Source organism: Gymnodraco acuticeps, unplaced genomic scaffold (genome assembly GCF_902827175.1).
Source record: "Gymnodraco acuticeps unplaced genomic scaffold, fGymAcu1.1, whole genome shotgun sequence".
NCBI lineage: Eukaryota > Metazoa > Chordata > Actinopteri > Perciformes > Bathydraconidae > Gymnodraco > Gymnodraco acuticeps.
In genome coordinates this window covers 3,288,280-3,432,458 of record NW_022991187.1, presented here as the reverse complement: position 1 = coordinate 3,432,458, position 144,179 = coordinate 3,288,280, and the positions used below count along the sequence as shown (strand labels likewise).

Genomic DNA, 144,179 nt, shown 5'->3' with positions numbered 1-144,179 from the left:
ACTTTTCCCTCTTTTTCCGGGCCTCATAAAATCGTGTGGTTCTATCAGGACCAGGGCCAGGGCTGAACTAGTGACGTCAAACACTCTCGACTGCTGATTGGTCAGAGAGAATCGTCACAAGATCGCGCGCAAGTTCATCCCTAGCGTCGCATATATATTTAGAAGCAAGCTTGCAGCTTTTTTTATAAAACAGCCATTTTGTAACGGAGGAGGAGCCTATCACAAAATGGCTACGTCTAATAAGAAAAGCACCGTGGTCGACCGAGGATGGGTGACGACGTTCCTTCATCTCATTGGGGATGATAAACATCCAGCGGGAGCTCGACGGAATAACTCGAAATGTGAAGCCGATCGCCCCGCCTACACTGCGTTGCTACCCCAGGTCCTAAACTGTAATGGAAATGCGCCACGGCCTGGGCCGGCCAGCGAGGTAGCCCGAGGCCAGAGCGAGGACGCTTAGGGACGCTTAAACATGGCTACCCCGTTGCAGTGGAAATGCGCCATTAGAGAAACGCAGATTTTGGGTCCTTAGCTTGAAAAAAAGAAAAGAAGAGGAGGCGGAGCTAATGCCTGGTCAGAATTCTACCGGAGATAAGTTAAATTCGGTTTGTGATAAAACGCCATCCTGTTTAACCACATCAAGGATTATTTCTGAAACAGTATGGAGCTCAAATGCTTTTTCTCTTGCAGGTTTATCACAAGGTGAGTTCCTTTTTTTATTTCCTGCTTTTTAAACACATGCGCTCTCCAGTACAGGTTAGCTCTGAGTGTTAGCGAGGCTTGCTAATGTAAACAAAGACGTCCAAAACACGTCAGGCATTGTTACTGATAGCAACTTTCTGTGGGTCCGCCGATGTCAGTTTGGATGGACACGTCAGTTCGGATGGAAATCTGTATCCTCTCGTTGTACACCCATTTTTTAAAAGATTTGGGTACGGAGGAAAAGAGAGAGGGTTTTTATTTTCTGATGCTGCGTGAGTTCCCCGACGCACCGGGGACACATATTTATGTATAGAAAGACATCACAAGAGTGCATTTTGCATGATAGGTCCCCTTTAAAGCTACACACACAGAATCAGCACTTTGGATCAGAGCTGAAACAGAGGGGATTATGGGATGCTACAATAATCTGTTTGGTGTTTTCGACCCAAACACTTCAGAAACATGTTCTGTATATCCAATCTGAAAATCTATGACTTTTCTAAGGCCAATACTTGTAAACGAAATGTATGCAACTGGCCCTAGGAATACTTGGAGCACTTAGATTACAGTCAGACAAGGCATTTATACTAAGTATCTATCAATAATCTGTCATGAAATCTACTCTTAAATCAACAAAAAGACAGATTTAGTATTGTGGGGCCTGAGTGTCTGAATGAGTAATGGAGAGTCTTGATCTCAGAGGATTAGGCAACATCAGCAGGGCGTTCCTCCATGATTTATTCCCAAAACACAAAGACCTGCTCATTGGAGCTCTTTAGCCCAAATATGGCTGCTTCCTCAAGCCTTTTGTCATGGGGACTCTGTGTCTTTATATTTGTCCGTGTGAGAGAGTGTGTGTTTATGTTTGTGTGTGTGTTGAGAAATCGGAGGTGTGAGAATAGGGGTGATGACAGCAGATGAGTGCTTTGTTTGGAGAGAGATTGGCCTCCAACAGAAGTAGAGATCCTGTTGTGTGTGTGTGTGTGGTGGTGTGTGTGTGTGTGTGTGTGTGTGTGTGTGTGTGTTGTGTGTGGTGTGTGTGTGTGTGTGTGTGTGTGTGTGTGTGTGTGTGTGTGTGTGTGTGTGTGTGTGTGTGTGTGTGTGTGTGTGTGTCGTGTGTGTGTGTGAGTGAGAGCTGCCACCCGCCTCCCAGTAGACTAATGACAAGACCAAACAGCAGGTTAATTCTGTCTCTCTCACTACCTGTGTGTTTATGTGTTGAAAGTGCTCTCCTTCTCCAAGCTCCCAGACAGTTGTGACATTACTGAACAGCAGTGCCTTCAGTGTGTGTGTGTGTGTGTGTGTGTGTGTGGGTGTGGGTGTGTGTGACTGATGACAGCAAACAGAGAGAAACAGCATGGGTGAGGAGGACAGGGGGGAGGAGAGGAATGATTCATGTGTGAGGGAGGAGGACGCTGACCTGAGAATAACCCCCCTGATCTCTCTCTGACCCCAGACCCCTCACCTAGGGGCAGGTTTAAGAGTAACTAGGGACCTAATAAAAGGCTAAAAATTGTTCATGCTTATATAGAGTTTATCTGGATATTTAACTTGAGCTGACAGTCATCAGTTAAGTTTATCTGCTTGTCTTTTAGTCGTTTAAAAGTGGCTCTGAAAGCATCAATAAACTTTAATATACATGAACAAGTATGTTGTCCCGTATTCATTAGAATCTTTAAAGCTAAGTGATCAATAATAGTAAATTAGTTGGGGTACAGAAGTAACAGACAATGGAAATACGTAAGTAAAATACAAGTAGCTCAAAATTGGATGTGAGTAAATGTACTTAGTGACTGTCACTTTTTACAAAACCTCTATGGCTCCTTTTATAAATGAGAGAGAGAGAAAGTGAGTCACAAACACCCTCTTCAACATCTGGTGCTTTTCCAATACACTTCACTGAGGCCGCTGACATATACTAACTCATAGAGAGACGGGGAGGGCTCCTTTTTCAAAGTTACGAGGCAAATTAGGTCCAGTTCAAAAGGTTCTTGGTGTCCCATCCATTTATAAGGGGGTGATTTATTATCCAAGTGCTCCTCCTTTCAGCGGGGGCTGGAGAAGGGCTGGTAAACATTGACATAAATCTCAGGGGATTTTGCAAATTGCGGCTCTCTCATTTTTAGCCTTCTCTCACACAGTGTTTCCCCTGAGATTCAACACAAAATGTCTCGTAAACAAACCCATGTGTCCACTCTACACTCCTCCTATTGGACCTTAGAGAAACATGATGACATTTGGGATGACAGTCTCTTTTTTTTGAAGATGTATGGGTCAGTGTTAGAAAGGATAGTTTCCTTTATGCACATATTCTGTTCAGATAAGGACTTTAAACGAAACCAAGAAGTCATTCATGTCCTATAACTTTTACAGTCTCTTATACACATTTTTAGGTGTTTATTCATAAGATACAAATAGACAGCAGTGTCTTTTGCTTTCATTTAGAAGTGGTAATAGGTACATTGTCAAGTATTCATGACTGCATTCAAAACTAATATTTGAGATTTCATATAAAGTCAGAGATCCAAGTTCATGAACACAAGCGTTGACTTATTGAGTTGAAAATGTTTGAGCAAAGTTTGGCTGATCCAAGTATACATTTCTTACAAATGCACAAATAATGCAAATTGTTTAAGTTTCTCTCTGAAGGTACATTAAGCTGCCGTTTAACATCTCTGAGCTCATTGTTTCTTGTTCTTGACGCACTCATCGTCTTGTTGCTGCAAAAAAGCTCCATCCTCTGTCGCTCGGTTGTTCTTCTCCTTTCTATAGAAACCTATGTTTCTATAGGTAAATACAAATCTGAGTTGACAAATATGACGTGGGGTTCCTCAAGGCTCCATCTTGGGGCCTCTTCTCTTTAACATCTACATGCTACCACTGGCTCAGATAATGAAAAACAACAAAATAAGTTACCATAGCTATGCGGATGACACACACATTTACATAACCATTTCACCAGGAGACCATTCTCCAGTTAAAACACTGAGTAAGTGCATTGAACAAATCAATGACTGGATGTGTCAGAACTTTCTCCAATTCAACAAAGATAAAACTGAGGTAATGGTTTTTGGAGCCAAGGCAGAACGTATAAAAGTTAGCGCTGAGCTTCAGTGTGCAATGTTCAAAACAACAGATAAAGCCAGAGATCTAGGTGTAGTCATGGACTCTGACCTGAGTTTCAAAAGACTTCATTAAAAGACTAATATCACAGCAGGATTTGGAAAAACTTGTCCATGCTTTTATCTTCAGTAGACTCGACTACTGCAATGGTGTCTTCACAGGTCTCACTAAAATCTATTAGGAAGCTGCAGCTGATTCAGAACGCCGCTGCTCGAGTCCTCACTAACACTAAGAAAGTGGATCACATCACTCCTGTTCTGAAGTCTTTACACTGGCTTCCTGTGTGTCAAAGAATAGATTTCAAAATACTGCTGCTGGTTTATAAAGCACTGAATGGTTTAGGCCCAAGATACATTTCTGACCTCCTGCTAAATGATGAACCATCCAGATCTCTCAGGTCTTCAGGGACTGGTCAGCTTTCTGTCCCCAGAGTCAGAACTAAACATGGAGAAGCAGCGTTCAGTTATTATGCTCCAAATATCTGGAACAAACTCCCAGAAACCTGCAGGTCTGCTGCAACTCTGACTACTTTTAAATCCAGACTGAAGACTTTTCTTTTTGTCGCTGCTTTTAATTGAACTATTCATATCTTAGACTGCACTGAAACTTTTATCCATGTATTTTTTCTTTTAATGTTTCTTTTATTAGCTTTTCTTTTTAATGACTGATTTTAAATGCCTTTTTCTTAATGTCTTTCATTTTTTGTAAAGCACTTTGAATTGCCCTGTGTTGAAAGGTGCTATATAAATAAACTTGCCTTGCCTTGCCTTGCCTTTCTGTTTGGGTCAGTCGCCGCCCACACTTTATGGTTCCCATGAAGCACTTGATGTCAGGAGGCTCAGCTGTTTTGACAGGAGCTTGGACTTGTTGCAGCTGATTTATGGTCCTGGATCTGGAGAGAGACAGACAGATAAAGAGAGAGAGAAGAAGGGACAGAGACAGTGAGGATGAATAGAGCGTGATCACTTGTCTCCTTGCCTTCCTGCCAGTCTGCCTGCTGGGCAGTGGCTCTGCGGTGTGTCCACCCCCCCTGTAATTACACTTTACGACTTGCTCCACAGTAAATGCTACATAAATCTTGTGACGTCCCCCCATTACATCCCCTCACCCTCCACCCTCCCCCCCCCCCCCCACACACACACACACACTCCTTATCATGCAAACATTGTAATCCCTGCCCGCAATTTCCTCCCTTTATTGGCAGTCACTTCTGATTTAATGGTGCTTTGATGATTGCACAGTAAAATTCTACATGGGGTGAGATTTGTACAGATTGTGTGTGTGTGTGTGTGTGTGTGTGTGTGTGTGGTGTGTGTGTGTGTGTGTGTGTGTGTGTGTGTGTGTGTGTGTGTGTGTGTGTGTGTGTGTGTGTGTGTGTGTGTGTGTGTGTGTGTGTGTGTGTGTGTGTGTGTGTGTGTGTGTGCCAGCTCTCACTGTCAGTGTGTTTGCTGACAGAATCCAGGCCTTGCTAGTTTTGGGTTTGGCATCCGTTAATAGAGGCCTGTGTAGCCGTGCTGTTTTTCTGCTTTAAATCACTGTAAACACACCGTCCCCTGTTGCCTCTCTGGCACCAGAGTAACATAAAGGAATCTCGACTCACAAAGACAAACAGTTTTATACCCAATCATCGTCTGACAGACTCGTCTTTGGCCCCGCCGGCCTCTCACGAGTTATGCTTTGCTAAACTTGGGTTAAACAAGGTTACGGTACAGTTTTCAAGTAAATACATTAAAGTAGTGTCATAACAAATATACAGACAGCTAATGGGTTCCAGATGTTTTTGTGTAAGTTGTGTTAACAGTTAACTGCACTAGGAAGTTTCACTTCACATTTAAAAAATGTTTTGTGCTTTTCTTTAATGTCTTAAGTATATTGAATGTTGCCATGTTGGAGGAGCATGGGACTTAAAATGTTCATTGACAACAACTATGCTTTGTGCACATGACAATGTGAATCTTTGACTATAATACTTTACAATATAAGATATTGGAGTTGGAGTCATCTCATTAAAGTCTGTCTTTGTCTTGATACATCAACAATGTGCTGACAGACAATATATTGACCTTGTGTAAAGACTGCATGGATACCATTTAAAATCACCCGGTAGCACACAAGCATTATTCAAGTGCTCAGAGCATGTGATGCTAGTGCACTTCAAGCTTTTGTGGCCAAAATGAGGATTACAACAACAAACACTTCATGGCAAAACTTTTTGTCATTAGGTGAAAGGAGCAGAATAAAATAAAAAGAAATAGACCAAAAGCCATGATAATGATAACTAAATGGTCAGAGTAAAATCTCCCATGCAACAGGACATCCTGCACACAAACGCAATTTTTAGCGACTGCAGTTCTCCTAAAAATAGTGTTCTTAACCATGCTGTGGAAATTAGGCCTCATGATTTAAGGGCGTGTGTGACTTCTATAAAAACCTTTGTTTGAGTTTCAATCCCACCTGGGCTGCTGAAAGACTTTGCAAACAAATAGAAAGAAGAATATTTGTCACATGGACAATTGAAATCGAAAGTGCTAACCCACTGCCTTTTGCCTTTCAGTCACAATGTATGCATTCCCAACATGTCAGAGCGCTAACTTACTAACTACCCCCCCGTCAGTCCATGATCATTAACTGAGCTCTGTTAATGTACAGACTCAAGACAGCGGATACTTCAGAGTGAATACAAACGGCTTAGAGAGGAGAATAATGGGAATATCGTTAGGCTAGCACTGTAGAGGCAAGAGTGGGCAGATCCATCCGTCATTACCTCTGTGTGTGTGTGTGTGTGTGTGTGTGCGCGTGCGTGCGCGTGCATGTGTGTGAGAGAGATAAAGGCTAATGGGTCACAAGGTGATAGTTGATGATCCTTTGTGACACTGCAAGCTGTATGTAATGATTACACATTTTGTTTAGCTTGAAAAGGATTGTTGAAAGGTGTAAACAGTTTCGCTGATAGTGACAAACCCAAAAGTATTTTAGCATATTTCAGCCTATTGTCTTGGTTTTACAGCTGTAAATGTTTATGTATTCTGCCTATGAAGCATACTTTCTTACTGTGAACGTGCATGAGATCGAGCACATATCTAAACATTAAGGTTTTTACACTTCAAAGTCATCGAAAGTCATTTAAAAACAGGATTAAGCTCAGATGGATGCCAAGATGAGTTTCTCTTAAATGATGGTCAGTCCGGACAATTATCAGGCTAGATGTGGCCTATCTTTAAAACTAACACACAGCCACACATCTGTTGATCCATGTTGTTCATAACTAGACTTTTCACAGTGTTTACCCTGTCTTTCGGCTTTGGCACAACTCAATTTGAAAATAACATCAGTAAATACAAATAATACGGTAATACAAAATAATATATTTCATTATGTAGCCTACCCTCTTATGGTAGAAGAACATACTGTATGACCAAATCAACAATAGCTTTACGTCAACAAAATAGAGGCAACACATTTTAGCTCAGCACTATTATGATATCGCAATGCAGTGTTACATTTTTTGCTAAAGGATATTTTCAAGGTTTCATGATGAATATGAATGTATTACATCAGCCTGGGCTATGTAATAAAGCAGCAACACTCCAAATGAAATGCTAATCTGGCTCCACGTTCGTTAAATGTGTAAATAAGAAAGTGCTGTTTCAAAAGGTTTTTCAAAGGTGATTTACTAACTTCAGTGTTGTGTTGACAGCTTGTTGAGCTTCCCCCAGGCCGACAACATGATCAGTTGATGAAGGCTTAACTTTTCTAAAATATATAAATACATGTCTAGTTTAATCCTCTCTAAGAACAGCCAGTTCTTGACACACATCGGAGAGTTTGTCCCTGTAGGATCTCATGCTGCACACAATGTACTTTGTAATCATGCAACAAAAGTGCCAACAAATAAGAGAAAAACGGAGAAAGCTGCAGTCTGCATCCAATATGATTTTAGTACCTTATGTCACTAAATCAGGTACAAAGAATAGATTTCAAAATACTGCTGCTGGTTTATAAAGCACTGAATGGTTTAGGCCCAAAATACATTTCTGACCTCCTGCTAAATTATGAACCATCCAGATCTCTCAGGTCTTCAGGGACTGGTCAGCTTTCTGTCCCCAGAGTCAGAACTAAACATGGAGAAGCAGCGTTCAGTTATTATGCTCCAAATATCTGGAACAAACTCCCAGAAACCTGCAGGTCCGCTGCAACTCTGACTACTTTTAAATCCAGGCTGAAGACTTTTCTTTTTGTCGCTGCTTTTAATTGAACTATTCATATCTTAGACAGCACTGTAACTTTTATCCATGTACTTTTTTTCTTTTAATGTTTATTTTATTAGCTTTTCTTTTTAATGACTGATTTTAAATGCCATTTTCTTAATCTCTTTCATTTTTTGTAAAGCACTTTGAATTGCCTTGTGTTGAAAAGTGCTATATAAATAAACTTGCCTTGCCTTGCCTTGCCTTACAAATGTTGAGCATTATTTGACTAAAACAAACTGTTTTGAATTCATCCCATTTGAACCTTTTCTAACGTCATGTGTTCAGATGATTAATAGTTTTGACTGTTGCAGCCGTGTAGCCTGGAACAGAAATGTAACAACTTGGCCGAACGTCTGATGAAGGTCTTTTCATTTCTCTCGGATCTGTTGAGAAAAGCCAGACTGCTCTGAAGCTGCGCTGCTGTCCCGGAGTGTAATGTGTGTGTTGTAAACACCAGCGTGCCACCATATTGTCTGGCAGCAGCTCATATTTTACCATGTTAACACACCATCTGTTTACCCTCATAAGCATTCATTACACATAAATGAGTAAACACAGCAGGCTGCCACATCAGAGAGCGGGGGCACACACACACAAACATTTCTTAACAGACACAGGCGTACATAACATATAAAAGTATACAAATATACCATACATTTGGATGTTAACAAAAACACTGAAGTACACATTCACTGTATAAGTGTACTTCTCAATCTCTGCAGTCCAAAGACCCTCTAAAAATTCAGCAAGCGAAATACATTCATCCTTATTGTAGTATTATACGTTTTACTACTGCTCACTTTGTTTAGCACAGGGGTGTCAAACTCAAATACACAGTGGGCCAAATTTAAAAAATGGGTACTAGTCGAGGGCCGGACTGGTTCGATGTTTATTGCAAAACTTATTGAAATGAACTTACTGCACATATTAAACCTGGAACTAACAAAGCTTAAATTATTGCCTATAAAAACAACATTAAACATTAAATAATCAGTTGCATTAATTTCTTATGGCTCTATCTGCAGCTTTTCCGGAGTCATTTCTTATGATCACATTTTTCCACAGGCCAAAAAGAGCTTCAACAAAACTATTTCCCTCAAAGAAAAAAACCAAACATGCCCTGTTGTCGTGAGAGAAAGTGCAGAAGGAAACATCCATTAAACTCAGTGTGCTGCTCTGTGATGCTAGTTCAGATACTTGGCATCTCATCTTGGGTGCAAGTTCATCAATGTTTGGGCTCAGGCTCTGAGCGGAGGAGACCCTCAGGATGGAGTGAAGGTGTGCGTGCAATATACCGGCGGGCCAGATCTAATAGTAATTAGAAATTACCCTGCGGGCTGAAATTAAATCCACCACGGGCCTGATTTGGCCCCCGGGCCTGATTTGGCCCCCGGGCCTTGAGTTTGACACATGTGGTTTAGCAGATCTCTAGCGTATAAGCCGTGTGTCTACTGTGTAACATCCTTAACCAATTCTATGCTATCCCTTACTGCATATGATGTTTATATCTCTCCTATATTCCTTTACATGTGAAAATATTCTCCATACTTTTTCCACATTTGGTCGTGGCCATGATGAGGATGGGCATGTGGTTCCCTTCATCCCAGTTGGTGTGGGTTTTACGCTAGGAATCAATGCTGTTTGGATGTCTTTGTATTACTTTTAAGATGCATCAAAACACGCCTGTTTGCTATCCTGACTCCAAAATGGGGAAATGAGCTTCCCATATATATTAGGAAGGTCTACACATCCTCTGTTTCCGACTGATCCCACCTGCTTTGTTTCTTACCTTGGCCAATCGTTTGGAAGCTAATTTACTTGCAGGATTTTTACATTTCTTCATGGATTGTATGCACTTATTGTAAGTCGCTTTTGATCAAATCGTAAGGTAAATGTAATGTAACGATTATTAGTTTCTTCTTCTTCTTCTTCTTCTTCTTCTTCTTCTTCTTCTTCTTCTTCTTCTTCTTCTTCTTCTTCTTCTTCTTCTAGGCAAACAAGCTAAAGGGACATATGCCACCATCTGGACTGGAGGGGTAAACAAATCAGAAGGGCACAATTCAAGCATCTCTCACAGTTATTGATGACAATTTCCCCCCAGAAAATGCATATATTTTGAGGAATCTGCTACATGAGATATATGTTTTAATAATACAGATATGTTTTCCTTTCTTGAAATGACTGAGTCTCTAATGTGATGCTTTCCCACAGCTGAATATGTGTCCATGCCCCGGACATGAGACTGAGCCTCTGACAACAGACAGGATTATTCTAATGGAACGGATCACTTAGTGCTGCTTAGTGAGAAGTTATTTACCCATATCAGTTATAAGGCCAGCTGTCAGACATTTTTAGCAGCAAGTAAACAGTTGCTACTAAATTAGTTTACGGCTAATTCTAAAATGGAAAGAAGGGAGGAGGGAAGGGGAGGGAAAGAGTGGGGGAGGAAAGTGAGGTGATGGGGGGGGGAGTTCTGGCTCAGCTGACAGAGGTCCATTCATCGTCCTGCTGCAGACAGAGAGCTGGCACTGAGGGACACAGCCCATAAATCAGAGGCCATCACACCCTGCTGACACACACACACACACACACACACACGCACACACACACAGAAAGAGAGATAGAGAGAAGGGAGAGAGAGTAATATAAATACAAACCACAAACACGCATACAGTATAGAAAAAACTGTTGATGAAGGTTTTTTTCCGCATTTTACATACCTCAAATATTCAGACCTCTTTTACATCTCTAATATTAATTATAATTTAGAATATTTGTTGACAGCCCTAATGGTACATGCACATGTGTATCCCCCAGACACACACATACACACACACACACACACACACACACACACACACACACACACACACACACACACTCAAATGATGCACATACACATGTACACTCTCACAAACACACACATTCACATACTTGACACATACACAGCCTCATATACAGACCATACTATACAATATATATATATATATATATATAATATATATATATACAACAGATATGCTCACATACACATTTGTTTGCACACTCAAAAACACACACACACTTACTCACACACAAACACTCACATTCATCCCAGATACACACAAACAAACACACAGACACACATACATACTTCACACACTAACATTCTTCACTCAAACAAACACACACACAGGGATACTTATTTGCAGATACAGTTTTTCACTCCCCGTTAACTCTTTCTGCTGCAGTGTCATAATATTTTCACAAAGCACTCGCATCTCTCCTAACCTACACGTGTATGGATATAAATAATCAAATGTGCTCTTTCCTGCACTCTCTCTTATCCTCTTATAAAAGCTGCCCTCCCTCCTCTCCCTGTATCTCCTCTCTTTCTTCTCCATGCTTTGTTTTGCTCCGTGGGTCTAATAGAGGATGCACTCTAATGATCGCCTGGCCGGGGTTATTGATCACGCCCATGATTGATCTGAGGACCCCTCTGATTATTGGGTCATTAATCAGGCCTGGATTACCCTATCAATGGAGCTGCCACTGACTGGTCCAGTCTGGAGATGGATGACCAGGGGGTGAGGAGAGGGGAGAGGAGAAAGGAGAGCGCATGGGAGAAGAGGGGAGGAAGTGGCCATTACATTTAAAGGGTCAGTTTACCTAAACCACAGACAAATATAGGCTCGATATGTTTTAGGGGTAACAAATCTCCTCCACAATTTCACATGAACATGAAACTAGACACAAAAAGTGTCCCTTTCTGTATATCTTTTATATTTGGGACCTTTAAACTCACAATGTTATTTTCTGACACTAGGGGTTGGACAACCAGTTTTGATTTTAATTATCTCCTAATGAATGACTTTCAATTTGATGGTTGTTTTGCTTTTTTCTTTGGCATGCCTTCATGTTTTCATAGCTTTGTAGAAATATTCTTACACCAAAAAAGAAGCTGCCAAAGACAAAGTTTTGAAGCATCTTAAGAAATGCCTTAAAATAATGTTTCAGGATGCTTCGTGGTGATGTTGTGGATTTAATTGACTGTTACAGGTCTCAGATACAAAACTTGTCTCTGAAGTGTTTGGCTCCAAACACCAAACAGGTCATTGTAGCATTACCCATAATCCCCTCTGTTTCAGCCCTGTTTCCAAAGTGCTGATTCTCTGTCTGTTACTTTAGATGAAAATAAGGAGCCCCTCCCCACGCCCCTCTGAGAGAGATCTGGTTAAAAAGAACACAATGGTGCTCTAGGAGGAGATTCAGGTGATAAGGTGGGGGGGGGGGTTACCTTGGTTGCTGATTGGCTAATGGTTACACAAGCCAACAAATCGTTATGACATCATAAAGTGGCCAAAATCTGATCAGCTCATTTTCAGACAGGTTTTTATAGAAATGGATCAGGACAAAAAGAGAGAGAATCTTTGTTCCTGAAACTTTCAGAGTCTCTTTCCACAGAGGGGACACATGTTGATGTAGAAGAGACATGAAGAAGAGAGGACACATGTTGATGTAGAAGAGACATAAAGAAGAGGGGACACATGTTGATGTAGAAGAGACATGAAAAAGAGGGGACACATGTTGATGTAGAAGAGACATGAAGAAGAGAGGACACATGTTGATGTAGAAGAGACATGAAGAAGAGGGGACACATGTTGATGTAGAAGAGACATGAAGAAGAGGGGACACATGTTGATGTAGAAGAGACATGAAGAAGAGGGGACACATGTTGATGTAGAAGAGACATGAAGAAGAGGGGACACATGTTGATGTAGAAGAGACATGAAGAAGAGGGGACACATGTTGATGTAGAAGAGACATGAAGAAGAGTGGACACATGTTGATGTAGAAGAGACATGAAGAAGAGGGGACACATGTTGATGTAGAAGAGACATGAAAAAGAGGGGACACATGTTGATGTAGAAGAGACATGGAGAAGAGGGGACACATGTTGATGTAGAAGAGACATGAAGAAGAGGGGACACATGTTGATGTAGAAGAGACATGAAGAAGAGGGGACACATGTTGATGTAGAAGAGACATGAAGAAGAGGGGACACATGTTGATGTAGAAGAGACATGAAGAAGAGGGGACACATGTTGATGTAGAAGAGACATGAAGAAGAGGGGACACATGTTGATGTAGAAGAGACATGAAGAAGAGGGGACTCATGTTGATGTAGAAGAGACATGAAGAAGAGGGGACACATGTTGATGTAGAAGAGACACATGTTGATGTAGAAGAGACATGAAGAAGAGGGGACACATGTTGATGTAGAAGAGACATGAAGAAGAGGGGACACATGTTGATGTAGAAGAGACATGAAGAAGTGTATTTTGCATAATAGGTGACCTTTGACACACTTTACTTATGTTCCATTACATGAGTGACGTCACTGTCGTTTTACTTTCCTGTCGAGAGTAGTTTAAAATCCTTCTGGTTCTTCTTCCTGTAATTTCCCATTGTCGTCTGTCAAATGTTGGACTAGCTTTGGTTGATTCCCTTTGTGAGCGAGTCTTGGAAGCGGTCACATGATGTACACTCACACACTCGAGGCCCTCAGGCTCCACTTCCTCGCTCCCCCCGGGAACGTTTCCTTCTAACAGAGTATAGCCCAGTACCATGGGAAAGTGTGTGTCTGGGTTTAGCTGCGGTAAACCAGCTGTATGTGAGACTGTGATTATGTACAGTCCAAATATCTGCGGTGGACTATAGATCATGATCTGTGTGACAGTCTGCCTCTCTCTGTATTATCACAGTCACAATCTGTCCTTCTCTGCAGATCACAGAAACATATAAACTCCACCGTGGAAATGTTATGGGAGAGTGTCTGCTGTTGGGAATGTCAAAGGAATACTCCCAGGGATTTGGTTAACAGGCATAAACACATCATCCTTATGCTGTCATAAATCATTTTCTCTGGTGCTTAAAACTAGCTCTTTAGCATGCACTGTGTGATAAATGGGCTAACAGCAGGACACAGATAGGGGAGGAACATGTCAGTCTGTTTATATGAAATCTGCAGGGATGACAAACGGAAAGCCAGCATCACAATGGGTCACTCAACATAAAGCCAATAGGATTTCTCCAATGGATTTCAGTTGATTGTACAAAATAAGATCTATGGCTTAACACACGTTTATGATACTTATAAAGTACCCGTTTTACATCTGTTCCCTGATCTCACAGAGTTTTGTAAATGGCTACTGCCTGAGATCTAAAGCTGTGGTTGTATTACATGTGCCAACTGCTAGGACTGTATTAGGAAATACAGCTTTTAGATGCGCAGCGCCGCTAGCATGGAACAGTCTACAAAAGGAATGGAAGCTAAGCAGTTTGATTCCATTTCATGTTTTTAAAGCTAGGATAGACGCTATACAATCAGAAAATATTGGTGTCTGTAAATGCTACTAGTATACAAACTGTAGTATCATATAATGTCCTTTGTTTTCTGTCATGTTTGTATTAATGTTTGGAACTAATTGAAGCAGGTCACCATTGTAAAAGAGGTCTATGATCTCAATGGGTTTTATCTGTATAAATAAAGGTTTTGAATTTGAATTGAATTGAAAACAATTTTAAATCAAGATAATGTTCATAACTGATTTGAACAACATATTTTGCATTTACAAGCGCAAATGCAATCGCCATAAGTCAACAAAGGCAACAGTGGTTAACTAGAGGAAATCTGATTGACTGAATATGTGATCTATTTTTGATTCTCTTTTCAAAACTTCCTTTTATCAGTGAGTCTTTTCTGATTTTACTACATTGTGAATGTAGTTTGAATTGTCTTACATTCATTTAATATATTTTAAATGGCTTCCTATTCTTATCTTATATTGTGCTGTATAAATAAAGACTGTGTGCCGGGTCAGTAGAAAGCAGCTCATTATTGTGGGGGTTCCTTTTTTAAAATATCTTTTATAATTTAGCATTTCTTTCTATTTCTCGAACCAGGGCTGGTGATTGTTGAAACAGTGGAAGTATACAGACAAAGACAGTTTTGATATGGAGTTTGTTTGACTACAATCAGCGCGGTTAAATGACTGATTCTGTCAATAGAGTCTGATGGCTCTGAGGAGAGTTCAGTTCAGTTCTTCTTAATTGTCCCATTAGATGAAATTGGACTTGCAGTTGACTACAATAAACTTTAACAGAAGACATAACAACGCAACTGAAAAAAAAAAATCACAGCAATATCCGGAAATGGACACTTTATCTTATCCACAGTTGTATAAGATAAAGTGCAAAGGTCTTACGGTAAGTGTTAGTAGAAAGTGCATAAGTGCAAGGGAGCATTTACCTACATGTAATGGGTCATGTTGAGAGCTTATTAATTATAACTTTGGTGTGTTTATAAATGATGATTTTGTTTGCTATATATTTAATTAAACTCCTCACATTGAGCCCGGAAAAGGGTCAAAGATGGTCGTGTCCAACAGGAAATCGATAGATATCGTCACTACTGCAGAGTCATTTGTCACGGGAATGAATGCCGATTGTAAACATTCCTATTGAAGACAAAAGCCAGATTTCAGTAGGTGTTGGTGGGTGTTTCTCTCAGTTAGAAAAGGGGGCGTCAGCTTCACTTTGAAAACAGAGAGTGTGTGACAATTCCCACATGATAAAGAAAGACAGAATAAATCTAACTCCACTGATTGTACAAACCATGCCAGAGCCTATCAATGGCTCTGGCTCTTACCAATTGGGCAGACAGCAAAGTCTTCCCTTAAGAGAGGAAGAAAAGTAGTTTCTCAGCAGTGAGTATCGATAAGGTTGTGTAATGGTCCCTTTTGTGTCTGATCCATGTACGTCTCTTTGAGGTCTGCGTCCCCCGCTGAGAGACAGACAGATATAGGCCCCATTATGGATGAGAGCCTGCGTGTGATCGATGACCTGCGGGACTGAGCACAGATCAGCCATCGATAGGTGTTTCTCTCACACACACACACACACACACACACACACACACACACACACACACACAGTGCTCTATCATTTAATGTATTACAAGAGCAGAGACACATTTCAGGTGGGAGACAATGATTAAAGACCTCAGCTGGTTGCTGGTTAGTTTATAGAGTGGACTGGAGACAGAGATTGTGAAGAAGGAAGCTTTGTCTTCTGCCTGCCTGTGTGTTGTCATGCATGTACATGTTTAAATAGATGTTATTATTCATGCACTGCCATATCTAGAGTAACAGGACATCCGTGACTGCACCGATATGTCCTCATTCAATTCTCTAATCAAAACTCACCTATTCAGAACTGCTTTTATGTGTAAATAGTAAGGTGTGTTTTATACTTTAGGTGTGTTCTTTTTATAATTGATTTATGAATTTTAATATGTATCTGTAAAGTGTCTTTGAGTAACAAGTGCTCTATACATAAAATGCATTATTAATATCATGATTAAATGGAACAGCATTAGGACATGCAGAAAAAGGTTTCAAAACAAAACAACATCATCAATGATATTATAAATACAGTTAGAAAAATGTGGATTATTAGCAGGATTACAATTAAAATACAATACAAAATCAACACATACTACTATACACATGTGCGCACATTATGTTACTCACACCATGGCTTGCGTTAGTAAAAAAAATGTGGGTGAAAATGTCACAATTGTTTTCTCAGTTTAGTGAAACTTCTGCTTTCTACAGTAGCTGTGAAAATGCATGTGAAATGTGAACACCTGAATTCACAAAATAATGTTAAGTTTAAAAGCACATAGTTGTTTTGCAGGCAGAGACACGAGGGCGGATCGTCTAGCAAAGCTGAGTCCTTAAATCTCTCTGTCCACTTTGACACTATGTGTCTGCAGCTGTCCTCCAATCCAATGAAGGCAGAACATATTCCTTAAAACATGCTCTCTTAAGGTGGAATCACTTCAATTTGGTTTTCACAATCGACCAAAAACTCTGGCCTTAAATCACACAACTCATTCACAGTCCTAACCAATTATCCCAAGGGAAGGTTTGTGAGTATTCTGAGTCCAGATTCAGTCCTGGTGCTGTCAGAGACCTCAGCCTTCCTTGTACACAAAGCTGCATACTGTGCTTTGCAAGTTGTTCCCATTTTACTCGCTAACTTTTGATTAAGTTTAAGAAATATGGTGCCAAAAAGCCCCAACACTTCTTGCTTGCACTGCTATTCTCAAAACTTCTCCTCCAACTCCTGAGTGTGTGTGTGTGTGTGCGTGTGTGTGCGCACGAGACACTCCCTGTACTGCTCACACAGATTACATTTCAAAAAGATCAAAAATACACCAGACAGTCCTGCTAGGATAATCAATCACCACACCCAAGATGTGTGTGTGTTTGTGTGTGTGAAGGAAGGAGAGAGAGAACAGAGGAACTGATAGAGACGGAGCTAAAGATAGGGAGAGGGAGAGAGAAGTGAAGCCTAGGAGAGGGGAGAAACTAAAATACACACATAGTCGGAGTGTGGCCTGCGTCTATGTGTCTGCGCTGGGGAATTGGAGTCATAAATCAAACGGCCTGTCAGAAGTGGTGGTGGGGTTGTTGGAGAACATGAAGGGGGGAGACAGGGGGCTGGAGAGAGGGAGAGGAACAGGGGGGAGCCTCAGTCATTCACACACTGCATCACACACACTGAGCCTGGGTGCAATTTCCCCTGAATGTCAGACAGAGATGCGAGGTGGGGTAGATAAGAAGTGTGTGTGTGTGTGTGTGTGTGTGTGTGTGTGTGTGTGTGTGTGTGTGTGTGTGTGTGTGTGTGTGTGTGTGTGTGTGTGTGTGTGTGTGTGTGTGGTGTGTGTGTGTGGGTGGGTGGGTGTGTGTGTGTGTGTGTGTGTGTGTGTGTGTGTGTGTGCTCGACCCCAGGACGTGAGACACGGGTCCAAATCTCATTATGCCGACATGATAGAATTTGCTCTCTGTGTAACCTCATTATCCTCACTGTTAGATAAGGCGCTGTAATTGCTCGCAGCAACAACAGCCGTACTGAAACGCTTAAAGTCTACTCGCTGTTAGTGTGTGTTTTGAGGCCTGCGTTGCATCCCTTTGTACCACGCAGCCAATCATCTATATTCCTACAGGAAATGAACATCACATTCCAACAGTGTACAATGGAGTGCATGTGACCAAGTTTCAACCTCCAGGTCTGATTTCATAAGCGGAGGCTCGTCTGTCGCTCCTATAAACTCTGTGACATGAAGTCAGAGAACGTCACTTCCAATGCAACTGCAACCAGAAATGATTCCCACTACATACAGACTCATGGACCATGACACACATCAAACAAATCAACTCCCTCCACTAAGCTAATTCACTTCACTATTCACTTCAGCATTACATATTGCAAACACTGAACTTTTTCAGTGTTTGATTAAATTAGAGAGGACCTGTTTGTCTTATGTTCAGGTTCATATTAGTCTTTAGTGTCTCTACTTTAAAGAGTCCTCTCCTGCTGATGTTCAGGTGTATATCAGTATGTAGTGTCTCTACTTTAAAGAGTCCTCTCCTGCTGATGTTCAGGTGTATATCAGTATGTAGTGTCTCTACTTTAAAGAGTCCTCTCCTGCTGATGTTCAGGTGTATATCAGTATGTAGTGTCTCTACTTTAAAGAGTCCTCTCCTGCTGATGTTCAGGTGTATATCAGTATGTAGTGTCTCTACTTTAAAGAGTCCTCTCCTGCTGATGTTCAGGTGTATATCAGTATGTAGAGTCTCTACTTTAAAGAGTCCTCTCCTGCTGATGTTCAGGTGTATATCAGTATGTAGTGTCTCTACTTTAAAGAGTCCTCTCCTGCTGATGTTCAGGTGTATATCAGTATGTAGTGTCTCTACTTTAAAGAGTCCTCTCCTGCTGATGTTCAGGTGTATATCAGTATGTAGTGTCTCTACTTTAAAGAGTCCTCTCCTGCTGATGTTCAGGTGTATATCAGTATGTATCTCTACTTTAAAGAGTCCTCTCCTGCTGATGTTCAGGTGTATATCAGTAGGTAGTGTCTCTACTTTAAAGAGTCCTCTCCTGCTGATGTTCAGGTGTATATCAATATGTCGTGTCTCTACTTTAAAGAGTCCTCTCCTGCTGATGTTCAGGTGTATATCTGTATGTAGTGTCTCTACTTTAAAGAGTCCTCTCCTGCTGATGTTCAGGTGTATATCAGTATGTAGTGTCTCTACTTTAAAGAGTACTCTCCTGCTGATGTTCAGGTGTATATCAGTATGTAGTGTCTCTACTTAAAGAGTCCTCTCCTGCTGATGTTCAGGTGTATATCAGCATGTAGTGTCTCTACTTTAAAGAGTACTCTCCTGCTGATGTTCAGGTGTATATCTGTATGTAGTGTCTCTACTTTAAAGAGTCCTTTCCTGCTGATGTTCAGGTGTATATCAGTATGTAGTGTCTCTACTTTAAAGAGTCCTCTCCTGCTGATGTTCAGGTGTATATCAGTATGTAGTGTCTCTACTTTAAAGAGTCCTCTCCTGCTGATGTTCAGGTGTATATCAGTATGTAGTGTCTCTACTTTAAAGAGTCCTCTCCTGCTGATGTTCAGGTGTATATCAGTATGTAGTGTCTCTACTTTAAAGAGTCCTCTCCTGCTGATGTTCAGGTGTATTTCAGTATGTAGTGTCTCTACTTTAAAGAGTCCTCTCCTGCTGATGTTCAGGTGTATATCAGTATGTCGTGTCTCTCCTGTGACATGTCTCTCTGCTTTAATGTTCAAAAAGCTCTTGAACGCTCTTTTTCTCATACTGCCTGTGCTGCAGCACCTCTTTTCACCCTCTGTCTGAAACCAGAGCCCAGTCTGCTCTGATTGGTTAGCTGGCCGGCTCTGTTGTGATTGGTCCACTGCTAAAAGGTGTACAGCCCCTTAGCCTATCACGTACAATGTGTTGGAGCGCTATCCAATAGAAGCGGGAGTGTTACATAGTGATGTCATTATGTTACTGAAGTAAAGAGTCCAATGGAGGCGTTTACCACCAGAAAATGGTAATACTCAAGTAAAGTACAAGTATGTCAAAAATACTCCTTGACTTAATTGAGTAAATGTTCTGTTCAAAACCAAACCACTTACTAAAATGTCACTTCAACACTTCCATTACACCATGACAGAAACCGTCTGAAATGTGCACGAGAAGCACAAACACCCCTCCGACCTCAGGACCAGAGGAGAGGCTCATGGGAAGTGCAGACATCCCAGCTGCGTGTTATCCCTGCGCTGCATTTATTCAGCTGCACATGGATCATTCTGGTAAGAATAGCAGTTTTGTGGTAGGCCCCGTCGAAACTGAATATATTCTGTATGTGTGTGTCTGTATGCGTTGGTTCCTACAACCTCCGACCACCCACAATACACCTCGCTGGATGTCTCGCTCACTCCCTTTTTTAGCCAAAAGCAGCATGAGAAAGCTAGCTTCATGAGCTTGTGGGCAGCAGAGGAGAAGAGGGGAAATGTAGACGATTTGTAGGCAGACCATAATGGAGACAGATGATCCGTCTCTGGGTCTGTCTGCCACCCAGTAGGGAGTGTGCATTCTCTGGCTCTTCCTCTGTGTTATTTCTGCTTTTATATAGACCTCCACTGCAGTCCATTTCACATCCATCCCAGAACATCCTGAGCATGCTCGGTCTGTTAACAATTTTGTGACCCTTTATAATCTTTATTGCATTATAAATATATGCACGTTCCTCTGACAATTTAGTACAATACTGCACAATATTTACCCTGACAACGGCGCATTACGGCCACTTTAAATTCAGATCAACTGTAAACACTTTTCCACACTAATTTGTCATATTCAAATTATTATTTATTTTTTACAATGACGTTTCTTGTTCACCTTTTTGTAAATAAAATAATAGATGTTTTTTTTTTATAATATATATATATTGTTTTCCTGGTGAAAGGGTAGTTAATCATTTTGGGGGAAAAGTAACAAGGATGACAAGTTGCTCAGTGGTAAATGAAACTAAAAATGGATCGCTGCCGACCCTGATCACTTGGTGGACCACATTTTTTAAATAAGGGCTGTTCAAATGTACATAATAAGTAGATCTTTTGAGAATGGACTCCCTGATCCACAGACATTTCTGTACATAAAGGGGGTTCAAATCTTTGTTGGGGCACCATGGCATCAGTTAACCTTCCCAAAAGTTGTAACTCCACAGTTTGGCATTATGAGAATTGTCTTCAAAGTCCGGATCTCTTTTAAGAGCGCCAAACCGCCCTGTCTCCTCTCACCTTCCTCAGTCGATCGCTTCTTACCTCCTTCCTCTCCTCCCACACCTCATCAATACCTCTTTGACAGCTGGTTGTTTTCCTAACACTCTGAAGCGGCTTAAGAGAACTCTCTTTTAAAGAAAGCCGCATTCAAACCTTCCGATGTGAGGAATTACAGACCTGTCTCTCTTTCTTTCTCAAACACAGGAATGTGCACACTCAAATTTTAAGTATCTCCACCAGAACAAACTTAGTAAACCCACATCAGTCTGTGTTCAAGGCTAACCACTTAACTGGGGCGGAGAAACTCTGAGCTGCCGGAGCAACCTCCATCTCGTTCATATACTTGTTTGGGGCAACTTTGACTCACGTTGTGGAGTGGTCGGTGGTTTGATCCCTAACCCCTGCATGTCAAAGTGTCCTGTTGCAAAAAACTAAACCCCTATAAGCCATGTTAGAGGGGCTCTTTTATTCTATTTTGGGTTTTCCCTTTCCTGTAATGTGTCATAAAGGATTTTGTGCATGTAAATGGTCTGCAAAGGCTAAAATCCCAGCTTCAAATCTGCACCACTGAAGCTGGAAGTATGTCTTCATAAATGATGTTTTAAAGGTTTGGTTAAGTTGTTAAAAGACTGTCTATGTAATCAGGAGGACTCCACATTGTTTAGTGTGCTTATTTGTGGGAGGCAGAGACTCAGCTGTGTCTGGTGTTCTATTCTTCTGCATGTACAAACTTGAGGAAACATTTCAGACAACACTCTGGTAAGCATTGTGCTGTTAAATTCCCACGACACCCACACGGGCATTCTTCAGCGCCATTATGAGTACTATAGAGATGCTGAGAATGTCTATCAACAGCACCCTCATACCCCATGATCACAGAAAAGAACGCCCTCACGGCAATGAAATGCATTTAAATTGTACGATAATAGACATCATCATTTTATCTCTTAATAAGGATTGATGATGACAGGGATATGTCAAATATGGAAATGAAACTGATCATCCGTGTAAGCGCTTTTCTCTTCATTTTCGGTGTAAAATGACCAAACACTGAGTGGATGTGTAATAAGAAAGAAGAAGCACAATTATATAGTCTGTAATGCATACTTTACGGTTTTAACACTGCCAGCTGTGGACTTCTGGGAAGTGTCTGGGAGGCCAGCTGTGGTCTCTGGATACAAGCCATCATGATGGACTGGTTGAATTGAGTGAAAAGGGACCAAAGAGGCAAATTAAATAAACTATACTCCAGTGTGATCAGAACAACCAAAAAGCCCTGACACCCATACATCAAACTGATAATAGTCTCTTACAAAGGTTCTATGTATACATTAAATCAGTTGTATTTTTGCTTACATACAATCATTTAAAACATTGGTCTCACTCCCTGGGTTTCAATGAAGTCCAATGTAAACCCAAATAGGTCATCGTAAGATTGTAGAGAAACGTACTGCTGTAGTTACTATATATTGGCAAGAAAATCTACAAGAGATTGAACAGTGCAATCAGAGAGATACAGTATGTCCACGTGTTTGAGCAAGTCCACGATAAATAAATAATACAAATAATTGAAAACATTGTAAATTAACCTTTTGTTTTGTATTAATATGTTTTGCAACTTGCCAGTTCATTAACAATGCATTTACCTAAACATGTTGCTGTTGCAAATGAGATATATGCAATTGTAAAATGTTGAAAATGTAAATAAAGTCATACTAATATTACTTGCTTTCAATGCCATGCATAATAACAATCATAATAACAATTGTTTTTGTATTATTATGTTTTATACGACATTATCGTTATTTTATTATAATTATAATTACTTCACCTATTGTTAGATATATATATATTTGTATTCATTATTTGTAATCTTATAAGTTTTTGTAATTTTTTAACCGTGTCTTACAAAATAAATGATTTGATACTAATAAAGTTGTATCTTATTTTAGGACACAGGAGTTATACAGTTTGATTGTTGGGCTTTGAGGTTTACATATCTGGGTATATATGAATGTAGATGTAATATGATGGGAATGATTTGTTTTCTGTATTTGTTGTAGTCTAAAAGAAGAAAACAGCTCTTTGCTTTTACTTGTTTGGGAGGACAGAATCTGGACGTTTGTGATCGGTCTCATCACTGTGACTGACAGTCGGACAGGCCAGCTGCTGTCCCAATGCAAACAGGGCGGACATGGATGTGTGTGTAGGTGTGTGTGTGTGTGTGCCTGCATGCCTGAGATTTGAAGTCCCTGTGTTGTAGACATCCCTTTTGTGAGAGAGCCACACTCTGCGGCTCTTTGTCGGGCCTCCTGCAGCCTGACAGCCTGTGAATGGCCGTCCCTCTGTGCAGCGCCGAGTCAAAAACCTTCAGCAGCCCTTATTAGTGTCAGCGGCTCACACACATCAGGGGCCTCTGGCATCAGCATGAGCAACGCTGTGTGTGTGTGTGTGTGTGTGCGTGCGTGTGTGTGTGTGTGGTTAAATCTTTGTTTTTTCTTTTATTGTTTTTATCCCAGCCCATTTTGGAGTTACTGGAAACATTTTCATCTGTCCTGCAGAGTAATTGAATTGAACTGAAGGACACAGGAGGTCTGTGAAAGAATGTGTGTAGGAGAGAGGGCACGTGTGTGTGTGCGTGCGTGCGTGCGTGAGTGCGTGCGTGTGTGTGTGTGTCTTGCCACGTCAAATGCCTCCTCCTACTCGTCCTCCCTCCTCTTTTCATGTCTGACAGTGATTAATGACCCTCAGCTGTCAGGTACATTACTCACACTCTTCATCATCTGCTTCTACTTCTTCTTGTCTTTCTACTGTTATCAAATGTTGCAGATGGGGAAGGATATCTTGTCACCTCTAAGATAGTCGCAAGAGATGTAAGTAATTAAAAGACCTCAAACAATATCAAAGCAATGCAGAAAACTGGATGTAAATATTTCAGTTTATTTCATGTCTTTATGGGATATCAATGCGGCAACATTAGGGGAATATTTTCTGTTTCCATTACACTTTTGCATTTTCACTTTACTTACTTACTTTCTCCTTAGCTAAGCAGAAACACTTTTGTGATATTTTTCTTTCTTTATGGTTTTATTAAGCATGCGGTGGATGGAAACACAACATCTCGATCTCTGTCTTTCAACCTCTATCTCAATGTATTTCAATGGGGCTATAATGACTATAAAGAATAGTACACAATAATATGAATATTAACAAGACATTGACATGTTGTTGGATATTGGGCAGCCATGTCTTCTTCTCCTAGTAGTATTTCTAGTTTTGAAAGGTCATTAAGTTCTTTGAAAACATGGGATTACCGAGTAACATTTTCCTTATTTTATTGAATGTCTCACATTTTTAGGAGAAAATCTGGTGGGGAGAACAACCAGAAAAGACCTTTCACAGGTTTCACCCAGCGCTGAGAAGAATAATACCACTAATGAAAGGCAAGAAACAGGAACGTGAGCCAGAATATATTCACTGCTGTGTGTGTGTGTGCGAGCCATGAATGTGCCATGCAAAGGCGTTTGAAAGAGGCCAGACGTCGGGTGTCAGGCGTTGCTCTGTCTTTCCTCCCCCTCTCCTCCCTCCCGATGATGGATGATGGCGAATGAGAAGTTTCCTCTCCTGGACTGCAGAGGGCCGGCCATCTGCTTTCCATTGCAGGCGGCGACGGGGCCTCTGGCAGCACGATGGGTGAACAGAGAGCCAGGCGTCGAGGCAGGGTGGGTTGCAGAGGAATGAAACCTCTGAAACTGACAAATGAAACATACGAAATATTGTTTATTTCAACTAAACTGCAGGCGTGATTAATCAGTCTGGATCACTGTGGTGTTGGAGCTCCTGTGTTAGGGATTAGTCCAAACACTGGCACCTCAACTTTCAACTTCAGAACGTCTTTGAAGTCTGAAACTCACCATCCAACTCCTCGGAAACTCCTCAATTTGTGTTGCGCTCTGCATAAGCTTGGGTGTAGTTGTTTATTTGTCAGGGGCAATGCAGAAACCAGGATACTGATAGTCAGTGTGCATCTTATGTTGAAAACCACACTACCATGAACCATCTCACACCAACTTTACATCTTTGCCATGTCAGAAAGTTAGTGCTGAAAAACGGTAGATTCAAACAAATGATTTTAATCAGAGTCCATCCTGTGTTGAGCCAAAACCTCGGTGTGTATGTCAGTTCTCATTTATTAACCCTGGAGGTATTAACTCGGCACGAGATGAAGAATAACACTGGCAGCACTGAGGAGAAAACTCATAACACAGAACAGAAAACTGAGAGACAGAGAGGAAAATAATCACTTAGCTTTGCTCTCCAGGTTTCAATGTTGTACATTCCTGCATATTCTTTCATCAAAACACTGCAGAACTCAAGTACCCCAGCACAGAAGAGTCTCAATACACAGCAAGTTGAACAGATGGTTATCATTACATAACATTTGTATGTGCTTTTTAATTGTGTTAAAATGTTTTGGGTGTACTGTGTGGCCAGTTTAATTTGCCTGTAATGCATACTGAATTTAAGTTAAACTGGAGACAATAGAAACAGAGAGAGAGAGAGTTGAGGCCACAAACCCAGAACATATGTACCTCTATGTCGGTCTCTGTAAATATCATTATATTTTACTAAACATGACATTTTGGTGCATTCATGCAAACAGTCTTAAAGCACAACACACACAAGAATTAACACAATTCTGATGCCCACACCCAGGATTTCCAGTATCTTGGACAGGGACGAATAATAATAATAATAATAATAGATGACATTTGTATAGCGCCTTTCAAGGGACCCATGGCGAACAAGCAAACAAACAAACGAACAAAATTAAGAAGAATGTATAGACAGAGGTGAGAATCGAGTTACAAACTTGATGACTTTAAACTTGATTGGACAAAGACTAGAATTAACACTAACAACTTATTTTGTCTTTTGACTTGGAAAACTTGATACCTTCCCCAAGCATGAGGATTAAAGAAAATATTTAAAAAGTGTATCAATCAATTGATTTCCCTTCATTTGCATAATCTACCCATTTTATCCGTAGCGAGTCCACACTTCTGTAGATTCCTTAGATCCGCTTGATTTTGACTGACAGCATCCAAGCAACTAATGTTACATTACTGATCTCTAATAAAACATACCAATGATCATTTTCCTCACTTGTTATTATAAGAAAGGATACTAAAAACAAATTGAAGTATGCAGAACACGCCAACCAACATTAGTGAAAAGCCCATTAAGTGTTTGCTACTAAACATTATGACATGTACATCAACTAGGGTATTTACTTTGAATGTATTGGTCGTAAGAATAACATGTTATGAGCTCGGGGGGGAGTGTACAATAATTCCTATAATCCAATAAAGACAGAAAGGGTTACTTCAACATTTTGCTGAGTCACTATGGTTTACTTTGTTTTATCAGACAGCATCCAATCAATTGAAAGACAACATCATGGAGAACTAATGTAACGTTACAGAGTACATGCTGGAAAACATGAGAGTATTTCCCATATTTATCCGCATCATTCCAGGGAAAGGACTTAAACGCTCATCCCAAATACACACTGGTTGAGTTTAGTGATTGAAATAAGAAAAGCCTGAGCTATTAACTGCAGATTTTGGGCGAGGCCATAGTTTTATTATTACAATTATATTTTGACGTCATCATAATAGATTTATATAATCATAATCATTTATATAATCATATCAGCCGAAAGAAAGCATTAGACCTACAATTTGCTGAGTCACTAATCATGGTTTCGCAATGTCATGGGAAAAACGCTCCCAGGTGAATCTCCATTTAAACCATCAATCATCATCCCACTGCTTCCATCCTGCGCTCCCACACACATCCTCCCTCTTTCTGCTCTTTGTCTCACACACGGTATCCTCCCATGCACTCTTCTTCTTCTTCCTTTTTTTAAGGAGAGTGGGCTTTCCACTTCCTTTTGTTTTGTTTTTAGATGAAAGAAATGTCTTGGAGCAGGAGAAACACAGCGCAGTGTTTGTGTGACTCATGCCCAGACAGCGAGGTATAGAGGTTAGTGGTGAATGATAACTTGTTTGGTAAAATATGAACGCCATCATGGAACTGTATGTAAAATATGTGGTGAGTAATCTGAGCCCTACTCCACAGGTACGTTGGTATTTTCAAAACGGTCATCCTAACACAAGAGTCGTTTGAGGTCGCTGAAAAAAGAGATGTGTGTGTGTGCGTGTGTGTGTGTGTGTGCGTGCGTGCGTGCGTGCGTGCGTGCGTGCGTGCGTGCGTGCGTGCGTGCGTCCGTGCGTGTGTGTGTGTGTGTGTGGTGTGTGTGTGTGTGTGTGTGTGTGTGTGTGTGTGTGAGGGTCACTGACTGAAAGATGAAGGGGTTTCATGCGGTCATCAGTCGCCTGCCAGTTTTCTGACATCTCTCTCCTTGTGTCTCTTCCTTTCTGCTCTCCATCACTCCCACTGACACCTGTCTTTCACTCAGATGTGTGAGTGTGTGTGTGTGTGTGTGCGTGCGTGCGTGCGTGCGTGTGTGTGTGTGTGTGTGTGTGTGTGTGTGTGTGTGTGTGTGTGTGTGTGTGTGTGTGTGGTGTGTGTTGTCTCCAGGCTTGTTTGTCTCTGTTTTTATCTGTGTGGGCTCTACTGCGTTCACACACTTCCTGTCGAACCTGCACTCAGCCGGACGCAGATCGATGGACGGACAGGGGGAGTCGGCATTGATAAGGCAGTAAATAAAGTGATTGGCAGGATCAATGGAGACCCCCAAGGGAACAATGAGCATTTCTGCCTGCCTGCCTGCCTGCCTCTCTCTGTCTGTCTGTCTGCGGGGTTGCAGACAGAGACAGAGTGCATGCACAAGCAGAATGTAATACATAATGGAGCTCACCCCGGCCTCATCCATCCATATGACAGCACAATGAAACAGCATGGCACTGTACTGAGCAATGGCTCCCATTGTGAGGATAGTCAAGGGACTGGAACACAATCCATGCACTGCAGAGGATCATTCAACACCTACTTTCTTTTTTACACTCAAGCTTTTATTGAATTCAGTTTTACAATGTTGTGTATTCTCTCGTTGTTATTCATTTATGCATGTTTTGATGTACAACATGTGATAGATGGATGGTCAGAATAATGGATGAATATGCTTTATTGATCCCAAATTGGAAAATTCTTGACGTTAAAATGAAATTGAGTTCATTTAAAACTTCCCTGACAAGCCATGTCTGTCATGCACCCTAGATAATTAATGACAGACATAATGACAGATTAAACCTTTATTCAATATTCTTACAGTCAAGAGACAAACACTGAAAAAAGACAGTTTGGTGACTGTCTTTTTTTCAGTGTTTGTAAAACTGAAGGTGTAATTTCTTGCAAAATTGCCTAGATTTGAATATCAATCTAATAAAACCAAATCATAAACTCAGGATTGGTTACAGCTCAGCTCTCTTAATCTGAAATCCCAACATTTCTCACAGTCAAAACCCCAAAAAACTAGATTCAACAATAGCTGTCCTTTTGGCCAGACGAGTCAGAAAACACTCCCGTCTCCAGTTTCACTTTAAGCACCGGCTACTTTATGAATATGTATTTCATGTATACATAAAGGATTAAGATCTCTCCCTCAGTTCCTCTCCACCTTCTTCCCTTCCTCACCCTCTCTGTCTCTCCTCTCAGCTGTTCAAATATTGTCTTTCTATTTATACTGAGCTTGGGGAAATATTTACCCTGGGCCACTGAAGCAGGGTGGATATGAATGGGCATCATCTCAGCTTGTCAAATTAGCCGCCGCTCACTGCCTGCTAATGTCTCTGTAATTGGGAAAGCAGGCAGTGCCGCTGCCTATTGGCACTCAGGACACGTGTTACCTCACGGCTCCGAGGGCGAGGACGCCACGAAAACTGAGGTCACCGGGTCACAGGGTACATGCTAAACACATTTAGATGACATTTAGTTTTCTGTTCACATCCAACAGTGGATCGTACTTTCAAGCCTTACAAGTTTTCAGTATATGGTAAATGGACTGTACTTATATAGCGCTTAACCAGTCTTTTAAGACCCCTCAAAGCGCTTTACATACTACATGTCATTCACCCATTCATACAGAGCAGTGTACCTAACTCTAGGAACTAACATTCACACACATTCACACACCGTTGGCCACTCAGGGTTAAGTGTCTTGCCTAAGGATACATCGACATGTTGACTGCATGGGTTGGGATCGAAACCCACAACCTTCTGGTTGAAAGACGACCGCACTCCCTCGTAGCCACAGTCGCCCTATATGCATCAATTATTTTAACTGAAAGGTCACCTATTGTGCAAAATCCACTTTTTCATGTCTCTTCTACATCAACATGTGTCCCCTCTTCTTCATGTCTCTTCTACATCAACATGTGTCCCCTCTTCTTCATGTCTCTTCTACATCAACATGTGTCCCCTCTTCTTCATGTCTCTTCTACATCAACATGTGTCCCCTCTTCTTCATGTCTCTTCTACATCAACATGTGTCCCCTCTTTTTCATGTATTTTCTACATCAACATGTGTCCCCTCTGTGTAAAGAGACTCTGAAAGTTTCAGGAAAAAAGATTCTCTCTCTTTTTGTCCTGATCCATTTCTATAGAAACCTGTCTGAAAATGAGCTGATCAAAATTTTGGCTACTTTATGATGTCATAACGTTTTTTGGCTTGTGTAACCATTAGCCAATCACCAACCAAGGTAACCCCCCCCCCCCCTTATCACCTGAATCTCCTCCTAGAGCACCATTGTGTTCTTTCTAACCAAATGTCTCTCAGAGGGGCGTGGGGAGGGGCTCCTTATTTTCATCTAAAGTAACAGACAGAGAATCAGCACTTTGGAAACCGGGCTGAAACAGAGGGGATTATGGGTAATGCTGCAATGATCTGTCAGGTGTTTGGAGCCAAACACTTCAGAGACATGTTTGTATATATCTGAGACCTGTAATATATTGATGAAAAACAGTATAATAGGGGACCTTTAATATCGCGTCACATATACACATAGACATGAGTTACTGCACCAGTAGTGGTAGTGAGTAGCGATATGGTTAAGAATACACTTTTAAATTGAAGTACAAATAATGGAGTCGAATAAGGCGCAGGTTTGGTTTCTTTAAAGTGAAATTCAGGGTATAAATGGGACTTCCAACAGTTCATCTTTTCAAAGCTAGCTTTACGCTCACCGTACTGTCCCCAAACGATAGGTTGCATTAGTCAAAGTGTTTTGCGTAAAGAATCCCCATATCAAGCCAATCAAATGTTTGTAATGAGTTGCCAATGGTACTAAGAATCTCCACTTTTAGAATATGAATGCCACAAATACTGATAAAAGCAAATAACTTAAAAACAGGTCTCCTACATATTTTTCATCTCAAAATTGGAACCATTACCAAATCTATTTTCCAGACATTTCTTTAGATTTTTCAGACCATATTTGACTTGATAACTCTGGATGCAGAAGATACCGTAAGCAGACTTACATACCATTGCAAAGCATTTGGTTTACAATTCCGCTTTCCTCATGTTTGAGATTTAAGACGACTTTTCTAGAAGTTTGCATCACATTAAGAATCTCTATTCAAGCTTTATATGTAGGACTGTCGAGTCAACTATCTAAAACTCATATTTACCAGAGTTAAGTAGGGTTTAAACTAGTGCTGTCAAAATTATCGCGTTAAAGGCGGTAATTAATTTTTTGAATTAATTGCGTTAAAATATTTAACGCATTTAACGCATGTGCAGAATGGCCCGCCCCATACGTGCCACCAGTGGCAGCGCCAGGGTATGGCTGGGGTAGGCTACACCCATACCAAGAAATGGCTTAGCCCCACCATGAAAAATGATGTTAAAGTAAGCAAAATAAAGTCTGCCAACTCGCGCGGAGTAAATTGCACAGACAGCAGTTAGTAAGATTGATTTCAGTAGCCACGGTTTTGAAAACTTTTGTCACGTAGTGATCGTCTTCTCAATAGAACATCTTTGATGACGGCGTGGTGTTGTTGCAGGAAATCCCGACGGAGAATACTTTTGCTGTAGTACAGGGGTGCACATAACTGGTACGCAGGTTATGTGCGTAATCTGAAATGCGTACCGTCACTTGTGTCACAAAGCGCATTTGCGTACCGACGTACTTGTGAAGCTTTTCCAGAAGGCGGTTAGATCACCGGACGACAGAGTCGGTCTCCGTGTGCACAGACAGGGCTGCTGTTAACGTCGGTCTGTACAACGGAATTGTTCCAAAACTACGCCAACCGGCTGCGGAGGGAGACTCCCCCCCCCCCTTCACTGGAGAACTGCGCTAAAACAGCTGATCACAACGTTCACACTCTGTGGTCACGAAGTACTCCACTAGCCCCCCCCCCCCTGTCGACTTTCCTGAAGTACTCCCCCGTTGATAGAAATCAACACGTAATGAATTAAGACCCCACGGTTTGATGATTGATAGGTGTGTGGGCTGTCTTTCATTTTGACACGCAGAACAATGTCATAATAAACATAGATACTGTATGTTAAATGGATATATCCGCCTTCTTTCATTTATCTTTCCATTCCCACAACAATATACATAAATAAATGGCATATTTTGGACATAGTTCGAATGGTGATTAATCATGATTAATTAATTTTTAAACTGTGATTAATCTGATTAAAAAATGTAATCGTTTGACAGCCCTAGTTTAAACAAAGGGTGTATATTTACAACATGTGGTTGAATCCTTTTTTTTGGACTACTCATCCACTTTTTAAGAGTGGAATATCCACTACCGTTTTATTTTGTAGTTTTTAGCACCAGAATTTACACCGTTAATACATCTCATTTAATTCTGCACAACAACTGTGTATACATTATTTAATTTGCTTAAAAAGTGCTATGGTAAACTATGCTATGTGCAGGTTTTCTGGGGAGGGCAACATTTTTGTATGTGTTGACAACATTCTGAAACACTGATTGAATTTATATTGCTACATTTGAATACAAGCCATGTCTTTCAATCCATAATTCATACCAACAGGTGTGAGGTACAAGTACATTCATAGTCATGCATTATTCACATTCAATACGGAATATGGGTAAAGAAGTGGAAACAGTACCCACAGGAAATAGAGCACAAACGGGTGTTTACCCTTTTGAAAACAGCTGAAAGAGAGCTGGCAGTAAAACAGTGATGGAAGTGGTTAACAGCAGAGAGGAAAAGCTAATGGAGAACCAACTAAAAAGGATCCTAAACTGCAGACGCGGAGAGAAAGAAGGGAAGAAAAGCAGCCGAGGCGCTGATATTGATCTTCTGCCAGGGAGATTGATAGAGCAATAAGGATCTGAGGAGAGGAGAAGTGGAGTAGAGGAGGAGGAGGAGGAGGAGGAGGACAAGGTGAGAGAGAGGAGTGCAGGGTGTGAGATGAATGGAGGGTGGGAGAGGAGATAGAAGAGGGGGAGGAGGAGGGGGGAGAAAGTGACAAACAGCAGGATGAAAAAGAGGGAGAGGTGAGGTTGATAAAGTAGCCAGAGAGTGACATCATTTGAGAGGTGAATGATCAGGTGTCTCTTTCTTAATTAGGTCAAGGAGAGCAGAGCGACGGGGTGATGGATGAATTAGAGGGGAGGCGATGGAGACAGAAAAAAAAGAGAGCGAGAGAGATGATTGGATTTCATGTGAAATAGGGAATGTGTGGCTGAGACACTAAAGGTGACCCAACCCCCCCCCCCCACACACACACACACACACACACACACACACACACACACACACACACACACACACACACACACACACACACTCACAGCATAATGGCACAATACATATTCTTTAATGAAGTCATAGTGCAGTCACATCTAACCACAGATCCACCGGCAGCCCCTGAGTGAAGATGTCAGTGTGTGTGGGTGACACGTGAAGCTCGGGCACCATTAATCTGCAGCCCAAGGTGTGTGTGTGTGTGTGTGTGTGTGTGTGTGTGTGTGTGTGTGTGTGTGTGTGTGTGTGTGTGTGTGTGTGTGTGTGTGTGTGTGTGTGTGTGTGTGTGTGTGTGTGTGTGTGTGTGTGTGTGTGTGTGTGTGTGTGTGTGTGTGTGTGTGTGTGAGTGATATATAGGCGTGTGGCGCGGTGAGTGGAGGACCAGCACAGCCATCACTCAGGTCCAAGGCCTAATGGAGAGTCCTGGCAGACAGCTGGCTGATTGATGGCCTGACCAGCACACACCCACACACACACACACACACACACACACACACACACACACACACACACACACACACACACACACACACACACACACACACACACACACACACACACACAGTCATCAGATAACAGTACTAATGCCTGACCTCACCCACTACACGTCCTTCAGGAGCAACGGAAAGAGAGACAGGGAAGGATTTTTTAAAAAGACATAGCATTGTGTGTGTGTGTGTGTGTGTGTGTGTGTGTGTGTGTGTGTGTGTGTGTGTGTGTGTGTGTGTGTGTGTGTGTGTGTGTGTGTGTGTATGTGTGTCTATTGTGCATTGTGAGTCTCTGGCATGTCTACATGTCTGCCGATATGATCTCAATTTCCCTGTTAGTCTCTCTCCCCAGTTTGTCAGGAGCCATTAACATCAGCAGCAATCCTAACTTCCTGGACACACACTCTCAAACACACATACGCAGACACACAACGCTCTAATGGACAAGTTTGATCGAGAGTGACACACTGGTATACAAACGCACACACACAGATGCACACACACACACACGCACGCACACACACACCTGCAGCCTCCACTGAAGCCACATGTGTTTTGTGTTGGTGCGGGCCGCAGTACGTGGACTGCCTTCACTCTTCGTTAGTTTCTATTTGAATGAGATGCTCGGAGACATTAAGGTAATGTTACCGGCCAATAAAGTATTTAAAGCCCCCCGGGTCTCAGTGCAGGGGGCGCAGGGTGGGGTGAGGACACCAGGGGCCAGGAGAGGAGGGGAAGGTGCTAGGAAGGTTCAGAAGGAAAGACGGTTCATATGTTCTACAGATCTCGTCAGAATTTGTAAATTATATATTTCTTTACCACAGAAAGAGATAATGTTCCTGTTTCACTTCACCTTCTTTCTTATTTGGGTCACATCACTACATAAATATTATATCGTATAAGATTTGTTAGAGATAATGTCCAACCTTTTCCTTTTTTGTAGTTTTCCCCAGATAGATTCTAATATTCAGCAGGTTAATTTCACTTTTTGCACTAAAGTCTGATTGTATAGAAGACTATAAGAAAACTAGAGAATGCAATCCTGAAGAAATTGCTGACGCTAAACTGCTATGCTGAAATGTAATGTGTAAGAAGAAAGTGAAGAATTGAGATTGAAATGATACATGAACACTGGGGGCTTGAATGTGTGATGAGAGAAGAAAAGAAAGTAAAAAGGCTTGGAAAAGCAGCAGAATATTTGAACCGCAAACTTTTGAACTAACTTGATGGCGAATGATCTGTCGCCATGCCAACGGCATTTGATGACACCCCATAATACGCTTAGATGCATTGATGGCTGCATCGTTACCAAACCTGTGAAGTTTCGTGCCGTTTGGAGCATTGTCACTGAAGTTATGAGAAAACAGTGTTTCATGGTGAGCATTGTGCTGCCATGGCAACAGCATTTGAAGAAATCTCAAAAATGTCCTGTAGATGTCTTCATGGCTGGACTGTTAGCACACATGTGAAGTTTGAGCACTTTTTGAACCTTTTCATAGGAGTTATAGCGACATCTTCTTTTATGGCGAGGCATAATTGACGTAGAGCTGTTGAGGGCTGGACCGTTAACCATTATCTGAAGTCGGGTGTTGTTTTGACCCTTTTCATAGGCATTACGACAACATCGTGTTTTATGGCGAACGGCATATGGTGAGATGTCAGATTTGACGTAGATCTATTGAGGCATGGAGAGGTGATTTACAGGTGAAGATTGTGGGACGACCGGACCATGTCCATTGGAGTTACAGCGACATCGTGTTTTATGGCGAGGGATGGAAACGTTTCCATGGAAACGGCATATGAAGACATTACATTACATGTCACTTGTTAGACACTTTTATCCAAAGCGACTTACATACTCAATACTGTGGGCAATCCCCACAGGAGCAATTTGGGGTGAAGTGTCTCAGGGGCACAACGACATGCTGACTGCAGTGGGGTTTGAACCTGTGACCATCTGATCCCCAGACCAAGGCTCTATCTACTGCGCCACACGCCTCCCAACACAATTGACGCTATGGGCAGGACCATTAACCATTATCTGAATACTGCTGCTGTTTTATGGCGAGGGATGCGTTGCCATAGTAACACCACATTACGTAACTTCAGATTTGATGTAGAGCTGTGTTAACCATTATCTGAAATCTGCTGCTCTGAGCATGTCAGTTGGAGTTATGACATCATCATGTTCCATGACACAGGTCATGGATATTATGATATTATTTGTGTTTTACAGCTGTATTTGTCTGCCTGTCATGTCTGTGTTTTATCTGTTGTAACTTCGTACATGCTGCCCTTCTTGGCCAGGTCACTCTTGGAAAAGAGATTTTAATCTCAATGAGTCTTTTACCTGGTTAAATAAAGGATAGGTGTTTATATTTGAGCTAACGACATGTCCAGAGATCAAAGGTTTCCATGGTGATGTGCAGTAATCAGTGAGAGGAGAGCATTTTCATTTTTCTGAATGAGAGATAAACCTCTTACATGTGAACGTTTTGTTGATGAACCGTAACAGATATCGGTGAAATTTCAAAGCTTGAAGCATGTCAAGGAACTTGAGCATCTGAAGTGTACTTTTTCTGTACTTTCGGGTTAATACTGTGGCCTTTTTGGCAGATTAACTAAAGGTGTGCGGCTGCTGTGGTGGGGGGTTTTTTTTCAAGCTACGAGATGTTTTCCTACGTTTGTCATGTAGGGTTTGGGAATTATGGCAGGTTTAAAAGAAAATATGAAGGCAAAATTAAATCTGTCCTCCACTCTAGCTGTGACATCACGCACTCTAAAATCTGAAGAAGGCCTCTTTACCAAGGTCTGAACAATGTTTAATATCTCTAAAAGTATGAATCAGATTTAAAAGTTCTGTTACACGAATGATGTCAGAAAGATGTGTAACATTTTAAAGTTGGAATGAGGTTTCTGAGTGAAAGTATGAAGGAACAGATAGCAGTTGAAGTCGCATGAAGATTTTTCAAGTCTGAAGAGTTTCTCCATTGACTTCCATGTTAAAAATGTGATGAATTATGGGATATTCAATTCAATTCAAAACCTTTATTTATCCTGGTAAAATCCCATTGAGATCAATGATCTCTTTTTCAAGGGAGACCTGCAGACGTATATATATCTCTGGAATTATGAAAGTTATGAATGAGAAAAGTAATAGCCATCGATTCCCGACCGAGCTGAACGTTTTGATGTTTGAATGGAGTTTCTGCGATGTGGAATGTGGGAGCAGAAGAGGCACAAAATAACCCGGCGAAATAATAAAGAATTTTGTGCGTAGAAGAAGTAGTTGGAATGCTATATCAGCATTCCCACTACATTTCCCCACTAAATTAAACTACTTCTCACTTGATTTATTACCTCAGTAAACATTTTCATAATTATTTGTTTAGTTTAAATCTCTAGTTTCAAGTCACCTTAAACTCTATATGATAATTACTTTTTAAATCATGGTGCCATTTACAGTAAAATAGACGATAAAGTTGGGTATGCTTTACCATGTGATTGATTTACTGTTTTCGTCTTACACATCATCCCTTTCACGGTTTGTTTTCAGTTCATGAAAATAAGTATTCACATTTTGGTCACTTAAAAACATAATTTTTTTACAGTTCGGGTGTGCTTTGCTTAACTCAACCGTATCAGTTCTGGTTCCAAAAAAATAAGATGGCGACCACCAAAATGCCAACTCAAGGCTTTAAAACTGTAGCTCATATACAAACACCACTGTACTACATCTATTTCTTATATAGTCTTTGCAAATAAACTAAAAAATATAACTTTAAAAAGTGTTTCAATCTTATTACTTCATATAGAGCTGTTTTAATCTTCTGCTATTCCATAGCTGTATGTAACTTGCTTCATGTACATCACAATGTGTTTATTAACCGTGTTTATTTAGCACTTTGTTGGATTTTGCTTTCATCGATGTACCCACTTTTCCACCGACACTTTTGTATATTGACAGCTTTTGTCATTTAACAATTTTGGTTTGCATGGGCTTTGCAAGTATTACAGCTCAATTATGAAACTTGCGGGTGAACCACATTTTTACAGCTGTATGTCACAGTTATTTCTGTATATTCTCACAGCATAAAGTCTTAGCTGGAGCATCAGGGAGGAAGACATCAACCATCAGCATAACAAATACCAAGCTTTCAACTTAAACGACTGCAGGCATATTAGGGATGGCTCTTGCTTTGTGGACAATGGGTATAGTCTCGCTCCATTGATTTCTCACCAGCGTTTATTGCACTCCATCGACGGCTAATGCCCCTAAGATCCTGCCGCAGCCTGAATTATTCAGCAAGAGGGTTTTGTTTTTGTGTCAGAGGGAGTAATTCTAGATCGCCGATATTTGATGATCGGCTGCAGGAGTAAAATGTCTATTCTCAGGATAGCAGAGTGACTTTTCTGAATGGTGGTGTCCGTATCAGGTGGAGAAAGGCCCGTGACAGTGATATTTAGCGTCTGGCTTTGCTCCAATATTGTCCCAGGCAGTCATCAAGGCTTTTCATTTCAAAACAGGACAGACAGGTGGAAGGAGACGGAACAGGAGATGACCGACTTCTCAATATCACGGGGGATTAAAAGAGGCATTGATGGAAGAGCTCAGAAGGGGAAAGAATAGACAAAGATAGAAAAAAAGGGATGAAGAAGAGACAGACAGAAACACAAAAAGGGTGGGTATAGAGCAAAAAGAAAAAAGCCACCGCGGATAACACAATAGCACAGAAGATAAATTAAAACTAGTCAAAACAGCTGGTTTCAGACCTTGAATAATACAAGTAAATATTACATTTTTAACACGACAGAAAGGATTTAACTTAGGAAGAGTTCAGACATCAATATTTTGTGGTATAACCCTGAGTTACAATCAAAGCTCTCATGTTTGTTGGCATCCTCTCCACTAGTGCTATTGTGGGACTTAATGCCAGCAGATAAACAGATAATCTTGCAGTGGTCTCTTAATGTTCTCCGGAGCTGCTACACAGAGAGAGAAAGAAAGGATCCGAAGAGACGAGAGGAGAGGACAAAAGTGCGTTGGTTAAGATTCAGGGCAGGCGGTGGCGCGGGGCTATCATTACCATACATCAGGACAATAAATGAGGCTTTCAGCGGGCCGTAATAAGAGTTTGATGAATCATCGGGGCCAGAATTAACTAGACGTCAAAACAATGTGAGGGCTCTGACGGATGGCAGAGGAGGGGCCGATGGCACAGATTAGTCTAGCTGGAAGTGAAGGAGCGCTGAAGGAAGAGAGGGAGAGGAGAAGGAGGGGAGGAGAGGTGAGGAGCACAAGGACAGAGGCAGGCAGACTGTTAAACAGAGGAATGAGACTCGGTCACGTTCATGTTGATAAGGAAGTTTGGATCACACTGGAAATGTGTGTTTGTCTCAGTGTGTGTCCCATATGGGTTTTAAAATAAACTGACCTCTGATCTCAGGGAGATGTGTGTTTATGGTAGACTGTATCAGTAATGGATGTAGTTAGCATTTGGGGTTGAGTAAGTAAAGTAATTATGTGACAAAAATGGTAATATTAATTTACATGGTTAAACCGTACACCCCAGCGCGTGCACTACGCTCTGCATCAGCCAAACGACTCGCTGCACCCTCGCTGCGAGGGGGACCCAAGTTCCCATCGGCGAAAACACGTGGGTTTGCTATCCTGGCTCCAGGATGGTGGAATGAGCTCCCCATTGACATCAGGACGGCAGATAGCTTGCACATCTTCCGGCGCAAACTGAAAACTCATCTCTTTCGACTCCATTTCGAGCGATAGAACTATTAACGAAGCACTTTTATACTAATAAAGGACTGGCTTATCTAAAGCCAGTTGAGTAGCACTTGAAATGTTTGGCTCTATGAAACCTGATGTACTTATATGATTCTGTTTTCTTCAAGGTTGTGTCTTCCTGGTCGAATGTACTTATTGTAAGTCGCTTTGGATAAAAGCGTCAGCTAAATGCAATGTAATGTAATGTAATATGAACACGCTCTAATGTAGTCTAATCTTAATATATCTCATTTAATCTCATATTGTAAGACAACAATGCAGACAACATCCAAACCAGGACATTATGGTACCTGTAACCTGCTACATTTTCATCCAAATATTTCGAAAATCTTTACCTAATTTCGAGAAAAACAGCAAAAGAAAATGCTTGTTTTCATCCAATGCCATGCAACGATAAGGAGTTGTTCATTGAGGTAAACAGTAGGTGGCGCCAATTGTCATATCACACAATAAGGAACAAGAAGTCTAAACAAGATCATAAGCGCTAGTTGGACCCAATAAGGTAAATACAAATAAAAAAAGTGGAAATTGGATGTTAAGGCTTTTATTGATTCACAAACCTGCAAACCTCGGCCGAGATAAAAGACTGATTTTGCAATATTTTATAAAAAAATTGTAGAAATTGAAAATGCGCATGAAAGGAGCCCCACCCTAAAGCATGTACACTGCTTTATTGTCTATTTATTTCTGAATAAACCCATCAGTTATAAATAATAAACATCATGCTCAAATAAATAAGACTTGAAACCAGTGTTTGAGGCCATAAACTCACCAGAGAAATGTTTCCTGAGGTAGTAAATGAATTTAGAAGTACGGCCATTTTCTCATAGGCTTCTACACAATCTGACTTATTTTCGCCCCCTGCTGGATATAAGAGACAATGCACGTTTAAATTATTCTGTTCATTTGTGTGCATGTGTTTTCGTGTGTCGAGCTCTCAGCACCCCACAGCTAATCCTGTTGGTTATCATGAGAGGTTAGTGCAGCGCTGCTACTGTCCGTCTCCCCTCTCTCCCTCAACCCTGTGCTCACCCCCAGTGGGGTAGCTTTAATTGCCAGGCTCTGACCTTTGCCGAGCGGCAGTGACAAGGCCTGTCTGTAGCGGTGGGAGGTGGTAGCAGCTCGATTAGCTGTGACAGCAGAGCGAGGTGATCGTGGGGGGGGGGAGTGAGAGAGAAAGGGGGAAGTGTGGGGGGGGGAGAGAGAGAAGGAAAGAAATGAGGGAGAGTAGAAAGCCAGCGCCGGCTAATTGGAGCCCCTCATCCTCGGAGCAGTGAGCCGGAGAGCAGTCGCTGCGAGCTGGGGCATGGTGACGAGAGTGTGTGTGTGTGTGTGTGTGTGTGTGTGTGTGTGTGTGTGTGTGTGTGTGTGTGTGTGTGTGTGTGTGTGTGTGTGTGTGTGTGTGTGTGTGTGTGTGTGTGTGTGTGTGTGTGTGTGTGTGTGTGTGTGTGTGTGAGACTGTGTGACTGTGTGTGTGTGTGCGTGTGAGACTGTGTGACTGTGTGTGTGTGTGTGTGTGTGTGTGTGTGTGTGTGTGTGTGTGTGTGTGTGTGTGTGTGTGTGTGTGTGTGTGTGTGTGTGTGTGTGTGTGTGTGTGTGTGTGTGTGTGTGTGTGTGTGTGTGTGTGTGTGTGTGTGTGTGTGTGTGTGTGTGTGTGTGTGTGTGTGTGTTGTGTGTGTGTGAGACTGTGTGAGACTGTGTGAGACTGTGTGAGACTGTGTGACTGTGTGTGTGAGACTGTGTGACTGTGTGTGTGAGACTAAGTGGAATGGACAGTTAGATTGAACAGAATGAGGCACAATTACCAGGTGAGGCTGAGAAGATAATGTTGTCCCAATCTAAGTCACCCCTTGGCTCCCCATCTCTCACACACACACACACACACACACACACACACACACACACACACACACACACACACACAGACACACACACACACACACACTGATGTACACTCCCCTCTCTTTATGTGTCCTACAGGCAAGAATTGAACAGTCTCCGAAGAGTCACAGGGTGGACATCCTGCAGGCAGAGAACACCGAGTCTTCATCAGCTGTCTTTTCTTTCAATGCATACTAAGAGTACGCTTTTAGGCCTACTGGTTACAGAACATCCCCAGGAAGTAATTCAGACAAATACATCATAGTAGCAGCAAAGTGTGGCCTCCAACAAGTTTCTATGCATGTCTATGGAAAGCTAAGGCTGTAATTATTAGGACAGGCAGCACCTCATCAATGGCTGGTGTGTTTTCCCTGTAAAGGTTTGGAGCATACAACCAAATACAATTAATTGTGGCTTCTTTTTTCTACACCAGTATAGTGGTAAGAATGTCAAATCTAATTTAAAAAAGACGTTCATAGCCTTTATTTGTTTTGTGCTGTGTTGACGGAACCAACCACAATTGCATTTTGACCCAAAACTATACTGCTAGGTAGCCAAGATGGTGGTGAAGTGTCCGGGGCTCAACATTCAACCTTTTGAACGTTATGAGTGCACCGTACTCATAGCACATTCTGCCATACTTGACATTGGGATGCACCTTAACACTCAAAATAGCACATTTAAGTACAAAAGTACACAAATTGAGACACAGCATTTGCCCTATTTAGCATGTGTCACCATGAATAAACAAACTATAGATGCAGCTGCTCTATTACTGAACCACAACTAGCTATTTCAAGTAGTTTGTCCTTCCCCATTTATCATCTAAAAATGTTTAATTCAATTGCAGTAATCGCCCACATTTGTGAGTCAAATATTTAAGTGTTTTTTCCACCACTGATGAAATTACTCAGCAACTTGGATCCAGTTTCCAATGAGAATCATCGCCCTTGGATCGTAGTTTATTGAATTTCATGCATTAAAGAATCTCTGCGTGACAATATGTTTCTGGGAAAACAACACCCTAGTCTTGGCTGCCTCAGCCCAACAGTCAATACACTCTTCAGATTCAGGTCCTTTTATTGCATTTCTTACCAAGTTTTTTGAAACATAATACACTGAGGAGTGACAGCAAAGTGCATGGCAGACAGGGAGGAAATGAGGTGCAACCTGGACTCAAACCCACAAAGTCATAATCACATGGCGCATGCACGCTAAACCTCGGCTGAACCTGGACACCACAACCACAGCCTTCATATCTAATCTCACTCTACCCAGTAATATCCAATTCATATATGTACAAACACCCTCAACTGCTTCTAATATTAAACTAAGAGCAACCACACTCTGAATCTTGGTGCCACTAAGTGTACAGTGCTTGACACGGAGGAACATTTGGTTTGAAACACTGCCCGAGTACAGTCAGTTTACAGCTCTATTTAAAACGGACATACACTTTTTTCGGTGCACCCCTTGTTAAATATGATACTCTTGTAAATCCTGCAAATAGAGAAGTAGAAAATAGAAAGGACTGAGAGATCTCAATCTGGTTAAATCGACCCAGGTGAAGTTCAGGAGTTCGTGGCGGGGACAAACTCGGCGCCACTTGGCGTGAAAGTTCAAATGTCTCTCTGCTGCGGCACCACTTTAGATATTTATCTCTGGTTTGACTGTGAAGCAAAATGAAGAAACCTCAAGAACATCTGTGGCTGTTTACTGTAAAAGTGAATCATTATGGAAGGAAACTTGAGACAGAAATGACAAAATCTGAAATGACAACTTGTAAATTCAAAAAAATGTCATGATTCAAATGTTAGGTCACTAGTGATATTTCAGACTTAATGTACATACAGTTGACATTAAACCCATACATCATGCAAATGTACATCCCGTGTTGAAGGAAAGGGTTGGACCGGAAAACCTAGGACTGTAAAAACCAAGCCGTTGTTATTATACATTCATTCAAACATAGAAGCTTTTGTAGACTATTTTCAAACCACTTTCTCAACACTAAGCTTCATGTCGTTGTAGAATGTAGACATGAACATGAAAAAGGAAAATAGACTCTTTTTACACTCTTTACTTTAGCGGTTTGTTTGTTTTGTTGTGTCTATTTCTCTTCTTATGCACTGTTTCACTTAAACGAAACAGCCAGTCAGAATGACGTCTTTCACTGCTGCCAATTTAAAAATATTGACGATTTGAGACACACTGTCAAAACTAGGCCGACAGGCGCTCGAAACTACCTGACATTGACAGCCCATATTCAGCTTAGTGTGTCTTACAAGACTCAATCAATGGATGCACCTTCAGCACACTGTAGAAGTGTGTGTGTGTGTGTGTGTGTGTGTGTGTGTGTGTGTGTGTGTGTGTGTGTGTGTGTGTGTGTGTGTGTGTGTGTGTGTGTGTGTGTGTGTGTGTGTGTGTGTGTGTGTGTGTGTGTGTGTGTGTGTGTGTGTGTGTGTGTGTGTGTGTGTGTGTGTGTGTGTGTGTGTGTGTGTGTGTGTGTGTGTGTGTGTGTGTGTGTGTGACCTGAAGTATAGAGTGGTGCAGGGGTGACCTCAACAAAAAGCAATGAGATTTGGAATATTGCAGAAATTGAGCTATGGGGCAAACACCCACGATACTCCTAAAACGGGTTTTTTCAGCAGGATTATCTCAACATATTAACACCACTTTTAGGATTCATAAAGCGTTAAGGTAATTGGCAGCAATAGCAATAGCAAAGCTAACGTTAGGCTATAAAGGAACTACAGCATGGTCACATGACTTCACGTCCCTACCGCTAAGCTAAATGCGGCTGATGTTCGTTGAGATGGCGTTTAATAGTCTCATTTAGCCATTTTTTAGCAATTGCCGTTTTTAAGACACATAAGCTTCGGACATTCACAAGTGGGTAATTACTGACGAGTTTCAAATAGTGAAAATCTTTTAAGCTTGTGTTCAAACTGATCATATTTCAAGCATCTAACCAAACACAAATTATTTGCTTCTAGTAGAGGGGAAACGGAAGTGGTAAACTGCTAACTCATTTCCAGGTTTTAGGACTCATTCCGGCACCAATCGATAGAGTTTATGGTGGTCTGATCGACGAAATATGTCCCAAAACCAATTCACACACTTCCCACTGCTCTGTTAGTAATATTAACTAACCCTTCATGGCCTGGTGTCTCTGACTGACAAACAGCAGTTTAATGACAACCATCTGGCACAGTAATGAAGCCAGCAGTGGGAATGAGATGTTTTAATTAATGAAAGCCACTCCATTAGCTCTGATGAGCGGCTTATCAGCTCCGGCTCATTATGCAAATAGAATTAAGATCGCTGAGAGTCCTGCATGGTTAATGACGGAGATGTTAAGCCGTTTTGTTCAAAGTGACTTCCTTCAGACGAGGCTGGACAAGAAGCCCTCAGCTGTTCCTACAAAAAGATATAAAGTTAGGCTGAAAATATACATACTTGGGCTGTCGATCCATTAGAATTGTAAACAACTTAATAATTGATAACTGATTAATCAACTGAAATCATTGCTATTAATTGAATACATAATTAGAAAGGTTCCTTAATAACAATATATATATAAAAAACATTGCATTTTTCACAACGTTTATTTGGTTTGTCTGTGAGCAGCATTACTAAAAAACTATTGGCCAGAATCTATGAAGTTTGGTGGAGTGGTGAAGCATTGGACAACACATTTAAATTGATTTCTAGAACAGATTAAACAATTATCTTTTACTTGCATTTGATCAATTTCAAGTTAGGGCATGGTCTTGGTGAAGGTCTGTGGTCTAAATGCCCTTATACTCATTAAAACATTAAAAAACGATGCATTTAGGAACAAACTCAAAGCTGCGTTAATTCATTTGTTTTAACCATTGACTAAATGATGGGTCATATGATGACAGGGGTTGCTTGCAGTCATAAACCAACTAAGCCTGTTTACCCCATTGTAGCTTATTGTTTTGATTCTCTACCCATAGTAACACTGTTTCAGATGTGGTGCTTTAAAGGGGCAATACTCAACCATTTGCATTTTTCAACTTTTCTTTGCTGTCTTAATTGTTCTTTCCTCTTCCTGCATCAAAGTGTGTGTGTGTGTGTGTGTGTGTGTGTGTGTGTGTGTGTGTGTGTGTGTGTGTGTGTGTGTGTGTGTGTGTGTGTGTGTGTGTGTGTGTGTGTGTGTGTGTGTGTGTGTGTGACATGGGGTGAGGTTGTGTGGCTCTCTTTTGACCCTGTGGTCATTAATCTCACTTGCTGTCAGCGTAATGGACACTGATGGACAGAATTGTGTTTGCTCACTCACGCGCACACACACACACGCACGCACACACACACACACACACACACACACACACACACACACACACACACACACACACACACACCAGTACCTCGAGGTGCTGACAGCTTCAAACAGCCTCTCTCCACACACACAACTCAGTTACTCATTCACATCAGCTGACTGCACTGCATATCCCAAGTTTATTTTCCCGTGTTAGTTTGTGTGTGTATTGGCGTGTGTGCGTGTATGTCACTCCCTCTGCTGGTCAGTTAGAGCACTCAAACCTCTTTTTTGTCCTAGTCAAATTGGTCAAAGCTCCCTATATTCCCTGCCCAACGAAGGTTCTCCAAATTCTCCCAAACATCTGCATGTTAAATGTCCCGAGTCACGGCGAGGTTAGCGTCATGGCCCCCGCTCGAACTTCACCACGTTGTCCAGCCTGCATGCTCGCTTCCTCCACATTTCAAAGCAATTACTCCATGTTGATTTAGCTGTCATTGGGGGCATGTGTTGCAGCGTGATTTATAGACGCCCGCCCGGTGCCAGTTGACTCGCGATAAATTGCACAATATTCCGAAAGGCTCATTTGCTTAGCGCTACATTAAGGGGCCGATGATTGCTACACAAAGCCATGTAAATGAGTTCTGAGAGGGGCCCCATCATTCAACATGTCATGTAGCCAATCCCATTATTATTTATGACTGGAGCTGGGCCGTGTTTCCTCAGAGGCCAGGAAAGTGAGTTTGGGTGCGTGTGTGTGTGTGTGTGTGTGTGTGTGTGTGTGTGTGTGTGTGTGTGTGTGTGTGTGTGTGTGTGTGTGTGTGTGTGTGTGTGTGTGTGTGTGTGTGTGTGTGTGTGTGTGTGTGTGTTGAGCAGGAAGGAGACAGGCTGTCTGTGTTATCTGCTGGAGGGTGAAGATTAAAAGATGGCGCTGATTGTACAGAAGATGGAGAGATGACTACTAACATGTTCATATTTCTCTTTCTCCCTCATTCAAGTCATTTGCTGTACATTAGTACAATTTCTAATGTTCTTCTACTATATCTGAGTATTTGTATCTTCTGCTACTTTAATATTCTATTCCAATACATTTTGGAGGCACCTCCTCCACAATTATAAGACATGCAGCTTTGATAAATTAGTTTACAGTTTATTACCTGACACAAAATATAAAATACATCGTAGACTAAAGAGGCCCTATTATGCTTATTGGGGGTTTTACTGTAGTTTGTGTGCATGTAAATGGTCTGCAAACCCTTTTTTTCAAAATATGCAATTACGTGTCTTCAGTTTTTTGGATGGCAGGAGAGTCTCACTGCGTCTACAGTATGAGTGCCATTACTAGCATGTTTCTGATTGGAGGAATAAGACATGTCCCGATCAACTCAAAATAGTACTTTCCACCACTGTTCTCTTATAATACATACACACACACGCACATACACACACACACACTTAACAAGCCAATAAATCTGAAGATGTCCCCAAACAAAAGCCTCTCCAGTGTACAGACAGTGGAGGAGATCAGTGCAGTTCATTGTGTTTATTCTCTCTTATCTGCGTCGTGTCAGGGCCGGTGTGAGGGGCCCGGGTCGACAGCGTTCAGCTTCTTCACGGTCGCTCAGACACGTCATAACACCGCTACTTACACACACCACTGTCAAACATGTCAGCTCTCCACACCATAACAAAGATAACAGAGGCTCTGCTCCCACATCCATCGCTCAGCGAGGGGATAACTGTGTGTGTGTGTGTGTGTGTGTGTGTGTGTGTGTGTGTGTGTGTGTGTGTGTGTGTGTGTGTGTGTGTGTGTGTGTGTGTGTGTGTGTGTGTGTGTGTGGGTGGGTGTGTGTGTGTGTGTGTGTGTGTGTGTGTGTGTGTGTGTGTGTGTGTGTGTGTGTGTGTGTGTGTGTGTGTGTGTGTGTGTGTGTGTGTGTGTGTGTGTGTGTGTGTGTGTGTGTGTGTGTGCGTGCGGGCGGGCAGGCAGGCGTGCGTGTGTGTTGACATTACCACTGAGCTGTTATTTGATCAGTATGGTGATCTAAGTGTTTTTGGTGATTAGGTGTAATCTGCTTTCCAGGCCTGTGATCTATGGTCTGCAGCAGTTGTGGGGAGTCTGTGTGTGTGTGTGTGTGTGTGTGTGTGTGTGTGTGTGTGTGTGTGTGTGTGTGTGTGTGTGTGTGTGTGTGTGTGTGTGTGTGTGTGTGTGTGTGTGTGTGTGTGTGTGTGTGTGTGCGCGTGCGTGCGTGCGTGCGTGCGTGCGTGCGTGCGTGCGTGCGCAGCAGACAGGGTTATAACAGGCAGAAATCTCATGTCTCAAAGCTTTGTTGCTTCTGCAAAGACATGTAGACCATGTCAAACACTCTTTGTATGTATAAATGTACTATATGTGACTCCTCAATTAGATAGCCTAATATCATCTTAAACATAATATGCTTCTTTCGTGGACATGGCTAAACTTTGTTAAGCTTTCGCTAAATCAATGATATGCTGTCTACAAACAGATCAGGTGAGTTTCAGTGAAACACAAAATATGAAATGAGTTGAAGAAGATTGCAGCGAACAGCTTGTTATTTGGTGTGAGAGTTTAGAGATTCTGTATAGTTTTAGGGAATTTTGTTCTCACTTGACCAGAGTCATATATGGTTCACTATATAGCTATTTTTATTGTATATATGTTTTTATTTTAAAATGAAGCAACCATTTAAAGTATTTCTGGCTCTTAGTGTTAAATCTTCATCCTAAAAGACACATGTTCAAAATGAATTTAGGCTACTTCATTGAGGAGTGATATATTGTATATGCATTACATATATACGGAAGAGGATTAGGGCCACATACTTTTTTTTTTGTGAGGATTTGAAAAAAAAATGTTTTTTTTTTGTTCTGACTTTAATCTCAGAATTCTGAGATTAAAGTCAGGAATCACGGAGGAAAGACACATTTCAGCCTCCTCAAAGTCAAAGCGCGGGTTGAATTTGTCGCCCCCACGGATGACTGACAGGGGTTTGACGCCATGCTTTCGGTTTGATCTTGTACAATGCTTAATCTCAGAATTCTGAGATTAAAGTCAGAATTCTGAGATTAAAGTCAGAATTCTGACTTTTTTCTCCCAAAAAAAATATTTGTTTTTGTTCTGAGGAAAAAGTCTGAATTCTGAGATTAAAGTCAAAATTCTGACTTTTTTCACCTTAGCATGTGTTCTTTGCAGGTGTTTGTTGAGGTTAGACGTGGTGTTTCCAGCAGTGGATAACAGCTTCTGGCCTGGACACAGTTTGCACCTCACCGTCACATTCCTGTCTATTCTTCGGACAAACTCAAAATAATGGGCATACCTCCACCTCTCGAGAGTTATCGCTGACTCAGCCATGTTTATGCAGCACTGCACGTGGAGATGTGGACGCACAAGTCGAATAGACAGGAATGTGGCGGTGAGGTGCAAACTGTGTCCAGGCCAGAAGCTGTTATCCACTGCTGGAAACACCACGTCTAACCTCAACAAACACCTGCAAAGAACACATGCTAAGGTGAAGCTAACGCACCTATTTGTTGTTTGTTTATATCACGCAGTCTGTTCTTCTTCTCTGTCTTCCGGTTGTTGCCTGTTTTGAATGACAAATACACACTACCGCCGCCTGCTGGTAAGGAAAGTTATTGCCACTCACGCATGCGCAGTTCGTACGTGCTCGGCGAGTAAAGTAACAAGTAAAGTAACGAGTTACTTTATATAGATAGTAACAAAGTAGTGTAATATATTCCTTTTTTTAAAGTAATATGTAATATATTAAAAAAATTAGTAACGACCCCATCTCTGGAGTTGGCGTTATCTACTCTGGTTTACATGAAGAACAACAGGAGGTCACGGCTCTCTGTTGAACAGGACTTGCGAGTGGCCCTCTCCTCAGTGCCACCAAGGATTCAAAAATTCTGCGCGCCCCGACAGGCACATGTATCTCACTAATTTGTAAGTCGGCAAAAATATTTACAATAGCACATGTTTCAATGCTGATTGCTGAAATGTTACATTTATAATTTGTAGTTCAGGACCATGGACAATGCAGCTTCCTTGCATTGACAGTTCTCTGTGCTGAATTTTTGCTGAGTTTCCTTTGCCTCATTTTTAATGTTGTGACCTGTCTGGTTTAAATGAGTGTGTTGCTGCTTTGATGAAGCCTAATTTGATAACGTTTCAAATTAATTTCTGAAATATTTCGTTAATAAATATTTCATGAGTAATATAGTTGTCTTTGTCACATTTTATTTGGCATTAGTAAATAATTATGCACATTTACAGATATTTTACATGATATGAGTGATAACACGTGTTATAAGGGCTATTTTGCACAATAGGTGTGCCTTGAGATTTTTACTTGTCCTTTGGTGTGCCTTGGGCACAAAAAGTTTGGGAACCACTGATCTAATCAATAAATAAAGATTCAGCTGATAACACGAAAGCACATGGCTACTTAACATGCAGAATGACTTCATTTTGCATGCTAAGTAGCCATGTGCTTTCTGGGGCTAAATCTTTATCGGTAAACTGATTTAACCGGTAAAAGTTCCTTCAAGACAGAAGGCAGAACTTCAGTGTTAGTATTATTAGATCTCAGTGCTGCGTTTGACACTGTTGACCACAGCATATTACTAGACCGACTGGAGAACTGGGTGGGACTTTCGGAAACAGTTCTAAATTGGTTTGAATCCTACTTAAAGGACAGAAACAACTTTGTTTCTATAGGTAAATACACATCTGAGTTGACAAATATGACATGTGGGGTTCCTCAAGGCTCCATCTTGGGGCCTCTTCTCTTTAACATCTACATGCTACCACTGGCTCAGATAATGAAAAACAACTAAATAAGTTACCATAGCTATGCAGATGACACACAAATGTACGTAACAATTTCACCAGGAGACTATGCTCCAATTCAAACACTGAGTAAGTGCATTGAACAAATCAACGACTGGATGTGTCAGAACTTTCTCCAATTAAACAAAGATAAAACTGAGGTAATGGTTTTTGGAGCCAAGTCAGAACGTATAAAAGTTAGCGCTGAGCTTCAGTCTGCAATGTTCAAAACAACAGATAAAGCCAGAAATCTAGGTGTAGTCATGGACTCTGACCTGAGTTTCAACAGTCACATTAAAACAGTTACTAAATCAGCCTACTATCACCTAAAGAATATATCTAGGATTAAAAGACTAATGTCACAGCAGGATTTGGAAAAACTTGTCCATGCTTTTATCTTCAGTAGACTCGACTACTGTAATGGTGTCTTCACAGGTCTCACTAAAACATCTATTAGAAAGCTGCAGCTGATTCAGAACGCCGCTGCTGGAGTCCTCACTAACACTAAGAAAGTGGATCACATCACTCCTGTTCTGAAGTCTTTACACTGGCTTCCTGTGTGTCAAAGAATAGATTTCAAAAATACTGCTGCTGGTTTATAAAGCACTGAATGGTTTAGGCCCAAAATACATTTCTGACCTCCTGCTAAATTATGAACCATCCAGATCTCTCAGGTCTTCAGGGACTGGTCAGCTTTCTGTCCCCAGAGTCAGAACTAAACATGGTAAAGCAGCGTTCAGTTATTATGCTCCAAATATCTGGAACAAACTCCCAGAAACCTGCAGGTCCGCTGCAACTCTGACTACTTTTAAATCCAGACTGAAGACTTTTCTTTTTGTCGCTGCTTTTAATTGAACTATTCATATCTTAGACTGCACTGTAACTTTTATCCATGTACTTTTTATTTTAATGTTTAATTTAACTATTCATATCTTGGACTGCACTGAAACTTTTATCCATGTATTTTTTCTTTTAATGTTTCTTTTATTAGCTTTTCTTTTTAATGACTGATTTTAAATGCCTTTTTCTTAATGTCTTTCATTTTTTGTAAAGCACTTTGAATTGCCCTGTGTTGAAAAGTGCTATATAAATAAACTTGCCTTGCCTTGCCTTCAAAATAAGAGTCCCGATCTTATTACTATCAAAATAAAAGTGCAAAACGAAAACTTTACCATAGGAAAATATTGGCATACACATATAATCACTTCTCTAAAAGGTAACTAATTTTAAATATAGTTTATTTATATATAATAATAATATTAATAATAAGCTTTATATTTGTATAGCACCTATTACAAGAATTGTAGCCAAACTCGCTTCACAGCAGTTCAATAGACAGATTAGTATAACATGACAGGATAACAGCAATGTAGAGGAGCAGCTACATTTCAAAACATATATCCACGAAGATTAATACATAAAGACTTGTGACTCGGACTTGACTTGGACTCTTCTTAGGTGACTCGGACTTGGAGACTATGCTCCAATTCAAACACTGAGTAAGTGCATTGAACAAATCAATGACTGGATGTGTCAGAACTTTCTCCAATTAAACAAAGATAAAACTGAGGTAATGGTTTTTGGAGCCAAGTCAAAACGTATAAAAGTTAGCGCTGAGCTTCAGTCTGCAATGTTCAAAACAACAGATAAAGCCAGAAATCTAGGTGTAGTCATGGACTCTGACCTGAGTTTCAACAGTCACATTAAAACAGTTACTAAATCAGCCTACTATCACCTAAAGAATATATCTAGGATTAAAAGACTAATGTCACAGCAGGATTTGGAAAAACTTGTCCATGCTTTTATCTTCAGTAGACTCGACTACTGTAATGGTGTCTTCACAGGTCTCACTAAAAAATCTATTAGAAAGCTGCAGCTGATTCAGAACGCCGCTGCTCGAGTCCTCACTAACACTAAGAAAGTGGATCACATCACTCCTGTTCTGAAGTCTTTACACTGGCTTCCTGTGTGTCACAGAATAGATTTCAAAATACTGCTGCTGGTTTATAAAGCACTGAATGGTTTAGGCCCAAAATACATTTCTGACCTCCTGCTAAATTATGAACCATCCAGATCTCTCAGGTCTTCAGGGACTGGTCAGCTTTCTGTCCCCAGAGTCAGAACTAAACATGGAGAAGCAGCATTCAGTTATTATGCTCCAAACATCTGGAACAAACTCCCAGAAACCTGCAGGTCCGCTGCAACTCTGACTACTTTTAAATCCAGGCTGAAGACTTTTCTTTTTGTCGCTGCTTTTAATTGAACTATTCATATCTTAGACTGCACTGTAACTTTTATCCATGTACTTTTTCTTTTAATGTTTAATTGAACTATTCATATCTTAGCCTTCACTGTAACTTTTTTCCATGTATTTGTTCTTTTAATGTTTATTTTATAAGCTTTTCTTTTTAATGGCTGATTTTAAATGCCATTTTCTTAATGTCTTTCATTTTTTGTAAAGCACTTTGAATAGCCTTGTGTTGAAAGGTGCTATATAAATAAACTTGCCTTGCCTTGGACTCGAACACAGGTAATGATGACTCGGACTCGGACTCGACTTGGACACTCCTTGGGTGACTCTGACTTGGACTCGGACTCGAACACAGGTGATGATGACTCAGACTCGACTCGGACACTCCTTGGGTGACTCGGACTTGGACTCGGAATCGACTACGACTCTTCCTTGGTGACTCGGACTTGGACTCGGACTCGAAGAGTGGTGACTCGAGGGTGACTTGGACTCGTGAATTGGTGACTTGACTACAACACTGCCACACACTGAGATGGCAGTTCTATAACTTACTTTGCGTCCAGGACACTGTACTAATCTGGAAGCATATTTTGCCCATAAAGTAATGTCCTGACATTACACCACTGATTAGTGCTACTGGTTAGTGTTGCTTCATGTATCATAATGGGGTGCGCTGATGAATGTTCACTCCTTCATATGATGTACAGACATTTACTGTACAGCTAAAATGGCTGAATCAGTAATCCAAGTTACAAATTCACATTTTTTACAGAGACATAAACAAACATATGCAGTAGAGCCACTATCTGCAGCTGTGAGACTGTTTCCATCAACAGTAATAATATCTTGATAATAATCACGGAGGAAAGACACATTTCAGCCTCCTCAAAGTCAAAGCGCGGGTTGAATTTGTCGCCCCCACGGATGACTGACAGGGGTTTGACGCCATGCTTTCTGCTTGATCTTGTACAATGCTGGCACAAAGCCAGATAGAATACAACAAGTGTACCATAAAGCTAAGATTGCAATGGAAATGTTGATCTTTATGGCACTTTTTTGTCTGCATGATGAGCATTATACTGTAATGCTGCAAAGCCTGGCTTACTTTCAGAGTCAGAATATCTTTATTCGTCACACAGAGGGGAAATGTACATTGTTACAGCAAGTAAAGAGCCAAAGATATAGCTTAATATTAATTAAGAAGCGTGCATAAAGATAAAGGTTTTAAATATAAAAAGTTACAAATACACATCCATTAACAGTTGTGATATAGCAGCTATAGGTGAAAGTGTTAAAGGTTAAAGTATTGCACAGTAATTTACAGGTTTATTACAGAAGATACATTGTCTAGTTAAGGGACAGCAGCCAGTAATGTATATAATATTTATGAAGCAGTATATATATATATATATATATATATATATTGCACATAATATATATATATATACATATTTGAGTCATTGAACACTTTAATTGCAGTATTTGAGGCTTGACAATAGATTTTATAGAAAATATTTTATCTTAAGATTTTTCACTGATAAATATGACAGTTGAGTAAAAAAACGTAAAGCACCTGTTTTTAAAAGCCATGGTGTAACCAAAAGTGAAATAAGCAGTAATACAGCAGTGTAGGCTTAGGATAGGTTGCTACTAAATCAAAAAGTATTAGTGTACTTAAAGCACAAATAGTAAAGTATACTCATTGTGCAGGACGGCCCATTTCATAACACTTGATATCTAATTATTGCATTATAATCATTGATGCATTAATGTGTTTAATTAAGATGGTTAAGGTGGAGCTTATATAAGTATTCTATACTCCTAAGCAGCTTGTCAATTAACACCCGGTATGACTTAATTTTAATTTATGTGTTAATTTAGTTCATGACATTCATCTAAATCTGCAAAGTAACTCTATAAATAAAAAATATTAGAAGAAAGAGTACTCTATCTCTGAATTGTAGTGCAGTGAAAGTATAATGTAGCATATGCATGTTTTTATATATACCTACAACAGGGTAGCTTTAAGTAGAGTTCTTGAGTAAATGTTACTCTCCACTGACTGCAGTTAAAGCATGTGCAGCTTCATTCATCTACTCCATTGTTTCCTTCCTTCTCCCTCATTCTGTTTTACTCTCTCTCTTGCATGCTTGCTCCTCTTGTGCCCTTCATTGCCTCCCCCTCCCCCTCCTCCCTCTCTCCACTGGAGCTTTTTGTTTTTTAACGGATGAGTTATTGACTTAAGCAGGGCCAATTAATCAGGGTGTAATGGGGCAGTGGGGAGGCCCAGGGAAGCAATGCATCATGGGCCAGAGATGAGCTCTGTCAGACTGCTCATGCAGCCCTCCTCAATCACTCCCACATTAACGCCAGGCGGAGATGATGAGGAGGAGGAAGAGGAAGAGGAGGAGGATGAAGCATGGAGGATTGGGAAGGAGAAACAGGGAGAGGAGGGAGGAGAAAACACGAGAGAAAGAGAGTGTACGTATAAATCTGAGTAAAAGACGGAGAATGTGTGAGATTGTGAAAGACCACACGTAGCCTGCAGACTTCATTTACCACCCAAAGACAACCATCAGTGTGTGTGTGTGTGTGTGTGTGTGTGTGTGTGTGTGTGTGTGTGTGTGTGTGTGTGTGTTTTCATCGCAGAAACACCAGATGTCAGCTTGTTTGTATGTTATGATGTAAGTTTGATCTCTGGCATGCCATGTTTGGGTGTAAAGTGCAGTCAAGTGTTTGGTCTAATCAAACACACACACACACACACACACACACACACACACACACACACACACACACACACACAGTTACAAGAAAAGACATGTTGTGCTGGGTCAAAGCTCTTTTGATATATGGAGGGTGACAAAAATTACTTTTCTTATTATTTTGTATCTAAATATTAGTATTCTTAAAGGTTTATGTTGTTTTATTTAACTTATATATTTAATAAATATTAGTTTAGCATTTTCTTTTCTTTTTATTGTCCAATATTATTGCCTTTTTTAGGAATTACAAAAGTAAATAAAACGAAATATTTCAAAAACTGAATTCAATGAAAAACGAAATAAATGATGGTAATTAATGAGGACATCATATTATTATTATATTATTACATATATTATTTAAATATGTATGTGCATATGTGAATATTTCCTATTATTTATTAATATATTTTTGTCCCCCATATTAATATAAATTCTGCATTATCTGAAATATACATCTGTCGGATAAAATGATATTTGAAATATAAAATAAAAAGCTTTTTGCAGTGTTTAAATGTCTCTCTTTACAACCTCACTTACTTTTCTGGGTTATTTGTATATCCATTGCTGCTGTTTATTCATTTACAGGCCTTTCTCTTTCTTCATGGTCAATAAACAGCCAGTTACCATTGACTTCCATTGTCAGTCGATGTTATTCCTGAAGCACTCTGGGAAATGGGTTCATGTAAAATTCATAGCCGACCATGTCAGACACAAGTTGTCTCCCTCAGCCTGATTGACTTATCTGACTCCTATTGGGAGAGTCTTTACAAATATCACGACATGTGTCAGTCACTGGCGTTAGGCCCACCACGCAGCTGTGTGTCACATCATAATCCCCCCCGTCACGACACACTTTCACTGGAGTAAAATATCCACTTAACATGCCGTCCATCATTTTATCTCCTTCAGCGAGTCCTCATCTTCTTCTCTGTCTGTCTGAGCCTGACAGAAGCTGAAATATTGCTCTTAAAGTACTTTTCCTGTGAAATCAAGGACAGGATGTGGGATAGAAACATTATATCTGATGTTTTTCATCCAATGGGCCTCTCTGCAGTGTTAATGCATACATATTTAATATATAGAGTTGACCTTTTAACCCCTGATGCTGACAAGTTCGGCCCACTGACCTTCACGTTCACTTATTCGGCTCCACAAAGGTTTCCCTCCGTGTTTGTGATTCATGCGGTGAAGGATCAAAACTTCACTCCGGGTCTCTCATGAAAGTTGGCAGCCTTGGAGAGAATACTGATCGTAGTAATGGCTGCTGCAAAGCCAAAACAGAAGTGCAGCAAAGTTTAAAAGGATATGCAAATCACCCTCATCCTCCCCCTGGAGTCGAGGAAATCTGGTGTCTGGTGGCGTCTGCAGTGATTATGCCAGGGGCGCTAAAGTCAGTTGCCAAGCTAAACTTTACAGATAACAGAAAAGACAAAGTGAGAGAATTTTGAAGAATAAAGGACGGCAAGTTCCCTTCTCAACCATGTGCTATATAAATGAAATACACTTGGCACACTCGATACTGCAGCGAGGGGGTGATTTGGGATTATTTTTGTGCTGCTAAATTGTACAACAGGATGTAAAATCTTCAATATTAGGTTGCAGAATGGGCACATGGCGCAGGAAATTGATTTGAGAGAAATGTACAACATGAAGGATGTAACAGAGGGAGCATAGGACATGTGATCTAAAATGTATTGCACTGAAATTGGATCGTAAGAATCAGGATCCGGCACACAACTAATTTAAAGACATTTACATTTACCCAGTGAAGTATAAATGAAAAGGCTGAAACGACTCCAATTCATCTTAAAGCTTACCGTGCATTACATTACATGTCACTTGTTAGATGCTTTTATCCAAAGCGACTTCCATACTCAATACTGTGGGCAATCCCCACAGGAGCAATTTGGAGTGAAGTGTCTCAGGGACACAACGACATGCTGACTGCAGTGGGGTTTGAACCTGTGACCCCCTGATCTGAACACCAACGCACAACCCACTGCACCACACACCTCCCTTATTACACACAAACCCTTAAAACCAGCCCCCAAACACAACTCAAAAGAAAATTCATCTTGACAATAAAGATTATTTTTAATTGATTTGTGTGAAAACTGCAAACACACAGCGCAGTGGTGGAATGTAAGTAAGTACTTTTACTCAAGTGTTTAGGTTAAGTGCAATTTTGAGGTATTTATATATTGTGTTTTCATTGTATGTTTATACTTCTACTTCTCTACATTTTAGAAGCCAATATTGTACTTTGTACTTCACTCATTTAGTGTACACTTATGACATCTTAACTAGCTGTGAAATAATGCATCAATAGTCATAATCCAGAAATCTGATATATTTTTTTAATGAGCCATTACGAGTCCTCATACTTTTGCATATAGTGTAGTTTGATGCTTGCTTATACCTTTGTACTTTGGATTTTCAAAGCGGGACTTTAAAGAGGCCCTATTATGCTTTTTGGGGTTTTCTCTTTCCTATAGTGTGGTATATATATGTAAATGGTCTATGCTCAAATCCCAAGTTCCCTCCAGAGGGAGTTTATCTCCTACACACACAAAAAAAATGAGCATAGGGACCCTTCAACTTGTAACAGAATATTTCTTTAATGTAGTAATACATCATGCTTTGCTTGTATGAAAGCTCTGCCAGTACCTTTTGTGTGTTAGTGGGCGTGTGTGTGTGCGTGTGTGTGTGTGTGTGTGTGTGTGTGTGTGTGTGTGTGTGTGTGTGTGTGTGTGTGTGTGTGTATGCACATTGGCAGGAAGCGGAGCTGCGAGGAGTGATTGTCCCTCGGATAGGGACTGAGTGACATGAGGAGGATGGTGGTGGGAGGATTTAGAGGGATAGGTTATTTTGTTGTGGCGCCCCGAGGCAGACTGAGAGACGTGTTTTGACATGTGGCCCTTAACTCCCATAATCCAGCTTGATCTGACCGCTTTACAGAGCCAAAAACCTACTGTGTGTGTCAATTCACTGTCACAAGCATAAACAGAAAGAGATCTCACATACCTCCAAGCTAGCAGATATGAGTCAGCATTTTGAGACGGATTATATATTATGCCATTGCCAACATGTTTAAAGGGGCCCTTTTTGGGGGGGTTTCTCTTTCATGTAGTGTGTTTATATAGATTGTGTGCATGTAAACGGTCGGTAAAGGATAAAAGTTCCCTCCAAAAGGAGTTTCTCTCCCATACACTTTCCCACTTGCCTTGATCGTCTTCATTGGACTCCTCAGGAACATAGTAGAAAACAGAGCTCATGGTTGTGGCACCCAAGAACTCCAGAAGGTTCGTGACTTCATCCTCGAGGTTGACGGCTGCTCCATCTCCCCATCTCCTGAAGCCCGCAACCTGGGTGTCATCCTCGACTCCACCCTTTCCTTCCACTCCCACGTCAAGTCTGTGACCAAATCGGCCTTTTACCACCTGAGGAACATTGCTAGACTCCGACCGTCACTCTCGGAGTCGGTTGCCAAAACCTTAGTTCATGCGTTTGTCACCTCCCGCTTGGACTACTGCAATGGTGTCCTGTTTGGGGTTCCCAACAAAACCCTGGACAGGCTCCAGTACATCCAAAACTGTGCTGCTAGGGTACTCACGCACACAAAGCCGTGGCAGCACATCACTCACTGGTGGTTGCCGGTCAAGTCCCGCATATCATACAAAATCCTCCTCCTTACCTACAAGTCCCTCCATGCCCATGCCCCCCAGTACCTATCGGACATCCTTCACCCACATGCCCCACCCCGGAACCTGCGGTCCTCAGACTCTGGCCTGCTTACCACCCCCTGCACCAAACTGTGAACCTTCGGGGACAGAGCCTTCAGTGTGGCAGCCCCCACCCTCTGGAACGCTCTCCCTGCGGAGATCCGCAACATCCCCACACTTGACGCCTTCAAAAGGGCCCTCAAGTCCCATCTGTTTACTAAGGCCTTTGGCCCATAATCTATTTGTTGTTTTGTCTGTCTGATTGGTTGTCTGACTGCCTTTTGTTTTGTTATGTTTGTTTTTTCCCTATTCTTCTTTGTTAAGCGACCTTGGGTCTCATGAAAGGCGCTATATAAATCCAAGCTATTATTATTATTATATTGACATCACTGTAACACTAGCACTTATATTGGCTGGTGCTCCAACACATTGGACGCTAAGGGGTGGGACCAAGTCCCCAGGAAGTGCGCCGGACTCTGTGCCAATATTTGTTGTGTCCAAACGGCGGTACTGCAATTTCCGTATCAGTCCGTGACGTCACCCGGCCCAAAATAATTTTTTCCCATTGATTAACACGGAGAAAGAGACGTCTGTAAATCGGTGGATACTTTTTTTTTAACTAAATAAACTACCCAGTATGAACTATCTTATAGCCCTTATTAGAATCATTCTGTCCTTAAAGTTGTAAAATGCACAAAAAGCCGAATCTAGATTTATTTTCTCTCTCCATTCATTCTACTGAGCCGAGAGTGGGAGCTCGGGGGCGGGGCTTAAGGGGCGCATGCTCTGTGAGCGCACATACGGGTTCTTCTGCTCTGACAGCCAGGCATGATGGGTAATCTGTGACGTTTCGCTCTCTCAAAAGTTGGGCCATTTTGTCTTCCTGCGCCAATGAGCAGCTCTCATAGGAAATAATGAGACCCCGCCTCCCACGCTGTATCCAGTTCTTATTATACATCCATGGGTGGGACATCTCTAAGCGGTTGACCAATCACAACAGAGCCGGCCAGCTAACCATTCAGAGCGGACTGGGCTCTGGTTTCAGACAGAGGGTGAAAAGAGGTGCTGCAGCACAGGCAGAATGAGAAAAATAAAGATCTTTGTGAACATTAAAGCATGGAGACATGTCACAGGAGAGACACTACATACTGATATGAACCTGAAAATGAGCACGGTATGTTCTCTTTAACTACAATTTATTTTATCAATGATATAAAATACAGACTTCAATAAAGTTTTATTTTAAGTAATAGGAATTTATTTTTTTGAACAGCAATTCTGTGTAAATCATGTCTGACATCTAAACTTTTTACAGTAACAGCGATGTCTAAAAACTTTTTTCTCTGAGGAAGAAAATATAAAAGTAATTGTTTCTCATTTTGCATGAGGGGATGCAGGAGCTCCTTCGGGGCCCAACGGAGTACAAAACGCAGTGAAGTAACAACAACAAAACACTCTATTGCTTTATTTCTGTTTCCTTCCCAGTGCCCCCCCCCCACACACACACACCTCCCCATCCTCCGCTGCACCCCCCCTTCCCTCTTTCTCTCTGGTGGTGGTTTATGGGTAATGTCGAGTGACACATTTAAGCGGGAGCTGTCAACTCTGGGTATGTACAACTGACTGGCAGAGCCACTGAACGGTGGCGACAGGCACGCACACACACACACACACACACACACACACACACACACACACACACACACACACATACACACACACAGACACACACAAACATACACAAACACATACACACACAAACAAACATATAATAGTCAAGGTCAATGGTGCATGTCTATGTTTTGACAGTATGTGCTTTCTAAATCTGTTTACACAGTCACGTGTGGGGACTCGCCTCCCTTATGGGGACAAAATGGAGGTCCCCATAAGGGGAATAATTAATTTTAGGGTGAAGACTTGGTTAGGTTTAGGGTAAGGGTTAGGGTTAGGGTTAGGGTTAGGGTAAGGGTTAGGGTTAGACATGTGTTGGTTATGGTTAACGTTAGGATAAGTCTCCAGGAAATGCATGTAAGTCAATGTGATGTCCCCTGAAGTGATGTATACATGGTATGTGTGTGTGTGTGTGTGTGTTTCAAACCCTTTTTCAACCAAAGCTAGTGTGTATATGCAGTTGTTTAAAGGTGGATTCAAAAGCTAAATATAGGTGATAGACTCCATTTCCATTGTTGTGTTACTCTAGAGTACTTTTTAGATATAATTGATACATTTACTGTAATGATCAAAATTACGGAAATTATTAGAAACCCATTTCAACAATCAACTAGTCTGGTGTCTTTGAGGAAAGCGTATTACAACTGTATTTTTTACATTTACCTCCTACCAGTGGTAAGACTGACAAGACGGTTTTGATGACTTTTATTTATTTTCTGTTCAGTTTGAAGTATGGTTCACGATGATCAGCTTGGAAAAATTACTGTTTCTGTCAATGGAGACTGGTAGCTGTGAGTAAAGCTTATTAATTGTATATATTCATTAATAAATCATATTTATCCAAATCTCTGTTGATTTTATTTATGATATGGTCACTGAACCACATGGCTGCACAACTACCAATGTTAAATGGACTGCATTTACATTGCACTTCTTTAGTCTTTGCAACCACTGAAAGCACTTTGACAACACGTCAGCACTCACCCATGCAGTACGAGGTGCCACTTTAAAGGTCCCATGTCATTGCCATGTCTACTGATCATAATTCCATTGTTGAGGTATAATAGAATAGATTTATATTGTGCAATTTTCAAAATTCGCATTGGTTTCTCATACAGCATCTCTGTAAAGTATGTGTATTCACTCTCTGTCCTAAACGGCTTGTTGGAGCTCCTGCCCCCCCCTCTCCCTGTGAGCCCAGTGGCCGTCTGCGAGACACAGCGAAACCCAGCCCAAAACACACACACACACCCGCAGCCTGGCTGGGAGTTTGTGTGTGTCCTCACACACCGATTCACAGCCTCGCCGCGTCCCGCCGTCTCAGGGAGGAGAAATCGGCAAAGCTGCAGCTGAGAAAAGATTGAGTGTGTGTGTTTGTGTGTGTGTGTGTGTGTGTGTGTGTGTGTGTGTGTGTGTGTGTGTGTGTGTGTGTGTGTGTGTGTGTGTGTGTGTGTGTGTGTGTGTGTGTGTGTGTGTGTGTGTGTGTGGATGTGTGGCCTAGCATTACTATACTTGTGGGGACCTAATCTGTTTACACAGTCACGTGTGGGGACTCGCCTCCCTTATGGGGACAAAATGGAGGTCCCCATGAGGGGAATAATTAATTTTAGGGTGAAGACTTGGTTAGGTTTAGGGTAAGGGTAAGGGTTAGGGTAAGGGTTAGGGTTAGGGTTAGACATGTGTTGGTTATGGTTAACGTTAGGATAAGTCTCCAGGAAATGCATGTAAGTCAATGTGATGTCCCCTGAAGTGATGTATACATGGTATGTGTGTGTGTGTGTGTGTGTGTGTTTCAAACCCTTTTTCAACCAAAGCTAGTGTGTATATGCAGTTGTTTAAAGGTGGATTCAAAAGCTAAATATAGGTGATAGACTCCATTTCCATTGTTGTGTTACTCTAGAGTACTTTTTAGATATAATTGATACATTTACTGTAATGATCAAAATTACGGAAATTATTAGAAACCCATTTCAACAATCAACTAGTCTGGTGTCTTTGAGGAAAGCGTATTACAACTGTATTTTTTACATTTACCTCCTACCAGTGGTAAGACTGACAAGACGGTTTTGATGACTTTTATTTATTTTCTGTTCAGTTTGAAGTATGGTTCACGATGATCAGCTTGGAAAAATTACTGTTTCTGTCAATGGAGACTGGTAGCTGTGAGTAAAGCTTATTAATTGTATACATTCATTAATAAATCATATTTATCCAAATCTCTGTTGATTTTATTTATGATATGGTCACTGAACCACATGGCTGCACAACTACCAATGTTAAATGGACTGCATTTACATTGCACTTCTTTAGTCTTTGCAACCACTGAAAGCACTTTGACAACACGTCAGCACTCACCCATGCAGTACGAGGTGCCACTTTAAAGGTCCCATGTCATTGCCATTTCTACTGATCATAATTCCATTGTTGAGGTATAATAGAATAGATTTATACTGTGCAATTTTCAAAACTCACATTGGTTTCTCATATAGCATCTCTGTAAAGTATGTGTATTCACTCTCTGTCCTAAACGGCTTGTTGGAGCTCCTGCCCCCCCCTCTCCCTGTGAGCCCAGTGGCCGTCTGCGAGACACAGCGAAACCCAGCCCGAAACACACACACACACACCCGCAGAAATCGGCAAAGCTGCAGCTGAGAAAATATTGAGTGTGTGTGTGTGTGTGTGTGTGTGTGTGTGTGTGTGTGTGTGTGTGTGTATAACGTAACGGCTCCGCGGACATAACGTAACGGCTCCACGGATTGGTCCATTTGGGTATGGGCACGTCACTGTACCCAGGAAGAAAAAGAGAAATCTCCAACGAGGCGTTCTGGGGCAGCATAGACAGGTCTTCTCTGTGTTAGAGTTTTACTCGCTACAGGGTGTACTTAGAGGGTTTGTGACTTTGCAGACCGTTTACATGCAGAAAAACCTTCATAACACACAAGGGGATGGGTAATAACCGGAAAAGCATGACATGGGACCTTTAACACACGTTTGCTGTGTGTGTTCAATATCTTCAATATCTTACCAAGGAGAATGGCTGGGGATCAAACAACCGGCCTGGGAATGAATGCAGATTGTAACCTTTCCAACTGAAGACAAAATCCAGATGTTTGTCAGAGCTTAAGACACATCATCTACCATCAGCCCCTTCTTTCTTTTTCTTCCTATTACTGCTCAGATCTCATGTCCTCTCTCTGTGTCAGCCATGAAGCTGTCAGCGGTGCGTCCAGCGGGCCAAAAGTGAAGAGAGGAGAAGAAGAAGAAGAAGAAGAAGAAGAAGAAGAAGAAGAAGAAGAAGAAGAAGAAGAAGAAGAAGAAGAAGAAGAAGAAGAAGAAGAAGAAGAAGAAGAAGAAGAAGAAGAAGAAGAAGAAGAAGAAGAAGAAGAAGAAGAAGAAGAAGAAGAAGAAGAAGAAGCAAAAAGGCAGAAACATTTTATTTTTACAAGATGCTCGGCGCTGTCAGAGATCTCCTCTTCTGCGCTGACATCTGGATTTACACATCTCATTTTCTTGAGTGACAAAGTACATAAACACACGCTTCAAGTCGAGGGGCTTGGCAAGCTGCTCCCATCACACACACACACACACACACACACAAAAACTTCGTTTTGGCATTCTGGATGAATTTAAGGAAGGGGAGGGGGATATGACATCTAGTCTCTGATCCATGGAGCTCTCTGTGTGCTGGCGATGAGCGATGAGTCAAGTCAGAGGTTTTTTTTCTTTATTTGGAGCGTTACAGACAGTTTTAATGGGGGGGGGAGTTTGCCGCAGGCTGTCTTTGTCCTACATTGGACTTCTTTAAGACTCCCACTACAACCGTGAGCACAGGAAGTGGCTCGGGTTGATCTACAGCCAACCATTAATAGAATATAAGCATTCCTTCTGATGTGTTGAACTAATTATGTAAATGTTTTGGCTAATCTGTTTTATAAAAAGCCTGGGGTTGTTTTTGTAAATCCTATAGGTTTGTCCATACAATCTTTAGGTTACTGCTACAAGAAAGTGGATCACATCACTCCAGTTTTAAGATCTTTACACTGGCTCCCTGTCCGTCAGAAATGTGAATTCAAAATACTGCAGCTGGTTTCTAAAGTTCTGAATGGTTTTGGGCCAAATACATTTCTGATCTCATGCTACATTAAGAACCATCCAGAACTCTCAGGTCTTCTCGGACGGGTCTGCTTTCTGTCCCCAGAGTTTAAACTAAACATGATGGAGGGACAGCGTTCAGTTACTATGCTCCAAATATCTGGAATAAACTACCAGAAACAAATATGTTTTGTTTTTTGTAAAGCACTTTGAATTGCCTTGTGTTAAAAGGTGTCATATACATAAACGTGCCTTGTCTTACTTGTGAAATGGGATTCAAGACATTCCCAGTTTACAGTCCTCTTTACTTTTTTTAATCTCTCTATCTAAATGCATCCGAGCCAGCGTTAGCTTGGTGAAGTTAGCTATAAATGTATTAGTGTGTGTGTATGTAAAATGATCTTGAAATGACTGTTATTAGCTAGATTCCAAGAAGCGATTAAGAAACGTTGACGTCCAAAGATTAACAGTTTTCAGGGGGTCATTCATTTTAATTTAACTCAAAGATGAGCCAATCATAGTTTATTTTTAAAATACTGGCTAGAGAAATAAAATGTATACACAAATATCATGGGTTTCTATATGTCCAAAGTATGAGTGTTACATTAATGTAGGGGAGGAGAATGAACAATATGTGAGATTATACTGTAATGAGCATAAAATAGTAATATCCAAGTAAAGTACAAGTATGCCAAAAACAATACTTAAGTACAATACTTGAGTAAATGTACTTACATTCCACTACTGCAGACAAACACAAAAGACGACTGAACTATGAACACCTATGACTTCACGGACACACAAACCTTAAAAACACACATTATCAAACACACTGTTCTGACCTGTGTGTGTGTGTGTGTGTGTGTGTGTGTGTGTGTGCGTTGTAGAGTTATATTTGTATTTATTCATGTTAGCAAACTATGGATAAGCTTAAAATGGGAATAATTTGGGTAAAACTGTGAGCTGCATTTGGGGCCTGTTGACATGTGTTTTTGAGGACAAAGGAAGATGGGGGAAGGTGAGAGCATGTCCTGATTTGCATTCAACTTAGAACGAGCTACAGTGGTTGTGATGTTAAGAGAGGTCCCTTGGGTTTCTCTGGTGCTTATCAATAGTAGCAGTTAAGTGAATACTGTTCAAACAATACCTGTGTTTGTGTTTTATATTGATTTCTCTGTTTTATCCTTTCATAAATGTAAGGACTACAAATGGCTATAAACATTCTGGGCTGGTTGGAGTAAACAGGGTTTTATGGCTCTGTGGGGGAGGTGTAGGTATGCAGGCTTTGAGACCTTTTGTTGGAAAGTGAGCCTGTTTGGTTTCCTGCTGCGTTTCCTGCTGCGTTGCGTCTCCCAATGAGATGACCTGAAAAGATGACCAGCTGACCTAACACCAAACCCCTCCTTCTTACTCTGGTATATATCCGGTGGATCCCTGGCGTTCGGCCTCTTCTTCACATGCTGCCCTCGGGTGAAAGTAGCTCTGCAGTATGCGGACTAGAGCAGGAGTAAGCCGGCATTACTCCTTAAGCATTGCAATATAACTGTAATATATCATGTTGTATTGTAATGATTGTATTGCATTGTCATATTGCCATTAAAGTAGATTATTGTTAACGGTTACTTTGTAGATATGGATTCCTTCCTGTATTATAACCAGCTTCATAGGAACGCGCGGAGATTTGAAAAGCGGACCAGTTATCCCTCCAAATCTCCAACAGCGTGCGTGCGTGCGTGCGTGCGTGTGTGTGTGTTTACATTGGAAGCAGTAGCAGCTGGAGTGTGCCCGAGAGAGCACAGCTTCATCCATATTTGCCTGCTGGATTATTCAGCTTGTGTTTGACGTACTGCCTATAAATCAGTCACGACTGTCTAGCGAGCTACAAAATCACCTGAAGTCTATTTACACATGCCAGGGATTTGACTTGCTGCTGAAGCTGTACACAAAGTACACAATAAAGCTGTCAGAGTTATAAACACACGGCAGAGCTCTTAACGAGTCTTGGCACAGCAAAGTTTATGGAGTTGGAATGATATAAAGGTTAGACTTTCAAATGTTTTATGAAAACAGGATAGCAGCCAGACTGTCTGACTGTCAGACCTGGATGACACCTGCCTTTCTTCTTCAAAACCTGCTAACCCTTCTTTACAACTACAGTATGTAGCCATGCAAATAGTTTTAAAGGTCCCCTATTGTACTGTTTTTCATCAATATATTAGAGGTCTCATATATATACGAAACATGTCTCTTAAGCGTTTGGCTCCAAACACCAAACAGATCATTGCAGCATTACCCATAATCCTCTCTGTTTCAGCCCTGTTTCAAAAGTGCTGATTCTCTGTCTGTTACTTTAGATCAAGGGTGGGGAACCTTTTTCCTCTCAAGGGCCATTTCAATGTTTACAACATCCTCCGAGGGCCGTACACATTTTAACTCAACATCTGCTTAAAAAAAACTAAAATCAGCGCAATCATTTCGCCTTTCTTTCATGCTGTGCAAAGAAAAAGCAACCTGTTAATCCAGATGTCTTTCTGTTTTATTTTCCATGTTTTTATGTTATGCTTTGGAGAGAGTGTGTAAGAGGCGTAAGGCCAACAATGCAGACACATGCAAGTACCTTGAATTCCAGGAATTTAATGAACGCTTCAATGCAACAAATTAAACTGTGTTACATGATGTTATTGTTTTCATTCTCTCTATTTTAAATAATTATATTCCTGCTGTTTTTAGATTCACTATATAAAGCACGTTGAAGTCTGACACAACATGACAGGTGCAATATAAATAACGTTATTATTATTGTAGGAGCCAGTTTAAGTTTATTTATTATATTATTATTTTTAGCTTCATAATGCAATATTCTTTTTGGACACTTGGTGGCAGTGATTACAGGGGTGTATAAATATATAGGTGACCGGACAGGGAAGGGCTCAGGTAGAGAGAGCACATAATTGCCATTACAATTATTATTATCTCACCTAATGCGAAGGCTGGAACTGCTTCTCGTTTGCGAGGCGTCTGATGTCAGATGAAAGTGATGAAGATGCTACTCGCAGCTGGTTTTCCAGGTTTAGGTCAGTCAGTCTTGAGCGTAACCAGGGGCCTCATTTATAAAGGGATATACACTCAAAAGATGGCGTACGCCAGTTTCTATGCAATCTTTGCGATTTATAAAATACTAGCTTGACGGGAAAATGTGCGGTCCTCCACGCAGGGCCGCCTTAATGCACGGGCTGACCTGGGCTGAAGCCCAGGGGCCTACGGAGATCGGGGGCCTATCATGAGCCAATAAAAAAAATAAAAAAAATTCAAATATATATATTTTTTTCGGGTGTTTTTTATTTTATTTTAAATAAACAAAGTCTTGGCTTTCAAAATATGAAACTTTTATTTCCAAAATCACACGATAAATACATTTTTGAAGCTTGTAAAGGGAAGATGACAGCTCTCACTCGCCACCCTGCACTTCCACAGCGCCGCCCCCCCTCCCTCCGGCTGAAATTATGAATGTAAGGTGTATAGTAATCATAGATAACACGGCAGGGTCCGTTACAGTTTGTTTTCATCTGATTTCAAATAAACAAAGTCTTGGCTTTCAGAATATTAAACTTGTTTCAGCAAATTCAGATGATAAATACAACTTTGAAGCTTGTAACGGCATAATTACAAGTGGAGAACGGAGTAACTTGACGTCACAGCAGGCACAACAACAGCCGGTGTTTCTCGTGAGTGTTTTCCCCGGGAAACAAACACACACACACACGTATAAACACACACACACACACTTGTGAGCTTCCCCCAGACCAGTAATCCAAACGCAAATATCTTCCCTCCATACTATTTTGATCATTTGCTCTGCTAATCAATCAGATCGATGGATTTCAGAGATTTTTCTTAAAATGATGACTCCGAAACAGTCAGTGGGCACCACTTAACAGCCAATCAGAATGAGAATATATTTCACATGTGACTTATTGAAATTGCGAGTGATTGAGTGACAGATGAAGGTTGTTTAGGAGAAAATGTCGGAGAAGAAAAAGTTTGAGAGTGGCGCTCGGAAAAGGAAATTGTTGAGGGAAAAGGAGTTTCGAGACAAGCAGCTATTACAAAACATGCCGAAGCTTACAGGTTATTTTAAACCTGTAGGCCAGGATGAGGAGGAAGGACCAGTGGCGACTGGTCATTAGGGGCAGCCCACCTAGTGTCAACAGAAAGTATTAAAAATAATTATTACAAAAAAAATGCAAAAAATAAATAAAAAAATATATTAAATATATTTTAAGATCATGTTTAATCATCTGATTCGTCTGTACATTGCTGTTTTAGTCTGTGTTCTTCTAATTAGTGTCTACAGTGTGTGCCTATTGAGCTGTTTAGAGCCATGTGGGACAAAACCCGATCCTGCCCCTCCCGCTTACTGTCTAAGTCAAAGGTGACTGTAAAAACTACACTGCTCAGAATATTTTCCTATTTAATGTGTGTGGCAAAAAAAAAATGACCATAGGGGCATAGTGCTGCCATCCCCACCATACGTCATCTCACATAATTCAGAGCTGATTGGCTGTAAGTACGTGTGCCGCGAAATGTGTGGTGTGTGAAGAGGAGACGAGAGAGCTGCAGTGACGCATCCTAAAACCCGGAAGTAAGCTGCGCACCGCTTCCCTCGACAAAAAAGCAATGAGATTTCTCCATAGGATTTTAGAAAATAGCTCCAAATAAGATCTGTGGGAAACAAACCTGTTAGATAAATGCACGTTTTCAGCCGGATAATATCCACATGTCTACCCTACTTTTATAATTTTCGAATCATAAATCTGTTGACTAGATTAGATTTATGATAGACTTTTGAAACTACAAGAACATAAGGAGGACTTTTACAAAAAAGTAATAGAGATTTTTGTCCAGAAGGATAGGCAAATGGACTTAATCTTCAAGTCAAGGTAAGACTGCAATTTTATTGAAAATGGGATCTTAGTAAGAGAGAACAATTCAATATTTAAATGATAAAATTACATTTGTTGGGTATCCTTCTGTTGAACTGTCTGTTTAAAATTAATTGAAGCATCAGACAAAAAAAGCTTTTGAAAATAATATTATATTTTGATTTAGGTCAAAATATAATTCGACGACGTCGACTTCAAAATATCGTCGACGACATATTTCCGCGTCGACGCGTCGCTACACACACGTGGGTCACCCAAAGCAACAAGCAGTTCGCAATCGCACTTCAAACACAATGGAGACTGAAACGGCTACCCCCTCCTCCTCACAGGATTGCGCACGAAGCCCCCAAACGAAAACATCTCGCCCTAGGTCTTCAAAAGCATGGGAATATTTTAAAGTTAGTCCAAAACGCAAAGATATTTATATATTTATATCTCACTGAGACTGCTGCATAGCCTAGCAGAAGCAGCAGCTAGCTGTGGTGGCTACCATTAGCAGCTAGCATTTGCTCTCCGATTTTTACATAAAATGGAATTATGGATTATAAATTCAATCATTTTTTATACATAGACGTTAAAAACCTATGGATTAACCGATTCAGCCGCGTTTTTTCTCATTTTAATGCCATTGAACACGTCTTTTGATCAGATTGACAGCTATGGTGGTGAGACGATCTCCCTAGAAGCTCTGTGAAGGTACGTGTTGTGATGACTGTATTTGCTTCCCCTGTCGCGAGTCCGGATCACTCAGTGATGATACTATATACCTACATAATCTGTGGAGTCTCAGCTTTAATCGGATATATTGTATGTGCAGCTACGATAAGTAATAAGGGTACTTTTATCTTGAGTTCTGTGCCAATGTCCGTTAGCATTTTTCGCTCGCAGGGGTCATTTAGATGCTTCTTATGAGACCTGTGTTTTGTTTTGGTAAACATGGTTTGTATCGTCAGTTAGCTGAGATTATTTCCGTTAATCTGGTATAACACATTAATAGGTTCTTAAATATTAAGATCCCCTGAGACACAGTATCGTGAAAAAAAAATGTTTACATTACGTTTTTTATGAATTGAACAACAGAAAAATAATCGTTAGATTAGTCGACTAATCGATCAAATAATCGCCCGATTAATCGTTTTCAAAATAATCGTTTCCCCCCAGCACTACTGAAGAGTCAGTGCCAGTGCCTCACCAGCCATGAACCTCACTGCAGAAGCTTATAGACATCTAAGTCTGTTGTGCCCCACCACTTTTGTACATATAAAAACGCCACTGGGAAGGACAGATGAGTTCTGTACCGAGCAGCAGTGGTGCCGGCCTCGGAGCCAAGTAGGCCGTCTGGTTCTGATAGCGCTGGAGTAGCGGGAGAGGAAAAACAGACAGGAGGGACATTATCCGTTGGAGGAGATGGGACGACGACGAGGACTTGCTACGTGGAGGGGAGCCAACGGCAACAGGACAGATACATGAGGGAGGCCCGATACGTCACTCATCTGGAGGAGAGGACCAGGCGCGCGTAGAGCAGAGTGGAGAAGTGCGATCACAGAGCCTGAGACTATAAATGACTTTGATTTGTTGTTTAAATGGGGGCCTACAAAAACTATCAGCCCCAGGGCCTGATGGCAGGTTAAGGCGGGCTTGCCTCCACGCAAACTCTAACCCATGCGTACGCACTAAGCACAACAACGGGAGAGACGAGAAACTGCGACACCGTTGACAGAAGGAAGAATGGAGAGAAATATGTGGAAATAATACCATAAATAAAATGTTACCTCTCATTTATCATATATGAAGAATTCATTTTCAAACATTGATTAAAGCCAATCTTAAAATGATTAAACAAACGCCTGTTTGTGACTCCTCAGTGCACACAAAAACATAACTTGGAGAAATAAATAAATACGGATATGTTATTTAAACCACCTCGAATATGTTGTGTTAATGTTATGAAATGTTTTCTCATAAATGATGCGGTAAGCAGAAGGACAGAATTACGTCTAAACTGACGCCGTTTTGCATTTCTATATCATGTTTAATCGTGTTTTATGCGGTTTGCCAAGACTTGATAAGTCACTCGTAAAACACAGGCGGTATGGAAGCTAAGAACACCATATGTGGTAAATTGTACAGCTAATATAACACAACACATTAGTTGTATTTCCTTTAACTGGTGGATATAGGGTTGCTGCGGGGGGGTTGAGACGCACAGGCTGCAGTAGAGACGCTGCGCACAGCTGATCGACAGCTGGGACACAAACCACCAAATACAAAAACATAATTCAGATCCAGTCGTCATGACTCCACTCCGGAGGGATTCCCCGATCATTTCTTACAGTCTCTCATCAAGGGGGTGTCTCCTGTCCCCGGTACAAACACACTGCCTGAGGAAGGCTATGTGTATTGTTTTTGTCATTAACCTTTTTCGGGTCATTTATTTATTTATTTTGGTGACGATCCGACCTCCATGCTGCTACTCTGGTTCAAACTGCATCCACCAAACAATATGATTTATCTCGACCTCCCCAAAATAATCAAAATCTGACACGGTGTGAGATGTCTTTTTTAGCTGTTCTGTCGTCATTTCATGCGATCTTCTTCATAAAGTCAGTCAGAATGAATGAATGGGCGTTTCTTTGACTATTTATAGGTAAATATGGGCGTTACGTGAAGCCCGCAAAAGCTGCACCGCATTTCGAGTCGGTTGTGATTTATAAAGGGAAACCGGCGTAGGAAGTGCTGTACGCACTTTCCTCGCCGTACGCAATGTTTGGTGAATCGGAAAATGTCGGAACATTTATGTACCTATTTTTTGGATTTCTACTACGTAAGCAACCTTCCCACGTGAATCCTACGCACGGCGTTATAAATGAGGCCCCTGGTCTTGGCAAAGCTTTGAAAATAACTGCTCACAGCGGTAGGTTGTCCCAAACAGTGATGCAAACTTCAGTGCATGTCTCCTTAGAATGGGAAAATCCTCAGCCCCCACACAGTTTGTAGAACTCAAGCAGAGGGAGGTTGTTGTACCTAGCTTTGCAGCTCAATGATTTCCAGCTGTAGGTTTTCAGGCACATCAGCTGGTTCCACATTGAACGGTGTTGCAAAAATGTTCAGTTCCTTCTGGTAACGGTTCACATCCTGGAACCTCTCTCTGAAGGCCTGATGTAGTTTTGCACACTCACCACCAGCATACTCAGAGGTCACAGCAGGCTTTTGTTCTTGCAGAGTGGGAAAGTGCACAGTGTTTCCCTTCAGTTGCAATTGCCACAGCTTTAGTTTAGCTTCAAATGATTTCACATTTGAAAGCAGAGAGCTGAAAAGCTGGTTAGGACCTTGAAGTTTGAAGTTCAGCTCTGTGAGGTATACTTGGTAATGTCCACCATGAAGCCCAAATCACAGAGCCACTTGCTATCACTGAGTTCCATGACTGGTTTCCCCTTCATTTCAGTGAACTGTTTTACCTCTTCCCTCAACTCGTAAAACCGTGCAAGCGTACTCAGCCAGCGCACCTCACAATGATAAATCAGATCTCCGTACTCCGACTCAAGCTCTCTCAGTAGCTCCTTAAACTGGCGACTGTTTAGTCCTCTGCTTTTAATGAAGTTTATGGTGGAAACAACGGTATGCATAACATTGTTGAGCTTCAGGGAATGTGCACACAGGTTCTCTTGATGTATGATACAGTGACATACAACCAACTCATTTGGATCGAGACTGAGACGACTCATTTCCTTTATGACCAATGCAGTCAGTCCTTTCTGCACGCCCACCATGGCGGGGGCGCCGTCTGTCGCCAGGCCACTTAACTTGTCAAACTGCAGGTCAAATTTGTTCATGGCCAAAACAACTTGTTCGAACAAATCCTCACCTCTGGTAGTGCCATGCATGGCTTGCAGAGACAGCATTTCCTCCCGAGTATCAAAAGCAGATGTAATCCCTCGCACAAAAATGGCTAATTGGGCAGTATTAGTTATGTCCGTTGTCTCGTCACAGGCAAAAGAGAAAAACTCGAAAGAAGCTTCTCAATTCTTAAATTTCCCCTCCTCGAGACTTAGACCCGCCCACAGGAGATGCGAGCGGATGACCGAGGAGGGGAACCGAGGACCGAGGAGGGGAAGCAGCAAACGTTTAAAGAAATGAGAACTCCTCTCCTCTGAGCGGTCATTTTAAAGCGACGTCCGTTCATTATTACGTGGCAACAGCTGCATCAGCTGTCGAGTGTTTTGTCATAGCGCTGTATCTCTGTTAGATCAGCTGAACATTGTTCCCCCACATATTTACTTTGAATTAATTGAGAGTGCAGTATAATGAGACAATAACAGGCTACAGATGCGGACACACACACAAATATATGTATATAAATATATACAATTTGAAAGTATGAGAGCACTCTCATAATAACGTAACACAATCAGAACTGGATATATCACCCCCCCCCCCCTCCTCTGGTCGCTGAAATGGGGAATTGAAATTACGGGCCAAAAGTTGTATTTACAAGTAGGCCTATTAAAAGTAAGCAGAGGACACCAAAACCAACGGTGACCCGTCTGTCCGCCGCATCTACACACTGTACCACACACACACACCTACACACTGTACAACACATACCTACACACTGTACCACACACACACACCTACATATTGTACCACACACACCTACAGCTCCTAAAGCATAATCAGGCTACAGCCGTTGTGTATTTTATTATGAAGCACTAAATGGTTTTAGAGAAATATCGACTCTTTGTTTGTAGATATCTACTAAACTAAAGCAAGAGAGTAGGCCTGTTATACTGAGTGATATATATTATACACACTGCTCTGCTTTCTGCATGGACCTTACAACTGTTCTTTCTGTAAACATCGCGTCGCGATGAAAGCAGTTTCTAAAATAATATCCAGGGGATGCATGCAGAGCTGTCATTGGCTGAGATAAGTCCGGCCGTGCGTCACGCCTCCACCGTTCCCGGAAATGCATCCGCGGAGGAGCCGTGGAGGAACCATCAGTGTATCGTCGGTTAGAGCTCCTCCAGAGAGCCTCCTCGACGCTCGATCCTCGGTGTGCATTTAGAGAAATGAGATGTCCTTCAACATGGCGCGCTGAAATCCATTTCCGGGTCACTACCGGAGGACCGAGGAGTCGAGGAGGGGAAATTTGAGTATTGAGAAGCCTCTGAAATCTCTTGCGGTGTCCTTCAGAGTTTTTTCAATGTCTTGTGCCATGTCAGTAATCCGATCCGACACAGTTCTTCGGGACAAACTAATACTTTGGAACACTTTTAATTTATCTGGTGCGAGAACCTCCGCGGCGGCAACAAGGCACTCCTTTACAAATTCACCATCTGAATGAGGCTTCATTTTTTTGGCGATTAACTCACTTAAAACAAAACGAACGTGCGTGACGTTGTCTTAGCCTGTGGTCTTGCGAAAACCGCTTGTTGGGACACCAAACTCGTTGAGCTTATCCAAACGAGCTTGCCCTTTCAGATCATCCATTTGTGCATGTTTCGTGCTGTAATGCCGCTCGATATTAGCCTTTTTCATTACAGCAAGCGCGTCCCTACAAACGAGGCACACTGGCTTGCCTTTTACTTCGACGAAGAAATAGTCATTCGTCCATTTTCCCTGGAAAATCCGACATTCCGCATCCACCTTTCTCTTTTTAATACTCGCCATATTAAGTCCGCTGCTATTAATGATAGTGACACTGAAGTCTCGAAGACGTGACATGACACGTTACGCTCGTGTTGCGTTCAAGGAACCTGAACTTCACCAGGAAAAAACATGGATGTATAGGGAAAAACAAGCAGTTGCTTGTTTAATTATATTGCGGTCTAGATTTCTTTAATTTTTTTGCAGTTGATTTTTTTTGTTGCGTTTATTTCAAAATGACCTCGAGGGCCTTATCAAATGGTCTCGCGGGCCGTATACGGCCCGGAGGTTCCCCACCCCTGCTTTAGATGAAAATAAGGAGCCCCTCCCCACGCCCCTCTGAGAGAGATTTGGTTAAAAAAAAAATCAATGGTGCTCTAGGAGGAGATTCAGGTGATAAGGGGGGGGGGGGTTACCTTGGTTGGTGATTGGCTAATGGTTACACAAGCCAACAAATCGTTATGACATCATAAAGTGTCCAAAATCTGTTCAGCTCATTTTCAGACAGGTTTTTATAGAAATGGATCAGGACAAAAAGAGAGAGAATCTTTGTTCCTGAAACTTGATGTAGAAGAGACATGAAGAAGAGGGGACACATGTTGATGTAGAAGAGACATGAAGAAGAGGGGACACATGTTGATGTAGAAGAGACATGAAGAAGAGGGGACACATGTTGATGTAGAAGAGACATGAAGAAGAGGGGACACATGTTGATGTAAAAGAGACATGGAGAAGAGGGGACACATGTTGATGTAGAAGAGACATGAAGAAGAGGGGACACATGTTGATGTAGAAGAGACATGAAGAAGAGGGGACACATGTTGATGTAGAAGAGACATGAAGAAGAGGGGACACATGTTGATGTAGAAGAGACATGAAGAAGAGGGGACACATGTTGATGTAGAAGAGACATGAAGAAGTGGATTTTACATAATAGGTGACCTTTAATTGCACATATCCAAAATCAGTGTTCCTACAAAAAGGAAGTGAACAAGATTTAATTCAAGATATTCAACAGCGAGATCATTGTATATAAATCAGGCGTGCCCAAACTTAAAACTGAACTAAATGATTTGCAACAGACCAAAAGCAAAAACCTATTGCATGTTGTTGTATTGCTAAGATGCAAAAAGCTACTGCTGTAAGTAAATACTAACTAGACTACCAAAAGTGTGTCCATTTGCAGTAAAACGAATAATAATTTGCATATAAAACTGAAATTCCACAGTTTCAGTAACGTATGGAAAATATCAAGCTTCAATTAATCCTGTATTCTCTTTAATATCCAGCAGGGGGCGTCATCACTGGTTGCAAAAAGAAGTCCTTTGTATAGAAGTCTAGGAAAACAATGACCCTTTTTCTCACTTGATATTTGATCTCTTTTCCATTTCCTTACTACTTTTATAATTGAATTTATATTATTAAAATGTTATTGTTCCAGCTTTTTAAAGTTTTTTTTTAAAATACTGCTTTAATCTTTTAAAATAATGTTAGGGTTTCTGGATTGAGTATTTTAGTTTAAGACTTGACTTACTGTAAGTAACATTATCAATAGAGGACTTTTACTTTTTGTTGAGTATTTTCACATTGCTGTCTTAGTATTTGAACTGAAGTAAAATATATAATAACTAATTAGATCCTCCACAACTGATTGTATTTTGTTTTTTGTAATAGTTTGCCACTCTTGTTACATGTAGAACCTATTAAGGGAACACATGTGTGAGTTCAGAAAAGCTTGAAGTATAATCATCCAGTGTGACTTTTAGTCTCTTTTTGTAGTGCGTAATGTATTTCCTCACACACACACACACACACACACATGTTCAGTGCTGAGAGTGCGGTGTGACAGAATGCCTTAATTATGGATTAATTGTGTCATTAGCAGGTTTCTGCTGTTGCCACCACATTGGGCCTGTCAAGGTTAATTACTGGAACATGTTTATTTGCTGTCAGCCGCTGCCGCAAGCTGTCACTTGCATGGAAACACAGACAAACACACACAGACGCTGCTCACTCACACACTCCACAGGGCACCTCGTGTCCCCGAAGCTCTGCAACGCTCTCCTCAGCTCTTTAGTTTCTGCTGCTGCACACTTTGTACAAAACTCTGTCAGCCACCTGCAAAACAAACACACCTCCATTCAGAAGTATTTGTCCCCACAGAAAGAAGGGGTGGATCGATGTGAGTTTATCAATGGTTGACGCTGTTTGGTATCAGGGCAATATTTCACATACAGTATATGAAAGGCTGAAAAAAGCTACATTAAATAATACCAACAAATGCAAAATTGCTGAATTGAAATTAGCAATTATTTAACATTCTCATTGTATGCATTATCTGATTTCAGATCAGTACTCTGTCTGCTGACATTTAAGTCCAACACACGTGGACCTAAGCAGTTTATGTATGTACATTCAGCCCTGTGTATATGGTCTGTTACCCTTTATTATATGGGCTGAATGTGTGTGTGTGTGTGTGTGTGTGTGTGTATTAAGCCTTGTGTACATGTGATCAGGGGCGCCGCCAGGGCCCCATGAAAATATATCACATTGGTTACTGAAACATTTTTTTCTTAATGTTCTAAAATAGTTTGGGCCCCTGTCAGTCCCGGGCCTTTAGAATCGTCCTAACTTTTCACCCCCTTACGGCGCCCCTGCATGTGATGTACTCTGTATGTGTGGATACTAAACCCTGTATATATGGGCTGTATGTGTGTCTATACAAGACTCTATATATATGGGTTGTATTTGTGAGTTCAAAAACTCCTGTGTTTATGAGTTGTATGTGTGTATGAAAACCCTGTGTATTTGGCCCGTGTGTGTATATATAACCCGGGCTGTGTATGTGTGTATATGTATTAACCCCTGAGTATACGGGCTGTACGTGTGTGTGTGTGTGTGTGTGTGTGTGTGTGTGTGTGTGTGTGTGTGTGTGTGTGTGTGTGTGTGTGTGTGTGTGTGTGTGTGTGTGTGTGTGTGTGTGCATATTAACCCCTGAGTATACGGGCAGTACATGTGTGTGTGTCTGTGTGTGTGTGTGTGTGTGTGTGTGTGTGTGTGTGTGTGTGTGTGTACATATTAACCCCTGAGTATACGGGTGGTACATGTGTGTGTGAGCTCTCCTCCGTCAGAGTTATTGTGTCTGTCTGCAGTAACAGCAGCAGAGCTGACAGCTGATAAATGCCTTGTCTCTTCAGGCCGCTCAGCGAGGACCGGCTTTAATGGACGGAGAGTCTGTTAGAGAGAGAGAGAGATGTCAGGAGATGAGTTAGTGAGGAGATTACAGCTGAAATCAATCAAAGCCGCCACACCGGGTTTCTCTTTCTGTCTCCTCTGTCTCCTCTGTCTCCTTCTTCCTAATATTTATGTCAAAATTCAACCTTTTGCTTCACTGCATTCATCTTCCTAATTCATTCCTGAAGGCAGGATTTGTTCTCGTTACAAAGTATTACTACACTCTGGTAATAATACTTTTACTTGCAGCAGAGCCACCTGCTTCACAGCAGCATGCAGGAAACATGAGCGGAGGGCGCCACCTAGTGCCCAAACCCACAATCACAGTCTGCATCATCAAGAACTTGGTCTCCACTACTTTATCCGGCAACATAAGTTATTTAAATGTAACTTTTCATGCAACATTTTAAATAAGAATGAATGCTAATAATTGTAATGTAAGAGATTTTTTTTAATTCTTTTAATTGTAAGGTTTGTACTGTTGCTAAATCCACAACATTTATCTGACAGCTTTACATACAAATAAGGAAATTTGGTACAGAAAATAGTTTAACTATAATAGTAACTTTTTGATGTTTGACATTATTTATTCAAAACCTTATAATGGTTCCAACTCATCAAATAAGAGGGTTTGCTTATTTTCCTTAATGCATTGTTTTTTAATAATAATGTGGGTTGTACTCGTAACAAACATTGTGAAGTTGTCACTTTGGGCTCTTGGTAACTGAGTCATTCCTAGCATTCGGTGCCATTTCAGCTAGGTTAATCAAAAATAAAAAAACATAATTTTCCATGTTTTTTTTTATTTAATCTGAATGATGGCTTGTTAAAGTATAAGAAAAATGTTTTGGTCAAGCTCAGGATATTATGTTTAAACAATTGTGACCTAATAATCGGATGCAAACGAGGCAAAACGTCCACCCTGTTACAGACGTTCTCATGTCTATTAAAAAGTGTTTTGACTACACAATCATTATAAATGTTAATTATCTAACAGCTGAAATGTTCCTTACTTAACCTCTCAAAAATAATTTAACAAAACATTTTTTTTTTAAAGTATTATTTAGAAAAATACTTGTATTTTGAGGCACAATGTAAGTTCAACCCATTTGTTTTAGAATAAAACATAATTTAATTGGAATGTGGCCGCATGTTTTAGTAAATTAATTTTGTCAAATCATTCCCTGCAAAGGACTACAAAGACATGGGTCATATTTGTTCATTTCATTTAATTATTATAAAAAGAAACACAGGTAACAGGGTGGACACAAGAGAAACAGGACGTAACAGGGGGGACTTCACATCAGTGAATACAATAACATTTAATTAAGAACATAAATCCTTAAACATTACATTTAATTAATGGTGTTAAAATGTTATATTATATATTATTTAATTACATTTCATTTTACCAAGATTACTAACAAGAATTATTATAATTAACAATAACAGCCCACCTGCCCCGCATCCCCCAGGAAATACACACATACTCCAAACTTCAACCATAAAAGTCCACCCAATACAATATTCATGAACATATTCAACAGTTAATACATATGTAGTACCAACATTCTCCATCTATACATCAACCATCTATTCCATTAGCCAGCAACCCAGGTGCTTCTCTAAGAAACTCCAAACAGACTTTTCCAGCTGGACAGACCTCTTATTGATTGGTTGCGGCTCTGTAATGAGGCATACAATCTGGTCATCTCTGTACCAACTTACGTCTTCTCGTGAACTGGGCCAGTAAAATTTGTTAATGCCATTCCTATGCATACACTTTATCTTCAGGTCTTCTTCCACCTCCAGGATGATTCCTGGGAAGGGTTCACCATCATACTTAATGATGCACCACTGCCCAATTTCTTCTTTAGTGAGGACCTCAGGCCGGGTTGGTTCTCTGGTGCATTCTTGAATCGGCTCTTCTACCAAGCTCACCTCCTTTAGCCCATAGCACGGGCAGTCCAGTTTGCCCTTGTCAGCCTGGCAAAGACAGGTTATGTCCCTGTATTTGATAATCCCTGGAGAGAGGCAAATTACTTGGTGTATTTTCATAGTTCCTTTTATAGGCACAAGCCATACAACATTTCCTGCCCTTTTTTTCTCAACTTCTTCTTCTCCCACGAGAAAAAGCTCCACTGAAGTGCCCGACTTTTTTAACTGGTGGAACATGGTTTTCCGCATTGGGGATATCTTCTCCATGTCTGACAATCTGTCAGCAGATCTTTTAAGGGTACCCCAACACCATCTGGAGCACCCTTTCCATGGCTGGCCGCAAAAAAGTTCCAGCTGACGGCTTGAAAGCCTTTTTTGAACGGCTCTTGAGATAGTAGGTAAAAGTTACCCTTCTGTTTGTACTGAGTTGCTGGGCCGTCACTGAAAACATGCAGGCGATTGATATCAGGGTGTCTCTCCCTCACCATGTCCAAAACAGGGTCAAGATGGGCCCAGATGGCTGGGGGATCGTAGCGTCTGGAAGGTGAAATGGTGGTGAAAGTCACTGGAGACAGTTCAGCTGCTGTGTAAAGCACTCCAGTGTGCAGGGTTGCTTGCTGGTGGGAACCTCCAAAATGGACAGATTGAATTTCCTTAGAGTACTTACAGGAGTAATTTTCACTGAAATCTACATGAATTAGACATTCATTGCTCCTCAAGTTTTCCCTTAGTTGTCTATAGGCTCCATACTGCCACTGAATGTTAAATATGTGCCTTCTAAAGCTGAACAGTCGGTCATGAAAGTCACATGCAAGTCCATCCTCTGTTGTCATCACATTTTTCTTAACAGTGATTGTTGACCTTTTCCCTGGCTCCTCTCCATTATGGATGTTGGCTTCCAAAGACCACTGGGTAATACCTACCTCTATGTTTTCAGGAGCTCTCAGCATTTTATGTGTTGTGTAAACAGTCTTTACACTCGCCGTATGCACAGAGTTTGGATTTTGGATTGGTTGCATCTACCATTTCCTCAATATTTTTTGTAGCTTGGCTGTTTATAGTGTTGGCCATGAACTGTAAGTTCTCATGAGTTTTACACTGACAGGTTTCTCGATCAGCTTCTGTTGGCACCACAACCCAAAATGGTCTCAAGGTGCAGAAACACGAGTAAGAGACCCGATGTTGATGCTCAGAAAGGAATTTCTGGTGCAGATTTTTCATCGTGTCAGTTAGCAAACGTTTTTGATTTTTCGTCTTCTTTTGAGTGACAGTTTGTTTTCGTCCCGTTGTCATCCGGCTGACGTCATCTCTCAAATAGAAAGCTTTTACTTTTGCTTTGCATTCAGCGGGTAATCTGTTGCTCACTTTTCTTTCAAATGTCAACAGCGCTCCATCTGGTCTTTGACCTCGCTTTTTTGAAAAGCCAAGAATTTTCTGTGCATCCCTCTGCAGTCTGTATTTCTTTATAATCTTTCCTATTGTTGTTTTAGCAATTATTTGTTTCTCTCGTTCCTTCCGGGTGTTTTTGTATTTATTTCTGATGTCTTCAATTATGGCTTCCTGCAATAACAATCTTTTTCTAATTGTGTCCTTAACTATTTGATTGCGAAGCAGGTAATTCACCCAGACCGAGGGGATTTGTTCTCCCCAGCCAAACGCTGGTCTCTCTTTTTGTATTTGTAATTTTTTCTAATTTCTCTCTTCAATGTAGCCTCTAGTTTTTCAATCTGGTTCTGGAGCCTCCTTCTCCCCCTTCTGACATTGCTCCGTCCAACAACATAGGTTTTTTATTTTATTTCAAAAAGTTTATCGTCACAATTTACAATCACTGAAACACAAAATTGTTTGCTTTATCATGTAAGATAATTCAAATCCAGATACACACAATCTGCAAAGCATTTAACCCATAACTTTATTCTAACCTTGAGGGCCCTTGTTGTGCTGCATTGTCTCGACTTCGAGGTGGAGTGGTCATTACGCTGGCTCTTGCTTTATCCCTAAGCTTTTTCTTCTTTTCTTGCCACTTCTTTCTCTGTTCTCTCCTTTCTCTTTCACTGAGGTCTGACACTTTCTTTTTTTCCCCTTCTTCTCTGTCTTTCTTCCACTTTGCCTTCTCTTTATCCAGGTACTGCTGCCTTCTTTCATTGTCTGAATCCCTTCGTGCCCTGTAGCGTCGCTGCTTTTCTGCATTAGACAACGCTGCCATTTCCTGATAAATACATTCATACTATTAGATATAATATAATTTAAGACTATATATAACATATATGCATATCAAACAAACAATACATAACCGCACATGCTGGAAATAGTTAATCATCTAGCCTTTTAACAACCCCTTACTGTATGTCCACCCTGTTACTGTGAAAAATAGTAACAGGGTGGACATTTTATGCTAAACTTGGCTATTGCTACATGTCTGATGATGATCAAGCTAGCACTTGTGACAACAGAGAAAGATATTTGATAGCTATATTCACATTTTTTTCTAAATGTAAACATTTTGATCAGTTTCCACAAAAAATGAGCATAACAGGGTGGACATGTTATGCTTTACCGCAACAGTTAAGTTAGTAAAAAACATTTAAAAAATGGTTGAAGGAAGAGTGCATACTTACTCTGCTTCTTGAAGATGATTTTCCCGCTCAAAATGTATCCTCATAGTAAAGGGGCGTGTCCAGAGGGATTCAAATTAGAGTAACAGGGGGGGACACTAAAACAGGGGACACACACTTTTTAAAAAACTTTAATCAATACAAATGAATTACCATTTTTTATTTGGTGAGGAATATTAATAAAAGGGTTACACAACAGTGACACAAATGTAGAATTTGTTTGTATTTGTTTGATTTCTTTGTTTATATCTGTTAGAGAAGTTGAGCAAACATGATTTGGGACACAGCAATTTGGCCTACTTGTGCTAAAATCAGAGTAATTATTTAGCATTTTGAATATCCTGGGAAAATAACATTGATGTTTTATAGTAGAGGGGAATACACATGTAAAACCAAGCTTTTAAAAATAAGCATTTGACCTTTTACATGCAAAATATATGATATGTGTTGGGGACCTAAATGGCACTGAATGCTAGGAATGACCCAACTGTGTCAGCGTTTCTCACTACTAACAACACAATGACATCATTATTCTAGAAAATAGTCAGCTGACTGATCCATGATTAAATGTATAAAACAGTCACAGGAAACATTTTTCTGCTTTCATTACTTGTTCTGCTGAACCTATAATGGGCCACAATCCTTATCTGTATACGTTATCAGCCAACAAATCTGAGCTGAAGGTCATTACAGTCGACAATGCTTCAAGTATTGAAATATTGACGTCGCTTCAAAGCTACCAATTCCAAAATGTGGATGCTCTAAACAAGAGGCAGGCTTCATCACGTAAATGTATATCCGTCTTAGTTTATATTCGACGTAAAGTACATTTGAGTCACATCAAATATGTTATGATGCACATGCATTAAAGTCTGAGTCCTCTACCCGAGTGGTACAACAAAACGTTTGTGACGTAGAGTAGGTTGCCCAACAATATCCGCTTCCTAACAAATAAATAATAAATAGTGTGACCCCCCCAGAGGAACTAATGTCCAGGCATACATTGGTGCAGGGTAAGAAGGCTACTCTTGTTGGAAGGTTGAATCAAACCGTATTGTGCGTATTAAAATGGGTTGCCTCAAAACTTGTTCTTACCGTTTCAGGTTTTGAGATGAGAAGCGAAACGGTCACGCGGAACACATATTAGCCCTTCGTCACGCACATTTTTTTTTTTTTTTTAAATACAGCCTTGAACGCAAGCCTAGTTGCAGTTTACATTACTTCATCATTTCAACTTAATAGGCAATTGTGTGATATTGTGATTATAAGCATGCACATTTCAGTTCAAACGGTTACATTTGACCACCAAACCGTGACGTTGTGTCCCCACATGTATAGAAATGTCTTCATGAAGTTCCTGCGATACATTTTATTTATTTAATTAGGAATTTCCATGTTGGTACTAGTGTTTTCCTTCCTTCTTAAATGTTTTTGAAATATTTTGAGATTCGACAGAGCAGGGTGTACTTGTACTTTTTACTAGTCCTTTTTATTAGAGATGTGTCTGTTGTTGTTTTGACAGTGTGTCAGGATGGATCCCTTGTCTTTTTCGCTGCAAACTAAATCTACCTACGGGTACAAATAAAGAACCTGAACCTGAAACCAGAACACCGAAGCATACAAATAGATTTGTACATGTTTTCAAAAGCAGTTTTTGAATTAAAAGCAACATAAACACAATACCATGAGAAAAAGGACAACACAGTGGTTTATGTGCATTAGCAATTTAATTTGACAAAGCAAGAAAACATTGATTACAGTAGCAGAGTCATCAGTTCTCAGGGCTAACACCTTTCTCAACAGAAGGGTCTGAAAATGTCTGTAGGCACTGCCTAATTAAAAAGAGGATCTTGTCAGCTAAAAGAAACCAGCTCTATAAGGCAACAGTTACAATGTAGGCCTCCCCATGTCTCTGGCAAAAAGAGCAAGTGTAAAGGTTGAATCCACTCAGATTTTTGATATAAAATACTGGCGTCTCAATAGATATTTAAAAACCATCCAAAGGGAAAAACATGTTTGCCCTTTCACATTTGAATCGTGTTAAATTTTAAGTATGCACTGCATGGCAATGCTGTTTAATCCCTGCATGGAAGAATTGCGTGTTGCACGGTGCCAGAGTCACTTCACATAGTGCACTCTGCTACGCACAATGTTGGAGTTAACTGTCAAGTTATCAAAACAAAAAAAGAAAGCAAGCACCCACAGTTAACAGTAGCATTTTACTTACATCGTTTAAAATGAATTTATGGTTATTTACATGTGGCGAAAAAAGATTTGAGGCTGTCCAAAAGATATGAAGGAGAAATGGAATGCAAAATGGATGAATAGGAAAACACTCTTGGTAGTCAAATGTGTCCCAAGTACAAGAGAGGAAAAACTGTGCAATATTGATCTGCCCTTACAGAGAAACAGCAGTGGCAACAATCCCTGCAATTGATTTTAATCCAAGAGGAAACTAAATGAAACAGATTTCCATTTCTCAAATAATAACTAAGGTTCATAACTTAGCACGACTCAGACTTTTAAAAAAAAGAACCAAAGAAAAACCTCTCGGAGTCAGCCTGAGAGGAAAGATGTGAAAATGGAAGCAATTTGTAAAACCCAAAAAAATTCCCAAAGTTTCTCCTTTACAGTTTTATACTAATGTACAGTTAACTTAAAACTGGTAAGAGCCCTGGTTCATGGCCAGTCTTCCCTACCACAAAGGGTGTAAATACCTGTGTGGGTCAAAATCGCTCCTCCCTGGCTCCCGTTACCCCCCCCCCCCCCACCCATTGTAATCCCATTTACATCTCGTACAGACGCCAGCCTTCCCATCAGGCTGCACGTCCCAGTAAAAGTCTTAGTCCTGCCCCAGGTGGAGGCGGTGTTACACAGCCCCGCGGGGCACCGTGCAGCCAATAAGAGGCCGCGGTTGACAAATCTACCACCCTGCCCACCTATCAGTGTGTGGGGTATCCTGCGGCTCCCATACCGGGCTGGTTGGCTAGCATACTCCCATTCAATCCCTGTGTGGGCTCCATAACCCCACCGTTACTGATGGCGCTCATGCCAGTCCACCCAGCACTGGCCGGTAAGTGACTGCAAAAAACGAGGTAGAGAGAGAGAGAGAGAGAGAGAGGGGGGGGGGGGGGGGAGACAGAAAGACAAAATGCCAGCAGGTTAGAAGAGACAAGGCGAAAGGGAGCCAAAGGGACGGTTTATATTAGAGCTACTAAGAATGAAAACAAGAAGGCAAACAGAGTTATCAGAGGGTGTGAGGGTGAGGCAGGCTGGGTCAAAATCAAGCTAGCGAAAAATTAAAACAAAAAACAGAGTGGAGGGCTCTTTGGAGGGGTGTCATTTGATTAAACATGGGTGAACAAGCAGACAAAGAGCATAGAAGCTAAGCGTAGCGAGCTAAATGATCCTTCCCCCCCCCCCCCAACAGCTGTAACCATCATTTGACCAACGAAGGACATTCACCCACATGCATTCTGAGCCTTTTACGATTGAATACAACTAAGTTGAATAAGTTCAGTGTGGAGATACGACAGATTATACAGGATAACGTTCAAATTTCAAGTCAAGAGAGGCGTAGCGCCTTCCTCTGGTTATTTTGCATTTACTGTGCATTCCACAATCACACCTTTGTACAGAGCCTATTCATACAGCTGGACACCAAGAACTTTAGACTGTCAACAACATATGGCCTCCTTTATTTTTCTTAGGTGCACAAAACGTCACTGCACATAGGCTGTCTAAATAAAAACAAAATTTGATAACAGGCTACAAAAGATATTTAACATGTCCTAGCGACATTCATTTACAGATCAAATCCTCAGATATATACGTCGAAATAATTCAATGAAATCAAAAAGAAAAGAAGAATGTAAAAAGCTATGACATGGATGTAGACATACAAAAAAAACAACTGAACAGCCTTAAAGAACACAGTCCTTACACACAGTAGGCAATCGTACAAAAGGGGAAATTAATCTTCGTCACACCCGTCCCCAGGCCTGGACAGGAAGTGAAAAAAACATTGTTCTGGGCTTTAAGCATTTACATTGTTCAGTCACTTTAACTCTTTAAATGTATTGAAATTCAAGAAGCTTTTAGATAGTTTAAGGCAGTTGTCTTTACAATCATATTTTGGAACAGCTAACGCTAAGTGACAAAAAATGTTTGGAACAGGAACCATCAGCTGTTAGAATGTGCTGTGAAACATGATGACAACAAAAGTAAAGTTCAGATTGTCCTGTGTGTGTGTGTGTGTGTCTGTGTGTGTATATGTGTCAATCAATCTTCCCAGTAAGGAGGGGTTTGAGGGGGGGGAGAGTGTGTGTGGTTATGGGAGGGAGTTCTGGCTCCCTCCTGTGGCCAATGCCGGCTCTCGCTGCCCCGGTCTTGTGGGGGGGGGGGGGGGTGGGGGGGGTGGGGGTTGTATGCTCTGGTGTTGTTGGAGTAGATGAGGCCCTGTACTTACTTGAAGCCCTGCTGGTTCCAGGCCTGGCCGTAGACGCCGTAGGCGGGGACCTGCCACCCGTTGGGCACGTACTGGCTGATCTGGGGCCCGTTGCCGTACCACTGGCCCCACTGGCCATAGGGCTGGGCGGCCGCAGGGAAGCTCATCTTGTTCTGCTGCGAGAGGAAGAGCCACAGCCAGGGTTAGGACAGCAGTTTGAGAGATGTAGACGGATTTGGATGAGTTAGTCAGTTTTCTGAATCCAAAAGTCTCTCATCCCACAGGCCATAAGAATGTTAAACACCTGAACTTTTGAAAGAACATCCATAACATTCATCTGGTTGTAACTTATATATATATATATATATCTCAATATTCCATTTACTTGTATATAGACTATTCTACACAATTTATATTATATTATATTTACTTGCACAATTATCTGTTTTATTGTGTTGCTCTGTTGGAGGAGCCTGTGACCTAAGATGTGCATTGTTATAACTACACTATGCACACATGACAATAAAAGCCTTGAAACTTATTGTCTTTTGTGTGGTTTGATAACATTCAAATTCAGTTTATTTTTCCATATGTTTTTATGGTCTTATAACTAGGGATGCTCCGATCGATCGGCCTGCCGATCGCATGACGTAAAATACATGACACTTTTCTCCGTGCGCGGCCAAACAAGCTTCACCAGTCTGGGAGATTTTAAGCTGTCCGAAAATGACAGTAAAATAGCGGTATGCAACGTGTGAGAAGCAGAAATCCTGCAGCTCCGCCCGCTGTGACGGACCGGTGAGCGGAGCAACACACACTGAGAGTTAGACCTAACACACTTAGCCATTTCATCTACCTCTGGAACAAGCTAAACTAGTTATACATATATTTATTCTTCACTGTCGGGTCACTCAGTACTGGATCAGTGAGCTGCATGAGACGATACTGAAAGGCTGTCGAGAGAGAGAGAGAGAGGGGGAGAGAGAGAGAGAGAGGGTGAGTGAGTGAGAGAGAGAGAGAGCGCTTCCGCTAATTTCTCCCGTGTTATTTTCCAAAGTTAATGTAAACTTGAATAATGTACTTCATTTGAATGTAATCATTATGTTGGTTGTTTGTGGAAGCGCCAGTGAATGAGCATTAACTGAGTTTTAAACATCACTTTAAATGGAAGATCCCCATAGGCCCCGCCCACTCGATCGGTATCGGCCGATACTGATTCCGGCGATCGGAGCATCCCTACTTAGAACTATTTATACATTCATGTGACATCCCGACAGCATGTGTCTGCTTTTAGCTTAGTTTGTCCTGACATTTTTTTTTTTGCATAACATGATGTACAGAAAGAGACCAGGCAACATGTATATTTATATTTAAGAATAAGCTTCAATAAAAAGATAAATTCAAATATTCATAGAAATATACAAAATTGAACTAAAAATGTAAACACTGTCTTTCAATATAACGATAAATATAAGAAAATGTGTTAATCACAATATATATAGTGGGGTATTAGTGTTTTATTGCTTGCTTGATTTGATTTATTTGCTTTTACACGTTTTCCTAAGAGTACAGAAGGTAGGGACTTTCTTTAAGCATCATGTATACATGGTGTTCGGTACATGGTGTCCTCACCTGGGGGATGGGCATCTGCTGCATGGGGCTCATCATGTCCGGGGTCTCTTTCCCCCAGTAGCATTTGACCACGTGGCCCTCTATTGAGGTGCCGTTCACTGACACAATGGCATGGGCTGCTGACTCATGGGAGTTAAACCTGCAGCACAAAAACAGAGGGACACTCAGAGGTACATACTTAGCAATGACTACAGAAGAGGATGAATATCTATTATAAGTATTTAATCAACAATAAAATAATCCGACAGCCTTTTTTTTTTTTATACGGGAAATGCAATTAATACTTCAAAGTCATTATTAAAGTTATTCCTGCTACCAGGAAATGTTGGTGCCATAATTCAAGCTGCTACCAACAATTATTTTCCTTATTGATTAATTTGCTGATCCTTTCCTACATTTATCAATCGTTTTGTTTTTTTAATAAAGAAAGGAAATAGAAAATAACTCAGAGTGATGTCTAACGTCAGTTAATCTGATTTCGTCAGTCCAAATCCTAAAAGATATTAAATCCGATATGATGTGAAAAAAAGTGAAAAGCAGCAACATTTCCACATTTGTTAAGTTCGAAACATTATATTTTAGCGCAAAAAATAACTTTTAAAAGATCGATTACTCAATAAGTTGATGACCAGGATCAAAAACAATTACGTTATACTTTTCCATCGCTTTAAAGAACAAAGGTCGGGTAATATGAATCTTCCACATACCTCACAAATGAATAACCTTTGTCTGGGAAAACTCTGATTTCCATGATTGGTCCGAAGGCGGAAAAAGTCTGTCTCATCAGTTGTTCTGAAAGAGAGAGAACATTTGGATATAAGATATGGCTTTCATATGGATTCAGGATTTTTAAAAATGGTGATAGCTGCTTGAAAAACGCTGAATACACCACCATAGGAATGACTTGTATGAATTGAATTATGATTCACCTTAAAAGCAGTGCGCACTGGTTTTCAAACAGCTTCACTGCCGTGGTATTCATTTAATTGTGTTGAATTCTTTGCTGCATTCACATGATACTCCCACTGGTGCTAGCATTGTTAGTGATAGTATGAATTACCTGTCAGTCCTGTGCTGACTCCGCCACAGTACACAGTGCAGTTACTGGGGCTGGACTGATTCACTACTTCTTCGAAGGATAGGTGCTTGGAGTTATCTGCTAGGAGAAACAAAGACATTTCTACTGTGAACACAAGAATCCAACCTGCTGTGTAACCAGGAAAAACACAGACATCCACGACAACGCACTTTCATAGGTGGCCTTAGGGGCGGGGGGCTTTCTTGTGGCCCAATTAGTTCGGATCTGTCTGCCTCCTAACCACTGACCACCCATCTGCTGAATGGCGTTCTCTGCATCCTGGAAAACAGAACAAAAAGGATCTGGTTATTTCAAAGCAGGAGCATCAAAAGAAAACTAAAATACATTCCTTTAAAAACTAAACAAGGTGCCCTACATTTTTTTAAAGAAGCAGAATCGTACTGTTTGATTTAATACGACGAGATTCCCACCTTTGATTTAGGTTAATAATGACTCAGCTTACCCATTTGTTGAAGAAAGACACAAAGCCGTAGCCTTTAGATTTCCCTGTAGCCATATCTTTCACAACACGAGCATCTCTGTGGACAAACACAGCAGGAGTATGTTAACACAAAGCATGACAGTACTACAAGTTCAAAGGCATGTATCATTGCCCTCTATATATGGAAATACCCACGATATCTACATTTTATTAGTATGAGGTGAAACAAGGGATAACAATAGTTCCTCGTTATTTAGTCCATAGAGATTTAAATCAGTAAATCCTGATACTTACGATATCCTGCCAAATGGACCGAAGGCAGCTTTGACGTCATCTGTAGTAATTTCTGGGCTGAGGTCGCCAACGAAGACATGAAAGTGATCTATGAGGGAGTTTAGCATGTGAGAATACAGCCATCTATTTCCAGCTTTTACCAAGATTGTGACTTCCTGCAGAGGAGTGCTGATTTGTATCGGTGTTTGTTAATAGGGGAAGGACTAAAGGAAAGGCATCTCGCTAAAACCAAGACATGGGAAGAAAATGCCTACATGAAGAAATATAAGCATATATGCAGTTACCATCTTCCTTTGTACTCATTCAAATTACTTCTATGTTAGATTTTCCCAGACTTTTAGTATAATGAAGTGCCATCAACGCCGCCTTGTACTTACTACTTGTGTCTTTTTTCTGGCTGGTTGGCGTTGTGGCCCAGTTGACTTTGACCTCCTGCAGAGAGAGAACAGAACAGGTGGGGTATGTTTAAATCATTCGCAGAAGAAACATCCACTATCGGAGTATATGATTTATCTTCAAAAAGGTGAAGTCTGTGATTCTTATCCGATAAGCTCAATCAAATTCAGCGAATATTTCTCACGTGTCGCTACCTTTCGGTACGGCGCTGAAAGAAATCTGGTGTCCATACAAAAACGTGGGTTTGTAACCGACGTGTATTGGAACGATCCACTAGCGCCATACCGAATGTTATTTTATTTCCAAGTTGTGCTTTTTCTTCAGAAGTTCTGAAATGAAGCATCGAATGTTTGTTATTAAAAAGGTGCGTTACGACGTTCGTGCGTATGTAGCAAAGGGAAAGGGGTTTTAAGGGCATTAAAAATGTTGTTACACTAACGCTGAAAAGTATGGATGGAAGCAGATATTCAGTTAGACATAATTGGAGTTGAGAAAATTAAACAATCTTTTATCAATACATTTTGACCAAAGACGATCAGACCACTGGCGACTGTGTTTTTAATAGAGACAAAAAGTGAACTATTGCACAAACTGTTTGTGTAAGAGCGTCTACATAGTGCAGTGCGAAAATCAAAAGTTCGGAGGTCATCAAATAGAATCATTCTGATTTGACTTTAGAAAAAGATTGAAGCTCTGTAAAAAAACGCTTTATGGTCAATCTGGCTAAGTTACTAATAATTTGAATGCAAACGTGAAGAGTAAATGATTCTAGGCGCAGACCTATTTGATACAAGCACAACCCTTTCCCAGCAGAGGAAAGGCCGTGGATGTTTAAAGAGATAAGGCAGGTGAAGGGAGAGGGACGGTAAGTGATCAAATATCAACAATCTTTCTCAAGAATCACAGACTCCAACTTTAAAAGCCCTTCCTACATCCAGGACATGGTTAAACCGTACACCCCAGCACGTGCACTCCGCTCTGCATCAACCAAACGACTCGTTGCGCCCTCGCTGCGAGGGGGACCCAAGTTCCCATCGGCGAAAACACGTGGGTTTGCTGTCCTGGCTCCAAGATGGTGGAATGAGCTCCCCATTGACATCAGGACAGCAGATAGCTTACACACCTTCCGGCGCAAACTGAAAACTCATCTCTTTCGACTCCACTTCGAGCGATAGAACTATTAACGAAGCACTTTTATACTAATAAAGGACTGGATTACCTAAAGCCAGTTGAGTAGCACTTGAAATGTTTGGCTCTATGAAACCTGATGTACTTATATGATTCTGTTTTCTTCAAGGTTGTGTCTTCCTGGTCGAATGTACTTATTGTAAGTCGCTTTGGATAAAAGCGTCAGCTAAATGTAATGTAAAAAAGGCTGACTTATAAGCCCGTAAAACTGCGGAATAAACTTCAATTACCTAACTTTGTTTCCTTTGCATGTCTGGAGACATAGTTAAAGAAAATAATCTTATATTTAATGTTTTAGTTCTCAATCCACTCAATATAAAACTGCTATGGGTCTACCATTTGGGGCCCAAAGTATCTTATGACTTGATGCAGGAACTTCTTAGCAAGAAAAGCACAAAGGAGGCATCAATGCTATTTTGAAACATTATATTATGCGGCATTAGCCCATAACAAAAATTGAAGATAGAAGTGCAATTTACAAAACACCTCTGCAGTGGATGCCGATTAAACACAACTCACCTATTGGGGTTGCTTGTTTAGTGCATGAAAAGTAATTTAAATGTTTTGGTTTATGTCTTAGCACTGAATTCATAATCCCATTAAGCATCACTTTAATATTCTTTTATAAGGCCCCGGGGCTTTTCAAATGTTAATAGTTTGCTCTATTGTTCTAGATAACATAACTTTCGCGAGCTCTTCACAGAACTTTAAATGTTGTCATCTTTTACCGTGCAGGTTTTGTAAACTAAAGTACAGCACTTGGGCTCTGTAATGCTCAAGATACGATTTGGACCCTGGCTCCAGGAGCTTCCCCTATTGCTATGCTAGCAGGCCACTGTTTTCTTTGTTTTTGTCTTAGAAGGCACATCATCTAAATGTCCCATACCCAAAGTCCACCCATCGCAACTCACCCTGTAGACACGATAGCTTACCTTACCCATTATTTTCCTTCCATTCATTGCTGCCAATGAGGCAGCAGCATGCCTGTGGTCATAGAACTCCACAAAGCAGTACGGATCATTTCCAGCCGTCTGTCAAGGGAAACCAAAAAACTGATATTAAGTCCACAGCAAGGGGGACATTTTAATCACTTCAGATGACAAGAGCCACCTACTGTTAATTTGGAGTGTAATGCCTGATGTGGTATACTGGGATTGGGAACTCAACAGCAAGCATAATGTGGATTGAGACTTTCACATGCAGCAGCACCACATTTCAGGCCCCTGTTGAATGCAATGTCCTATAGTGGAACAATATATATATAGATAACACTCACATCTACTATCATTTTACAGCTCTTGCAAGGTCCTATCTGTGTGAAGACCTGCAGGATGAGGGGCTCGGTGACATCCCTGGACAGATTCCCAACATACCTGCAAACAAGGAAAGAGATGGGGGAATTGAGTCTTTGTCAAACAGGAAGTAGCATGCAAACAAAGGCTAGTTAACCGGGCTAGCCTCAACCCACAACATTACCTTATATTTACAATACAAAACAAAAATGAAGGGGGGAGGTTAATATTACTCGGGGTAATCTAATTTCCACACAGACAACTCGGATATGATCAACTTTATTGGCGCTGTCCCGAACCGTTTCTCCCAGCGTTGACGTGGCTTGTCTTGCCAGCTAGCTAAAGCTAACGCTGGTAGGCTAAAAGAGGGCCTCATGCTAAATGGATTGGCAGCTACTGGCTAACATAACATCCCTTTCACAAGCTAATGCATGTCTAGTCCCAATAACACACGTATATTTTTATAAATACACATATAATTCGAGTAAAACGGGTGAATTTGAGAAGCAGTGACTAGCTAGCTGCGTTAGCATCTTTGGCTAGTGTTACATAGCATTAGCCTAGCATTAGCTAGCCGTTCAGTTTCATTTTCAAGCGAGCTGTGGTTCCGTCTATTTATATGAACGGCTTAATCAAACAGAACCTACCGTTCAAATAAAAAAAGCAATATTGTATTCACAAACGTCGCTGTTTTGGCCCTGAAACTACAATGTGGAATACATGTGACTTAATCAAAGGTTTTCTTTTAATGAAACAACAACGTGGAAACATTTCGCCGGTATTTACACCGATCCTTCTTTCCCATTCCAGGACATAGACGGGGCCCGATGTTACTCACAAGGTTCTGGGTTGATCGTCGTCCATCGTCAAGGTTTTAGTGGTCGCGTCCTGAGAGCTCTTTAATCCAATGACATACAAATGGCTTGTGCTTAACTTGAGCGACCGCAAACGTTAAGGGGTATATCTACTATTTTGTGATAAATCGGCGGCCGCTTCTGCTCTCACACACACTGCAGACAGCCTCAGTCTGATGCAAACAATAGGAAGTTGAAGATGGCGGAGGAGCAGCGTCAGCAGCGTCAACCTGCGCGCTGAAATGAAGCCAAAATCAAGCGCTCTTTCTCCCACACAAAGATGTGGCTCCACATTTTTCGTGGCATATGCAGCAAAAACACCGAGTGTTATTATAGCTTTGCAAAATTATTCAAAACTGATTATTCTTGGTCATATAGCTTTAAAGACAAGGTTCAGAAATGTTAGAGAAATTAGAACTGGAAACCTCTGGCAAATAAGATAAGATAAGATGGAGCTTTATTGATCCCTATAGGGAAATGCAGGTGTTAAAGCAGCAACAGAATAAAAGTGAAACACAGATAGTACACAGTATATGAGAATATACACAGGGATAATAGAACACACAAATGTAATGTAAGTTAATCTCTATATCAGGTGAATTTACATATTTACAGTTATGTGAACAAGTTAAATAGATATATGAGTCTGTATCACCATACGGTGCATTTGAGACTTCCCAATTCCCCCCCCAAAAAAATCAGAGATGTTCCATTGAACTTCATATTCAATGTATTAAGTATATGTTGCTGTTAGAAATGGATGTTGGTCAAGCTCCCACACTTTTTATAAATTAATTGCTGGCAGGCAGTGTACATGTATCCACCCTGTGTCATGGACAAATTCAAAGTAGAGTAAATACATTGTAATTATGGTGATTATAAAATGTACATCTTCATAAAGCTATTTAGTCCCTTTCTCAATAATATATGTCAGTTAATCCAGTATTTGGATAATAATAAAATGATGGTCCGTATCTCCTTCCTGTCACGAACCATGTCCACCCTGTCATGGAACTTGCTGTCAGGGTGGACATTTTTGGCTAATATTAGCATTTAATGAGCACATGGTGGACCTTCAGTTAGCAACATGATTCAGTTAGCAAGGTGACTGTGTACTGTTTAACAAATATATTTCGAATTTCTGAAAGGTTTTTATATTAATTGACATTTCACATGACAGAGTGGACAAGCTTGACAACATCCAACTACACAAAATGATTACAATTACGAAATATAAGTTTAAATACTTATTCTGCAACTGTCTCAGCCTCCATTGAAGAAAGACAACATGGTGGTAGTAATGTCACTGAAAACATCAGATGTTTTTTTTATAGGGACAGTTACCCCATAATGACAGGGTGGACAGCAATGTGGACACATGCAAAATGTTCAATATTATTATGAAATTAGAATATACATGATCAAAATGTCTCGTTTTATCAAATAACTCGTTGTGGACAATAAAACCATATCATTTAAAAAAAATGTAGTATCATTTAACCACTTATTACACACACTTTAGCAGAGCAGTGTGTGGGACATGCCAAAATCACGTACATCCAATGAAAAAATACGGTATAAAATGAACGAAACACATTTCAAGAGACTTATCATTGTGCCATTTATAATAAGACCTCAGAGTTTCATTATTCTGCTACATTTTCATGATGACTGAGTGATTCTGATGGGGACACCAAAGTTACTTTATAGTGATATTGACTCATATATAAAAACATTGAAATGTGCAGGTACCAGTGAGGGTGAAATAAATAAATGTGGAAATAAATAGGCCTACAGGAAAATATAAATGAATACAGGAATACATAAATAAATGTGGAAATAAATAGAGGAATAAATAAACACAAGACAAGATAAATAAATACATGTATAAATAAAAAAATATAAGTTGAGAATAAAACAGAACACACATTATATATATTTAATGTATGTTTACATTTATTTTCAATAACATTAATATATTTATTAATGGCTGTGTCTGTGTGGGAAATAAAATAAAAAATTAAAATAAGAATTAAAATAATTTTAAAAAAACTAAGAATAAAAAAAAAAACGAATAAGATAATCAACTAAACAAATAAAAAATACAACAATACAACTTTTATATATTTATTTAATAATTAAAAAATGATACTATTTTCCAAATTTGAATAAATTGTTTCAATATAATACAATTATAAAACAAAAAACAAATAATTGGTACAAATTATCATTACAAAAATTATGACAATACAATTAAAAATAACACTTGAAACGTATTATTAATTATACTTATTATTATTATAAACAAAGCTTTTCTGTTTGCAGCTATGAGAAAGAAACACACATGGAGGTACAGGACATTTTGTGTTTTTATATCCATTATTATTTTTGTGAGTTTGGTCATGGTCATGGTCGTGCGACCAAAGGAAAGCATCAGTAAAAAGTTGCAGTAGCGTTGTTGGACTCCAATTTGAATAGCGCCCTTTATAAAGAAAGCTCTTCTGTTATATTGCATCTGCGCCGCTGGTGTAGTGGTATCATGCAAGATTCCCATTCTTGCGACCCGGGTTCGATTCCCGGGCGGCGCACGTCTTTTGCTTCGGTAACTTTCAGATAAACATGTCGCACCGGTAATTGATAACGGAACTTCTATATCACCCGTTATAAGACATTATCTCGTAGTGTCACTTGCTTGGTTCTATGCATTTATTATTCATAATATTCAGTGCAGGTTATTTCTGATGGGTTACATGGTTAACATATCAACAACAACAAAATTGCACTGTTAAGCACATATGGAGGATGGAACATGACAATAGTATAAATAAATGTATGAATACAAACATGAATAAATATGGAGTTAAATAAATACAGGAATAATTTCAGTATTTTTATAGCACATTCACCATAGCCTCGTTGGTTCCATTAGATATGAGTTTGAATTGAACCAGTGATCTTCATGTTGATAGACACACCCTTTGAGCTAAAGCCACCTATAGAGATCACATTAAAATCTTTACAATTGGGCTTCTACATTCAAAGAACATAATCTGTTGAATGTATAAGAAGTGGGAAAAAGATAACAACTTGGAATCCACTCGGATATAATTTAGTTTTTCTCCAGTCTTCCTCCAACTAAAGATGGAAACAGACTGGAGATGGATTTAACAACAATGGCAGGGTTCGAAACACTCGTCTTCAGTTTTTGGCCAGCTATGTGTATTGTCCAATTCCAAAATATTTATTTAGCATGTGTTGATCTGCTCAAGTGCTCTGTCACTGTGTTTCTCCTTGCTGTGTACACAAAGATTCCAAATTGTATTATAGCAATTCAAAGATATTGTTCAAGACACCTCACTACGTACACTTGTTAAAACTTGTCAGAGAAATGTACAATAGTTATTAATGTTGTCGTATCCACAGAATACAAGGCTACAAACAGCATTGCGTAAAAGATGCATGCCGCTTTAATGCACATTGTGTGCGTAAAGGTACAAATACACTTGAGAAAACCTCACAGCAACATATAGTTGGGCGATCATGCTTTAAAACTATATTGGTGGCTTAGAAGTCTAAGCATTAATGTAACATGCAGCAACCATGCAGAAACACCCACCCAGTAATGACAAGTTTGGTCTTCAGCTTCTCAAAGTCATTTCGGATTTAACATTATATCTATGTTAAATCGTCATTATCATCAGAGTAAGATAAACATATACAAAATGACTGAGCATAGCCAAAGGAAAAAAACATGTTTATTTCAATATTTATTTCAATATTTATCTATTTAATTATTTATATCAGCATTTATACATTACTGTCTTAAGCAATACATTTAGATATTATTGTATTTAGCAATGCATTTTCGTATGTATTTTGTTAATTATTTGTAATGCTTTTAACTGCCTTTTTGTGCATGTTTTTCATAGAAAACGCAAATTCATGTTTTCAAACTGGCAGTTCAAGGGTTAAAATCCTGAACATAAGTTAACATTTGGTATTTTTGATCAGGACTGAAGTTGATTGAAAGATTTAACCCCAAACAGTTTTTAAAAATATTAATCTGTTGTCATTTTAGAGCAGTTTTTGGAAGTGGACATTTTTTCCCGAATGACTAATGTGTGACTTTTTTGTTCAATCTGATTTTGTGCAAAAACTAATAATGCAAAAAAATAAATGTTGATGCTAATCTTTGACATATCCAAGACTGTTGTAAAAAAAAAAGAGCCAGTCCCCAGATATGTATTTTTTGGAAAATAACTCATTTTCTCTGTTTTCATCATGAAAAAAAACATCGGTTTCATGTATTCAAAATTGCATTTAAAGGGTTAAAATCCTGAAAATGATTACATTTTTGGTATTTTCTATTAGGGCGGAAGTTGCTTTAAAGATTGAACCCAAAAAACTTGTGAAAAAAAACTTTTAATATAATGTTTTTATCAAAGTATTTTGCAGTGGACATTTTTGTCTCGAATGACTAATTTGCGTAGTCAATTTGTTATACAGTGAATTAAAGACCGATTTGAAAAATTTAAATTGGAATTCCAAAATAGATTGAGAAAATAGCCTTGTTACAAAAAATCAGGCCATTTGCACCAACACAACCAAAGTTATTGCAAAATGAAAAGTGAAAAATTACCCATATGGACAAAAACGTCCACAGTTATACCGGAGGGTTACATTATTCCGTGTTTGGTTTAGATAGACACTTATTTGCAGTTATTTACACTTTTAATTCGCTTTTTTCCCCCACGTTTTGATACTCTGGTCCAACTGTACTAACTTTGTGTGTGAGAAGGAGAAAACATACATTGGCCAGTACGGGTATCGAACCCGCGACCTTCGCGTTATTAGCACGACGCTCTAACCAACTGAGCTAACCGGCCATGAGAAAGCCCCACTAGTGACGTCATCAAATAATCAAACAATAAACGAAACTTACAGAACCGAAAGGGAAATCTTCCTGGCTGGTAACTCCTCACGGACGGTAAGATTTCATAGTTTAAACACGTTAATGCGTTATTTTTGCTAGATTTATAGAGAAAGTCAATAAAATAACATCAGTCATGCAACAGTTTATGGCTATCAGAGTGATAATGTTCAGGCTGACAAAAGCTACAATGTTTACTCGTCCTGTGTTCCTAAATGTATAGAGTTGTATTTGACTTATAGCCTACTTTTCTGTTACACACGGACTGCAGATATGGTTGAATAAACTATCAATTAATGTGCCCTGGAGTTAGTGTAATGTTGAATGTGAATTTTAAAGGCGGACCAACTGAATAAGAGTGCGATACAATCAGCAGGGTTAGCAACATTTATGGACTCACTTCTGATAAGGAAGAAAATGTCAAAACCATAGGTCAAAACCCATGTAAGAAGGAGGAAGCGAAACAGGGCAAGGCAAGTTCATTTGTATAGAACTTCTCAAGCATTCAGAATGCTTTAATGTGACAAAAGAGTCATCTGGCATATTTTGAAATAAATACACAATATATATATATATTAATTAACAGAAGTAATCCAAGCTAGCCACACTGTCTCGTTGCTTTTGCTTGCCTCTTTTAACCCTCATGTCGTGTTTCCGAAAATCTGACAGATTTACCACCTTCATCAATGATACATATGTGTTTTACCTTTGATTGCTTGATGCCTTATAATTACCTTTCAATAGGCATTTGAATTTATAAAATTGCTGATCACCACTTTCATTGAATTTTGAGGTTTAGTCAGCTTTTTAACATCTACAATGTTCCTGGTCAAAAACGCCATAGGAAATGAATGGGTAATGATTATGATTACTAGATTATGTTCATCCGTCAGATAGTACACACGGACAAATCAACAAAATGTTAATTTTGGAATACATGTTCATTGTCTTTTCTTTGTATATGCACTGCAGTAATTCATGTAAACCAGTATTCTGAGACATTGTTTAAAGATTAAAAGGGGTGTTAAATAAAGTTTGGTGATGAATAATGTTTAATCACCAAAGTAAGGGGGGAGAAACGAACATGACAGGAGGGTTAAGTTAAAGGTCACCTATCATAGTTGTAGGCACTAGCATAGGTCTCAGATATATAAACAAATATAAAAAACATGTCTATGAAGTGTTTTGTTCAAAAAAACTAACAGATCACTTCTAGCCATGCCTCATATCCCTCTATTTCACTTCCTGTTCCAAAAGTGCTGATTCTGGATATAAACAGGTCTCTCTTGAGAATGAGACCCTGTGTCTCAATGAGATTTTCACCTGTATAAATAAAGGCTAACATTTTTTTTTTTAAATAATGCTTCTTTTTATTTTAAACTGAAACAAATTAAAAATAAGAGGGGGCGGAGTTTATGCCGGCTCATGCAGGACCTGGCAGATACTGTCTAAAAAGGCTGCGGTGATGAAACGCAAGGATTATTAGATCAAGGATTATCTCTGAAACAGTATGGAGCTCAAAGCCTATCTCTCTTGCCGGTTATACCACAAGGTGAGTTCCCTTTTATTCCCTGCTTCTTCACACACATGCTCTCTCAGGTTAGCTCTGAGTGTTAGCGATGCTAATGTAAACACCGACCATATTACATCCAAAACAGTCGGGCATTGTTTCTGATAGCAATGTTTCTGATAGTGCTGTGGGTCCGCCGCCAATATTACGTCATATCATACGCAAATCTGGATCAGCTCCGTTGTACCCCCGTTTTTAGAGATTTGGGTACGGAGGAAAAGAGAGAGGGTTTTATTTTCTGACGCTGCGTGAGTTCCCTGACACACCGGGGACACATGTGTATGAAAGATATCAAAAAGTGCATTTTGCATGATAGGTCCCCTTTAAATTAACACCCTGATTGATCTTAATTCTAACATAATGCCACATCTCCCTTTGAATTTCTTACAGAGCTTCCGATCTTTACGGGATCTTTCCACATATCTGAATCAGGATGTCAGTGCAGTTCTCCGGCTGGGAGGTGATTGATGATGGTGCTTCTTTTCCTGGTTTGGAGCTGAACTCGTCCCAGAAACCCCGAAGCAGGGGCGTCTACTCCATGTACCACGGGACCAGCATCACCAGCGCACGAGTCATCATTGCCAATGGTTTTAAACAGTCTTCAGATGGCATGCTGGGAATGGGCGTGTATGTCAGTCGTGATATAAAGAAGGCATCGGCTTATCCTTTGGGATGTAGTCCTACAGACCGTGTTGTCTTTCAGTTACATGTGCGCGTGGGCCGTGTCAAGCGCATTGACAAGGACAGCCATCCCATGCAGAAAACATGGCACTCACATGGCTACGACACTGCTTGGGTGCCCCCTAATATTGGCCTCTTAGCAGTGCGCAGTGGCCTGGAGGAGGACTGTGTGTTTGATCCCAAAAGAGTGAAACTGGTAGGCATCGCAAAGGCACCAAATGATTCCATACTGAAAGAATTTAAAGGGCTGATAAAATCATCTGGAAAAGCGGGTGCTGGTGCTGCAGAGGTGTGTTCACTGTGTAAGAGAAAGACCCAGCAGGGCTCTCCACACATCAAGCAGAAGTGCTGGGCGTGTGGGAAAGACATCTGCATTCTCATGTCCAAGCATCTTTGTCCAGCCAAACCCTGACGGGGTGAGGGAAGGGGGATTGATGATTAGATTTGACTCTCATATTGAATTATAGTGGCATGTTTAAATATGTACTTCTCAATGTGTTTTGGGGATCTTTTGTAAGTTACCTATAACATCTCAATCCTGAATTGACTGTCATTTAAAGTAAACTGTAGCTTTTTCTTTTTATAGTTCTACATATTATATATTACGCTCTCTTAATAGTATGCAATTTGTGCAAAGGACACATAACACATGACAAGGCAAAAAGATTTTTTCTCTCCGACATTTGACATTCATTTTTTTGGGATATGTAAAACATGGGACTGAACTAATTTGCGAAAACTCAAGCCAATAAATGTCATTGTAATCTAATCAAACGCATCATGTCTTTTCGTTTTATATGATTCCATGTTGTTAAGAGACTCAGTAAAGCTCATTTCTATAGTGATGCCTTCAGATAAAGCCGCAGCTTTACCATTTCCTACTTTTTATCAGTATGTTGTGTCGTGTGAAGAATATTAAGTGGCATTTGAAACACCTTTTTTAACAAATCCCAATAGGACCTGCAAATAAATAGGAGAGTCACAAAGTGGCTACAAATATTTTATTTTATTTTGTGCTCAAAGGAGAGATCGAGTATCCCAGCTGCAGTCTGAAGTCTAAGTGAAGATAAGGAAGTAGGAAAATAAACGTTGCCTTGCTCGTAGATAAGCTTCTAGGCATAGGCACACAATATGTCCTCCCCTTGTCTCCACATTTACAGTATGTCACTGCTTTAAAACTATCTGATGTGGTAATATGATTTAAACAAACTAACCCTCTGAACTGCACTAGTAATCACAATATCCTCTGAGATATTGCAAGGAATCTGGGTGTGACCCTAGATAACAACCTGTCCTTCACTGCAAACATCGCTGCTACAACCCGTTGCTGCAGATACACGCTTTACAACAGAGGTGCCCAGTACGTCGACCGCGGGGGCAATGCTGGTAGATCGCGAGTCATTCATAAATTAAAAAAAATCCTGTTCCGTTAAAATAGACAAAACAGGTTTTGATCCCTCCTCCCTTGGCCTCCCTGCCACTTAATTCAGGAGTTTACTTGATTGACAGAAAAAGCGACCTATCGCTTTCCAGTCTGTTAACCCAGAATGCAAAGCGATACAAAATCAGTCAAGTGCCGGGAAAACTCAAATTAAGTTAAAGAGACAAACAAGAGACAAAAAACAAAATGAGTGCGGGACCGAGCAAGAAGCTAAAGACAAACCACTTCCACCCAGAATGGGAGGAAGAATATTGTTTTGTGATGTCACATTCAAAGGTTATTTGCCTTATTTGTAAAGCAAGCGTCGCTCTGCCAAAGAAAGGTAACGTGGAGAGGCATTATCGGAGTGTTCACAAGGCATATGACAGCGACTTCCCTACGAGTAGCGAGTTTAGAAAGAGAAAGGTCATGTATTATTATTGCTACAAAAACATTATCTCGCAGTCTTAGTGTCGCCAACTCGTTTCTAATATGCAAAAAGACAAACAAATGTCGGTGTATTTTCGATCTTTCCAATCGAGACGAGATCTCTCTCCCCCGTCTGTGCGCGAGGGGGCGGGGCAGTTACACACGCGGCTGCTACATGCAGCAACACACGGAGGAGATGGCGGAGAGAAGCGCTCCAAGGTGTGGTTACATGTTACCCGTCTTGAGGTGGACAATGCTCGTTGCCAAGAGAGTTCAGCATGTGAGGGCGGTAACACGAGCAATGTGTCAAAACATTTATCAAAAGTGCTCCACATTCAGACGGAGGAATGCACCGGGTTCGACTGTCTTTCTAGCAGCTCTGTAGCCCCATCCACGAGTAACGTTTCCACGTCAGGTGTTATGTATGCTAGCAGCAACACACGCAGTTAACTCAATGATTCAAACATGGGTTAATGATAGAGGTAACAGATTTACTCTTTATTTTGTTAAAGTTTCAGCTATTCTGTTCACAGTTCTGTCATCACATTATTGAATACGATTTGTTAAAACATTGTTGTTTCTTTTGATGTGAAATATTATTTATTTTATTTAAATAAAAAGCAATGTTAGTTTTGTTCACAATTTGTTAATTTAATAATATATGTATTTTTGAATCAAGTATTAATCTTTATTGTCTTCATTGTTAGTTTCCACGTGCCTAAAACAACCTCAAGCTAAATCTAAAAGTTGATGGCTAAACAAGAGGGTTTGAGAAATTGTGCAAGGCATACAGTAATAGTCTGATTAGTCGATTAGTCGTTTCATTAATAGATAGATTAATCGATTATCAAATTAGTCGTTTGTTGCAGCCCTATTGTAGTTATCCCATGTATAAATAAAACGTGTTATTCAGCAACCCTTGCAATTTGGGATTTTATTTTTGGTTGGTAGACCTCGGTGAGCTGGTCATTTCAAAAGTAGCTCACCAGCCCAAAAAGTGTGGGCACCCCTGCTTTACAACATCAGGAGGATACGTCCCCAGCTGACCCAGAAAGCGACTCAGGTTCTGGTCCAGGCTCTCGTCATCTCACGCCTAGACTACTGCAACTCCCTCCTGGCTGGTCTACCTGCATGTGCCATCCGACCTCTGCAGCTCATCCAGAATGCAGCGGCTCGTCTGGTCTTCAACCTTCCTAAATTCTCCCACACCACTCCGCTCCTACGCTCGCTCCACTGGCTTCCGGTAACTGCTAGAATCCACTTCAAGACACTGGTACTTGCGTACCATGCTGCGAATGGATCTGACCCTTCCTACATCCAGGACATGGTTAAACCGTACACCCCAGCGCGTGCACTACGCTCTGCATCAGCCAAACGACTCGTTGCGCCCTCGCTGCGAGGGGGACCCAAGTTCCCATCGGCGAAAACACGTGGGTTTGATGTCCTGGCTCCAAGATGGTGGAATGAGCTCCCCATTGACATCAGGACGGCAGATAGCTTACACACCTTCCGAAGCAAACTGAAAACTCATCTCTTTCGACTCCACTTCGAGCGATAGAACTATTAACAAAGCACTTTTATACTAATAAAGGACTGGCTTACCTAAAGCCAGTTGAGTAGCACTTGAAATGTTTGGCTCTATGAAACCTGATGTACTTATATGATTCTGTTTTCTTCAAGGTTGTGTCTTCCTGGTCGAATGTACTTATTGTAAGTCGCTTTGGATAAAAGCGTCAGCTAAATGCAATGTAATGTAATGTAATGCCTAATTCTTAGAGCTAACCATACATATATAAAAAGCTCAGGGGTCTCAAGCTCTGGAATTAAAGCAGCAGTTAGTGAAGTTCCTTTCCATGTCAGCTGATATTGTATTATTGAGTTGTGCACATGATTTTTTGCATTATCTGCGATCTTTTTATTGCTTTGTGAGACAAGACATCATAAAAAATTCTGATGACCAGTACGGGTATCGAACCCGCGACCTTCGCGTTATTAGCACGACGCTCTAACCAACTGAGCTAACCGGTCACGAACACACTGCCTCATACTAACGAATATATTCCCAGCATGATATGACACTCAGATTCATTACATATCGAAAGTAGAAACGCTAAGAAAAGACAACGGAAAGTGAAATCTCATTCAGGTTAAAGACTACTCACCCACGATAAGGTTTGCTGTTCCCTTACTTTTAAACGTTAATTCATACACCTTAAAGGAATTATAGCTCATTAGTTCAATAGAACAAGCAGCATGTCAGTTAAAGTCCGTCGTTTACTACTTTGTAACGCAACAGAACATCTTACTATTAGCATATAGCCTACATACCTTTAAAGGCTAACTCGTAACTAGCTAAAACGGCACCCTATTGTTGTACATCTAGATATGGTCACTGAAAAATGTTTAATTTTTCTGGGATTTTAACTTGAAGTACCGAAACATGCTCATCTAATTATGAGACGATGTGGTATCAATAACCTACACGAACAACGTTTAGCAGCTGATATTAACAATAATGGAAGACCATAATCTTAAGTTTATTTATTAGTTGCATTGCTGGAGGGGCCTGAGACAGTAATTGCCAAAAGTACACTTGAGCTATTGTGCATATGACATTAAAGCCTTTGAATGTGGAAACGTAGGAATCTAAGCTATATCAAATACATTTTAAAACATAGGTCTTGAAAAGTCACACCAAATCTGTCATAAGTGTGACAACATGCCATTTTTGCTTTTATTCTCACAGAGCTTTTGGTCTTGAAGAGCATCCCTTGTTAAATAAAGATGTCGCTGCCATTCTTTGGCTGGGAGGTGGCCTACGATGATACATCTCCTCGTTTGGAGCTGGGGGCTTCTCAGCAGCCCAAAGACAAAGGCATCTACAAAATGTACCATGGCACCAGCGTCGCCATCGCTCGGCTCATCATTACCAATGGCTTTCAGCAGTCATCAGTTGGCATGTTGGGCAAGGGCGTGTATGTCAGTCGAGATCAGAAAAAGGCGGAACGTTATCCTTTACATAACAACTCTTCAGACAAAGTGGTCCTTGAGTTACGTGCGCGTTTGGGTCGTGTCAAGCGCATTGACACAGATAACCATCCCATGCAGTACACCTGGAACACGCAGGGCTACGATACCGCTTGGGTGCCTCCGAACTGTGGCATGAAAGCAGTGCCCAGTGGCCTAGAGGAGGACTGTGTGTTCGACCCCCAAAGAGTGAAGGTGGTAGGCATCGCAAAGGCTCCAAACACCGTGCTGGCAGAGCTTCAGAAGCTAGTGGCTGATAGTCTAACAAATCCCAGCGCAGGAGATGATGGTGCTCCGGATGCGTGTTCACTTTGTAAGAGAAAGACCCAGCAGGGCTCTCCACACAACAAGCAACCGTGTTGGGGCTGTGGGCAAAACATCTGCATGCTCATGACCAAGCATGTCTGTTCAGCTAGCAACTGAGAGTGAAACAAGTAGATCCACGTCCAACATGGCCTTGTAATGTGGTGGAGAGAAAACCATATTAAGAAAAACTAAGAGTAAAATTCAAAGCTCAGGGTGTGACCATACTTTTCAAACATGAGTCAAAGTTTCTACTTTCCTTCCCCCATGTTCAAACCTTTTTCACTTCCTCAAATGAACATCTGTAACTTGCTACAGTAGCAATGGCAGCACATGTCTAGGGATCTCTGCATGTTATCTTCAAAGTACTGTTTGTGTTCATACTGAAGTTCACTTTTATGATCTATTTTGAAATGTATTCTTGAAAAATCGGTAAGCATAACAATTATATGCAATCAAGATGAGACAATCGTTTAGTTCAAGCAAGATGCCTTTATTTCAATCTGAACATGGACATCAGTGAATTTCATTTTGAAGTAATATGCGATAAAGATCATGATTTTTGCTGATTTGATATCCTGAATACTTTATAATGTTAAACCAAAGAACCATGTAAAGACAATAAACATTGTTATATCTGACACAACATTTTGAGTTTGATATGATTTCATATTTATTGAAGAGACCCAGAAGATAAAGCTACATTTGGATTATTTCAGCCTGTAAATTAACCTTGCTGAGCTACATGATTTCTTAGTGACGCGTTGCAGAATTGCACAACTCAAGCAGACGAAGAGGAAAGCAGTGAATGAAAGTCGAGCAGTCTCTGATCTCTGTTGATTTTGGCATATTGGAAAAGGGCCTGGAAAAGAAAAGAGAAAGTTGGGGGGAAATGAAGAGGCCATTAAACATTTTAGATTAGTTTCAGCTTCACACATTCTTTCCAAATAAGTCACAGTTGGAAATAGGCACTTCAAATTAATATACATCCAGGTATAAAACAGCTCTGTGCTCACATCCATTAGCTCCTGGTCGTTTTTGCTATGCAAGTGTCTGAGGAGGTACCAGCTGGCCACCTGCACCACCGTCACTGGGACGTCCTGAGAGTACACCAGCCTCTCCAACAAACGCCTGGTTTCCCTGCAGGAGACAAAGGTAAAACGGACAAAGGTAAAACATGAGCTTAATACTTGTTCACTACAATAGTCTGGATACATTTAGGAGTAGAATATGTGAATGAAATGAGCAAGAAATGTGGTAAAAATGCCTAATTGTGCTGCTTTTGTTGATGTAAATTAGACCCTCCAGAAAAACGCGGGCTAAAATCCTTGATTATGCGATTAAACATGCGGGGTTTTTATGTGATTTTATGCGGTGAAGTTGCGAAAAAGAATAGATTTTTTTTTTAAATATTGGGCTGTCTTATTTATTCTCTCTCACACACAACCTGCCACTAACGTTCCTATTCAATTAAACACATTCAATGTTTATCTAAGGTAAAAGCAATTGGGCTATTTTAAACACACACACACACACACACACACACACACACACACACACACACACACACACACACACACACACACACACACACACACACACACACACACACACACACACACACACACACACACACACACACACACACACACACACACACCACACACACACACACACACACACACACACACACACACACACACACACACACACACACACACACACACACACACACACACACACACACACACACACACACACACACACACACACACACACACACACACACACACACACACACACCACACACACACACACACTTCTCCGCCTCATTCTGTTTTCATTTACTTTCGTTATCTGACCAGCTTCAATCTTGTAGGCTTCTCACCTCGTTTCTTGTAGCCCTCGAAAGGGTTTTGGAGGTCGATGCCTCGGTGAACGTGAGTTGTTTGGCTTTCTTGTCCGCAGAAGCAGAAAGCATGTTCGAATGTTTGAATGAATCAAAGTGGGTCGTCACCGTCGATGTTCTCTTATGCTCCAACACACAGTTGCACGGGGTGCAGAATAGTTTCCCCTCACTTTCGTGCAAGACATCGGGGTACTGCTTTGCCCGCTCTTTAGCAGAAATGTTCGTCGGTAAATGAGATGGATTAGATTTTTTCATCTTGGTGTTTTCTCTCTCGTGTGAGTTCCACACGTTCACTCTACGGTGTTGTTTACCTTCTGTGATGCGCGAGCTGATGACGTCGCGTCATCATCATCACTACTTCACGTCAAGACGAGCTCAACTTTGTGTGGAAAAATGCGGGGATTATGCTGCGTTTTGATAAATATGCGGCCTTTTAAAAATCTGTGCCATTTTGCGGTAAATTGAGCGATCGCAGAATCGCGTTTTTCTGGAGGGTCTAGTAAATAACACATGCTAATTTTCTCTTAAGATATATAGAATTAGATGATGGCTGTTTTAAAAGTACCAACCACTTGAATAGACAGATGGGAGTCATACATCTGAAGCTTCAGGAATCCCTTTTATTTACTTTAGCTGATATACTTCACCTACCAGCCAATGGGTTCAACACATTTGCATATTGACGCAGAAGCACCCACGCACATGCAACAGAGGATAATAAAACACAGTGAGAAACACTGACCGAGCAGCCATCTTGGTCACAAAATGGAGCAGGGCCTGGAACAGGAGGGCCACAGAGGAGGAGCCCAGCTTCAACACTTCAGTGGTGGCTTCCACGATCATGTTGGTCCAGTCGTTTCCTGGGACACCCGCCTGAAAGGTCATCAGCTGGTTAAGAACAATGCGTGGAGCCGTGACTGTACTCAGTATTACGTTAACAGTAAGCAAAATGTCAGATAAACAATAATTGCATTTCACTTTGTTGTCCTGTGAGAAGTAGAGTGGAAAGCCCCGTCCCTTTCATATAAATGACAAATGCATTTTTCCTGCTCATCCTTTACTTTCTGCAGGATTTGTACCCATCGTTCTCCTCTACTTTGTTTCTGACATTGACAGGGATGTCAAAAGGAGCTTCCTCTAGACAGGTGTGTGAATAGTATTATGCAAGTCTTAGGGTCAGTATTGTAAAATAATACTATTCCTTATTGCTTGAACATTACTCCTGAGGCAAAAGACCTTCATCAGTACTAATCTTAACCGTTTGCATAACACATACATTTCTAAAATGCTCTTATTCATGGCCATAGTATGGCAGGAAAAAGATCTCAGATAGTTGTTCTGTAATAGCTGTACTTGAATCTGAAATCTTTTGGATCTAGATGGATGTAACACATTAGGGACTCACCATCGAGGGTCCCAGGGCCAGCAGGGCTAGTCGCAGCAGAGTGGAAATCTGGCTGCTGTGCAGGCCGAGCTGTGAGGAGATCTGCAGACTCTGCCTGTAGGCCATGACCGCCTGGAGGAGCAGACCCTGGCTACGATACACCTCGGCCAGCCACTGAGACACGGAGAGCAGGGGAGGGGTTTGGAAATCAAGGATGAGTGGGAGTAGAGGTGAGAATGAGGGACAAGCGGGAGGAAATAGAAGAGGTAGAGGAAGGAAGAGGAAGGTAAGAGAAAATATTGAAAAGATCAGAAGAGTTTACATATGATAATCACTGAAAAACAATCCTCCGCCTCTTACTTGAAATTGAAACCAAAAAAGGTTTTTACCAGTATATTTAAGGACTTACAGAACACATAATTGCCGAGCATTACATTATATTATTTGTTACATTATTGGTCAGGGCTACATCTGCCAATGTATGCATGGCTTTAAAGAGAAATAGCCGAGTGTCTTTGCATCTTCCCCCTGGCTGGTAGCATCCATTTTAAGTGAGTCATATGACAGATGTGGTCTTCTTAGGTCGGAGCAGAAGCAATAGAAAACGGCTTTTGTGATGAAGAGAAAAATACATAATTATTTCGCTGAACTCAACACCCATCATCGCAGACTGAGAATATGTTAAAGCCTCTTTATAGAGTTCAGTAGAGCAAGTCTGTGTGAACAGTGTCATAGTGTTATAAACAACTGGTGCTTGCAATAAAGGAGTATAACATCACATTATATTTTATTTGTTAGACGCTTTTCTCCAAAGCGACTTACACACTCAGTACTGTGGGCAATCCCCACAGGAGCAATTTGGGGTGAAGTGTCCCAGGGACACAACGACATGCTGACTGCAGTGGGGTTTGAACCTGTGACCCCCACTGATCCCAACAACAACGCACTAGTCCACTGCGCCACACGCCAAAGCTATTATTAAGTCACTGCGATACAAAGACTGGTCTGATGTGTGTCTACCTACATGCCAGCCCCCAAGGTTTGTGGGGTTCATCATCACTGTGTTGTTTAGTTGCTCCAGCACGGAGTCTGGCAGGACAGTACCACCACCGGCCAAAAGGAGACGCTGACACTGCACCTGTCTGAGGGACAGCATCACTGCCGGGTGCGCTGGAGAAACACTCAGCACCTGGGACAAAGAAGGCAGAGCATTTTTCCCTTTAAACTGTGGGTTTTCTTCTGAAGTGTTTCCTTACGTACGATGTGAGGGTCTAAGGACAGAGGGTGTCGTATTGCCATACTGATATTCTGTACACACTGTGAAGACCACTGAGACAAATGTAACATTTGTGATATTGGGCTATATAAATAAACATTGATTGATTGATTGATTGATTGAAAAAGCCACAAAAGTCACTTGTATTACTTCATTTTTGACATATTTCTTTCAGGAAAAAGTCTTATTCTTTAACAATTGTAGTAATTGTAAGGGAAATATTGAGGTTGTGTGTGAAAGGGTGTTTATATGTCACCTGTGTGCAGAGGGCTTCTGCCTGCTCCAGCTGTCCTCCCAGCATGAGACCAGTCACTGCCTGTTGTAGCACCCAGCCTTCCAGAGTCTGTGCAAGAGGGCGCTCGATCTCCTCCACATTATGCACTGGGAAACAGTAACAAGTCACTTATTCTCTGAAACACATACAAAACAAATACATTCCATAAAATACACTAAGCACACACCTTTCTCTGAAACCACTGACATGAGGGTTTGCTCTAGTCCTCGTCTGCAAGGAGCAGAACCTGAAAGGTAACAGGAAGTGTTTTCTGTGTGACAGGCAGCCATTAATCCCGCCCACGTGGCTGGATCATCTGAAATAAAGGAGAAGAGCGGAGGATGAGATCACCGGGGGCGTTTCACAGTATTCTTACCAGGTAGGTGTAAGGTGGCGAAACATTCATTGCAAAGGGATAACAAAAAAACAAGCTAATCGTCCCAGACTGCTGCAAAACATGATTTCCTGTATACATTAGAGTCTTGTGTAGATGAAGGTTCTTAAAGCGGTGTGCCATACAACACATCTCACTAGAATTCAACTCAATATTGAAATAATTACAAATGTATTTCCTATTACTGACTATCATCCTCCCATGACATGTTGTGTGGTTGTTTTCGAGGTAGTTTCATGTGTGTGTGTGTGTGTGTTTCTGTGTGTGTGTGTTTCTGTGTGTGTGTGTGTGTGTTTCTGTGTGTGTGTGTGTTTATACCAGGACAAAGCATCACAGCTCTCTGCATAGTCTTCAGTGCATTCCTGTGTTTGTCCTCTCCAGAGTGTTTCCCATTAGCCAGCTGGTTCACTCCACTGTACAACAACGCTCTCTGCAGGACAAAAAGGATCAGATTCCGTTACAAACCACTGGCAAGATACCAAAGTCAGTATTGACAGTTTTGTACCATTACAATGTATTTTGCATGTTGACATATCAACAGTTTTCCATGTAAAATAATTACGCTTACGCAAGTTATAGAAAGACCAAAAAAAGACTCAATATTTTACCTTTCCTAGGGTCATACTGGAGAGACAGGCAACATGACCAGCCATCGCTCCACCCTTGAATACACAGAGGAAAATAACATCACTTGAATTGTCCTGGAGCAAGAGTGGATCAGGTTGTTCAAATACATGTATATACAATGTTCCTTACATTTGCCTTCCTTGGGTAGTATTGTGGAACCAGTCTGGACAGCAGGGCCCACAGAGACGGGTTTCCAGGATTGCTGTAAATTACAAAAGCTTTGACATTTTCTATCCACAAGGGACCAAAGCTAATGACAGTACATCGAGCGGTACATGCAGCAAACATACGTGTCTCCAAATCTTAAATCTGTCATGCATTACCTGTGCACAGCTCTGGAAGCCTCTCGTTGCACGGCGCTGTAGTTCCCCTGCAGGGCGAGCAGGGCGCAGGTGAGCAGACACCGCTGCTCGATCACACTCCCAGAGGCGGGGCCCTGCTTCAGCAGCTCCGTCAGTGCAGCAGCACTCAGCGTAGCATCACTTTGGACCAATCCCAGCGCACATAAACACAGCAGAGACTCCGGGATTGGCTCCTTTAGCATCGAGCTGTTTGGGCAGAATGCGTGTGGGGTGTTTACTAGTGTATATGCTTTTGCAGAACAAAACATGAACCAGAGAACCTATTTCAGACACCTAACCAAGAACACGTTCAAAAAAACATTGAAATCGAGACAAGGGAACTGGAAATAGTCAAATGCTAATTCATTTCTGGGTTTTAGGATGTTTTCCTGCACCACTCTATCAGTATCCAAAACCCCAGTGGACTCACCATTTAAACAGCAGAGTCTTGGCTGAGTCCAGGTTCCCCAGCCGGTGCTGAAGCAGCGCCAGAGCTGTCAGGATGTACGCCTTCTCCTTCTCACTGGAAGCCACAGCCAAGGCACGTTCATAGGCTACAGAACACACACAACCATTAAGTCACAGTCCCTCTGGCAGGTAAACACAAACACCCTCTCTGATTGTTCAGTCCTCACCGCTGATGCTCTCTGGGATGAGTCCGGCCCTGCAGGAGGACAGAGCCAGACCAGCCAGATCACTGAGCTCCTGCAGGGGGGTGGAGCTATAAACACGCACCGCCTCCTCCGACTGCCCTGAGGTGCTGCAAGGGACACAGTGGGACATGCAACATATAGAGTTTGCGGTGTTTTGTAAGTGTTGCCAGAGATGGTTCAAGCACATGGTTAAGCTGTTGTTACCACAATGCACGGCCATAGCTGCCCAGAGCAAAGGCCAGCGCTTCTTCAGAGGACATGGACTGGAGAAGTTCAACAGCTCTGAGGAAAGAGAGTTAGGATTTAGAAAGGTGTTCTGAATACATATCGTTTTTTACAGATCAAATAGAGGTACCAGATATTTTCAGAATCAGAAATACTTTATTTATCCTGGGGGACAGTGGGTTTCCTGACAGTTGCTCCAATTAAGAATAACATTAAGAAAGAATGTGCCATAAAATATCAAATAAAATAAAAAGAATAAACTATTATTGACACATAAGAAGTGCTGCGTTAAAGAGTCTGACGGCCTCAGGCAGGAATGATGTCCTGTGCTTCCTCATGGAACACACACACACACACACACACACACACACACACACACACACACACACACACACACACACACACACACACACACACACACACACACACACACACACACACACACACACACACACACACACACACACACACACACACACACACACACACACACACACACACACACACACACACACACACACACACACACACACACACACACACACACACACACACACACACACACACACACACACACAATAAAGACCCCTGAAGCCCAAGGGACCAAAACAAACAAGGTTACTGTTGGAGCCATCACAATTTAGCATGTGTCCACCTTCTGTCTCGCAGTCCTCCACTGGTACCCCTTTAGCACGCACGCACGCACGCAGTCCTTTCATTGGCTCGTTTTTCTGTGTGGTTAGGGTTTATTTAACTGAAGCTACTCCTGTGCCTGACAAGAAGTGTGTGTCCTTCCCTGGTACGCTCCTGCTTCAGTGAGCACTTTAGAGTCTGTGAGTGTAATTCAGACACCTTTTGTAAGCCTGCACGGCCTGCCTCTTCAGCTGCAGATGCTCATTCAGGTAGCCGAGCATAATGAAGGCATCGGGGTCGGACTGGATCCTCTCTGGGAGGGACTCAAGAACGTAATGTTAAACACAATCTGTTTCCAGAACATGACTCAAATGAAACCGAGGGCTCTGTGGATCAGATGCTGTACCTGTGTACTTGCTGAGAGCCACCTGAGCAGCAGAGACGGCGTTCATCTGGACTATGTTGTAGCGGTACAGTGTCGAGTCTCTGTTGCTCTTGTCCAGCAGGGTGGAACATACCCAGTAGGCATAACCTTTCACTCCCTCCATCTGCCAAAAAAGGACGTAGATTAAGAGGGGGAAAAGCAGAGAGACTTAAGGAATACATGGAGCTTCATTTTGGTATCACCCCTGGTTATTTGCTATTATTAGCAACATACTTATTGCTGTAAACTTAGCAGAGTGACAGATAGTTGGAGCAAATATGTAACTGTTATTAGCCAGAGAATGAGGGGGTATCAAGAAGCCCCAGTGATCGTAGAAGGTCACCCACATGAGTGCTGAGTTCAGTGGTGTGTCTGAAGAGATCCATGGTGTCAAAGCTTTCCACTCTCTCTGCTATCAGCGCCTGGTAGGAGATCAAAGAGAAACAACTTCTATTTAGACAGATAAAAAGAGTCAGAGACAAGAAAGAAAATCATTAGAGTAAGATACATATTAGCATACTGATATTGTATTCTAATGAAATCGTTTACTCTACACTTTCATATATAGTGCTATAGTGCTAACTAATAGAATCAAATGACAGTACATTTTAGCCAAGAACAAAGTAGTTCTCCTTCTGCTGAACTTGAAAACCTTTCATTGCTGAATGAAATGATTCATATCTGAATGTTAGAATTAATGCCAAGTGTTCAGTTCCTCGACATGATCCATTAAAGTTGAAAGGATGTCTCTGTACCTGTCCGATCCAGCAGTTGACGTAAAGCGGCTCCAGGGACTGGGCAATCTTGAAGGCCTCGTGAGCAAGCTAAGAAAAACAAGAACAGACTTTAACATAGAAAACCTCCGCCAACTATGATACAAAAAACGAAATGAATGTAAAAGAAAACTGTCCACATACCTCTATATTGTCTTTCTTTAAATACAGGGTGCCAAGGTTGGTCCAAGCAACAACATTCTGTAACAAAATCATAAAATGTCACATAAAGAACATCAGAATATCTTCTGGGAATACTTTTTCCATCATGACCGTAATGAATGTTCAGTACATACATTTGGTTCAACTTGAATGGACTTGATGAAGCAGTGTTGAGCCAGAGCGAAGTTCTCAAGACCTGACGAAACAGAAAGAAAGAGACAAGATTACATAAGTTACTATGACACTTTGTTCTAACACAGACCCATGACTTAACTAACAGTTATGACTTCAGGTAGGTAAGAATGGAGAAACCTAGAATGTGCGCTAGAATTTGAAAGTACGCAGCCGAAAAAAATCTGCCCCTTCCTTCAGACTTCCTCACAAAGCCCCTCCTCCAACACACACGAACGAGCACATGACCAATGAGAGCACGAGATAAGTTTGTGCCCAGATGGAAGGCTGACAGGCAGGTAGGCCATCCAGTTACTTTAGCCGGGCCGGCTCAGATGATTGGTCGAGCTTTTTACAGCGCTACGGCATCCACTGATGATATTTTTTTATGTATTTATTGTCAAAGCATTTAATATATTCATTGCTATCGGGATGTTAAGAGCATTCCATGGAATATAAGTGTTTCTGAAGTGAATTACATACCCTACCTTTAACTACTGCATCAACTATTCATATATTGGAAATCATGTAAAAAGAACAAAAGAAGTAGTTTGATTGTGTCTTATTAGTGCATCAAGTCTGGTTGTGAGAGCAGCCTGTGTTAGCAGAGCCTTATCATTTATTTCTGTCATGTCGTAAGCGCAATTCAAATAGCATTTACACCGAATACAATCCTGATCCATTTCATATTTACAAATGTATTATATTTGATTAAGTGTAATAACTTGAGTATTTCCTAATGGAAAATTAAAAACAGTTTATTGAGGCCACCTTTCTGCTAAATATATTTTAAGCCAAAATGTTTCACTAATTGATGATTTATGAGTTATTTGAATCAAGACAATACACCTACTTTATTCAAGGGAAGAGAAATGACAGTAAAACTACTCGATAAACAAACATAACACATTTAAATATGTTTTTTTATCCTCGAAAAACATGTAAGCAACTATCCCACACGGAATAAATACATCTAGTTAGCAGAATAAATCAATCTGTCCACCAGTTATGTCACACCTTTATTCTTCATATGAACATGGCAGCATATATTACCTTTGCTCATGGAAATCACTCCCAGGGCATTCCAGTAGTTATGGTTCCCACTGTCCATCATGATAGCCTTTTTTAAACACTGAAAACAAACCAGAAAAATATCTTAAAAGACCTCCTTTTTGGATTAAACAAATATAAAACCTCCGGACTGTGTGAATCACCTGCTTGGCCTTCTCCAGGAGCAGAGAAGAGGAGTTCTGGTCTTCATCTGAGGGGCAGGTCAGGCTGGACTGGTGATAATAGTTCAGTCCTAGGTCATACCAAAGGCTGGGAACCTCAGACATCAGCTTCAAAGCCCGGGCATAACACCTGCAGACAAAGATAATACACTTAGTTCAGTGTTCAGTTCTATGCTTGGCCAAGAGGGGCAGACTGTACACATAAATGTATACTTTGATGGAGGAGAGATGGTAAAGGCAGCTTGGAAGACGTCAATGCCTATTTGTGGTCTTACCTCTCACCAACTTTGAGTGTCTGGGCCTGGTTCAGTGTGTGGCTCTGGGTGTTGGGGTCTAAACCAGCGAGTGGGCCTGGCATTAAAACCTGAGCTCTGTTTGGCGACACGGTGCTGACTGCGGTGCAAGCATCTCCCAGCAGCTTCCACAGACAGGACAGGTCTGGACGCAGCTCCACAGCTCTGAAACGCAAAGTGATAGGTCAATCAAATCAGACAAAGAGTCTGTTTGATAGGACTTAAACTCCCACTGTACATTTTACATTTATATTCAATTTAATATTGAACAATCAGTTTATTGCACAAATAATGTATATATAATATCCTGCATTATATTTTGTTACTGGACATTTGTATTTCCACATGTATATTTTCCACATGTATAATTTGTAACCTTTTAAATGCTATTTTATTTCTATTTCAGAAATATTTTGGATTGTTTATTTATAGTGTTTTCATTTCTCTTATGTAAATTGCCTTGTCTTTTATGCTGCTGCCACGCAAACATTTCCCAAATTGGGATCAATAAAGTACTAATCTACCAATCTACCTATCTACCTATCTACCTACCTATCCGTCTACCTGTCTACCTATCTACCTATCTATCTATCTATCTATCTATCTACCTACCTATCTATCTACCTATCCGTCTACCTGTCTACCTACCTATCTATCTATCTATCTATCTATCTATCTACCTACCTATCTATCTATCTATCTATCTATCTATCTACCTACCTATCTATCTACCTATCCGTCTACCTGTCTACCTATCTACCTATCCGTCTACCTGTCTACCTATCTATCTATCTATCTACCTACCTATCTATCTATCTATCTATCTATCTATCTATCTATCTATCTACCTACCTATCTATCTATCTACCTATCCGTCTACCTGTCTACCTATCTATCTATCTATCTACCTATCTATCTATCTATCTATCTATCTATCTATCTATCTATCTATCTATCTATCTATCTACCTACCTATCCGTCTACCTGTCTACCTATCTATCTATCTATCTACCTGTCTATCTATCTATCTATCTATCTATCTTGCAATGTAATAAATCACACATAAAGTCTAACTATATCTTAAAATGGAGTCATATAACGAATGTCTATTCATTACCTGAAGAGGTTCTGTATGGCTTGCTGAATGAGATCAATGGCCCCCCCGTCTCTACAGTCTTCCATCACAATTTTAGCCAGAGACAGTTGGCACTCCCCAAGACCTGAATATCAGATAATTGAAATATGATTAAATGCCCTGATCCAGATATATGACTATGCATAACAAACCAAACACCCACCTTTAAGAGCAGGCACATAGTCCTGCTGCGCTGTGATCTGCAGGTACTCTGCGACCGCCTCTCTGAACTTGCCGAGTGTCTGTTTGATAGCAGCGGCCTGGTAGACGCTGTAGATGGAGGCGGGTTGGAGCTGGTGAGCTTTACCGAAGGCCTTCAGAGCGGCTGTGAAGCTGCGGCGGTTCAAATAGGCTTCACCTAAACACTCCCAACACACCCAGTCCTCAGGGTCGGCTCTCAGAGCTGCCTGCAGGCTGGAAACATGAATACAATGCTCAATGATGATCATATATATATCATAATGTAGGAAAAAATAAAGACATATTTTACACTCCAGGATTTGAAACTCTTACTCAGATACAGCTTTTTGATACTCTCCGACCTTCAGGTGGTAAAGCCCTCGTCTCATCCACGCCCATTTAGCCGAGCCTGGAGTGGCTTTCTCGATCACGGACTGAAGGATGGCTAAGGCAGTGTCCTAAAGGATTTTAATTGAAGAGGAAGGGGAGAACAGAAAGGGAGGATAGGGGAATGAGCATAGGCTGTTAAGAAACGCTATAGCATATTTCCTAACCCCATACATGTGTCTGTCCTGCAACAAATCCCCCTCACCATGTCGTCCTGCTCCATACTGAGGTCCACTGAGGCGGCTCCAGACTCGGCATCATCCTTGTCCATCTCGAAGGCTTTCTTATAGCAGCCTCGGGCCCGCGCGGGATCCTTTGCCACCTCCCGGTAGTAATGTCCGAGGTAGCGGAAAACACAACCGAGGTTTGGGTCTAACTTTGCAGCCTGAAATGAGGAATATAAGCTTTCAAAATGAGATGGCATCCAGCACTGCAATTTCATTCTGACTGGGACTGCAAGATTTGGAAAAAAAAACTAATTTTGACTGATTCTGCAATTGTGATATGACCTATAATATAAGATGGATTGATCATTTAAAAAAAAAAAAAACATTATTCTCATTATCATTGATAAATATATATAATACTTTTTTAAAGGATCTGTTCCAAACATGATTTTTTATGAAATCTGTAGAATACCATTTGTAGCACTAACACACTTTATTCAGAATTACATTTTCACATATTATGTCTCTACTAGATAGTGTGCTTACTGGGATTTGGACGTTGCACTAGTCCACATCGCAATTTGGATAACATTTTTGATTAATTGTACAGGCCTGCTTCTGACAAGTTTATTTGTGCACAAGTTAAGTCCTTAAACGTGTAATCATCCGTAGACTAGACTATAGTGAAATAGGCTTCCCCTCGCCAGCAGAAAATTACAACTTTTTAATAATAATTGTCCAAACCTTGAGCAAGTGTGTGTGTGTTTTGCTCCGGTCTTTACGGGTCTCTTCTCCCATGTCCCAGTAGAGTCGTCCCAGCAAGAAATAATACTCCCCACAGTCTGGGCTCTGGCTCGCTGCCTTTAGGAAACTAAACAACAGAAGAGCAATAGAGACAACTTCACCAAGGAGAAGAAAACTGCACTTGTTTGATTTCACTTAGCTTCAAGAAAGTGGAATGCCACAGATTTAAAACTCAGATTTAAACAATTCGTTCTCACCTCTCCTCTGCCAGCTGAAGCTTGCCCTGCGCCAAATGTGCCTGTCCTCTCAGAACCAGCGCCTGGGTCAGGTTAGGGTGAGAGGCCACCAGCTCTGAGGACACCTACGACAGACATTATAGTTTCATTTGTATCAATGTGTCTGAAACCATAGATACCTTTTTCCTTTCCTTAAATTGAAAGAAAGGACAACAAGCAGTTACAGTGTTCATTTATGTTAATTGCCAAATTAACACATATTTTTACAGTAGCAGCGTTTTTTTCCTATGGTACCATAAATCCAATGAGTCAAGAGTTCAGAAAGAGTTTTGTACCTTGAGTGCTTCGTCAACTTGTCCCTTATAAAGGTAAGCATGTCCTCTAAGCGCTACGAGAACAGGGTCTTTTTCAGCATCAGGGATCTAAAAACAACAAAAACAGTATTTGTATGCTGACATTAAGTAGCACTACACATATATATATAGTATGACTTATGTTACAACCTCAAAACAGCTTCACCAACACAAATAATAATAAATATAACCGTTTTAACTGCTGCAATGATTACATTCAAAGTATCGTACATACAACAGGCTGGTTACATGAATAAAGTTAACCACATCACCTGTGAGAATGTCTCTAAAGCCTGGTCTGCAGCCCCCTCCCCTCCACTCCTGACCAGATTCTCTAGCTTCAGCTTCAGCAGTTTGACCCTCAGCTCTTTGTCTCCAGAAACACACAGCGTCAGTCCTAACAGAAGCAGACACACAGCAAAGTTCAGTATCTAACTCTTAAAGATTGAGGCTAACATCCTTTTTTATTTAAAGAAATTGTATATATTCTTTTTACAGTTGTTATAGTATTTCTTTGATTAGCTGGATCAGTGATTACATCTGGGTAAATCATAGTATTGCAAAGCAGACATAACATACCTTGGGTGCATGACATAGCACTGTCTGAGTATCTCTGCATTTTAAACTGCGCCTCGGCCAGACTGCACCATCCTGTGCTGGAGCTCATTTTCTTTAACCCTAATGAAACAGAAGAAACACATAAGGTGTACAAACACTTTAAATGACATAAACCAGGGTGTATGCACGAATCCTCAAGTCAGATGTAATACCTTTTAAGACCTTTTTTAAGACCCTTTCCATACATCGCCACACACTTTACCTCACATTGACTATATACAGTATTGATTGTCCTTCCTCCTTATCTTCCAACCATTTGGACGCAGACTTGCATTTCCCCGTAACGATGTTGTTTAACAACCGGCGTAAACGGAGCTTCGCGCGCTATCAAGCAGTGAGCGTGCGATGTCCTGTTCAGATGACGTCAAACCCAACGGGATGCCATAAATAAAAGGACACAGAATCACACTACACACCTACGCAATGATTACATTCAGGCAGACTGTAGAATACAACCTCTTTGGACAATTTATATACTTATTGAAAACAAGCTACAAAATGTAATACCTTGGAAAATGCCGTTTAATAGCCTTCATATTCGCTAAATTGATTGATCAACTTTTAATACTTTTGAAGACCCCGCGGACCCCCTGTAACAGAGTGCATGTCTCAGTAACAACTGTCCAGATGCCTCTTACAATAAGAAATACATGATTTGTTCACTCACCTTGTGAAAGGTCCCTGATGGCATCTTTAAACCTCCCTTCTTGCAGTGCCTTGGTGCCCAGACCCAGATGACCTATTCCACTGTTAGGGGCCACATCCAGGAGCCGGGAGAAACAGCTGACTGCACCCTCATCCTGAACACCTTCACATTCAAATATAACAACAGAAAGAGCAGGACTGAGTGTCACAGCCTCAGGGCATTCTGGGATGACTGATTTGTGTAAGCAAGACAACAGTATGTTACCTGTTTTGAGGTAATGAGAACAAAGCACCTCAAGAGGATAGCTTTGGTTTGGGTAGAGCGAGAGCATGGACTCACATGCCTCTTTCATTTTGGGTTCTTCCTGTGGCAGCTACAGGAGGGGAAGATTCACGATGAGCAGCTCATTAAAACATAACTGCAAAGACACATTTTGATAGACGTCAGTGTTTCCCCTACCTACTGCGCCTGCCAACAGAGCCCCGCGCCCCCCCCTGAAATTCAAGTAGTTTAACAAAAAAAAAAATTGTAATATATATATATATATTTTTTATTCCATTTTTTTTTTTTAAATATATATATAGCACCAAATTGCAAATAATCTATAACTACTGTCACTTTTCACATTGAACATGTGCTCTTTTATTAAATAAACTAAACGCTTTCATTTTAAATTGTGAGTTTAGTGTTTTTGACCCTAAGAAACACTGATGCATTAATCAATAACAATAATCCACAGCTCCTCTCTGCTCCAGAGGATTTAAAAAAGATATATCCCAATGCCACCCCCCGCTCAGGCAGCACCCCCCCCCCCCCCCCCGCTCAGGCAGCACCCCCCCAAAGCAGTAAACCTAGGGGAAACACTGGACGTGAAAAACATCCTTCATTTTCAGTGGTTCTGACTTGATGAGGTGGATTACTTTAGAAAGACATTTGACATAGTCAGCTGACATCTTCTTGTGTTCCTCTCCTGGGACAGGATCCATGAGAACCATGGCCTTTTCAAATGCAGTGATTATCTGAAAAGCACAAACAAAACAGTTCAGATAGGTTAGAGACATGTGGTTTTTACGTCAGTCCGTAATAGATTACAGCGGTGGGCTCTTATGTGTTGCAAAGTGTTTATACACAAAAAGAAACATAATATTTGGGGAAATATCTCACATGTTGTTGAATTTCATTGTCCTGCTCTTCCCCATTGAGGCAGTCTGAGAGGAGTTTGGTCAGCTGTTGCCATAGCTGCAGTAACTCTTTCTTGTCCACTCCCTCTTCCTCCTTCACTTGAATGAGCTGCAGCTTAACCTTTGCCAACTATATTCAAACATACATATTCATTCAAATCTACGAACATTTAAAAAAAAAGAAGAAGGATAATCCATCGTTCCATCCATTGAATGTGTTTTAATATAAAATACCTTTGCATATTCTTTGTCAGACTGATAGATATCGGACAGCTTACTGATGGTCTCGTAACATTTATTTTTGTCAGAGCTGTGAATGGAGAGGATATTTCAAATCAATAACATCACAAATCAAATATGTTGGACTAGTCAAAACTAAAACATTTAGTTAAGAACTCAGAATGAGGCTACAAGCAAACACCAGCTAAATCACAACCATCCTTAAGAGGTGTTACCTTGCATACAGCTCAACAAGCTTCTGATAGACGTTAGGTAGCTCCACTTGGAAGTCCCACTGATCCGTCTTCACATAAAGATTTGCCAAGCCCTAAAAAACATAGTTCATAATTACTGCACCTGGGGAGCATCAAATACAATAAAAAAAAGAAAAGAAAAGAAAAAAAGTGACATATCGAGGGAAATTACTTCATTTAATAAAGGGTTTACATTTTAAGTAAATGAATTGAACTCAATGTGAGAGAAGCAACGTGTTGTATTGGATTTGTTAAGCCTATAGCTGTAAACACTACATGTTCCACCCTTACCTGCCATGCCAGCAGCTGCTCAGGCTCCAGCTCCACAGCTTTCTTATAAGCGGTCTGTGACTGATCTGGTTGATCGAGTTCACTAGCTGCCAAGCCGATGAACACCCAGGCATTATAATTGCTCTTCTCAAGTTTCAAAACAGCCTAAATAAGAGAAATAGAAGTCATTTATATAACATCTCTGTGAGAGATACATTGCCTCAAGACTATCTGTGTTATCACTCCTTGGAACAGGTTAATATCAACAACAACAGCTCATTATACTTCATTGTATCAGTAGTGTGTATCTCAGATACTTTACCTTGCAGTGCTTTAGAGCCTCTTTGAATTCTTTGTTTTTTATGGCGTCTCTCGCACTTTTTAGTGCTGCTTTCACTTCTTTACTAGACATCTTGTCAATATCTAAACGAAGCAAAGAGGGACATATCAAAAACAAAAATGGTCACATCCCAAACATACAAGGCATAGGTATATGAACTTAAAACATACATGTTAAGAGTTAATTAACGCTAACTATTTGGCTTAATAAAAGAGCATTGAGCAGGTGTATCCGACAAAGTAGAAATAGCTGTGTGAACAGTTTATATTAGCATTGTTGGCTAGCTAAATGTAGCATCAGCTGTAAGCTTGTCATAGCCTCTAAACTATTTAACTGTAGTACTATAGAATATAACATAGTTTTAACCCTTCCTTAATATATCAAAGGTTATTTAATTGTTTTGTCAAGCTTTTAGCCACGAAACTATTGCTATTGTGAATACATATTGGGGAACCCACTGTTTACGTTGAAAACTTCCTCTGTTCCTGCAGTTGGCTGACACGGAAGTGAAACAGAATTAGCCACGCCTCCTTTGGATTTTCTAAATAAAATGACGTGCAGCAGTTTGGTCCACACTTAATACATCCATGGGTCAAAACCTCTATGGTCAAAACAAAAGTGAACAAAATATTCATTTATTTCGGATAAGGAAATAGCTAAATACTGGGAGGAATTCATTATACTTTATGTGATTGACATGTTATGTTTGGTCCCATTGAAAGTCATTGCAAATGATCAGAGATGTTACATAGGTAAAGATCCAGATTTAGAGTCAGATTAGGACATTAAATATAGCCTATTACGTCCTGGATGATCCATAATTATAGCATTACAGTATAAATATAAGAGCAACATATAAACCCATTGGTGGCTCTCTCACTGTAAAAAATGGTGAGAGGCCAAGTGTAATCAAAGCTTGAGTCCAGCTCATCCAAAACAAAAACACATCTTAAAGTTAACCATCATTTCAACAAAGCAAAATATCACAAAGACCCATCGAGCCACTTGTCAATAGCTCTTTCATAGGCAAACGCATCTTTTTGCCAATCCACATGCCACCTCAGGTTAGCAATGACCTGGCTGTAGTTTGTCCCCACACTATGGCGCCAGGCACCAAATGCTTTTCTATTGTAGAGATGGACATGTTTGGAGACTTCTGGATAGTTCACAATGCCACGCAATAGCTTGTCCAAATGTGCCTGCACATCGGGGAATTTTAGAACAACATTATGAAGTTCTTCCTTGTCCAGTGTTACGTCTGCAAAACAAAGAGGATACAGGACAATTGGTTTAATGATTGTTCCATTGTTCTTGAAAGCAAATGAGGGTTAAGTTATATTAGGTTTCTGAGGTTTACCAAAAAGCTGTGGGGGGACAGTCAGGCCGTCTGCATAGGCAATATATTTCCACCTGCCACTTCTCAGCATGTATGTCGAGGCATTGACATTACAGCCGTGATATTCACTCAGAACCCAGTCTGGATGTTGATTCTTGGAAAACACTCTGGCCTTTGAAGGCAGAGGAAGGAGCGAGTGGCCACTGAGATGACCTACAGCTGCAACACCAGCAATGTCTGCAAAAACACAAGTGTGATGTATTACGTTTAAATACTAAAATCAAAGTATAATAGGGCTTTTATGCTTTTGCTTTACCAGATAGTAGGCAGACAGTTTAGACATTTTACTCCTATGTTTTCTGTCTGCTTCCTTACCCAGCACAGTGGGATAGAGATCTACCAAGGACACTATCTGGTTAACCTGCAGGCCAGACATCAGCCCAGGTCCCATGATCATCAGGGGAACGTGGGAACTGCCCTCAAACATCGACATCTTGTAGAACTGCCGGTGCTCCATGGCCATCTCTCCGTGGTCAGCCGTGAAGATCACCACAGTGTTGTTGAGCAGGCCAGTCTCTCTCAGAGCTGAAATCACCTGACCTGGAGGGGTGAGGAAGCGCGGACAAAATGGCAGATAACTCAAAATCAATCTCTCTTACATATCATTGTGCATTTATTTATTCATGGGAGTTTTACTGAGAGTAATTAAAGTTAAAGTGGCCATATGTTCTTACATGCTGCACCGAAGAAAAAATAAATACTGTTTAAAATATTCTGAATAATTTACATTTTATAGATTTCGATTTAAAGTTACGCTCGACCTTGTTTTATAGCTGGCTTTGATGGAAACACTGTCACTCTCTAACACTACTTCACTTTACTACTTTTGGTATTTTGTCCACGTTGAGATCCAGTAAGAATAAGACTGCTCTTGTAGGTTTGGGGCTGCCCCATTAGTTATCTTTGCAACAGAGTTCGGTTTCAATTTAGGTAATCTATTACGGTGTGCAAAAGACTATGCTAGCGCCTTAAGTTAGATACGAAAACCCACTACCTTTACTTTAAGAGTCTGTCCCCTGGTGAATTACTTCTGCTAACTAACCCAGCATTGCATCAGCTTCAGCACACATGGCATAATAGAAGGCTCTTATGCTTTTGATTTCCTCCACAGTGAAAACACCGCTGCAGTTTTTGGTGAAGGTGGAGTAGAAGTCGACGGGGTGCATGGCATCAACAGGAAGCCATTTAGGAACAGTGATGAGCTCTGAAGACACCTGTGTGGAAGAACAATTGTTTATGGTGATTTATATAAAAAACATACACTATTGTTTTGCAATAGTGAGGATTTAAAAAAAAAAAAATAGGGAATGAAAATGCCTTTTTCAGCCAGTAGGGTGAAGTGAGGAAAGTGGATCCTCCTGCAGTGGGTCCCAGGGATTCCGTTTTATAGGGGTGAGGTAAATTGAGGCCGAGGTAAAGAGCGAAGGGCTGGTGTGAGGACGCAGCTCTCTGGTGGATCCACTGCGCAGCCTTGTCTGTGTTTTCCCAGTCTTTTCTCATGATCCTCACTGTGGACATGTTCCCAACAAGTCGAGTAACAGGCCGGCCCTCTTGGCGCAGGAGGAACTGAACATCCCGTGTCCAGGCCTCAACTCGATTACTGCAGAAATTACACAATTACAAGAAGATGCAGGTCTAGACACAAAAAAAGGAAATGGAAAGACGAAAGAAGCATCCAAGAAGATGATTCACACTGTTCTGAAGAATAGGTGCTCACATACACAGTATTACTAATTCACTCAAGCAGTGAGTCTCTAACACTTCTTCTGTGTCTATGGGCTTGTATGTTTTATTATTGATAACTTTGGACAATATTTGTAGATCGGACGATTATGGTGTGTTCTAACTTATTCTGTGTATTCCATATATTATGTATTCTTTAGTTATTCTATTTATCTTGTACTTATAGCTAATACTGTCGATGTGTACTTTTTGTTTTATTTTATTGTATTTTCAACACATGTATAATGCCTGTTAACATGCTGTAGTGACAACAACAATTTGGGATCAATAAAGTATATAGAATTTAATCTAATCTATTAAATGCAGGTTTTCTTATCCGACACATCTCATACAACTATCTTAAATACAGTTGCTCTGCCTACCTGACAGAATGACTCCCTGAGGTGTAGTCCAGCTTTCCCATGGACTTGGTCACATATCCATTCTCCTCCAGCAAGTCCATCCATGTTGTTGCATTAGCATCGAGGCATTTGTAGTTGTTCCAAGACTGAGTGAGGTGAACAAACTGACCGCTCCACATCGCTGGGGAACAAATATGATAAAGGTGAAATACATTCATGATTCCACCTTTATTAAATGACTATGATATGTTTGTCCCCAGTGTCTTTGGGTACCTTACCTGCTCTTGAGGGGCAGCAGATGGGGGAGTTGGTGTAAGCATTGAGGAATGTGGTACCAAGCTCCCTGAGGTAGTTTACATACGGCAGCTTCACAACTTTGCTGCCAGGGTCAAAGGTCAATCGCCCATCCTACAATAAGAGGAAACATTGAGACACAGAAAAAGTACTAAATGTTGGGGAAAAGCCTCTATATGGTGTTTAATCTTGAACTATAAGACTGTCCTCACATAGAGATTTAGCATGAAACAGATGAATTAAAGGCTACTGTGTTTGTGGCAGTTACTAGACATTAGTAAAGCACTGTTGTCTGACTTAATTCATACTTACAAATGCATCACTCATCACCATCACAATGTTGGGTCTGGTTCCATTTCGGCAAAAACTTTGACCATACATTTGAAACAGGAATATCAAAGACAACACTTCTTTGTTCATGCTTCACCTGCTCCAAAACTGCTAGTTTGCTATCGTTAAAGTAGAGATGTGTCTGGAGTTGATGATGAATACAAGTGTTCCTCTTTGACAGCAAACGGGAACTTTTCAGGTCTGGGGGACTTGATATAAACTTCCCGGTTACGCTTTCAAAATAAGAGCTTTTTTTCCACATTTAAAATGAACACTACTAATGTGTAATGATACATTTTAAACTCTAGAGGGCGACATTCATCTGTTTATCAAAACCTCTGTGCTACACAATATTGTTGAGCTGGCACTACTGACGCATTACAGTGTCACAGATGTACAGTATCCTCCTGGGACCCGAGGAAAACGTGTCTTCCAATTTCCTTTTTTTGGTGTGATTTCCTACCTATTTAGGGTTACAAAAACATCTTGCAATTTAGACTTTTTTTATTGTATTTTATTTTAAAATGTTACAGTAGAGGACGTCTGGACCATATTAGTTTGAAAAGACAGCCAAAATTAACAGATGGACTATGTAACGTATTATGGTTATAGAGTGATATTAATACAAGAATACATTCACCTTTATTTAAAACATGAATAAGTAATTGATCTGAACATTGCTCTTTATTTGGTCAATACAAAACTAGTTTGGTTTTTGGTGAATCTTTCCAGATCTTCAAAGACTTTGTAGTCAATGTAGTGGGAAAGTACCTCATTGACTCCAGTCAGCACGAGCTGTAGGGTCATCTTGACTAGTTGTATGGATGTGGTCTCCATTTGACCTGCTCATAGAAACAAACTTGACATTCCTGAGGCAATTCTCATTTTTCATGGCTCCACTTAAAATAAAAACAACAATAAGACATACGTGCTACTCTTGGCCCACAGGGGGCCATGTCTTTCCAGCTCGTCCCTATCTGTCTCTCTGTCTGTATCTGTGTGCTCATGGAGCCTCCTGCATCGTTCCCCCCCTTCTTCTTGACCCTCTTCTATCACAGGTGTGAAAGCCTCACCTCTCTCATCATCTGAGAGCTCAAAACATAATCTCCCTGAACTATCTGGTACAGAAAATGTCTGCTTCAGTTCCGTCTCCTGCAACAATATTGAGTCATAAAGTCCATGAAGATGGTCACTGGGGGGTGCCACTAGAATGGACATTTATAAAAGGGCTGTTATTTGAAAACTTGAATTATGTAATTGCTTTCAGAACTAATTATATAGTTCCTCACATGTTAATAAACAAGAATATATATGATTTTCATGGTAAAAATGACAATTATTCAACAATATTTGACTTCTCCTGCTTCTATACAATTTTGTTTTTCGTATGCCAGCCATTTTGGATGAAAAGAAAGAGGAACTTCCCAGCATGCAATTTTAACCAATGACATATCACTGGAAAGACCAGGATGTCCTCTGTACAGCACATCAGGGATTGATAGAGTAGCTCAAAAGAGTAAAAGGAGATGCATGTTAACAAAATGTCCACTACAGTGGACATTTTCAATGGGCTGGGTCCCGGGAGGGTATGTCAATGTGTTTATGAGAAAGGAAACTACATATATAATTAGCCAATAAATGGTGAAATCAAATAGAATCACGTGACTTCTATGGCATTTTTTTAAATTATAAGAGAATTGCATTAAATAATATTTACAATTCTAATTAGATTTTTTTTAATTGGGTTTTAATTAACCGCCATCCAATTTCTAATGCCATATATCTTGCAACCATTGACCTCTACAAAATATACAATGCACCAAATTCCTTTAATTTGAATTTGATTTGAATTGATGATGTAATATGGCACCTTGTAAAGAAATCCCAATGAAAGGGTTGTTGTTCTGCATGAGTTGAATGAGTTGTTCACATTGATGTTCAACAGGTGATGCTGCAGCTCATGGTAAAAAAGCGTTGATGACCACCAGAGGGCTCCTTGAGCTCCAGAGTTGTTTTTGTACAAACTGTGACTTCCACACAATGAGAAATCCCAACCCCCCATATGTGCATGGATCATTTTAATCTTACCACAAAAACAATATATCTAAAAGACCAATATATAGTTGTTTTTTTGCAGATGTGTGCACCCAAATTTAAATCCTAGTGCTACATAGAAGAATCCAGCAATTGTACATGGTGTGTCTTTACTGCAGGCCCCATGCAAGATGCAGCTCTGTTGTTTTCTGTTTGGTGGAGGCTGTAGTGTGTCTGGATATATGAGACCATATGTGTGGATTATTTCAAAGCTGAATTTGTAGGGATTTAAAAGTCTAGACATCAGGCTGGAAAATGTAGATTTCTGAGGTGATGCACTATGTTCTGAATGTTATCACATCATCATAATATAATAAAGAGTGAAAATGTTGCTTGAATAGATCTCTGAATGAAAATATTGAAAAACAGTAGGGTTGACACTTTTTGGGGGTATATGTGTTCATGTATTTTTAATATACCAAATGAACTGTAAAGAATAAACTATTAATCTGACGTAGTGAACATTTCTTTGTGCAGTCTTTCAGCTGTTTGACCAAACTTGTCATCTGGCTCAAAGCCTTGTTCCAGAAGGCGGAAGGAGGGGGCAGTGGAGCCCTGCGCATGCGCGGAAGGTTGTTTTTCACACAGCCTCTCGCTTAAAGTGAGCTGAGCTACTGGGGTTTCCTTGTCTTTGACTGGAGACCATCGAGCAGAGAGGAGGATGATAGCAGCATCCCTTTGCTGTTATTCAGCCATCACACATCTCAATGACCTGCCCGCACATAAACCACTGATCGTGCCTTTTGCTTTTGGCAAGGCAGAGATACTGATCAGTGTCTAAAAGACTGCATCCCTTTTTTATATGAAATTATTTTTTCATATACTCCTTTTTTTTTATTTCAAGGTCTCTGTAGCCTGACTCTTTCCACCATGGTGCTAGGAAAGGTAAAGAGCTTCAGAGTAAGCTACGACTGTCTGAATGACAGCAACGTCCCCGTGTTCTCCAGCGGGGACTGCGTCTCAGGGAGGGTGATCATCGAAGTCACCGGAGAAATCCGAGTCAAATCCCTCAAAATCCACGCCAAAGGATTTGCCAAAGTTCGTTGGACTGAATCTAGAAATGCTGGATCCAACACTGCCTACACGCAAAACTACACAGAAGAAGTGGAATATCTAAATCACAAAGATATCTTAATTGGGCATGAGAGAGGTAAGAGAGTTTTATTATTATTTTTTTAATATAAGTTTTATATTGATGCTCTTTGTGCTGGAGGATGCCGTTTGTCCTGAATGTCAGTAACAAAGCTCATTTTATATACTGGAATAATTGTGTATAAATGATAACCTCTTTTGTAATGCGGTTGCGTAAAGAGTTTTGTGACTTTGGGTCTATGGAGCTCCATCGTTACTTGTTTGTGTTAAGGTGTCAGAATGAATGACAGCAGCTTGGGGCATCTGTTTTTTTCAGAGTATTTCAATCATAAAGCGAGAAGTCGGCGTATTCGAGACACAGGACGATAGATACATATATTGCAGTGATGTATGTGCAGCTTTGTTAAGCGTTTTCAGTGCAGAAACGCATCATATTTGGTGTTTCTTTGTAGCTTTTCTTAAGTTTCCACCCATTGTTCAAAGCGGTTCAATCCTGTTCAGAAAACTGGACCGGGAGGGGGCGGAGCTAAGACGCAAACCCCCTCCCTCACCCGTGTGTGATTGGCTGAGGTGCTCATGTGTGGCCAATGACATCACTTTTTTGCAGCGAGTGACAGAAAATTCTGCAACTTTTTAATTAAGAAACACCTGCCAAATGGAAAGGCTCGATCGAAGCACCTGTAGTGTTTCAAATGATATGAAACGCTGGAAATCTCTCCGTTGTTTTGCATTGAATGTGTTTCCTTTGCACCTATAGGCCTATGTTTAATTGGAAAGTAATACGATTGTAGGTTGGGCTTTATTGTCAGCTGGTTTGTGCTTCAGACATATTGTCGTCACTTTATCCGCACAGACGTTTTTTTTATAGTCAAATGCATACTTTTAAAACGCTTGTAAGTGCATGGGTGCCCTTTTTATAATGGTTTGGGTTTAGCCCATCTGCACTTTTTTTGTTTTGTTGCTGTAGAGCATAACATATTATATGGTCGATCATAATTTGGTTCGTTCTCAGGATTTTGCTGCAGTGTTCATAGTATAAGCGGTTTATATATTGAGGTGCATTTTCAGTGTGTTTCTTTGGCGTTAGAAATAAATAGTTCCTCTGCAGCAGCCTTTTTTGTGTGTGGAGCATGAGAGGTTTGTCTGGCTGTCACACCGATAGACTTAGTAATTTTAAGGCAAATTGCACAGCAAATTATTAATTAATATTCGAGCTGAGGTTTAATAAGGAGATACATTGATGCAATGCCACGCCATTCGCCAATAATGCTCTCCGACCGAATACATTTCGACAAAACGCTGTCTATAAAGCATTTCTTATGATAAAATGGATACAACGGTGAAATACTGCGGTAGTCGGTGTGGGGAACCGGCTGGTTGTGGATTAGTAGTGGCTGCGGTGTCGCACAGTGAATGCGTAATGAGCGCAGCGGCTGTGGAGCTGCTCGCACTGGTTTAGGCCGGTCTCCTCCTGCTGGAGTCTGCCTTTTGACTGACAGCTCTGCACTTGTTTACCACACTGCTGCTGCTGCTGGGGGAGGGACTGCTGAGCTGGCAGAAACACACCCGGCCTTTCGAACCAGCTCTTGATGTTTTTATTTAAACATTTTTTACAATATATATATTTTTCAAGCTTTTTTTAAGGTGCAAACAAAGGTCCCCTCCTCCCTCTGGATGGAAACGATTCTTTCTTGCTTTTCAGAGATACATGAAAAACGAATTGGTTATTTGGATAAATTAATCCATCGATAGGGATTTAATTGATGCCCCATATAGCCCAGTTTCCCCATAATAGCCTCTCTATTCCCATCACATATTACACAATGGACTCAGGGACGAGTCTTTCTTTGTTCATGCAAAAGCACACTCTTGCAAGCTCAGTTTCTGGCACCTTAAACAATCTTTGGTGTGCTCTTAGTATTAAACTCAACTATATACATATTTCTTTCAGAGCGATATGATAGTAAAATCCGTTATTCTCTTTTGTCTCCCCCACCCTGTGTTTTTGGTATGACTTTCAGATGCCTTCGTAGAGCATTTTGCCCAGGTATGGTATACATGTGTTTGGAATATTGTCCTCCTTGTTTTTCAGACGATGACAACTCGGAGGAAGGACTCACCACTATCCTTTCAGGAAGACATGAGTATGCATTCAGCTTCGAGCTTCCACAGACGTGAGTGTCTACTGCCCCTGAGTCACGGAATATCAACATCATTATTCAGCTGTAGTAGTGTAAGCTTTTGACTGTTAATGTAACCCTTTCGCTTATTTTTCTTACATGTAGACCTCTGGCTACCTCTTTCGAAGGGAAGCATGGCAGTGTGCGCTATTGGGTAAAAGCAGAACTCCACAGGCCATGGCTCCTGCCCATGAAGACCAAGAAGGAATTCACAGTCTTTGAGCACATTGACATCAACACTCCATTATTGCTGGTAAGTTGTCTTGAAACAACCTTAAGATTTAAAAGTGTCTTTTAATTGTGTCTTTGTCCCTGGGGAATCTGAATTCAGTGAGGCTCAGTCTAAACATAATCTTTGCAAATGTTGACTGATTGCCGAATGAATAGCACGAAACAGAATAGTTTGTTCAATATAATAACCTTTTATCCAAGTTAGATTGGGAATATAGGAAATATCCAGATTTTTGCTAATGCACCCGTTTTCTTTTCTCTTCAGTCACCACAGGCCGGCACGAAAGACAAGACTCTTTGCTGTTGGTTCTGCACCTCAGGTCCTATTTCCCTAAGTGCCAAAATTGAAAGGAAGGGATACACCCCAGGTAAGAATAAGTAAAAGATTTATAATGCAACTGATAAGCCTTTGAGTCATCTATTAACCAGATACGTTGTTGCTGCATTGATCCGACTAGATAGAAAGATGATGTCTTCCATTGATAGAAAAACATCAATTGACCTCTCGTCTACCATCTCTATTTCTGTAGGAGAGTCGATCCAGATCTTTGCAGAGATTGAGAACTGCTCCTCCCGCATGGTGGTGCCAAAGGCAGCCATTTACCAGTCCCAGACCTTCTATGCCAAAGGGAAGATGAAGGAGGTGAAGCAGCTGGTGGCTAACCTGCGGGGAGAGTCTCTGTCCTCGGGCAAAACGGAGACCTGGAACGGCAAAATGCTGAAGATCCCACCTGTGTCCCCCTCCATCCTGGACTGCAGCATCATCAGAGTGGAGTACTCCCTCATGGTGAGCACAGTCTTGCTATATTTGGGCTTGTCCTACATCACATTCAGCATAGAGATCATTGGCATAACACACAGGTCGTTACTGTCTCTCCTCTTGTCCTTTATTATCACCATTACTCAGCACAGAATCAATATTTCCTAGTAGGCCAATAACCCTGGTTAAGGATTTGGCTGACTCAGGCTTGGATTCCACCAGGTGTTATCTCCACATGCTGCTAAGAGCATTAGCCCAGAATATTCTTAGTAGCGCCTGTCTTAAGGGTGCTTATAACCTCTTTACCTTGCATAATCAACCCTAAAGTCATTGACCCACATTTTGTAGAACGACTACACATTTAGCCCAGTACAGTGTTTTCATCTTAAAGGTCCCCTATTATACTGTTTTTCATCAATATATTACAGGTCTCAGATATATACAGAACATGTCTCTGAAGTGTTTGGCTCCAAATACCAAACAGATCATTGCAGCATTACCCATAATCCCCTCTGTTTCAGCCCTGTTTCAAAAGTGCTGATTCTCTGAGAGAGATTTGGTTAAAAAGAACACAATAGTGCTCTAGGAGGAGATTCAGGTGATAAGGTGTGGGGGGGGGGGGGGGGGTACCTTGGTCTGTGATTGGCTAATGGTTATACAAGCCTAAAAAATCGTTATGACATCATAAAGTGGCCAGAATCTGATCAGCTCATTTTCAGACAGGTTTTTATAGAAATGGATCAGGACAAAAAGTGATCGAAGACATTTTCAGAATCTCTTTCCACAGAGGGGACACATGTTGATGTAGAAGAGACATGAACAAGTGGATTTTGCATAATTTAAAGAAGATTACAAATATGTAATTTCATGCTGTATGGTTAGCGCCAAAGCCCTTATTCTAACTGGTGTCTTTATTTCTGTGCTCAGGTGTACGTTGACATCCCCGGGGCGATTAACCTGTCCCTGAACCTGCCCCTGGTCATCGGCACCATCCCGCTCCACCCCTTTGGCTCCCGGACCTCCAGCGTCAGTAGCCAGTGCAGCATGAGCTGGCTGGGCATGGGTTTGCCCGAGAGGCCTGAAGGTAGGTTGGATCTCAAGGTCAAGATGCAGATTTTATAACTTCCTTTTTAGCTAGGATGCTAACATGCAGTTTTGCTCCTCCTCTGCAGCTCCTCCAAGCTATGCAGAGATTGTGACAGAAGAGCAGAGGCAGAGCAGTCTGGACGTCCCTGCGGCCCGCGAGGATCTGAACGGACCGCTCTTCGCCTACATTCACGAGTTCCGCTTCCAGCCTCCTCCTCTGTACTCTGAGGTAAGCACCGTAGGGTTTGTTTATTGTCGTTTCACCATTTAACATACACACATCTACCAATAACAGAACACACAGTGCAGGACGAGGCAGAAAACCCGCTGAGCTCATTTGAAGCCTTCACCTAAATAATGTTAAAAATCACAATGTTATAGAGTACACAAGACTTGTGTACGAAACATGAGTTCAATAGTGATACCAGAACAAAGAAAAACCACAGTACAATAACAATTAGCTGTAAATAAGTTACGATAAACCTTTTTTAATCCCTGTAGGGATTTCAGGTGTCGTTGCAGCGACAGAAAGGAGTTCAAACAAGGATAATAAGAGTAACAAATCACAAATCTAAGTGACAGTATTGATTAGAGTCAAACTGGAGGGCTGCCAAAACAGACTGCCACTCACAGCAACGCCACTCAACTAAATAACATCAAGTAGAGCTTTTGTATTTATATTTGAGTACATTTCAAGCAAAATCAACATGTTTCTGTCCTCTCTCCTCTCCAGATCGATCCTAACCCAGAGCACGCCAGACGCACAGAGGAGCGCAGACTGGACGCCTGTCCGTCACGCTGAAGGGTTCTTCTGAAATTCCCCTGAGCGACTCGGGGATCTCTAAGAAAGAAACCTGCTTGCAAGGCTCAGCTTTGTTTATTTTTCTCCAACAACAACGTTCACACAACGCTGTTGACGTCGGAGAAAAACAAAGTGTCCCACCAACAGACAAAGACTTGGACACATATCCACAGTCGAGTTGGACAAATCTGTTCCTGCCTCTCCTCAGCGAGAGAAACGGGAGCCACTAGTTTGGGGCATCGCCTCCTTCCTGTCAGCCTGCTGAGGGGGGGATGTATACAGAGGAACACATATTCAGCCTGTATGATTCAAACCCCACCGGTAGCGAGAGCCCCGCTGATAGTATTGACGATGAAGAATCGGCGAGGCTCGGCCTGCTAAAGTTCCTCTTTAACCTTTTGATTCTTCTGTACTCATGGCACATAAGGACATGGCTCCTCACACAAAAGGCAGGACTCATCATGTCCCGACTTCAGCAGAATCACCTAAAGAAAACAGGACGAAGAGAGCAACGTAACGACGTTCTAACCACCGTATGAATGAGAGCACTCGGCGGCAGCAGTCAATAACAGAGCAAAGACTAACTCCTCCTGCCTCAATTTTGGATTTTTGTTTTGCACATTTTATTCTTGAGTTGTGTGGCTCTGTTTAATGAAAAAAAAAAAATCACTAATAGTTTGGTTCCAGCCTTGTAACGCGCCAGACTACGAATATAAGCCTTCAAGGCTTACCTTTTTCCTCTGCATCACTTCGAGCAACGCTGACAACAGGATTTGACAAGGACAAGAACAATGCACTGAATTTGTAGAAGATATTTCTTTTTCTCCTTATGACATTTCCTCTTCGTATGACTCATAATGACTAGACTTTTTTTGACAACGTCAGCTCACTATTTTCCATCTGGAGGCTCTTTAAGATGTTGCCTCCTCAGCTTGGATCCACGTGTGGCTTCCCTCCTCTTTTACTTTACTTCTGTTAGCTTGTATTTAGCCCCCAATCCTAGAAAAGCTTCTTTTTGTATTGAGGTTGCTCTGAATTTGGACTACGAGGATTGCAGACCTGCATTTGCCACTCAAATTGTAGCTGAAGAGAAAAGTGTGTGTCTGTGTCTGTCTGTGTGTGTGTGTGTGTGTGTGTGTGTGTGTGTGTGTGTGTGTGTGTTTGAGCGTGGATTGTGGAGGGACTCGCCTCACCCTTATTACCTGCAGCCCCTCTACTCCTAATCTCAGGGCTAACCAGGCTTGCATAACTGCCCAACAAGCACTGTCTCAGGTGGTCGTCTTCACTTGCCAAACGTTTGGTGGGGGAAAAAAAGAGAAAGATGTTTTAGCTTTTTAAATGCACTGTTAAAAATAATGAATAATTTTCCAAAAACGAGAGATTAGACCCGCAGTGAAGCAAGCTTTCTGAGATGTATCACATTCCCTTTGTTTGTCCCACTGCACTTGCCCAATTCATCCAACCAGACCAGTGAAGCCAGAATGCTAACTATAAAAAACAACGAGTGACCCTGCTTCTGTGTTAAAGAAGCAAAACCCAGCACAGATTAAAAAAAAAAAAAAGATGGCGACGTTGCCAAACCTTTGTTCAGTTCGGTCAGAACAAGTAGTAGTAGTAGTAGTAGGTTGACATGAGTAATACATTGGTTTCTCACTCATTCAACACAAAAGACCAGCTGCAGCAGAGGTTTGGCATAGTCAGGAAAAGAAGGAAAGCAGCACTCTTTTAATAAATACATATTAAAATAATAATTAAAAAGCATTCAATGGTGAAGGTCTGGAGAAATTGGTAGTTAGGAGTTATTCAGTAAAGCAGTGCTGAGTAGGACGTTAATTAAATGTTTTGTTAAGATTAGCAACTTTAAAATGGTGACAGGTGTGTGTGTGTGTGTGTGTGTGTACGCTCTTACAGAGATCCAGCTGGCAACTAACTAAACGGCTTCAGAGAGTAATCGACAAACTGCAGATTATTAAAGTGATCTTATCTTAGTGGCCTTGACACAGAAAAAGACCTGATCATTGTTCAGCGTCTACGTTAACTCTTGTTTGTTCACACCTGTATGTCTTTAGACCTTTCCATGTTTCAAGGACAAAAAGGGAAGAGGATATAAAAAAAAAAGTCCTTTTTTTGAAGCAAGATCCTGGACAGGCTCTGAAGATGATTTCATGTATTTCTGGGCATTAATATAGTTTGCTTCCTAGTTTAACAAGCAACCTTCCTGAGTTAGTCTCCCTGACCTCTCTGATCCCGGGCGGGGGGGTGGCAGCTGTTGATCAGCAACCCTTCCCCCGTATCATTTAAACATTTAGCTAACCTGGGATAGCAGACAGAACTTCTTCCACACTTTTTTTTGTTTGGGTTTTATCTTAGGGAAACTGGATCAAGCTACATGCTAATGAATAAGCTTATGTATATGTTTCAGGTTGGCCGATTCCATAGTCCATGTGCTCGGGCCGCAGAGTAATCCAGTGTCAAAACTAAGCTAAACTCCTGACCTGATAAAGGCAGGAACTGAAATGTTCACAGATAAAAAAACAACCTGGGAGACAGGATCTGAGACATTTCAGAAACAAAGTGCAATATCACTCACTGACTTTTCCTCATTCTCCATTTGTATGTATTGTTTTTTTGATCTCTTTCAAACATGACGATGTATAGATATTCTATGAATATGCTATGTTCTGAATGGTTTAACCTTTTGTCTAGTTCTTCCTTTTGATTTGAATAAACATTTTTGTTCTAAATTACAATGGACTGTGTCTTGAATTTGTTGAACACAATCATACAAGTGCACCCTATACGCTTTTTGGGTATTAATTGGTGAAGATAAAGCAGTCTGAGCAGCAGTGTTTGAAAGAATGACCACAGACCAGCCCTTCAAAAGCATACAGAGTCAAAGCTGCAACTAAATGAATCATTTACCCACGTTACCCCCACATCGACTTCATTTGGGTCATCACAGTTTCAGATTAGAAGCAAACAGGTTTACACTCTACTGGATACAGATGATCCTTTTAAAAACTAGTACAACACTGCCCCTGGAGGTGGTTCAAAACACTGCATCTGGCCTGTGCTGGCAGGAAATTGGACTACACTGAATACGTTTAAATATTAATTGAAAACAAATCCTACTTATATTTAGAGATGATTTATTAGCTCTTTTGATGTCAGAGATGGAAACAGCCCAGAAGAGAAACGTAATGTATTGTCTCAAGTGTCCAAAAACAAGGCAAGGCGAGTTTATATAGCCCATTTCAACAACAAGGCCATTCAAAGTGCTTTACAAAAACGTTAAAAGCATAAGACACAGTAAAAAACAAACATATTATAAAATGTAATTTAAATACATTTAAAAAAAGAGCTCAGAGAAATCCCCAGGTTCCTGATGACTTTGGACACACTGGACCATCCGTCACTAAAGGAAAGTTAATGCTGTCCCACGATTCCTTGCGGCCGCATGTGACCCATCTGACTTCAGTAATGGAGATAACCAATTATGACCGTCAAACAAATCAGAAGTAAGTGACAATCCGTATTAAGCATTTTATAAAGCCAAGAGATAGACATTTAAAAATGAGCCAACATAGAATAAGATAGGATATAAAATACAAGAATAAAAATGACAGTACTTAGTATGAATAGTTATTTGATTCAATAAAACGTAGCAGCAGACAGAAAAGTCTCCAGCCTGGATTGAAAATGAATTATTTACAGCAGGCCTCCAATTTTCGGGTAGTTTGTTCCAGATATATGGAGCATAAAAAACCGACGGTGCTTCTCCATGCTTAGTCTATACTCTGAAGCAGACATGGATGGTTTCGTAATGTAGCAGAAGATCAGAAATGTAATGTTGCCCTTGAGCCTTCAGTGCTTTGAAACTGACAGTAGTACTTTAAAGTGAAATGGCTCAGGACTTCTTTCTCTCCGTCTGTACATGTCCACTGGTCTTTAACAAAAGGAGTGCCATTGGTTCACTGTGGACCCTCAGGTCAGAGAAGGAGAAGCAAAGCCGGTTAGAACATCTGTACTTTCCTATTTGCCTAAGTACCAGGCAAAGTGAATTATGTGACCTTTTATTATTGGCTCACTTTGGCTTTATTGGTGGAGAAGAAAAGTCCATCAAATACTCCATGTTAAAGGGGCACTATTGTGCTTTTTGGGGTTTTCCCTTTCCTGTAGTGCAGCGGGTGTCAAACTCAAATACACAGTGGGCCAAAATAAAAAAATGGGTACTAGTCGAGGGCCGGACTGGTTCAATGTTTGTTGCAAAACTTATTGAAATTAATTTATTGCACATATTAAACCTGGAACTAACAAAGCTTAAATTATTGCCTATAAAAACAACATTAAACATTAAATAATCAGTTGCATTCATTTCTTATGGATCTATCTGCAGAGTCATTTCTTATGATTACATTTTTCCACAGGCCAACAACAGCTTCAACAAAACTATTTCCCTCAAAGAACAAAACAAACATGCCCTGTTGTCTCAAGAAACAAAGTGCAGAAGGAAACATCCATTGAACTCAGGTTGCTGCTCTGTGATGCTAGCTCAAGCAGATACTTGGCATCTCATCCTGGGTGAAAGTTCATCAATGTTTGGGCTCAGGCTCTGAGCGGAGGAGACCCTCAGGGTTGAGTGAAGGTGTGCATTCAATATACCGGCGGGCCAGATCTAATAGTAATTAAAAATTATCCTGCGGGCCGAAATTAAATCCACCAAGGGCCTGATTTGGCCCCCGGGCCTTGAGTTTGACACGTGCTGCAGTGTGTCATATAGGTTTGTGTGCATGTAAATGGTCTGCAAAGGCTCAAATCTCAAAGTTACACTCCCCCCCCCCCTGCCTGAAATGCCTCCATTGAACTAATTTGTTTACCTCCGTAACATAATGACATCACCATGTAACATTCACTTTTATTGGCATTGTAGGTGAAAGGCTAAGGGACGGGACATCTCTACATCTCACAACAGACCCGGCCAGCTAACCAATCAGAGCAGACTGGGCTCTGGTTTCAGACAGAGGGTGAAAAGAGGTGCTGCAGTATGAGAAAATAAAGACCTTTTTGAACATTAAAGCATGGAGACATGTCACAGTCGAAGCATAACATACAAATATGAACCTGAAAATGAGCACAATAGGGATCCTTTAAATCTGACTAGGCAGGGTTGAAATATTTTTAAATCACACATTTTAGACAAACCAACTAATTATGACCCATGTGATGTGTGCCAAAAAGCATAATGTTTAATTATTATTTAGATATTTCCCCCTTTGAAAAGTAATAAGCCTGAGGATGAGTCCCCTCTCGAGGAACCTCAGTGAAACCTGAGAGCAGTCCATGGCTTCAGGCCAAGTGAACTACAGTCACGTAAAACAAAACCCATGATTTATTGATCCCTGCTGAAAGATGCATGCACACGAGGGGACACTGTGGCCTGCAGCAGAGCAATGATAGAGCATAATGTATCAGCACAATAATTGAATGTACTACACATTTTTCTATAATCGTTAGTAATTGCCAATACACAATGTTCAATCATCAGGTAATGACTTTTATTAACTAACACATTTAATTTATTTTTGTGTTGGCAAGTAGTTATTTTATTGTGTTTGCAGGAGTTGTACTTAGTTCTGTAATCCCTGTAGTATCATTTGTTTCTTTAAACAGGGTTGTTTTGATTTTGCTAATTTGACCTACACGTAATGTTCAACAGTGTGTTGTCAATCAATTTTACTCAGCTTGTGTATTCAATTCAATTCAATTCAAAACCTTTATTTATACAGATAAAACCCATTGAGATCATAGACCTCTTTTACAATGGTGACCTGCTTCAATTAGTTCCAAACATTAATACAAACATGACAGAAAACAAAGGACATTATATGATACTACAGTTTGTATACTAGTAGCATTTACAGACACCAATATTTTCTGATTGTATAGCGTCTATCCTAGCTTTAAAAACATGAAATGGAAACAGGGTTGTTTTGATTCTGCTAATTTGACCTACACGTAACGTTCAACAGTGTGTTGTCAATCAATTTTACTCAGCTTGTGTATGACGTCATCCTGGCTTTACACTAATTGATTTTGTTGGCGAATACCAGCAAGTATGCACAAATGAGCTCAGCAAATTCGATCACGCCGGATAGGAATGAAAGCACTGTGCCGCTGCGTGTCTCGTATAGGCCTATAGGTCAAGCTGGAACAAAGTGTCCAGTGTGATCTCTGAAAAAAAGGACAAATGTCAGTCCTCTTGCATAAGTGAGATTTCTAAATGTCCTCAGTGACGCAGGACTCTGCAGTAACGGACGTGTAAAGAAAGGGAAACACAGCCTCTAAGCATCAGCCCAAAAACCGTCATGTTGAATACAAAGTGACAGCTCATCAAACATACTCACAATTTCTGCAAATTATCCGTTTGAGCCAGCATCAGTGATGACTCAGCAGCTCTGTCAGCTTTGACCAAGCACTTCAGTTTGCCTTTGTCCCCTCCCTTCATGCCCTCAACACCCCCCCCCCCCCCTCCCCTGCCCCTTTTTGGCTTTTGTTGGCCTTTGTGGGTGCCTGACCCCTGTGAAAAAAGGAGGAGGGGGAGCATAGATTGGGGTGGCTTGCATGTGTGTGGTGGGAGTGTTGATTAGCAAGTGCTGACGCTACACGGGCCTCAGCTGTTTCCTCTCACCAGCTAATCCCACTACCCAGAAGCCCCCTGTGATCCAGAGGTTCTCACCGGCCTGCTGTGACCAGGCACGTTCAGCATGGATGGGGAGGTTTGGACAGAGGCCCGCATGAACGCATGCTTGCCAGTGCAACATCATCACTGCGACATAATAGAAATAACACACACACACACACACACACACACACACACACACACACACACACACACACACACACACACACACACACACACACACACACACACACACACACACACACACACACACACACACACACACACACACACACACACACACACACACACACACACCACACACACACACACACACACACACACACACACACACACACACACACACACACACACACACACACATACACACACACACAGATCTCCACACTGAGGCACGGAGCACAGCATGGATGCAAGCCCACATATTCCCCGAAACAAGGGAGCA

General features: G+C 40.9%; 6 protein-coding genes and 3 non-coding genes across 12 annotated transcripts; 4 read left to right on the top strand and 5 right to left on the bottom strand.

Moving 5' to 3' along the window:
- Positions 1 to 84,909: 84,909 nt before the first annotated feature.
- Positions 84,910 to 95,076, bottom strand: LOC117561080 (nucleolysin TIA-1-like). Of its 3 annotated transcripts, none has more exons than XM_034238305.1 (12): positions 94,809 to 94,892; positions 93,955 to 94,051; positions 93,611 to 93,709; positions 91,472 to 91,526; positions 91,095 to 91,182; positions 90,822 to 90,897; positions 90,529 to 90,637; positions 90,341 to 90,436; positions 89,988 to 90,072; positions 89,281 to 89,419; positions 87,670 to 87,824; positions 84,910 to 86,282 (listed from the first exon to the last, which is right to left on the bottom strand). In XM_034238305.1, exons 1-12 carry the CDS (start codon positions 94,832 to 94,834, stop codon positions 86,144 to 86,146), a joined length of 1,164 nt encoding a protein of 387 aa, XP_034094196.1. In that variant the 5' UTR covers positions 94,835 to 94,892; the 3' UTR covers positions 84,910 to 86,143. The 3 variants fall into 3 exon arrangements, with proteins under 3 accessions (XP_034094196.1, XP_034094194.1, XP_034094195.1); XM_034238303.1 differs by having other exon boundaries at positions 90,341 to 90,439; positions 94,809 to 94,834; XM_034238304.1 differs by lacking the exon at positions 84,910 to 86,282 and adding an exon at positions 86,874 to 87,202 and having other exon boundaries at positions 90,341 to 90,439; positions 94,809 to 95,076.
- A 2,265-nt stretch (positions 95,077 to 97,341) lies between these two features.
- trnag-ccc lies at positions 97,342 to 97,412 on the top strand. Its single transcript has one exon. It is a non-coding gene; the product is annotated as a tRNA-Gly (tRNA).
- A 2,224-nt stretch (positions 97,413 to 99,636) lies between these two features.
- On the bottom strand, positions 99,637 to 99,710 carry trnai-aau. The gene has a single exon. It is a non-coding gene; the product is annotated as a tRNA-Ile (tRNA).
- A 39-nt stretch (positions 99,711 to 99,749) lies between these two features.
- On the top strand, positions 99,750 to 102,991 carry LOC117561088. Of its 2 annotated transcripts, none has more exons than XM_034238329.1 (2): positions 99,750 to 99,811; positions 101,715 to 102,991. In XM_034238329.1, the coding sequence occupies exon 2, from the start codon at positions 101,758 to 101,760 to the stop codon at positions 102,415 to 102,417; it is 660 nt and encodes a 219-aa protein (XP_034094220.1). In that variant the 5' UTR covers positions 99,750 to 99,811; positions 101,715 to 101,757; the 3' UTR covers positions 102,418 to 102,991. The 2 variants fall into 2 exon arrangements, with proteins under 2 accessions (XP_034094220.1, XP_034094221.1); XM_034238330.1 differs by lacking the exon at positions 99,750 to 99,811 and adding an exon at positions 101,084 to 101,306.
- Positions 102,992 to 105,808: 2,817 nt separating this feature from the next.
- trnai-aau lies at positions 105,809 to 105,882 on the bottom strand. Its single transcript has one exon. It is a non-coding gene; the product is annotated as a tRNA-Ile (tRNA).
- A 66-nt stretch (positions 105,883 to 105,948) lies between these two features.
- On the top strand, positions 105,949 to 107,830 carry LOC117561087. The gene is made up of 2 exons (XM_034238328.1): positions 105,949 to 106,026; positions 106,601 to 107,830. Exon 2 carries the CDS (start codon positions 106,639 to 106,641, stop codon positions 107,302 to 107,304), a length of 666 nt encoding a protein of 221 aa, XP_034094219.1. The 5' UTR covers positions 105,949 to 106,026; positions 106,601 to 106,638; the 3' UTR covers positions 107,305 to 107,830.
- On the bottom strand, positions 107,657 to 125,203 carry ttc37 (tetratricopeptide repeat domain 37). Its single transcript, XM_034238326.1, has 41 exons — positions 125,144 to 125,203; positions 124,668 to 124,768; positions 124,367 to 124,510; positions 124,058 to 124,149; positions 123,837 to 123,912; positions 123,586 to 123,732; positions 123,342 to 123,440; positions 122,686 to 122,794; positions 122,443 to 122,583; positions 121,737 to 121,835; positions 121,430 to 121,554; positions 121,140 to 121,226; positions 120,826 to 120,929; positions 120,569 to 120,695; positions 119,863 to 120,042; positions 119,604 to 119,728; positions 119,254 to 119,504; positions 119,073 to 119,175; positions 117,938 to 118,120; positions 117,645 to 117,792; positions 117,484 to 117,562; positions 116,394 to 116,455; positions 116,242 to 116,298; positions 116,080 to 116,148; positions 115,672 to 115,746; positions 115,307 to 115,448; positions 115,120 to 115,213; positions 114,247 to 114,324; positions 114,025 to 114,149; positions 113,820 to 113,943; positions 113,372 to 113,596; positions 113,178 to 113,250; positions 113,030 to 113,083; positions 112,740 to 112,851; positions 112,215 to 112,343; positions 112,010 to 112,134; positions 111,502 to 111,666; positions 110,499 to 110,651; positions 109,836 to 109,966; positions 108,201 to 108,324; positions 107,657 to 108,046 (listed from the first exon to the last, which is right to left on the bottom strand). Exons 2-41 carry the CDS (start codon positions 124,755 to 124,757, stop codon positions 107,966 to 107,968), a joined length of 4,707 nt encoding a protein of 1,568 aa, XP_034094217.1. The 5' UTR covers positions 124,758 to 124,768; positions 125,144 to 125,203; the 3' UTR covers positions 107,657 to 107,965.
- Positions 125,204 to 125,304: 101 nt separating this feature from the next.
- Positions 125,305 to 128,991, bottom strand: arsk (arylsulfatase family, member K). Its single transcript, XM_034238327.1, has 8 exons — positions 128,772 to 128,991; positions 128,444 to 128,573; positions 128,187 to 128,346; positions 127,399 to 127,681; positions 127,124 to 127,295; positions 126,397 to 126,621; positions 126,043 to 126,258; positions 125,305 to 125,943 (listed from the first exon to the last, which is right to left on the bottom strand). The coding sequence occupies exons 1-8, from the start codon at positions 128,877 to 128,879 to the stop codon at positions 125,669 to 125,671; spliced, it is 1,569 nt and encodes a 522-aa protein (XP_034094218.1). The 5' UTR covers positions 128,880 to 128,991; the 3' UTR covers positions 125,305 to 125,668.
- A 2,522-nt stretch (positions 128,992 to 131,513) lies between these two features.
- Positions 131,514 to 139,784, top strand: arrdc3a (arrestin domain containing 3a). The gene is made up of 8 exons (XM_034238338.1): positions 131,514 to 132,033; positions 134,068 to 134,149; positions 134,261 to 134,408; positions 134,652 to 134,754; positions 134,917 to 135,173; positions 136,074 to 136,230; positions 136,319 to 136,461; positions 136,966 to 139,784. Exons 1-8 carry the CDS (start codon positions 131,754 to 131,756, stop codon positions 137,032 to 137,034), a joined length of 1,239 nt encoding a protein of 412 aa, XP_034094229.1. The 5' UTR covers positions 131,514 to 131,753; the 3' UTR covers positions 137,035 to 139,784.
- Positions 139,785 to 144,179: the final 4,395 nt, after the last annotated feature.

What these genes read in the sequence shown, in the direction of transcription:
- LOC117561080 (XM_034238303.1), bottom strand. Translation starts at nt 94,834, where the DNA reads ATGGACGACGATCAACCCAGAACCTT. An exon ending in GAAGGAAAATAATGGGTAAG is followed by an intron (nt 91,527 to 93,610) that starts GTAAGCTATCGT and finishes CTCTCTCTGCAG; the next exon opens with GAGGTCAAAGTCAACTGGGC. An exon ending in TGGAACCAGCAGGGCTTCAA is followed by an intron (nt 86,283 to 87,669) that starts GTAAGTACAGGG and finishes CGTTTTTTGCAG; the next exon opens with TCACTTACCGGCCAGTGCTG.
- LOC117561088 (XM_034238329.1), top strand. Translation starts at nt 101,758, where the DNA reads ATGTCAGTGCAGTTCTCCGGCTGGGAGGTGATTGATGATGGTGCTTCT.
- LOC117561087 (XM_034238328.1), top strand. Translation starts at nt 106,639, where the DNA reads ATGTCGCTGCCATTCTTTGGCTGGGAGGTGGCCTACGATGATACATCT.
- ttc37 (XM_034238326.1), bottom strand. Translation starts at nt 124,757, where the DNA reads ATGTCTAGTAAAGAAGTGAAAGCAGCACTAAAAAGTGCGAGAGACGCC. An exon ending in CTTCAGCTGGCAGAGGAGAG is followed by an intron (nt 120,696 to 120,825) that starts GTGAGAACGAAT and finishes TCTGTTGTTTAG; the next exon opens with TTTCCTAAAGGCAGCGAGCC. An exon ending in GCCATACAGAACCTCTTCAG is followed by an intron (nt 118,121 to 119,072) that starts GTAATGAATAGA and finishes TTTGCGTTTCAG; the next exon opens with AGCTGTGGAGCTGCGTCCAG.
- arsk (XM_034238327.1), bottom strand. Translation starts at nt 128,879, where the DNA reads ATGAACAAAGAAGTGTTGTCTTTGATATTCCTGTTTCAAATGTATGGT. An exon ending in TGGTGATGAGTGATGCATTT is followed by an intron (nt 128,574 to 128,771) that starts GTAAGTATGAAT and finishes CTCTTATTGTAG; the next exon opens with GATGGGCGATTGACCTTTGA. An exon ending in TGTCCCCCCACAGCTTTTTG is followed by an intron (nt 125,944 to 126,042) that starts GTAAACCTCAGA and finishes TTTGTTTTGCAG; the next exon opens with ACGTAACACTGGACAAGGAA.
- arrdc3a (XM_034238338.1), top strand. Translation starts at nt 131,754, where the DNA reads ATGGTGCTAGGAAAGGTAAAGAGCTTCAGAGTAAGCTACGACTGTCTG. An exon ending in GAGTGGAGTACTCCCTCATG is followed by an intron (nt 135,174 to 136,073) that starts GTGAGCACAGTC and finishes TTCTGTGCTCAG; the next exon opens with GTGTACGTTGACATCCCCGG. An exon ending in TTTGCCCGAGAGGCCTGAAG is followed by an intron (nt 136,231 to 136,318) that starts GTAGGTTGGATC and finishes CCTCCTCTGCAG; the next exon opens with CTCCTCCAAGCTATGCAGAG.